General features: G+C 36.7%; 3 protein-coding genes across 5 annotated transcripts in view; 2 read left to right on the top strand and 1 right to left on the bottom strand.

Moving 5' to 3' along the window:
- The first annotated feature begins 36,921 nt into the window (after window positions 1-36,921).
- Window positions 36,922-75,649, top strand: EEPD1 (endonuclease/exonuclease/phosphatase family domain containing 1). 3 transcript variants are annotated; one of them, XM_015811764.1, is made up of 8 exons: window positions 36,922-36,943; window positions 37,941-38,919; window positions 63,678-63,729; window positions 67,762-67,872; window positions 68,580-68,714; window positions 69,065-69,197; window positions 74,023-74,217; window positions 75,168-75,649. In XM_015811764.1, exons 2-8 carry the CDS (start codon window positions 38,069-38,071, stop codon window positions 75,365-75,367), a joined length of 1,677 nt encoding a protein of 558 aa, XP_015667250.1. In that variant the 5' UTR covers window positions 36,922-36,943; window positions 37,941-38,068; the 3' UTR covers window positions 75,368-75,649. The 3 variants fall into 3 exon arrangements, with proteins under 3 accessions (XP_015667250.1, XP_015667249.1, XP_015667251.1); XM_015811763.1 differs by lacking the exon at window positions 36,922-36,943 and having other exon boundaries at window positions 37,760-38,919; XM_015811765.1 differs by lacking the exons at window positions 36,922-36,943; window positions 67,762-67,872 and having other exon boundaries at window positions 37,760-38,919.
- A 2,654-nt stretch (window positions 75,650-78,303) lies between these two features.
- On the bottom strand, window positions 78,304-101,092 carry KIAA0895 (KIAA0895 ortholog). The gene is made up of 7 exons (XM_015811766.1): window positions 100,850-101,092; window positions 91,794-92,467; window positions 89,625-89,768; window positions 88,817-88,949; window positions 85,795-86,100; window positions 84,883-84,980; window positions 78,304-80,000 (listed from the first exon to the last, which is right to left on the bottom strand). Exons 1-7 carry the CDS (start codon window positions 100,872-100,874, stop codon window positions 79,839-79,841), a joined length of 1,542 nt encoding a protein of 513 aa, XP_015667252.1. The 5' UTR covers window positions 100,875-101,092; the 3' UTR covers window positions 78,304-79,838.
- Window positions 101,093-105,558: 4,466 nt separating this feature from the next.
- ANLN (anillin actin binding protein) overlaps window positions 105,559-117,082 on the top strand; it is a 49,310-nt gene continuing 37,786 nt past the window's right edge. The window contains exons 1-8 of the mRNA XM_015811767.1: window positions 105,559-105,683; window positions 110,866-111,019; window positions 111,837-112,097; window positions 113,081-113,409; window positions 113,787-113,979; window positions 115,281-115,471; window positions 115,587-115,694; window positions 115,952-116,063. Of these exons, the coding sequence (XP_015667253.1) occupies window positions 105,666-105,683; window positions 110,866-111,019; window positions 111,837-112,097; window positions 113,081-113,409; window positions 113,787-113,979; window positions 115,281-115,471; window positions 115,587-115,694; window positions 115,952-116,063 (1,366 nt within the window). The 5' untranslated portion in view covers window positions 105,559-105,665. The remainder of the gene's footprint in view (window positions 105,684-110,865; window positions 111,020-111,836; window positions 112,098-113,080; window positions 113,410-113,786; window positions 113,980-115,280; window positions 115,472-115,586; window positions 115,695-115,951; window positions 116,064-117,082) is intronic.

The raw sequence follows: 117,082 nt of genomic DNA on the forward strand, positions 1-117,082 counted from the left end.
CCATTGCAGTGGCCCAAGGACAACCACGCAGAGGGAAGAGTACCGAGGCAAGAGCTGAACCGAGTCACACAGTTCCCCGCCGATCAACGCGAGGGCATCGGCCTCCCACATATCTGAAGGACTATGTAACCACTATTCATCAAGGATGATAGCAAGAACTTTGAGGGGAGGGGTGTTGTGTTCTTTTGTATTCCCCCCCCTTAATCCCTATGCGCATCCTGATCACCCATTAAGGGTGATTGCCCTTCTCCATCTGCATACAGTTTCATGCCCGTTGTTGGTTGGCTAACTAGCAACGGGGTCTTACCAGCCAATGGAATTGTGTGATTACAAGCCAGGGGAATCCCATAAAAGAGGGCTCCCCTGGCCCAGATGCCAGTCCGGATTTACTTTATGCCTTGCCAATAAACTGAGAGCTGGCTGTCACTCGACTCGTGTCTTACTGCCTGCGCGATCTAACAGGCAACCAGGTTTGTGAACATTAGCCTTGAACTTCCTCCTTGTGGCTTCAGAGCCACTCTTTGATCACTGGCAGCTAAAAGCAAACCATACAACCTTTTGAAGAATGCAATCTACAGCAGTGGTGGGGAACCTATGGCACGGGTGCCAGAGGCGGCACTCAGAGCCCTCTCTGTGGGCACGCGCGCAGTCGCCCCAGTCCTAGGCCTTCAGCTGGGTTTTATAAAACCTTTTCGCTTTAGGCCTCCACCGCTGTGTTCAAAAAAAAAAAAGGTTCAATCAATCACCCAATCAATCAGTCAATTTCAACTTCTCGCGGGAAAATAAATCTTGCAAAGTTGGAATTGATTTAACTTTTTAATCCCACCCAGTCTGCCATTACCACTGCAGCCACACCCAGCCAATGGGCCACGCCCAGCCAATAGGCCACACCCACCCAGGACCTAATGGTACATAAGTGGGTTTTGGGTTGCAATTTGGGCACTTGGTCTCTAAAAGGTTCGCCATCACTGATCTACAGCAACAAATGTAAGCCCTTAAAAAGGACATTAAAAACCAAAGATTTTCAAATTCTTCTGCAAATCTGTTACATGTGGATGTAAACCATCCAGTCTTGATCTCCACCCTTCAAATATGTTGTGTTATAAAGTGTCTCTTCTGGGAACTTAGTAATAAGTTCAACAAGAATCTTGGGAAGAGCACATAGGCCATTTCTCAACAAAATTAGTAAACGCAGAACAAATAGCCTTCCTGAGCCTTCCTCTTTGCATTTTTGTTGTACCTTCTGACTCTGTGAGAAATAATTACAGATTTTCAATCAGAACATCAAAGTTTAGAAAACTCAATTACAGATAAACACTACATTTTGTGGGAGTCTAGAAATGATGAAACTCTAGATTTATTTATCAATTTCCTCAATTAACATTGCATATCCATTCTGAAGGTCATTGACAAAGATTCTGAATGTATAACAACCATTTTGTTCAGAACCACACCTTCATAACAACCAAGATCCATTCTTATTAGGTTAATTTAGTATTCTGGAAAAAAAGATATTATGAAAGCATTGAATGCTTAGGAATTGCTGGAATTTAAAGCATTCAAGCACACTTTCCCAAAACCTCTTCCCAGATGTCTCAGTAAAAGAAAAGAATTTGCCCTGAGTTAAGAAAGGCATGGATCACTTACATATGGGATTATTCATTCCAATGGCTTATGTTTCATGAAGGGAAAATGTTGCAGAAGTGTAATAAGAAGCATTAGACCTTTTTTCTGATACTTGATATTAAGCTTTTTCACATTTTTGAACAAACTCTGTGTAGCACAAAAAAAACCCACATTATAAAGGCCACCCTAGTCCAAGATCAGGAAAATAGGCAAATTTTTAAAGACTTCTGAAGCACCATTAGTGGGGAAAGCACATGGATCTCTGGGGGTGACCATAACTGAGACAGAGCTCAGTTTGCTGTTGTTTGCAATAGTTGTTTTTCCATCTCAATCCAGTATAATTGATATTTCCCTAACACCAGCAGTTACGTCACTTGCCTTAAAATCACTAGTGCGTACTTTCTTCTGTGTAGGTTTGTGTGCATTATTTATTAATTTTTCAATTCTTCCATTTCTGATACCTGGCTTAAAGGCTCTTTGTCAAATTGCTTTTTACTAATAATAGAATCCCTGTTCAGACAACATGGTCTATGATGAATTCAACATGGGAAGATCTGGGGACAGCTGACCACCCACATTCTGTCTTTTCAGCAGAGGCATTCATATATATCAAGGAACTGCTTGAAAAACACTCCTATCTTAGCTGGATGGTAGAACAATGAAAAAATGTATTGCTGGAAGTGTAGCCAATCGAATTTATCTGAAAAGCTTATCTGACTCTCTCAAAGGCCTTTTTTGACCAGACTAACAACCAAACAAGAAAACCGTAATTATCTAAAAGTCTTAAGGATACAAAATTAATAGACCCAGATATATTTACCAATAAATACTATAAACATTTTAAAGATTTCCTTATTTGAGAAGGGTATTTAACAGTAATTTCTTAGGGAGTGATGTCTTGGGAATTTGGTTATTAGGTTTGATGGATTTAGTAAACCTAAACTTGAGAATGATAAATCAACTGTCTTTAGAATATTACAAAATAATAGCATTATTAAATCTGAATTTTAAAGTATTCATAGCAATTCTTGTTCAAAAGAATAATAATAAATAAATAATAATTAAGCAATTGCCCATTTGGACTGGATTAGTAGAAATAGATTCAATCAGACAAGCATTTGATATTGTTAATTATTATAAAAGCAATATTACCGTCCTAAAGCATTTCTCTTTCTGACATGTACAAAATAAAAACAGCCTGAAATGATGTTATCATTTGAAAATATTTCAAGACAAGGACTGAGGCGTTTATGGTACTTTGTAAGATGTAGTGGTGGGATTCAGCCAGTTCACACCACTTTGGCAGAACCGGTAGCTAATTTTGTGTTGTCCAGGCCCAGAATGGACTTCCGGAAGTGGCATCCACACAGAGAACCGGTAGTTCACATATTTGAATCCCATCACTGGTAAGATGGATATTTCAGTTTTGGAAGACTTCTATGAAAAGTGTCAAACATTCTAGAGGATAGTCAGTAATCTAAACTTTTATAAAGAGGCACCAAGGCAGGGTTGGTCTAACATGTCTCTCCCCTTTGCAAAATGGCAACTGTAAGACTCTTGCCAAAAACATCCAAAATCACAAAGTGTTTATTATATTAACTGTGCTGAACTTAAGATTAATTTCAAACAAAACACTAAAATAAGACCTAGCCCTAATCATTTCCAGATTGTATAAACAAAATTAAAAATTATGGTCTTTCCTCACATTATTTATTATAGTCTATTATCTCCTGAAATGATAAACTCAAATTCTCACACTTTCCAAGTTTTCAAATAACAGCATATTACTAAATATTCAGGAAAAATCCCACTTGCTTTAACAAAAAAACTGTCACCCTTACAACATTATTCTTAAATTCTGGAAAATTTGGACAAACATTTTATGAGTTGTCCCATAAAATGCAGCAACTGCCCTCTGGAATGAGGTTCCCCCTGAAATCTAAACAGTTTCCACCCAACTGGTGTCTTTTTCTTTGTTCCAATCTGATTTTGTTATTTTGGGAGGATGTGTGTGTGTGTGTGTGTGTGTGTGTGTGTGTGTGTGTTGTTTCCTTGTTTTTAAATAGTTTAACAATTTTTAATTTGTCCAGAGTTACAGGGACTCAGGCAGCATATGCATTTAATATATAATAATTACAGTTATTATTATTATTATTTTATATAAATATTTTGACCATGTAAATTTATATTAGGGAAAAATAAACTGATTTACTTATAATTCAGATATATGAAAATATATCTGTATTTTTAAGTGCTTCAATGATCCATCAGGTAGTAGGAACTCTAGCCTCATTAGGACTATAGTCTTACCATACCAGTTGTATGAATGCTAATTGTAATCTAATATATCTAGAGAGGGTTGAAGGTGATGGAATACTATGATTCAAATCAAATATGTAAAAAAGGAGACATATTCCCAAGTCTTGATACTTACAATATTTCATTATAAGAAAAAAAGAAAAAAGAAATGCAAGATAATAGAGACCAAGCTTGGAGACTTATAAAAGTACAACTTGTCTTCTGTGAGGGAGCTAACTTTCGATTTCTTTTATTTTACTATATGAGGAACTGGACACCCCTATCCTTGTCTTTATTGAGAAGTTATGTCACACTGAAACTTGAAAGTGAGATATATAGATTTTGGAACAGAAGAAGGCATATAAAAGTATCTTGACCAGACATAGTAAATGGAAAACAACGTAAATTACTTCCTCTCCCTAGGCCCGATTCCTGGCACACCCACACTTCTATTCTCTGTATTTCCTGATACGTGATGAGAAAACATAAAACAAAAGTCCTTACATGACTGATGAGAATGAATTTAGAGGAGGTTGATTAGATTCATGGTGAGTCCAACTTTGTGCTAATGCCCTGCACCATTACAAATAATTATGATGGATACATTATGATGCATCCTGTTTACACAGAGAGATAAAATGCTTTTGAACTCATGTGCACATTTTATCTTTCTCTCTGGAGAAAACAGAGGTTTTGTGGCATGAACAGGCAAAGGTTTATTTATTTTTGAATCTTTAGGATTCCTTTTGGGGGAAATTGTGCTGAAATGCTGAATAAATCAACCATTTTATGTTCCAGGCACGATAGAATTATCCAGTGTTACCTTCTCTTCCCAATCTTGGAAAGCCTAAAAAGGCCATTTAGGGCCATAGATTGTCAATACCTATGGTCCATAGCAGTGCTTTTTTTGGAAAAAAAAAATGGTGCCTGAACTCACACACGTCATATAATCCACCTTGCCTACCCTACAAGATTTACCTTTGTAGTTGAAAAAAAACCCCTTCAATTTTTAGTGTATCTAAAAGACTAGGATTTTGTTCAAGGTAAGTTAATACTACTAATGTTACCATGCACCGTGTGGCTTTAAATTACGAGAAAGCATTTTATTAATCTTTTGGGACATTTTCCACTGGCATACCCATTTAGTTTAATGAGTGGAAATGTCATTTAATTAGTGGAATAAAATTGGCCCAATAAAACAAAATTTGGTTGCTTGTAAAAAACTGAAATATTTTTAAGAAGTTATCAAATAAGGTGGAAAAATTTACATTTTGAGTTTAATATGGATATTGACTTGAAAAAAATTAAAGTTGAAACTTTGTCAGTGAACAGATTGCTTTAAATTTACCTTTAAGTTAAACTCAATTTAATAAATAGATCTGATTAAACCTTATACTGTAGGTCTACCTTTACATCTGACCAATACATAATTAATATATATTATTATTAATAATAATAATACCTCCAAATCATAAGACATTAGCTTTATTCTTATTCTTCCACTCTGCAGTTTGAATATAAAGTATTAAAGACTAAAAAGAGATTTTTGTAGACATCCCAGCCTTTGAACTAACCAAGGAACCGAAACAGCAACGTTTTGCTGTCGGGCAAGCTTCCATGCCAGCCGCCTTTCTTTCCTCTAGCTTCACCTCTTTTTAACCTCTCACACACCCCACCTTTTGTAAGGGAAGGCAAAAGTCTCGCTCACCCTCACGTGAAAGATGGCCTCCATGTTTATGTATCTCCCACTGCCACCATCGGCTTCCACACCGCATGGTCCAACCCAGCCAATCAAGCCACGCTCCAGCACCTCACGGTTCCTCCTAGAGGAGGCAGACAGTGCCGGAGGTGACCCCGCTCACACTGTACCATTGGTGGGGCATTTTCAAAAACAAATGAGGATAGGAAAAGAATGCAACTCTAGAAAATCCGTCGAAAAAAGATGCCGGAACTCCATTACAGTGCATTCTATGACAAAAAAAAAGCCCTGGTTCACAGCCATAAACTTATGCAGTAGATACTACAGTGAAGAAAAGTTATGCTGTAAGAAGCCCATTTAATATATTTTCAGGCTAAGTTGTATTACTCAGGCTGTTTTGATTCTTCAGTTCCAGGGGGATATCTATTATCCTTTTAAAACCACGATCTTAAACATACTTGGCATTTCTTAACATCACTGATGTTTGTGTGAAAATTATGCTTGGGACAATGCTGCAAAGGTTTAGGATCTGGATACTCTAGTTTCTTGAAAAACAAAAAATAATCTTCATTTGAATTACAATAAAAATACTTTGATTAGTTTTTAAACTTTTAGATCGATAATGTTGAGGTGCAATAGTAGCATTCTCTGTATATGTATTGTTGTGACTTTGTATCTTTGTATATCTTTATCTCTTTTTCAACTATAAATATTCCAGAAGCAGAAAAACCATGTGCAAACTGCTAAATATAATTTCCTCCATCGTTCTGAACTAAGGAAGGAGTAATAGATAGAGATCAAAATCTATAGATCCCTAGGATGAGTATAAGGGCTGGATAAGTTCAAATCCTTAGGTACAATGTTCCACTTTCCAAACATCTGAATTTTTCATACTGAACAACAACAACAACGTGTCAAGGTTGTTGTGAGGGGTAGGGAAAGGGTATAAACAAACATTAATAAATCATACTATTGTAACAACAAAACTTGATTTCAGTGTTAAATCAATCCAATACTGAAAATCCAAGCTAGTGCAAAAGGATAAGTTTATTTATTTCTACTTGTGTTGACCCAAAGAGGCAATGTTATTCACTCCTAACACCAAACCACTGGGATCAGTTTCTTGGTTCTATATCAGAAATGGAGCTCTAGAATTACTAAGTTTGAATCCCAGTTCCACAAGACTACATTTAACCATTTTTCTTTCATTATAGGATAAGAACTGCTTGCATGAGGTGTAGAAAGATGATTTTTGGACTATTCAATTAAATTATGTAGTCCATAAACCGTAAACAGATAAGGAAATAACCACATTTGTAGATCACCAATGAGATCTGACTATTACAGAAGATATGAAGTGTGACTGAGTGTTGCTTTAGAGAAATCTGTTTCTTGAGCAGAATTGCAAGGATGTACTGTGAATTGCATTTTTGAACAATTCTATTCAGACAATTGGAATCTAACATGTGAATACTGCAAACAGTCTATTTTTCTATCACTTGTGCTCAAAATAGTCTTCCAAGGTGACACTTCTCTATCTTTGCTGATAAAAAATTTCATGGAACTAAAAATTAAGGTGATGTGGAGTTCCAAAATAGTGTTCCATGTGATGACTTCTAAGCTGCTCTGGTGTCCCTGTCCTCATTACTATCACAAAAGCAAAATTGCTGCTCTGCTCTGAAGAAGCTTCTGTGCATATCCAATCCCTGTATAGATGTCCCTTCTGGCTATTGGAATTCACACTGGCCTTTGAAAATCTTCTATTCTCTCTAAGCCATGTTCATCTTCTTCCCAAATTTATAACTTAGATAATCCTCTATAAAATCAGTGCTTTTTTTGTCATAGAACTCACCAGAACAGAGTTCCGACACCTTTTTTTGACAGATTTTCCAAGTTTTAAAAGTAACTTTTGAAAATTTGATGTTTGGTCCACATGGACTGTTGAGTGTAGCAGGTTGGCGGCAAAATCATTAAAATGGTGCATGCGGGCTGCTTGTGTATCAAGGCCAATGCATGCGTACTTCATCCAGCTGCTCGGCTTGGGGCACTGCTCGGCTTGTGATTGGTCATGTGGTCACGCGCTGAGTGCTTACTGCGGGTGACGACCATTATGTTTTGTTACACAACTGACATGTGTGGGTGTGTGTACAATGATTGACTACGTGCAAAAGGTAAATAAAAGATTAACAAGATGTGAGTTCCGGCACCTTTTTTCTTACAAAAAAAGCACTGTATAAAATTATAGCACCATAGGTAAATTAGATTAACAACACAATCTGGGAGATTTACACAGGCTCCTTTTTCCTCTATATCCTTATTATGATAGGGCCAGGAGGATTCCTCTTTATTAAAAAAAAGTTTTCATAGCAAAGGTGATTGCTGTTTGGGTTTGCACTAATGCACTTAACTGAGTTGGAAAGTCTTAGAAATCTAAATTCCAAACAACTTAATATGCTTCATGGAATTCTGATGTACTAGTTAAAATTTTCCCAGTCTGTTATTCTTCAAATGAGATGAAAGTTTTTCTTTAAATATGCATTTATTTATTTACTATTTATTCATTTATTTATGACTTTAATATTTTTTTAAATAACACAAGGTGGCAAACATACCTAATACTTCTTCCTCCTCCTATTTTCCTCACAACAACTCTCTGAGATGAGCTGGGCTGAGAGAGTGTAACAAACCCAAACTCCCCCAGCCAGCTTTTGGCTCTAAGGTGAGACGACAATTCACAGTCTTCTGATTTCTTGGCCAGCATCTTACCCACTAGACAAATCTAGTCTCTAAGTATAATATATAAACCAGTATTGCTGGAATTTACATACTGTGCTACACTTTAAAGCCATAGTTAACAAGTCATAAGAGTAAAGAAAAGAGAAGGGAAGGGAAGAAAAGAGAAGGGAAGGATAGGGAAGGGAAGAGAAGAGAAGAGAAGAGAAGAGAAGATGAACAAAGGCCTGGAGACTAAAACATACAAAGAACGGCTGCAGGAGTTGGGTTTGACTAGTCCAGTGGTTCTCAACCTTTTTAATGCCGCGACCCCAACCGGTCGTAAGTCGAGGACTAAACCGGTCATAAGTCGAGGACTAAACCGGTCGTAAGTCGAGGACTACCCAACCGGTCATAAGTCGAGGACTTTCCCTGCCCGGGAGCGCCGCACATGCGTGGTTCCGCCCCCTGCGCTGGCCGAGGCGTAGCTGGCAAGCGGCAGAGACGGAGCAGGCCAACCACCAGCTGGCCCAGCCCAAGGGAGGTAAGGCACCCGCCGGAAAAGGGGAAAAAAATGGCGGACAAAAAAAATGGTGGACAGCCTTGCTTGGCGACCCCCATGAAATGGTCGATCGACCCCAAATGGGGTCCCGACCCACAGGTTGAGAACCACTGGACTAGTCTAAAGAAAAGAAGAAATAGGGGAGACCAGGTTGTTCACCAAAGCACCAGAGGGAAGGACGAGAAATAATGGTTGGAAACTGATCAAAGAGAGAAGCAACCTGGAATTTAAGGAGAAACTTCCTGACAGTGAGGGCAATCAACCAGTGGAACAGCTTACCCCCAGAAATGGTGGGCGCTCCATCACTGGAGATTTTAAAGAAGAGACTAGATATTCGCCTTTCTGAGATGGTATAGGTTCTCCTGCTTAAGCAGGGGGCTGGACTAGAAGGCCTCCAAGGTCCCTTCTAGCTCTGTTCTGTTCTATTCTAAATCAAACAAACACGTGATATAAAAAGGCAGCTTATAATTTAGAATTCTCATCTAGCAGCCATTCTTATGATTATTTTGTGTTCTTGTACATCTGATAGAAGAAAAATATTTAAAGGATGGAAGAATATTACTTACCTTCTCATTTAGGAAACTAATGCCCAAGGAAAATGAAGAAGTGGCAAAAAAATAGTGTTTAACTCTCTTCAGGCAGTGGGTAAAGTAATATGAACTCTATTGATATCTGTACTGAGGAATAATGTTAATATAATATAATAAATCATTTTTCTATACATATACTTTCCACTGTCTACCATACCTAGAAATAGGATTAATTAAAATCATCTTTTGTTTTTATACATTATAGGCAGGGCTTTTTTGTCATAGAATGCCCAGAACAGAGTTCCGATACCTTTTTTGGATGGAACCTTGTAGGGTAGGCAAGACGAGTTGTATGACATGTGTGAGTTCCGGCACTTTTTTTTTTTTTTTTTTTACAAAAAAAGTACTGATTATAGAGATTTTTAGTTCCAAACCTATACATATATTTTGTGGAACCTCCTACACATGCCATTTAGTCTTTTTCAAAGATGCTCAAAGACATATTATATCTATAATTTATATCAGTCATCTTCAACAAGACTAGAGCTATGTGAACTTCCAGAGTTCATAGTCAAGTTCACATTTGAAAAATCCACACTGGGGGAAGTATGTTGAAATTAGAAAAAAGCAGATATAAGCCCAAGACTCATTATTACACCTTACTCTATGTATCTATGTATATCTCTTTTCTGTCTGTCTGTCTGTCTATCCGCCTGTCCATCTATCCGTCCATGTCTGTCTGTCTGTCTGTCTGTCTGTCTGTCTGTCTGTCTGTCTATCTATCTATCTATCTATTTAATCTATCTAATCTATTTATCTTTAGGAAAATTCTCCTTGGTGGAATCTTAGTAGGCTGAATTAGTTGCATTATATTACCAGGATTTTCACCTGCAGAATGGAACCTTATCAGTAGGAACCTTATCTATGCATAGACAGGCAGCACAAAGGTTGACCCTTGTCCAAGTGGAGGTCCTTTGAAAACTAATTTTAATTTTAGCAGCAGCTCAGTTGCAGATATAGTTCTGAAATTCAAGAATTTTCAGCAGTGCTAGATTCACAGCCTGTGGAATGTGCTGCCCTTAGAGAATGATATATTGCCAGGCTCAAATGCAACAACATGTTTGTAAAAGCAGGATTAAACAGTCTATTTTTAGGGTGAATTGCCAAGTTAAAAGAGGAAAGTTACTCATTGAGGATCTAATTTTACCAGTCTCTCTGTGTCAGCCTTATGAAACATTATTCCTGCTAGCCTGCTCTTTCTGTATTTTATTGCAGGTATCTATGCAAAAGTAATTTATAAACAGAGAATGTTCTTAGTTATTGTGACCCAATAAACATTTCTTGCTCATATTGTTTCCCATTTTGTTTTATTAATAGCTGATGTCATCAGCTGTTTCCTCCATGCAATTCCTTTCACCCGTTCCTTAAATTCTAATCTATTTATATTCAATACAAAAGCAGGGGTTAAAAGATATTTAGACACGCAATTGTACCTTCATGCCACTGTGACTCCCACTTTGATTTGCAGGAATTATGTAGATGGCATGTAGACTATCTCTTTTTTGGATTATCAAAAAAGAAAGAAAACAAAAGGAGGCATAAATTTAATCAAGATACATATAAATATTAATTTAAAACAATATGAACGAAAATATAGATATCTCACTTTATTGGAAAAACCTGACTGTGAACAATGTGCCTGTGCCAGTATTATTATAATACTAATCATTGACTATAATAATAAAAATCTGGTATCAATTTATTCACTCATTAATATAATATTTCAAGGTGGCCTAATTGGAAAGAATTGGAAAGATGCCATTTAAAACATAATGTTACATCAAAATTATTCTAAAAACAGCAGCATTGAAAATAGCAAACTAGTAAACATATGAATACTTTTCACAGTCACTTGAAGGAAATCTCTACAGGTAAGAAATCCCAACAGCTTTTAAGATTTTGGCAGAATGCACCTTACTGCATACTATTATACAAAAACAATATGACTGCTTAGGTAGTTGGTACATGCTAATTATAGATGATGGTATTATTTAATTATCCAATATCATTCTTGACCTCTTAGTAGATCTGATTCCAACCTATATGTCTACATACTTCTAATGATGTCTTTTTCATAGAATTGTTTGGCCACATTATTTATGTCCTGTCATTCAAAGACCAAAGTATGGTCTTACATCCTAATGTTCTATTATACTCAAAGAGGTCCCTTGGATTGGCCTATCTGTGTAAGTTAAATAGATTACTGTAAAAGCATATCCTATAGCAGTGGTGGTGAACCTATGGCACGGGTGCCAGAGGCGGCACTCAGAATCCTCTCTGTTGGCACGCGCACCATTGCCCCAGTCCTAGGCCTTCAGCTTTAGGCCTCCGCCACCGTGTACAAAAAAAAAAAGGTTCAATCAATCAGCCAATTTCAACTTCTTGCGGGAAAAAAAAGATCTTGCAAAGTTGGAACTGATTGATTGAACTTTTTAGTCCCACCCAGTCTGCTGTTACCACTGCAGCCACGTCCACTCAATGGGCCACACCCACCTAATGGGCCACACCCACCCAGCACCTGACGATGCATAAGTGGGTTTTGGGTTGCAGTTTGGGCACTCGGTCTCTAAAAGGTTCGCCATCACTGTCCTATAGAGACACACATATGTGCAAAATAAGAAGAAAAATCCAAAGATCAAGAGGTGATACAAAATATATATGCCTTTTTAACATATTCATATCTAATAATTTAATATCTTACTCTTTAACAAGACTTTTAGAGCGGCTTAAAAATCATAACTAACAAAATAAGAAAAAGGAGGATGAGGAGTATTAAGAATGTTAGATTCCTTGAATTAGTTATAAAAATAATAAAGGCAGGATATAAATAACTAAATGACCAGTGCAAACTGACAATAATTTAGTTAAAAATTCCATAAGCAATTAACAAAGTTGAGGCATTGAAATTAAAAACAGCAGCAAAAACTTGCCTTTTAAACAGGAAGCAATAATAATATTGTGGTACCCCAAAATTATCTTGCTTGCTGAAAAAAACCAAGCAATTAAAAAAGCAAAAACTAATCAAGAACTGTTCCACCCACCTAATTGATAATTTCCACAAAGTTGTACCAAGAACAGAATAGAGATTCTGCCAGTATTACCATTATGAAAACAAATTGTGGCAATGTTTGTTTGGTACTTAAACCAAAGACATCATACATACTTCCAATTGATATAGGTTTATTAGGATTTAGCCAGTTAGCCAGCAGTTGCCTATGGATCATTGTTCCTTCCCTAATGTATTAACAACATTCATGATTACACATATGCTGAGGAAAGGGAAAAATGCATCATTTTCTTAGTTGGATACCTTCTAGTTAATTATTGTTAAAGTCAACTCATGAATATGCTTCTAGAGATGAAAGAAGAGGGAAGCACAATTTTCCAGGCAGATGGGCAATTTTTGATGGCCATTGGTTTTAGTTAATACATAGTTACAAAATACCAAGATAGATTTAGGAAAGACAATCCACATTGACCAATATTTAGTGTTTTAACATTTCATAGAAAAATACTTCTCCAGCAACATTACCTCTCTTTATGCTGTCTTTACTGACTTAAAATCACTTTTAATTCCATATCGTGAATCAAACTGTGGAGAAAACTGGAAGTTTCCTTGATAGACTGTTGTTTACTTTATCTAAAATATATACTCCATGAAGGGACATCACTCAGATTAATATGTAACCCCCAGGTCCATCTCACTAGCACCATTGGAACTGAGAAATACTAAAACTATGCTGCCTATTGGCTCCACTCCTATCCACCTTTTATATTAATTACATAGTGGGCCATCTTTTGAATACAAAATTTCACACCACACCCCAAACTAACTGCAGCACTTAAATTATTTGAAAGTAAGCCAATAGGACAACTTTTTATGGTGTTCAGCTGGGCCCTTTCTCCAATTTTGCATCATTAGAACTTGTTTAGTCCAAATGTCTAAGATTGGCCCTTCAATCCCTATCTGATCAGCCTCAAATGGCACCTTTACACTAGAGATAGGCTTCATGAAAGTAGAGGTTAAAATGTAGGTAACTATATTCAACTATAGGTCTAAAACATTATTTTATCCTCTTGGCCTCACTCTACTAGTATGAGGGATGATTTTCAGTCCACATAGAAAAAGACAGTGACAACTACCATCTCATCCTTAGAATTCTCTCCAGGTCTTCTTCTCAGCATTGGATAAAAGGCCAAAGCTCGCATTAAACAGGGCATAGTGGACACAGAGTGCCAATTGGACCTAGTTCCCAATTTTTATCACCAGTGAACCCAACAGTACAGTCCTTTCTAAGGCATACCTAACAATCTTGAAGTACTTAATCATCAAAGGGCATTTATTTGGCATATTGTCACACTTCCCCTCAGCTGTTGTTGAAGACTGCTACAAGAGAGACAATGTCGTTGTGACTCTGGACATGTGGGAACAACATAACACATACTTCTCCAGGGCCTATACAATAGAGGCATTTGTACTACTCTCATTTAACCATTACTGTATAAGTACCTGAGGTCCACAGGACAATTTTACACCACCCTGCTAACATTACATAATACCATCATGCCTGTAGCCATGAACACTCCCCTAATCTAATTTTAGATTATTCATCTATTGTGAGATTTGAAAATTTACAACAGCCATTATGAAGTTTCATATTTCCTGTTATGGGCATTCTTCTCAATTGTTCTTTTAAAGAAGGCTGGAAGTTAAGAATTTATTAAATTCCTTTTTTATTTAAAAAAAAAACCTGCAAGATTCTTCTGATTTAATAGGAACAACGGTGCTTAACCATTTCCTAAATTTAAATTACTAAATCTGCTCTTTAAATCATCCCTTACTATTTGGCCAACACTGGCTGGAAATGCTGGAAGTTATATGGCAATAACTTCGGAAGGCCGCACTTTTGTCTATTGCTGCTTTAGACCCATAGCACAAAAGAAACAAGATTGACTCAGAACATTTTACAACCAGTGCTGAAGGAGAAAATATGCCTGCTTTCCTTTTCTGCATAAGAGGCAGTCAACTGAATTTTACTTAATTATAATAACAGAATAGTAGGACAATTAGAAAATCAATATAGCATACATGACTCTCTTCTTGAGCAGCAAGCAACTGCTTGGAAACATAATTATTTCTTCCATTAGTTACTGAGGCTTTTAGGAAGTTCTTGATTTTTATTGTGAGATTATTTAATATGAAGAAATGGTTCATGGAAGTTTGTGTGCAAAAACTATCCCTTGGTACCACTGCTTTGCCATCCCTTGATACTGTTTTGATTAAAATTATTTGTATCCTAGAGCATGTTTGCATGGGTGTATGATCTCTCTCTCTCTCTCTCCCTCCCTCCCTCCCTCTCTTTCTCTCTATCTCATTTAATTATGGATATTTCATCTGTTGCAATATAATTGAATCCAGTAGAATCTACTTCCCATTAAATGTTCATTTTAATTCTTACATATGTGTATATGCCTTCAAGTCATTATTGACTCCTGAATTAGTGTCTGAAATTTTCCTTGCAATATTTTGGAAGTGGCTTGCCACTGCCTTTTTCCCAGGGCTAAGAGAGAATAACTGGCCCAGGGTCATCCCGCAGGCTTTGTGCCTAGAGCAGTACTAGAATTCATTACCTTCCAGTTTCTAGTTCAGTGCCTTAACCACTACACCAAACTGTCTCCTAGTCATATTATTAGGATGCAAGAAAAGAAATATTTAATGAAGAAGTGAGTTTAATCTGAAGATTGCAACTTGTCTCACTTTCTTTGGTTACTCCAGTTGGCCCTTTCTCAAGCACATTGGGGTGTAGGTATATACCACTAAAATTATATATAACTTGCTTCTATTCTTTGGGAAAATATCACAATCCCAAATAATCTTAGCATTATTTATGCAACAGTTTGGAGCTGGTTTAGCATAGCATTTAATTTTACATATAGTAAGCAATATCTATGTCAGATATAATCTATGTCAGACATAAATGTGCTGATAGTACTTTTCACTTATTATTGTTTGCTTTGGATTTCATTCATATATTAATACCTAAGAAGGCAAAGACTTTACGTTGCATTCTAAAGTACTTGTGAATCAGCATCAATGCATTTATTTTATCTATTTCTATGCCCCAGTCCTTTCAAAAAGGCATGCAGGAAACAGCATTTAAATAAAGGAGAAAAATAAAATACTGCACAAGTATATGTAATTACAATTTATACAAAACCTCAGTAAATACACGTGTAGGTATTTAACATTAAAATACTAATTTATATTTAGTACATTTAAAGCTAGATGTAATCAATATATAGCATAATATACTGTATATATATTGATCTCTCTCAACATTTAGCATGTAAAATCAGCAAAACTGATGCACAAGGTTTGCTTTAGTATGCAACCAAACAACACTTCTGCCAATTTAATGACATGTTATGATTAGTTTTGCAGCTGTTTAATAAACATGAAGGGAAAGGATGTAAGTTGAGTTCACTCATCACAAGTGCTCCTTGTGAAAGCTTATGATGAATATTACACTGCAGATAACTGGGCCATGTATCCTGATATCAATGTAATGGAGGCTATAGTTGGATTTCTTTTCATTTGAAGGAGCCCTACAGATCTACACCTTTATGAATAGAGGCCTGTAGCAGGATTATACTAAAAATTGAGATCAGTAAAGGAGGAATAATTATAGATATGACAGGACTTCTGGTTTTGCGCCATAGCGCACAGTCGCAGGATTGCGGACCTCCTCACCCCACGGCTAGTTTCGCCCTGCCAGGGGACCCTAAATGGGTCTAAGTCGCCCCAGAGAGGCGGCAAAGAAAGAAGGGTGCCCCAATGATTTTCAAATGATGGTCGTCATTTCATTCAGTTTGGGGAAAGCCTTCTAACCCGACAGGAGAAAGGCTGGTCATATCCTATTGATCAGCCCAAGCTAGTTGCAGCCAAAGTCCAAAGGCACTAACCAGCACAACAGTGAACAGCGTGCTTGAAACTGGGTGAGGAATTTGATCTTCTCTCTCCTTTTTATATTTGATTTTCTGAAAAACTTCCCCAAGAAGGAAAAAGCCTCCCAAAGTGAGAAGGGCGGGGGATTACCTCACCCTTCTATAGACGGAAGTGACAAATTAAACCCTTATGGGGAATAAAAACATAAAATACCACAGTTTGGATAAATTTGAAAGCTAAGAAAATTGTTAAATCTCTATACCTGAAAAAGCAATGATAAAATTATATATATATAAAAAAAGAACAAAAATAATTCTTTGTTTTAAAAAATTGAAAAATGAACAGTGACATTTAGCGGAGGATTAGAGAAAACTATAGCAGCACTGACACAGAATTTGGCAAGATGCCTAGAAACGGCAAAAAACAGCTGGGAACAAAGTATTGAGTTATCTACTACTGAGTGAAATTACATATATTTAGAAACTGCTGACCTTCTGGGATTATAAACACACTGAACTGCATTCTTAAATCTTAACCTAAGAACTGTTTGCAAAGAAAGAAAATTTTTGGCCTTTGGCTAATCTTCTAAAGGAGAAATTACTGGAAAACTTTTAGATAGTCAAATACTTTGAACTGAATCCTGACTGGCTGATAACTATAAGACCCCTGAAAAGAAAACTGCCACAAAATATTGTTTTCAATGGTGCCTCGACAATTGGAAATGTAGCGGATTGTAAAACCATTATATAAAGATAAGAACTACGTAAGATTTGGCTGTTTGGATTTTAAGATGGACTGGCTTGATAAAACTAATTAAAAAGATTATGACACCGATGGAAAACTACTTAGAGGGGAGAGATAAAATGGATATTATATACCTATCTAAAAGTAATAGAAAACCATACCTAACACCTTTTCCTGAAGAACCCAGTTTGGAGACTCAATGACTCAAGACAATACAAATACATTGCAGGAAAAAATATACATAATGCTGCAACAGATTCAAATGATAATTGTTTCAAACCATGATGAGATTAGAAATAAGTTTGACAATATAAACGAACATATCTCTAACAAACCTACAACTAAATGACACTCAAAAATGACAACAAAGAATGAACAAACAAATCAGACAACAGAGTATAAATGAAATGAAAGTGACTTAAATAAAAAAGCTATAAGTGAAAAAAACTACAATTTAATGACAAAAACAAAATCTGCAAAACCTTACTATAATAAAGAAGACAAAAAAGATGCTTTATCCTCTAGGACTTCAAAACAAATTTGAGGATAAAAAAGAAGAACAAATAAAATGGATTAAAGAACTGTCAGAAGAATCATCAAAATGTGGGAGACAAAAACTTGATAGCTTACTTGATTGGTCTTTTTTGTCCCAAATAACACTTACAAAAATACAACCTGGCAAGCCAAACTTACTGATCTGGAAAGCAACCTGGCAAAAGAAGAAGATCAAAGTTGGAGTCAAGAGATGTGATTCAACTTATCAGATGGAATATTATATGACTAAGCATTTTTTGAATATGGTTAATATATATATATGGATATAAAGAGGCCCTAGAAAAATATTATTAGACGGTTTATTATAGCAGAGGTCCCCAACCTTTTGGGCACCGGGGACCGGTGTCATGGAGAAAGGTTTTTCCATGGACCAGAGGGGGTGTGGTTCTGAATATTGCCTGCATCCCAAGGATGGAGCTTTGCTTGTTTGTGTGGCCCGCTTGCTGGCATGCTGCTGACCGGTGCCAGTCCACGGACTGGGGGTTGGGGACCCCTGTATTATAGGATTAAATATTGTTGGAATATAGCCAAAAGAATAGATAAAGCTTGCAAAAGGGCCCTATAGCAAGAGGAATAAGATATATAAGTAGTATAATATTTCTAGAATATATGAAATGTTAAAACATTGAAAGGGTCTATTTAAATGAAAAAATTGGATATTTAAAGGTAATGAATTTTGAGAAAATTATGACTGATATGAGTGGCCTGAATACTGAGGGGAAACTAAGCTTCAATAAGAATCTTGAAAACAGGACATATAATGATTTAATAAGATGACTTTTATAAATATAATGGAAATAAGCTGATTAAAACATGTTATGTTGATGTTATTATTATATGCATAAATACTAAAAATGTTTATATTCAACTTGGTTTGTACTGAAAATATTAAGAATTATATTTGTTTAATGTAGACAAAAGGAGAATATTATAGGAAGAAGAGAGGATCAAGAAATATATTACTAATATATTGATTAGAGTGGAAGGGGTAAGGTTAATCTCTCCATATATCTGGTAAAAACTATTGTTCTGATGTCCAGCTTTCTAATGACCCATGGCTAACTGTAGTGGAAAATAGTGTCACATTGGAATATAGCTCCAAGGGGCCAGTCCTTGTTTCTTCATATCATTGGGTGAAGAGTTTGCACCTCGTCAATATAGAGAAATAGCTGTGAGTATCCAGAGAGGTAGTCTAATCTTCTACAGAAAACATTGCAAGTCAACTACAATATATTAGTTTCCTTTATTATTGTTGAGCCATTCTTTAATATCCAATCAAACTCATTCACATGTAGCGGGGACTGCCTGAGAGTGCTTGCAGGAGCTTGACTGGGAAGGGAAAGATTGGGACAGCTGCAGTTGGCTTGGGTGTGGCTGGCGTGAGTGGAAGGAGGAAGGCTAGAAAAGGGAAGAAGAAGAGAAGGCCGGGGTGGTTGGAGTTGAGAAGGGAAGGTCTGGAAGCTTATTTTATTTTTCTATCAAGGGTATTTTAAATAGAGGCTAGATAGAGTGAAGTTTTATTGCTTCCTCTGTGGGAGGATATCTGAGACGGAGGCAAGCGAGAGTGTGAAGTAAGGGAGTTGGCTGGGGTTTCTAGCCTCGGATTTTAATAATAAAGAGTAAGGGAGGGGGGTGGTTTTGAACCCTGAAACCTGAAGAAGAATCCTAGAGAAGAAGCACCAGGAGGAGAGAGACTGGTGGTGCCAACTGTTGCTGTGGACTTTGGAGGCNTTACCCCCCCCCCCCCATTTCATCGGATTCTGAACGATTGCTCAGGGGCCTGTTACTCCTGCTGCTAAAGCAGCCCTGAGCTGTTATATACATCTTCAGAGCATCAACCACTGAGACTGGTTAAGTTCGTGCCTGAAAGTCCTGCTTCAACAAGAAGAGCCTGCCACCCATTAATGCTGTGTGAGCTCCGGTTGTAAGACATCTCATCGATCTCTAAAGAACATTGCTGCAAGGCTGGACAAGGGGGAACATGGCTGGGAGGGCCTGGGCATTGGCGGCCTCTGAGGAGGTAGCGCTACACACACAACATACATACTTTTTACTTGATCAGATTGATCAAGGTTGGCTTTGATTGGAATATTGATAAAAAAAATCAGTAGAGCACAATGAAACCAGAGGACATGCTTCGGGTAAGTAGTTTTCTACTTCAAGTCTCTTTGCTCATTCTTTTAATCTTGGGGTATTCTCTATACATTCTGGATAACATTTGGAGGTGTAGTTTTCAGAGCCTTTGTACAGCAGCTTCTTTTCCTCCAATCACATTTCCAATATGGTGCCCTGCCAATGCAATCCTCTAGGCTACTTAAAATCTTTGAGTCCACCTCTCTGATTCTCATAGATGGCCATAGGATTCAAGCCAGATAACCAGCTACCCTACAAGGAAAATTATTTTCCTGAATGATGAATATCCCATTATTCTTTGCTATTTAGTTTTGCCCTCCCTTTTTTGCCAAATCAGAAACAACTTGAGAAACAATGGCATAATTTAGGACCAATGTAAACCTGCCAGGCACTGAACATTTGAAATCAGTATGTTTGCTGCCTCCATTGTAATCTTAAATAAACACACAAAGTTTTCTGTGCTTTATTTGAAAATGTGAGATTTTGTTCACAGAATTCGTAGGCAAGGTGTTTAATGACTATCACAGAAAACTGGTGCAATTTTTAGTATCCAATTAACACTTTTCAAGCAAATTGGGCAGCAAGAAATTTAAACAGATGAGAAATACAAACTGAGTTGAAATAAATCCAAGTGAACAATCTTCCTTTCCTTTCCTTTCCTTTCCTTTCCTTTCCTTTCCTTTCCTTTCCTTTCCTTTCCTTTCTGCTTGACTTCCCCTTTCGTGCTTCAACAAAAGCAAGATTTTACATGTGTGTGTGTTTGTATGTGTGCATTTAGTTTTGTCATAATAGTTTTGCTTTTATTAATGTGGAGAAACTGTGTAAATATGTGATGCTTCCCACAATAGCTATAAAAATCAAGAACAATTAAAAAAAGTCTAGAGTTATACTGAATGGGAACAGAAGGCATCCATTCTTTTTATGTTTTGTGCATTCAGTTCTTTTGCCAAAAGGACTAAATGCATGTCATTTAGGAAGGCATCCATTAAGACAGCTTACAAGGAAGAGGCAAGCCACTTCCAACCAGGCAATTACGAACAGCTAGGGAAGAAAGTTAAAGAACTAGGAGCACAAGTGGTGTTTTCAGCTATACTTAAAACAAAAAGCCAACATCCAATGAGGGTACAAAGGATTTTAGAAATGAACCACTGGGTTAAAAACTGGTGTTGTCAACAGAACTTTGGCTTCCTAGACCATGGTCTGCATTACCTAGATGAAGGACTACTGGCAAGGGATGTACTACACCTCACAAGAACTGCAACAATATATTTGGAAAGTGACTGGCTCATCTTATCAAAAGAGTTTTACACTAAAAATGAGGTGGGAGAGGGGCCAAACTTCACAACCTATAGAATATAATTCCAAGCAAAAACCACTAGATAACCAATCACATAAGTAGGAAGGGAGTAAAGAAAAAAAAGAAATAAAAAAAGAAAATCATAATGAAATAGAGAGTGATGGAAAGGATGTAAATCCCAGTTACATAGTAGGAAATATAAGAAACATACCCAAGAACAATAAAAAACTCAAATGCCTATACACTAATGCTCAAAGTTTAGGGAATAAACAGAGTTAACGTGAAGTATTAGTATATGAAGGCAGATATGATATAGATGCCATTACTGAAACTTGGTGGGATGTAACTTATTACTGGAATGTACTGATAATAGGATACAAACTATTCAAAAGAAACAGACCCAACACTAGAGGAGGTGGAGTTGCAAAAGATTACTATATCTCTACAAAAGTATACAAAACCAAGGATGAAAACCTCCTAGAATCCATATAGGTCAATATAAAAGGGGGGAAATGACATTGCTATAGGTGTATAATACAGATCACCCAACCAAGCAGAAGAAATAGATGAACTCTTTGTTACTCAAATAACAAATGTATGTAGGAAACATACCACAGTATTAATGGGAGACTTTAACTACCCTGATATCAACTGGGAGACAAACTCTGCAGCAAATGGGAGATCAAACAGATTCCTAACCAACTTAGCTGACAACTTTGTCATCCAAAAGGTAGAGGAGGGAACTAGAGGAAAAACTATACTGGAGCTAATTCTTATTACTAAAGAAGAAGTGATAGAGAGAGTTGAAATTGCCAGAACCTTGGGCAAGAGTGACTACGCCATACTGGAATTCAATATAATGTAAACACAAGAAATAGAATATAATCCAACCACCGTATTAAACTTTAAAAGAGCTGATTTTAACAAACTCAGAGAGACCCTAAGCAAAATTTCATGGATAAAAATCCTAAAGGGGAAACTATTCAAGAAGCATGGGGAACACTGAAAAATATTATCATAAAAGTCCATCCAACACAATAAACAAGAAATCCAAGAAGAAACCAGCATGGTTGCACAAAGATCTCTCTGATAAACTGAAAGACAGAAAGATAAGTACAAAAAAATGGAAAGAGGGACACATAACTAAAGCAGAATATCAGCATATAGCCCAAATCTGCAAAAATGAAGTCAGGAAATCAAAGGGTCAGAATGAACAAAGACTTGCAACAAAAGTCAAAGATAATAAAAATGTTTCTTTCAATATATACATAACAAGAAAAAAGTCAAGGAAATAGTCGGTCCACTAAAGAGACAAGATGGCAAGGAAGTAATAGACAGTAGAGAGAAAGCAGTGCTGCTTAACCCAAAGGTGCTTTTTCACGAGGCAACTGGACTTTCTTTTTTCTTTTTGATGACATTTCGCTTCTCATCTGCCACTCGTGGTGCGTTGTGCCTCGGGTGCACGAGCAGCAGCCCCATGTGCCACACGGGCTCATGCCGTAACAGCTGCACCGGTGTGACGTGCCACATGGCCTCCTGCCACAAGTGGCGGCACTGGCACAACGTGCCACATGGCATCCAGTCAAGAGCAGCAGCACTGGCATGATGCGCCACATGCATCTGGCTGTGAGCGGCCGCAAGCGGCTGCAGAAGTCAAGCAACAGCATAACAGGTGTCAGGGCCTGGAAGGTCTGGCTGCAGCAATCCTAAGGTAAGCGGGTAAGACATCCCCCCAAAATAATGTCTCTTTTCGAGGCAAAAAAATATAAGACCAGGTCTTATATTCGGGGAAACACGGTATGTACATTTGTATGTATGTATTTCTTAATAGTAATAATAATAATAATAATAATAATAATAATAATAATAATAATAATAATAATAATAAAAAGTTGGAAGGGACCTTATAATAATAATAATGATAAAGTTGGAAGGGACCTTGGAGGTCATCTAGTCCAACCCCCTGCTCAGGCAGGAAACCCTATACCATTTCAGACAAATGGCTGTCCAGTTTCTTCTTTAAAACGTCCAGTGTTGGAGCATTCACTGCTTCTGGAGGCAGGTTGTTCCACTGGTTAATTGTTCTAACTGTCAGGAAGTTTCTCCTTAGTTCTAGGTTGCTTCTCTCCTTGATTAGTTTCCATCCTATTCCTCTTTTGGAGAGAATTGACTTAAATTCAAGGTTGTCTTCATATCAGGAAAAAAAGATATAAAAAAAGAGATATTATAGACTAGCGGTTCTCAACCTATGGGTCACGACCCCATTTGGGGTCGATCGACCATTTCACGGGGGTCGCCAAGCAAGGCTGTCTACCATTTTTTTCCCCTTTTCCGGCGGGTGCCTTACCTCCCTTGGGCTGGGCCAGCTGGCGGTCGGCCTGCTCCGTCTCTGCTGCTTGCCAGCTACGCCTCGGCCGGTGCAGTGGGAGGAACCACGCATGCGTGGCGCTCCCGGGCAGGGAAAGTCCTCGACTTATGACCGGTTGGATAGTCCTCGACTTACGACCGGTTTAGTCCTCGACTTACGACCGGTTGGGGGTCGCAGCATTAAAAAGGTTGAGAACCACTATTGTATACCAATCAACTGTTGTTTTGAAGAAAACAGCACTGATTCAGGCCGAACAAGAATATTTTCAGAACAGTGACTAACAAATCAAATCAATTTTTATTATGGTCATAGACCTGCATATACAATTCTTATACACAGGTTGTATGGGTATGTGTTGGGATAATGTGATCAAAGTAGCACTTATCTACCATATCCAACAGGAGTGCACAATATTATTTGGAATGAGGGTTACCTATAAGCATTATGGAAATTCTTTTTTTTACATTTTTTATTTTCACTTATAATATAAAATATGAAAATACAAAAGCAAATAATGGGGAACAAAGGTAAGAGAAAAGAACAGGGAAAAAGGGAAGTGTGGGAAAAGGTGGAAAAAGAAAAAAAGGCTTTGACTTCTGACTCCCTCTCTTGCAGTAAAATGGGGCATTAACATCGAACCTCAACTTTTTACATTTCTATAGTAATATGAACTAGCCATTTCTATATCACCAAATCAATCTAATCAAAACAGTCAATTTAGCCATCTCTGCTAATTCCATCAACTTTTGTAGCCATTCATCCACGGTGGGAATCAAAACATCCTTCCATTTTTGTGTGGAGAGAAGACTTGCCGCCATCAACATATATAAAATCAGAATTCCAAATTTTTTCCCCAAGTCTTTTTCCATTAGACCCAGAAGAAAAGTTTCTGGTTTAATCTTTACATTCACTTTAAGAGTTTTCTGCATTAAAATATGAATCCTCCTCCAATATTTCTTTGCTCTATCACATGTCCACCATAAATGATAAAAAGTCCCTTCTATACATTTACATTTCCAACATTCATTTGAGATACCTTTATATATTCTAGATGACTTATTTGGTGTACCAGATAAGTACACCAGCAATACATCATCTTATAAAAGTTTTAAGTTATACTTTAGTGAGAATTTTAAGCCTTTCGTCCACATATTCTCCCATTGTTCAAACATCACATTATACCCAAAATCCCTTGCCCACTGAATCATACAGTGTTTTACATGTTCACTTTCCAAATTCAATTTCAATAATGTTTTGTAAACCTTAGCAGTACTATGATAATCACTACCACATAGTAAAATTTCCAATTCATTTTTAACAAAGTCAAACCCATAACACTTTTTATCTAGTTTGAATCTTTCTTTCATTTGTAAGTATATAAACCAATGGCAGACATGACCTTCTGGTTCTAACTCTTCCTTAGACTTGTGGGTAGGGTCACCAAAATTAAAAGATATTATTTTACCAGACATCCACCAGTCCGGCTTCACCACCATTTCTTTTCTAAAAATAGCTTCTTGGGGGGACACCCAAAGAGATAACTTTGGGGAAAAACTTGTTTTATATTTATTCCAAACTCTTAATATGGAATGTCTAATAAAGTGATGGTTGAAATCAACATTTACTTTAACTTTATCATACCATAAATAACATGCCATCCAAACCTTAATTCATGACCTTCCAAATCAAGTAACCTCTTGTTCTGGAGATTCACCCACTCTTTTAGCCAGACTAAACAACATGTATCAAAATACAATTTCAAATCTGGTAAACTGAAACCCCCTCTTTCCTTAGCATTTTGCAGTAACTTATATCTAATTCTTGGTTTCTTTCCTTGCCATATAAACTTGGAAATATCCCTCTACTATTGTTTAAATGGAGTATCAGTTGCAAGTGTTGGTATTGTCTAAAACAGAAAAAGCATCTTTAGTAAAACATTCATCTTAATTACAGAAATTCTGCCCAGTAGTGATAAATGTAATTTGTCCCTTCTTTGTAAATACTTTTTAATATCATTCCAAAGAGGTACACAATTATTTTGAAACAATTTTGTATTTGTGTTTGTCAACATAACCCCCAAATATTTCACCTTTTTCTCAACCTTAAAACCAGAATTTTTAGTCAATATATCACAATCCTGAAAGGATATTCTTAATCAACATTGTTGTTTTTTGTTTGTTTATTTTAAAACTCGCTAAAGCATTATGGAAATTTTAGTCATCAAAAAAATACTTAATTTAAATGCCTTTCAAATAGGTTTTGTTCTTCCTAGCTTTATTTTATTTTATTTTTGCATTTTCAGCATTCTCTTTTTTCTCTCCCTTACAACAACCTTGTTGATCCTTTGGTTATGACAGAAATTGAAAAGGCTTGGCTGAGTCTGATGTCATGCACTGAGTGAAAATGACTAACCTAAAGTCACCCAGCTAGCTTTCATGCCTACAGCAGGACTAAAACTCAGTCTCTTGGTTTCTTGCCTGATGCCTTAACTACTACACCAAAATGGTTCTCCAATCCCTTTCAAACAATGTTCTTTAGAGAATATTTTGCAACACATCTAAGACTTCTTTTTTTTTAAAAAAAAAAACACCCATCAAATTCACACCCTTTTTTTCCTACAAAACACTTAGTAGCTGAAGTTATTTCAGAGACATTGTCCAAAGCCTATCACATCTGTAAAGTTACACTTCCAAATCAGGATCTCACCCAACAAAACACTTGCAGTTTAATCTTTTTTTTTTTTAACATTCTGTAGCTTCCTATGTCATAATATTAATTATTAAATACTTTCCTAACTTAAAGTTGATATGAATTTATGTTGCTGTTTTCCATTCATCTACAATAAGTTACTGACCAGTATAACAAGACTTACTCATCTCATCCACTTCACGCATCTGATGAGAATGACAGCAGCTGGTAGACAGCTTTGTCACAATGCATTCATCTGTAATATAGACACATGACACTTATTTGTTTTCCATGGCATGCTTGCATAATTATTCTTGCAACTAATCATTTATGTGTTTATCTAGTAAGTAGCAAGCAGTCATACTTATAATTAAATAGATACAGTACAGCCATTCTCTTTTTCAATTCCAGTTATAAGACATGTGAAGATCTAGAATCTGTTCAGGGGTCTTGCTAGTCAACAAAACTCATTTATAGGAAATTCCTTTCTATTATCTTTCTCTATAATTTTCTGAATTTCTTTTCTTCTCTTCCTTCAAATACAGAGGGAGAATCATTGGCACTAAGTTCATCCAATCATCTTGGACTGTTTTGGTTCTGGCCATTGCAATTTGTTTTCAATAATTGATGAGGAGGAGAAAGAACTTCGTAGGAAAACTGTAGGTGTAGGTATGTGGTCTATTTGTGTTTGTTTTAACTCTTCCCACTCCTTTTTAAAAGTAAACCACATGAGTGGGTTAGAGGAAACTCCACATGTTCCTGCTACATGGATGAGCATAGAAAAGGGAAGCTGGCTGAAACAGTGGCTTATCCCTACTAAATTAATGGCAGAAATCTAGGCAAGGCAGATCTCAATGTTTGATTTAACTCAAAACTTATGTATGTCTGCCCAAAACTCGGTAGCTTTTCAGCTCTGAGCTACCTGTGCTCAGGGCTGCAACAAGAGTCATTCCCTGAGTTGTTTCATCAGTTATTTCTTAAGGGAATACAAGGATTACTCTGAAGAGAGAATGGGATTGGAGAAAGCCATGTAAACTGTCTTGGGTTCTTGGGAGACAGGATACATATGGAAAGGTAAGATATAAATGTAGGACATAAGCTCCTGAGTTATGTCCAATCAAAAGATATTAGGCTTGTTGTTTAAATCAGTGACAATGTTGAAATGGACTCAGGCTTGCAATTTGAAATTGGGTGAGTTAAAAAACCATCAGGGAGTTGGACTAGAAGACTTCCTCCAGCCCTATGGTTTTGTGACTTCTATCTCAAAATACCTCTCTGCCCAAATATGGCAAAGGTGGCATTTTTCTTTCTTACCCCCCTTTTTTTCTTATGAGTGGCAGTTCCCTTTTAAATCTATTGTCCAAATCTTTAGAATTGAAGAAAACAAATTGTTTACTAATATGTCTTTTTGGCTGAACAGGACTCTGCAAAAATGGCCGAAAAAACTAATGTTATTGCCAGATTTGTCTGCTCTGCAGTTGTTTCTAGGCAGAAAGATGTTTGAGATACTGCTTGCAAACATAATATCAGAATTCATATTTTTACCCTATCTTGTCCTATTGATTTTCATTACTTTATCTTGCTTTTGTAACCAGATATGTCATAAGCGGTATACAAATTAAAAATGCCTTTTGAGAAGCTTGACTGACACCCCCATTAGCATAACTTCAGTGCCAGGTGAAGCCTATTTTTCCAGGTTTTTTAATGTATTGTTTTTTAAGATTTTGAATGACTGCCTTATTGCTACTTAATTTATAAGAGTTTTCATTTTGCACTTACTTGCACGGAAAGTATATGTTTTTATTCAAATTTATTTTGTAGCAGATTTCATTATAAATTGGGCAGCGCATTGGCTGAACGGTTAAAATGCTGGGCTTGTTGCTGGAAAGCTGGCAGCCCAGGTTTGAGACCTGAGTGTCATGCGATGAGGTGAGCCCCCGTCCTTGTCCCAGTTCCTGCCAAATTAGCATCTTGAAAGCATGCAAATTCAAGTAGATAAATAAGTAACACTTCGGTGGGAAGGTAACAGCTCTCTGTGATGTCATGCTGGTCACATGATCATGAAAATGTCTTTGGACAACACTGGCTCAATGGCCTTGAAATGGAGATTTACAGTTGCACCAAGTATGGGAGATGGCTGAAAGAATAATTTGTTTTCATAGAGAAAGGGCCGATCCTGGATGTTATATCATTTGAGAATTATTGATGAAAATGCTCTTATTGTTGAATATATGTTTAAAATAATAAATAACAAATTTCAATGTGGCTTAAATGAGCTTTTCCTTTGCAAACTCTAGATTACATCACTTAAAATCACAGGCATTTTGGTATATATATACTAAATTTAAAAGCAAATATCTTACATTAAGCATGACAGATTAACTTGAAAATCTAAAAAACTCTGGAATACTTTTTTCTGATTGGAACTTCATAAGTCATAATGGAACTTTTTGTGGCATAAAACATCTGCTCTATCCCATTCAGCAAATCATCAAGAAATGACTACTATAAACATTATTAATATATTCAACTTCATTCAACATTAAAATTATATCTATTATATTTTAATCTTTCTAAGCAAGAACATTGTAAACACATTGATATTATTATTGTTGTTGTATTTTTATTGCATCTTTTTATATTAATTCAACCCAAGGAACATATCTAATACTCCTGCCACTTATTTACCCCATAACAACAAGGATTGCTGAGAGAAAGTGACCAGCCAGCTTTCTAGGCCAGTACCTTAATCAGTATACACTTTGCAATTTTTTTTGTCAATGTTTTTAGAAATGCAAAAGAAATTGCAAAAAAAACACCCAACCACATCTCACTATTAATCCTCTAATTAGTAAATTATCCATAGTTCATAAATCAGATAAATCGATGTAACAGATGAATGTTCAGTTCATGCTGTTAACTGCCAGGTTTGTTATTGCAAAGCATGAAAAACTAAAATACATCTTTCATTGAATCAGTTATGCATGTATGCTCACATATCCCCAGATATACATATATCAGATTTTATTCTCTTTGGGAGAGGGATCCCCAGTTTAGTTTTCTTTTTCATGCTGAATTTTAAATGTGTGTCTCATTGTATTTGTTCAATAAAAAAATTCATATCCAAATGAAATTCTTCCTTGCCTGTAGCTTAGACTGTGTAGTAAGGAAACAACAATAAACAAGTAAATAAAATACAGGTTTCAGCTCTCATAACTGTGGTACATCATACTGTGTACAATTAATTAAAGTATGCCCAGTATTTATGTAACGTAAATTGTAACAAAGGTTTCTGAAATCCTGTTCACCACCTTGCAAATTACCCTTATATTTTGTGATTACTGAAATGTCACAACCTACTTGAAATGTTACAACCTTCTTAAAGCCATCTAAGCAGGACCTGGTTTCCAGGAACGGTCCCAGAGATTTCATCAAAGTATCCAGCGAATATCCAGTTATACTGTTAATGAAACTGACTCTTCAGCACATAAACTAATGCTATCTATGTTTTCAAGATCTAGAAGCTTCCTCTTGATCCCAACAAAAGCAGATCCCTGTGGAATTTTTCATAAACAATGAGCTACTTAACGAAAATATATAACTTTCTGCTATAGAAAATTAAATATTTTCTTTAAGTGGCTCGTTATTTAATCTTTAATTCATAGAATATAGCTCAGCCTTAGATAGACGGGACTGCAAGAGAAGGAAATAAAAATACGATAGAAAACAGATGAAAATGGGACAAATTTGAGATGCATGATAAACAGTACAAATTGATTTCCAGTTGCACATTGAGGTTAAATATGGATCTGAACTTTTACAAAAACTGATGCCATTTTCTTTGAATGCTTTCATACAAGACATTTAAGGTATCTTTGGGCCCTTCTTTTACAATGGACAGAAACTTCATAAGAAAAGGGGAGGATCACCCAGAAGATTTAATTGGTTTTAGATGATGTGGCTATGACTGTATTTAGAATATGTGGCCTCTTAATATTTATCAATTTGGAACTGGGACATCTGTCCCTAACAGTCACCACTCCTTTAACATCTATGATGAAATGTTTCTTTACCTTTACGTAAGAGAAAAGTTGGTATCAACAGTATGAAAGCCAGATTGATATCTCATAAAAGAATAACCGGACTTTCTACCAGTTTTGCAGTCCAGGCTTGCTGGTTGTGATCTGTCATGTGTCATTATGAATATTCCATTGATTTAAAAGGAATTAGGCCTAGATTATAAAAAAAGGTATTTGCCAGTAATAATTAGTCTGTTACAATTTGTTCCTTTTGTCACTAGTTTATTATGGAACTCTGTTCAGGTTTAGATATTTGCAGAACTTTTTTTAGGTTAAAACCTCGTGTGAGGCTTAGTTTTTCTAAGCAAATGGAAAAATGCCCATCTTCTTCCTCATTAAACACAATTACACTTTTGGCAATGTCCAATGTTCAAATGATGTATTTGCTACTTGTCTGATGTAATGGGTTCTGCTAATTCTGATTTGTTTTCCTCATTTATACTTTTTCCATATAGTAGAGATAAGAATCAGGGTTGAGCATATCACAAGCTTATCAAGCAGATCAATGACTTGAACATGATTATGAAACAGAGTCTCCTCAAAGAAAATAACAATGAACTAAATAGCTTTTCCTTATTTGGTGCTCTACAGATATATTGGAGATCAACCTTCAAAATCCCCTGGTCCCATTCATGGCAATAGGCTGGGGGATTCCAGGAGTCCAATATATCCAGAAGTCACTAGTATTGGTCAGATGAAGTTATAGAAATGGCACTTAGGGATATCATGTGTGAATAAATGATTATCGCAATTTAGGTCCTGTCTGAATAATAAGATATCCATCAGTGCTTAGTGAGGGTGAGTGTTATACAGTATAATTTACACATTTTTTCCAGGATGATTGCTACAAGATCAGCTGGTCAAATTAAACTAAACAAGTAAAGGTTTAAGGAGATGCAGCGTAGTGCCTAATTATGTCAAAACAATGTAGTCTCATGTAAGTACTGTCTATACCAACCTTTTCACCCATTGTACCACTTTTAGGATATGGCAATATCCGAGTACTACCAGTTGCCTAGCAAGATGTCAAAAATGTGAGGACCAAAAAAAAGAGGAAAAAAATGATAAAGTACAGGTAGTCTTCGACTTACAACAATTCACTTAGTGACTGTTCGAAGTTACAACGGTACTGAAAAATGTGACTTATGACCATTTTTAACACCTATGACTGTTGCAGCATCCCCAGGGTCATGTAATTTACATTCAGATGCTTGGCAACTGATTCATACTTATGACGATCACAGTGTCCCAGGGTCATGTGATCACCTTTTGCAACTTTTTGACAAAGTCAATGGCTGGGGGTATGTGGCCAGCTCATCACTCAGGTTACGGGGCGCCTGTGGGGGGCGTGGGCGGGACTGTGGGGGGCATCCGTGGGTCTCTGGTGAAGGGCGGTGGGACTGGGGTGGGCACCTTCCTTCCCTCCCTCCACCTGTCCCTTCCTTTTCTCTTTGTCCCTTCCTTCCTTCCCTTTGTCCCTTCCTTCCTTCACTCCCTTCCTTCCATTGTCCCTCCCTCCCTTCCTTCCCTCCCTCCTTTCCACTGTCCCTCCCTTCCTTCCTTTTCTTCCTTCTCTCAGTTTCTTCCTTCCTTCCCTCCCTCTCATTGTCCCTTCCTTCCTTCCTTCCTTCCTTCCTTCCTTCCTTCCTTCCTTCCTTCCTTCCCTCCCTTCCTCTGTGCCCAGGAAGGGACAAGGGGAGGAGGGCAGGCTGCCAGCATGGCTGGCGGCTGTGCTGCCGGTGGCCATGGCTTCAAAGGCCACTGTAAATTGCTGGACAAGAGCCGCACTGTGTTAAGAGCAGAGTGGCGGGAAGATATTTATAATGAGGGAGGGAGGGAGAAAAACAGGCATCTCCTGAAGGAGATTTGTGCGCGCAGAGGCAGAGGCAAGTGCATGCACCTGGTGCCTGTCGTCCTGGGTGACTGTTTTGCCACATAGGCTGACTGCATTCTCAACGCTTCCCTTTCACCCGGGACAGGTGCTAGGCGCATACGCTCGCCTCTGCCTCTATGCGCACAGGCAGGTTCGCCTTGCCTGGCCGCTCCATGCGGTCAAAAGACCATGCCACTGCCTGCCAAAACCAGGCTGGGGTCTGGGCGGTGTATCACAAGTAACATGGACTCTCATGCCACTCACGGGGTCCCCTCCCCGGAGTCCATGGCTGTGTGAAGAGGGCAAGGGCCATTTACTAATCTCCTTCAGGGGATGCCTGTTTTTCTCCCTCCCTCATTACAAATATCTTCCTGCCATTCTGCTCTTAACGTTGTGCAGCTCTTGTCCAGCAATTTACAGTGGCCTTTCAAGCCATGGCCACTGACAGCACAGCCACTGGCTCACGCCGCCTCTGCGCACACCCAGGCAGACTCAGATTGTCACTGGTTCACCTAACCTGGCCGGCCCAGCCTCTCCGCATGGTGAGAAGAGCGCTCCGCTGTCTGCCGAAATTGGGCAGGCTGGGGGATGGGGCTGGGCGGCATGGCGCAGGCAACGTGGACTCTCATGCTGCGGCCCTTTCCTAGCCGTGTTTCTTACCTGTTTGTCGCTGCCACCCATGTACACATCCAGCCTGTTTTTTATCCTCTCCTCTCTCGCCCCCCCTCCTTCTTTTACCTTCAGTGCAGCTCCAGCTGACTCTTCCTCCTCTTCCCAAGGCTGCATCTTTTTTTCTCTCCCTCTCCCACCCAAATTGCCACCTTTTATATCCTTTCCTGTCTCTGCCCCCTCTGTGCTGGAAGTGCCGATCCTGGGGTCTTTGTCCCTGCAGCTTCTGAAGACTCGCTCATGGCAAGTCCTGTGCTGCGCCACTTTGGCTCGTTCCCTGGGCGTACCACCTGCCATGTGCCAATGTACCACAGGTGGTACATGTACCACTAGTTGAAAAGCCATGGGTTATACGGCAATGTTTTCCCAAGCTAAGGATTAATTGTATAGCATGCATTCAGTGGCATGGGATAGATCAAGCTGTTTCCCTATCTCAATCCATCCCAATACCCCTAAAAAACCCAGATGATCAATGTTCACAGTCCAGATGTAGGCAGTTTATATCTATTTATTTATATTCCACCTTTATTATTTTTACAAATAACTCAAGATAATGAACATATTCAACACATTTTTCTATTCCTATTTTCCCCATAACAACAATCCTGTGAGGTGAGTTGGGCTGAGAAGGAATTATTGGCTCAAAGTCACCCAATTGGTCTTCATGGCTAAGGTGGGTCTCCAGTTTTTTACCCTGGTACCTTCACCACTAGACTGAACTGGCTCATTTATTTGATTCCAGATGTTGTATGACAGTCAGTTATTCCTTCTTCCCCCAACTACTGTAGACAACCAGGGCTTTTTTTGTCATAGAACGCCCAGAACTGAGTTCCGGCACCTTTTTTGGATGGAACCTTGTAGGGTAGGCAAGGCGGGTTGTATGACATGTGTGAGTTCCAGCACCATTTTTTTTTTTTTTACAAAAAAAGCACTGTAGCCAACTAAAACATTACATAATTTACTGGTGGTTTCACAACCCTATCTGTTGAGCAGCTTTGGGCTTTAGGGTTTGGTGACCTTGAACACAGATTTCTTGACATTCTGCCAGTAATGGTATGTTCAGAGGTAAAGCAGTCTGCTATATAGAGCTGAGGTAGTTGAGGAGGGACTGACTGGATTCCTGTTTTTATAGTCAGGTATCCTTACTTCTAATTTGTCTTTAGCTGAACTAAAAAACCAGCCCTCCTCAACCTACACCAATTGCAATCCAGCTCTTAGGATCACTGTTTAAAGAAATCAGTCCAAACTCTCTTTAATTCTCAGCCTCAGCAGAAATGTATAACTGCTTTCAAATTTCACCTTTTTGTTTAAGTTGCTATAAATCAGGGGCCAGATATGTCATGCCGAAACCGCGCCCACCCCATTGCCGGCAATGGAAAAAAAGTCATGATACGTCACAACATGTCATGTGACATTGAAAGTTTGACACCCCTGGTATAAATTGAGGTCCTTGCCCAAATATGGCCACTGAATGTGACTTTTCAGAAACAAATGTAGAAAGTGAGCAACTTTATAACACTCTACAGAACATTTTGGAGATATAAAGTGGGAATCTTCCCCTTGTCCTTTATACAACCTTCCCCTTTTTCCAAAATAAGGCAACTATTATCACAACTGATCAACTATTTCTCCCTAAGGCTAACAGAGCACATCCTGATAGAGTTATTTATCTAACATGATTTAACATATTTAACAACAGTTGGGATTCTGGTCATTCAGCTGTCTTAGGTAAATACGGTAGTCACCCTCCTAATAGCACTACAAAATTTTCAGACTTGATTTTTCTGTCATCTAGAGACTTTTTTAGATTGTGTTCCTGTTTGATGTCAGAGAAGAGCATCCAGCATAATATAATGTATATGCTGTATAAAAGAATAAAGTGTGTATGTAAGGAATAGAGGCATAGTTAATGAGATTTGGACTAATGTTTTGTCTACTAAATTGAGAAAATGTCAAATTTAAAATACTGGTATAATACTGGTATAAACTATCTAATCAAGTATAGATGGATGCAAATTTACTGGTTAAATGTCAGAATCGTTTAAAAATGAACTGCCTTCCAATTTCTTCATACAAAGATTCAGCTAACATGGTCTTGAAAATGCAAGATGGTGTGAAATAAATTTGGTCTTTTAATCCATTTTCCTGCTTAAGTTTTCTTTACTTACTTCTTCTATCACAAAATTAAGTTACAGTTTATTTGTTTAATGCATTTTTATTTTGTTTTAGCATAGATCTGAACAGGAACTTTTATAATGAACTTATGTTCTTCAACTTTAAATATTCTGAGAAGAAACAGAAAGCACCTCAAAATAACTAATATTTGGAACAATCTGAACATCTCACTGCCTGGCATTTCCTTCTAAGTACAAAGTCACAGGTTGCAATTTTATCAAAGTGTTGCATTCCAGGATTTAATTCAATTCACAGTTAATCCAGTATTCAAATAAATGATTAAAGAAAAAAATTCCTGTCCCCAATTGGATGTTTACCTGAATATGCTAGTCGTCATCCTAATCATGTCTCCTGCTAATCCACTACAGGGCTCCTGCCCTATGACAGCATTCCTGAGAATCTCCCACCTCCTTCTCACAACTAATCTATGCTATGTTTTAGGTTGAAATTTAAGCTTGGTTCCACACAACATGTTAATTTAAATAGCATCTTTTGACTTAGCATCTTGTGAGCTCACAACTCACAACTTTTATTCAGTAAACTATAATTAAATTATGGCTTAGCATGAAGTCAATCCTTGAGTTATATTAAGTGGGCTTCAGAACTGAGCAAAAATTTGAATTCAGGAATAATGAATAGCCTCACACTATGAAATTGCCTTATTTTGTTCACTGAAATGGATTTTTTCTTTTCAGGCATTTTTAGCTCTGAAAAAGGGTGATTAAATCTACAGTATACCTGAGGAAAAACACAGCATTGATTGGCTGTTTTCTACAATATTATAAAGAAAGATCTGCAATTTTTAAAAACTTTTCCTTTAATTTCCCCCCCATCTAACAGCTCTCTTTCAATCTTCTCCATCATCTAATGAAGTAGGAGGTGGAGGCAGAGGCATCTAATAGTATCCTGTCTCACCACATCACACCACACTGCCATTTACATTTTGTGCCATCCAAGGAAGGTTTCACCATGAACCAAACCACAATTGGTTTTAATATTAGTGATCAGTTCCTAGTTAACCTTTTCTTGGGTAGCTTTATTACCACTGCAGTTGTTTTTATGTAGTTGGGATGGGAAGAGAGAGAGAGAAAAAAAATGCATTGCTGCTTCTGGGACAAAGAGATGAAGGAATGCAACAATTCACCCAGACTTTTGTGAGTGAAAATGAGTGAGAATGAGACCTCTGTTTCATGGAGTCCACCATCTTTTATCTTTGTTACTGATTTTATTATAATATCTTTGTGGATTGTTATGAATTGTCCCTTAGAACTGTTGGGAGTCAACCAGCATACAAATTTAATATAATTATTATTCCATGCTTTATGCATATTTGATACCTCTGCAGTTTCCCAAGTGCCATACAATCACTAAAGAAGAGGCACTTTCTTTCAGAAGTCCCTCCTCCCCAGTTTTCCCCAAGGCCTGACAACTGAAAGGTGAAAACATCTGAACGCTTCCCTCCCACACACACACTTTTGACTAATCTCCCCGTAAAACCTCCTCCGGAAAAAAACAGGATCTTTCTCCAGTATGAGCAGTGACGAGCCGTTTGTAGACTCTTTTTTACCAGTTGCACCTTTCGGAATTACCAGCATTAGCTGATTAACCACCGAAGAACTCTTTCAAGTCCAAGAAGCTTCAGTAACCTGCCAAATGCCAAAAGCTCTTGGACGCATCAGCTGGAAAAGCACGTGACAACCTCCTGTTTCTATCTGTGCCTGACCTGTCGAAGTCCCTATCTCCTGTCGTCCCTGTAAATCGAGGCTCCGCCAGTCAAATCCTCCTCCATCCACGAGCGCACGGAAGCGCTCGCATATCTAGCATAGAGGGCCACTTAATCTGCAAGTCACGCCGTGTGCAGAGGCCAGAGGGATGAGGCACTCTTGAGGGACAGTCAGTCAGATGCAGCCTGGACTCACAAGGCCAAAGGTTTGTATGTCTATGCAATGACGGGAAGGGGCAACTGAGCTTCCAAAGTTCGGCCTAAGGCTACTCTTAGCCTCTGCAGCCGGCTTTAGCAGCCAGTTAGTCCAGCGCCAACAGCGCAGACAATCTCAGCCCGAGCGCAGAGGCCCCGCCTCCGCTGTGCTTTGAGGCGGTCCCGGCCATTGCTCCCCCGCGCCGCCCCTAAGCTCAACAACTCGCGCGTGTAACAAGTCGGGCTGTGGCATAGCTGCTGGCTCCGGAGGCTGGTTGTCTGGGGCATTCTCCTTGCCCGCAAGAGGAGGACGGCTTCGATCCCTCCAAGGGCGATCGCAGACAAGCCTATTGCCGGAGTGAGAGTGGAGGAAAGCAGAAACACCAGCCGACCTTGCGGAGGAAGAGCACTGCGAAAACCCAAGGCGGGCGGCGGGCGAGGTGTTGAGCCTCTTCCTCTTCTCTCGCCTACTTGGCTTTGCAAAAAGCGGCGAGGTTGAGAAATCCACTGGCGGAGATCGGAAAGGAAAAGCCCTACAGGAGGGGCGGGGGCGACGAGCTGCTAGAAAAGGAACTGCGTTGCTTCCCGGAGCTCGGATGCTTCCCGGCGAGATGCCCCTGTAGGACCGCACCGCTGCAGAGGCTCTGGAGAGACTCGGTCGAGTGGAAGGTGCGGTTCCTTCAAATGTGGGACGCTTCGCCTGCCCGGCGGAAACAAGGGGGGCGAGAAAGGTTCTCTTCCATTCAAGGGGGAAGGGGGAAAAAAGGAGGCAGGCTTATTGACCCGCAGCTTTTGTTGCTGGCCTTTCATCGTGCGACGGTGGCTGTGTGTGCGTGTGTTTAGAGTATTTTTAACTTTCCCCACGGCTTGGCTGCTGAAGTACCTTCGGAAGCCAGCGATTACTCCAGCCTCGCAATTCTGATTTTAAGTAGTGTTTACTATCTCACCCTCCCGTGATGTTGCCAGGGTTTTCTGAAAGGCGCTTTGCCGTTTGTCCTTTTTCTTCAGAACTTATCTGCAGAACTGTCATTTCAACCTGAAGGCCTTGCAAGCCGTCTCTGCCTGGAAGTTGCTTGTCCTGTTTAAGCTGGAAAACAAGTCACTTTGATTTGGGATCATTGCAAAATAAAAGAACGATGGGGGGTAACCTTGGCTGCCACCGTTCCATTCCCCGAGACCCTTCGGATCTTTGCCATAGCCGTAAATTCAGCGCAGCATGCAATTTCAGCAACATCCTTGTGAACCAGGAGAGGCTGAATATTAACACAGCCACAGAGGAGGAGCTCATGACTCTTCCTGGGGTCACCAGGATGGTAGCCCAAAATATTGTGGAATATCGTGAGTATATTGGTGGCTTCAAGAAAGTTGAAGACTTGGCCTTGGTGAGTGGAGTCGGGGCTGCCAAGCTGGAGCAGGTGAAGTTTGAGATCTGTGTGAGCAGCAAAGGAAATTCTGCACAGCACTCTCCCAGCTCTTTAAGAAAAGACCAGAATCTGGATCACCTTTCAGCTACTAAAATCAACATTAACACAGCCACCTCTGCTCAGCTCATGAGCATCCGTGGTATCACAGAAAAGATTGCCAACAGTATTGTAGAATACCGCAAAGAACATGGGCCCTTTAAAAGTATTGAGGACTTGGTCAAGATGGACTGTATCAACTCTTCATTTCTGGACAAAATCCGACATCAAATCTTTGCAGAACGGTCAAGACCCCCTTCCACAAATACTAATGGTGGCCTTAATTTCATTGTCAAGCCTCACCCAAGCCCCACATCCCTGAGCCTCCAGAGTGAGGATTTGGATTTTCCTCCTGGAGGGCCAACACAGATGATCTCCACAAGACCCTCAGTGGAAATGTTTGGTGGGGTGCGGGATGGGCGACCTGTGCTGAGGGTGGCTACTTGGAATCTGCAAAACTGTTCTATTGAAAAAGCCAACAATCCTGGTGTGCGAGAAGTTGTTTGCATGACTCTGTTGGAGAACAGGTATGACACAAGGTCCAGAAATATTGATTTTGTTTGTTTGTTTGTTTGTTTGTTTCTCTTCTGCTGCTTCTTTAGATCCTACATGTCCATCCTAATAGCAAAAGAGTGCCCAGAATTTTATTGTATATTATTCATTGGGCCTAAAAGCCAGTTTGGCATCAAGTTAGAAATTGGGAGACTGTGAGTTCTAATCCCTCTTTAGGCACAAAGCCAGCTGAATAACCTTGAGCCGGTCACTTTCTCTCAGCCCTAGGAAGGGGGCAATGGCAAACCACTTCTAAAAAAAACTTCATCAAGAAACTTCAGTGACCTGTTAGGTATACGTCATGAATCGGACATGAATAAATGGCAAAAAAGTAAAGTAAAATTCAGTGTGATGATTCATGGCTTACTTATGAATTTACCAAGTCATTATATTTCTTGGGTGATGATTTTATGGCTGGCACTATAGTTTTATTGTTTTGGTAACAAAGTGATAGGAAATCATACCGTTAATTTTCAACAACTGTGATCTGACATGGTTCTGGAGTTCAGGGCACATATGTAGCCCTGGAGCTCAGATGGCCTATTCTTGGATTAAGCAAACAAAATATAAATGAGGAGATGAATTCAATCCCTTTTAATCTGTAAACCACATATAAAAGTTTCAAGTTTAAAACAGCCACTGTGTAATGTACAACTCACTAAACAGTTGCTTCAGGACATTTTGTCTACATTAATAATTTGTTCTAAACAACAAATATATTTGTTTTGGCTTACTGTGTAAAGCCAGACATTAACTCTGTCAATTTATCATGTAGCCAAGGCCTTCAACCTGTTGGTATAATGTAAACAATTGTGAAAATATGCAAGATTTTATTTAGTGAATTGCTTAATGGACCTATATCCCACTAATGCAATAGATATGTAGATAAAGAGGACCATTTCTTTGTGCATTTTACAGGAGTAGCTTTTGATAGTTTTAATTGCTCCTGGCATAAATTCCAGAGTATTGTAGGTAGTTCTAGATGATATTCAGACTATTGTAGTTCATATTTCTATATTTTCCTCCCTTCGCTTTGTATTTTAAATGGCTCTTTTCCAGATTATCTTTCTTAATTTTTTAGGTTGTATTTATTTTTGATCTGTAGATTGCAGTTTGAAACAGAGTGCCACAAACTTAAAGCCGGTTTATTTTTCTATATATTGATTTTAATTGCTAATCAAAAACTCTCATATTCTGACTACTTCATAGATATGTTAATGCAGTTGTTCTTGGCAACAATATCGAAGTGGGATTCTTTTCCTTTTCCTTTTCCTTTCCTTTTCCCCTTTCCTTTCCTTTCCTGTCCTTTCCTTTCCTTTCCTTTCCTTTCCTGTCCTGTCCTGTCCTGTCCTGTCCTGTCCTGTCCTGTCCTATTTATATGCCTGGAATTTCCTGATAGATTCCATCAAATATTTGCCAAATCTGACTTAGTTTAACTTTTTGAGATTAACCAAGTTGACTCAGCATGACTTTGTCCTACAGTAGTAGCATATAATAACAAAATGTGGTAAGGCCATCTTAAAGAGTACTGTAGTGTCCCTGGAAGTTCAGTTCCCTGTATTATTTTTATTTCATCTTTTATTATTGCAAAGAGGCATGGTTGGATCAATAGTATTTGAGGAGATGAGAGGAGGTTGAAATACTACCACACCTTAGCACTTAAAATGGATTATGACTTTTAGTGTGACTGGAGCACTGTTCTAAAGTCAGCTTGAATATGAGTTATTAGGGGTTATGACATAACAGATGTATTGTGGAGTGCAAAGTTTATAGGCTTCTTCATCTTGATAAATTTAAGGATGGACTTAATATGATAACTACCTTGAGAAACCTCTACAAAGAATACACTCATTTAGGTATTTTTGATCTAGATAAAAAACCTTATGCAATAGCATTTTTGTTTGCATTTTAGCACTCCATAGTACCATAGCCAGGTGATTTTGCTGATGTAAAAGAATATAGAATAAAGAATAACAGAGTTGGAACTGACTTTGGAGATCTTCTAGTCCAACCCACTGCTCAGACAGGAAATCCTATATCATTTCAGACAAATCGTTGTCCCATAGCTTCTTAAAAACTTCCAGTGTTATAGCATTCACAACTTCTGGAGACAAGTTATTCCACTGGTTAATTGTTCTAACTTCTAACTGTCAGGACATTTCTCCTTAATTCTAGGTTACTTCTCTTTTTGGTTAGTTTCCATCCATTGCTTCTTGTCCTGGCTTCAGGTGCTTTGGAGAATAGCTTGACTCCCTCTTTTTTGTGGCAACCCCTGAGATATTGGAACACTGCTATCATGTCACCCCAGTCGTTCTCTTCATTAAACTAGACATACCCAATTCCAGCAACCGTTCCTTATATGTTTTAGCCTCCAGTCCCCAGATCATCTTTGTTGCTCTTCTCTGCACTGTTTCTAGATTCTAGAAGCTCAACATCTTTTTATATTGTGGGTGACTAAAACTGGATGCAGTATTCCAAGTGTGGCTTTCCTAAGGTATTATAAAGTGGTATTAACACTTCACGTGATCTTGATTCTATCCCTCTGTTAAAACTACATACAATTACATTTGCTTGTAATGTCAGCATATTCCATTGTCTGTAGCACAAATAATGATGTGCATGATATATATACATATTCATGCTTAAGTCAGTCTTAAGGATGCATCTACACAAATAGAATTTAAATCCACTTAGCCACATTCTAGTTCACCTATTTTAGGACAAAAAAATCAGAGTTGGAATGATCAATATTGCTAAATAAAGTATGATTCTCAGGAAGGGAAACAAGTCTGACAGGCATTGCTTTGATTATTAACAATGCTAAAATAATTTGTCTTAGTCTTTAAAAATGTTTATCAGATTCAATGCTACAAAAATTCAGGGTGGTTGTAGCTTATTGCTGTTCCAGTTTCCATTTGGAAAAAATATGAAGAAAGAGTTTTATGGAATATATGAGTAGCAGTATTCTTTAATGGACCAATAGTTTGCATATATTTATATATAAAGTATGCTTGCTGTGGTTATACTTGCTCGGTAATATGAACTTGGCAAATACAGTAGTTCTTATTCATATGTCAGCAGTACAGAGATTGAACTGCCTTTAGTGTACCATATTGCAGGGTTTTTTTTATTTTTTTACAAATTCCAAGTATGATGGAACAGTGACAAATGCCTCTGGGTTGAGCAATTTGTGTTTTTGAAGCTGAACCCTTTGCTGCAATTCTCTTTCGCAACATCATTAACATGTAATCAAAACATGTGCATTTTGCAGGACGCATAAATAGCTTTGTAAATTTTCATAGAAGCAAAAGAAACTATTTATTTATTTATTTATTTGTTTATTTATTTATAAAATTTATTTGCCGTCCATCTCATATCCAGTGATGGCTGCCCTACTGTTGCTGATCTAGCTTAATAGCAAGTTCATTTGTTTTTCATTTATATGCTTCATATTCCATTCTATTCTAAAGATGCTGAACAACTAAAATCAAATTTTAAAACCTGTAACATTAATAACAATGGCAATAATAATAGCAACAAATTCAAGAATTTTGTAATAATGATGCTTGTGCATTACCTTTAATCAGTGCTTTTTTTGTAAGAAAAAAGGTGCCGGAACTCACATCTTGTTAATCATTTATTTATCTTTTGCATGTAGTCAATCACTGTACACACACCCACACATGTCAGTTGTGTAACGAAACATAATGGTCATCGCCCACAGTAAGCACTCAGTGCACGACCACATGACCAATCACAAGCTGAACAGTGCCCCAAGCCAAGCAGCCGGACGAAGTACACATGCATTGGACTTGACATACAAGCAGCCCACATGCACCGTTTTAATGATTTTGCTGCCGACCTGCTATGCTTGACAAGGTGATTCAAATCCATGTGGACCAAACATCAAATTTTCAAAGGTTACTTTTAAAACTTGGAAAATCTGTCAAAAAAAGGTGCCGGAACTCTGTTCCGGTGCATTCTATGACAAAAAAAACACTACCTTTAATCGTCAATTACTGTTAAACAACAGAAATAGAATAGAACAGAACAGAAACAGAACAGAAATTTATTTGGCCAAGTGTGATTAGACACAAGGAATTTGTCTCTGGTGCAGAAGCTCTCAGTGTACATGCAAAGCAACAGAATCATCATCATCTTCATCATCTCAATAAGGGCGGAAGGAGTAAAAAGGATAATAAGATTTAGTTGATCTATGAAGTGATAGAAGAGTTAGGTTTGCAGCAGTTAAAGTTTCTGAGTAGTTTTTGTGGTCAGCTCTAAGTGGAATGTATTGCAGTAGTGGTCCCATTTTGTAGTAATGAATGGGGGGGGTGATTGTTGCTAGACTTACCACTCCACAGATGGCTTACTTACCTATAATAGGTAGAGAACCTCCTGGCCATGGACTCCACTTCCTTTTTGGCAAGAGCCATAAGTCTAGGAGGACCCTCAAATAGCAGGTTTATTTCTTCTAAGTGGAATGCAGCCTGTTCCACAGCAGATGAAGCAGACGAAGATATACAAAGGAAATGACTGATTATGAAATATGGCAACATTCAGGATCCTTGATCATGTAAAAAGTCCTGCTTATATTCAGGCAAGCATAGTTGAATCTTCCTTTGGACATTGTTTCTCAGCATGTTTTTCAAAATGGTCTCATATGAATAAGTTCAGTAATTGAATGTAAAAGGCCCAGTGTCTGTTATATAACCCTGACTATGTGCTATCAAATCAATGTTGATCTTAGTGACCAAGTAGGTAGATTTTTCTCCATGATGATTTATCCCTAGCCTAGTATTTCATGTCTTCAGTGCTATATCCATAGCTACTTTAACCATGTCTGTCCATCTTGCTATTGGCCATCCTCATCTTTCCTTTCCTTTTACCTTTCTTAGCATTAGATCCTTCTCCAGAGAGCTACATCTTCACGTAATAAAGTGATTTAACATTGTTTTAAAAAGACTAAAATAAAAAATCCATTATTTGCATTATCATTCAGGGAAATGTTTTTAGAAAAGTCAGAGCCCACTGTATCTGAAAATAGGAGGAAACTTAATAGTTTACTCTTGCATTCCACACTTTCCTTTGCAAATATATCTGTAAATATGGATTTTTTTTCCTGTGGTAAATGTTAGAAAGCTAATATTCTAAGCTCATAGAAAAAAGCATAGAGAATTCCTTTTCTCACCATTTTTTCAGCATTGCTGGACAGCCATAGGTCTGTTGTAACTTTGCTGCTATGCCAGAATTATTTAGTCCTTCAGCTGATTTATTTTTACATGCTTAAACTCTTCTTGCTTTGGCAGAGCAACAAGGTGTGTCTGTTTTATCTTTATCTTTTCCTTTATCTCTGTGTATATTTTCTTGTACCTATTCTAATAATACATTGGCGTACATCCAAGACAAACTGTAATAAAAGAGCAGGAAAAACACAGGCTTAATAACACGGGTTATTAACACAATGATGGTGAGCACAAAAAGTATGCAATAAACAATTCTTATTTTCGCCCTCATCTAATATTAAAACCAGTATGTAGAACCCCTTCCATGTCTAAAAGATGTACTCCAAGTGCATTCTGCTGACAATAAGTCTAAAAGAGAGGGATTTTGGGCTTCATTTTAGCCTATATAAAAAAAAATCATGTTTTTACAAGATGCCTGTTAGTCAACTATTTGAAAACTGGGCTAGGACTGCTAAGGAATATTTTCTGGTCACATGCTAGTGCAATCAATACCTTTTATTTAAGATTCATGGAGGGGGGGGATTGGGGTTAGGTTTAAAATTTGGACTTAATCACAAGGACTAAATACCCAGTTAGCATGTAATGGTAGTCCTTATCAGATTGCATTCCATGCAAAATGCTATTTATTCATGCTTGAGTAGTGATTAAAATATTGATATACTTACAGGCATACAACAGATATGATGCAACTATATGCATAATTGACTTTAATTTAGTAGGACTTGTGTATTACATTGTGTTGTACATGATATAGAAGTCATGTGGTTGTGAATTAGCAAGAAAGGTTCCCTTTTTGTTTTTTACAATATATGCCCCTTTTTTTCTCTTCCTAAAACAATTTTCCTATAAGGGGAAAATTCTTAAGCAATGAATGTATTTTGTTATGGTCAAGACAGTCTTTCTTTTATAAGACACCAGACTGGCTTTTAAAAAACAAACACCAAAAAAAGGCAATGGAAAATGAGAATGAAAATGATAATGAAAATGAGAGAGTATATATGTATGTGAGATAGAAAAGGTGGGAATGAGAAAGAAGGAGAGAGGAAAAGACATTATTTGTTGGATATCCTTGATGTATTTATAACTGACATAGTCTAAATACTGCTGTCATAAGATTTTGAAATATCTTAATCTTTACTCCTGAATTTGGCAGGATTCAGATCAAAGATAGAAAAATTGAGTTGGTGGAGCAAACAGGATTCTCCTTTTCTCCTGAGTCCCAAGTGTTCTTAGTCCTGGTTTTCTTCCTTAATTTGAGTCAGATCTTCTTATGGCATATCTCCAGAACCTATTTCAAAGCTAGTGCTTAGTCTTTGGAAATTCATAATAGTGGCCAGGATAAATGGGCCAGTAAAGAGATGAAGATACTGATACCAAGGAAATGTCTGATTATGAAATATGGCAACATTCAGGATCCTTGATCATGTAGAAAGTCCTGCTTATATTCAGGTAAGCCTGGTTGAATCTTCCTTTGGACATTGTTTCTCAGCATGTTTTTCAAAATGGTCTCATCTGAATAAGTTCAGTAATTGAATGTAAAAGGCCCCAGTGTCTGTTATATAATCTTAGATAAGATATTCATGTTTAATGCCTGAATCAGTCTCAAAGTCATATTAAAGATATTGAACATTAATTGCAATGTATCAGTAATTATTGCTAGAACTGAGGTGGATGTAAGAGTCAGTGAGAAGTCAGTTTCAACTTAAAAAGTATTATTAGTAAATGTAATTATTGAAAATTGTTTTTTGTTCTCTGCTGCACAAACATGCCTGCATGTGAATCATACAGTAGGTAGCAAGGGATAGACTGGGACTATGATCTTTGCAATTTCAGATATAGCTTCCTCAAGAATAGGGCTAATCGAATACCAACAACACTTAACAGAGACTGCATTATCTCATGAATTTCATCTTTGAACTGATTTTAATCTTCATGAGTTAAAACATCTAACCTATTTTGGAGATTATCTTGCTTCTATCTTATCCCCTCTAACTACTTGCTTGTTGAAAAGTTCTGAAGAACTGGTAAGTTTCCACATCTTAGTCTGAATTTACATTAATAATGAGAAAACTCTGGAATTGATTATTAAACCATTGATTTGGAAGCATTTAAAAATAATGCAGTCCTTGACAACAGCCTGTAAATATTTATCTAGAATAAATTGTGCCAAACCAATCTGGTCTCTATTTTTGATGCTGTGATCAATTTAATTGACCATTAGAAAGCAGAGGACACTGAGTACAGTACCTTGACTTCAACAAAGAACACAACAAAGTCTTCTATAATATTTAAATATAGAAAATGTCAGTTGGATTGGCTACCATTACATGGATACAGAGTTGCTTGAACAATACTGCATAAGCATACATCAGTAATAAATGGTATCAAGCTGGAATAAAATCTTGAATAACATACCAGAACCTCAATTCCAGGCCTTATGCTCTTTAGCATATTTATAAATGACTTGAGTAATTTCCATTTTGACAGATGTCATAACATTGCTAGGACCACAATCATCTTAGAGGACAAGTTGGTCAGGATTCAGGATGAAGTCAAAGTAATCAACAAGATGAATTTCAAGATGGACAGGAGAAACTTCCTGACAGTGAGGACAATTAACCAGTGGAACAACCTCGTGTTTATTCCCAGTATTAATTGTGTTATAGAATAATTATTTTCAGGGTTATTCAAAAATATGTCTAAATCAGGGGTGTCAAACTCACAATGTCACATGACGTGTCACGACATATCACGACTTTTTTTTCATTCCCGGCAGTGGGGTGAGCACAGTTTCAGCATGATGCATCCGGCCCTTGGGCCGGCAGTTTGACACCCCTGGTCTAAATGAAATAATAGAGTCTAATTTCCATGTAAATCCCTAAGATTGCGATATACTATATCATTAAAATCTCATATATTCAAAAATTGATCCTATTTCATTTTATGAGATTCCAAGTAGGCAGTTTTCAAAGTTTTTCTAATGTCCTCCAAAGAGGCTCCAAAAAGGACTTACTTTCTGACTGTTATTACTCAAAAGATGGGGAATTGATGACTTAATGAGTAGCCCTTGGACTAAAAAAAATAATCTATCAGTCGTGCCCCAGAAGTTATTTAATACTGTAGATGTTTCTGTCAGTTGTACTATTTATGTAAATAAATTGAAAGTTTTTCTTGAAGGAAAAAACATAAGTCTATTAAACCTGCAACTGGTCATTTTAAAATATTGCTATTGTAAGGTCTTCAGATTCTCTTTCCTCACATATCCGTGGTTTCAGAATACATATATTGTTTTGCTCTCTCCATGCCTCTGTTTGGTCTTTTCAAGACAGTTCCCACAGTAATTCCTAATTAATTAATGTGTTAAAGTCAGGCTGGTATATGTGCAAGCTTAGTATGTTTGCTTAGTTGTTTATCATCATGCATATAGAAATTGCCTATTGTTATGGCTATTGAATGCTAGCTATTTTTTTTTTAAGAAAGTTAAATTGGGCCATGATTCTCAGATATATTGGGATGGCAACAATCAGATTTTCTAGTTTGTATGTTACCCATACACTGGCTAGGAATTCTAGCAGTTCTAGTGCTGAAGGGTTTGGAGAGAATCAAAGTGGGGAAGACTGCTCAAGATAAAGGATCATTTACTTTGAACTCTGAAAAAAAGGCCAGTTATCTTTGTTTGTAAAATATATTCTATACCTTTGTTTTATCATATATATTTTTACAGAGATGGACTGTAAACTACCTGAATTATAAACAGGAAAGCTGAAACTTTTGCATACTAGCCTGCCAATTGCAATATTATAAAGCATGAACATATATGTTGGAGACTTACAGAAGGGTATTGCACTAGGAGATGATATGTCAGTTGCTATGAGATCATCCAGACACCTTTTCCAGATTGCTGAAGGTAATTGAGAAAAGCTTTATTTAACAAACATGGTTTCTTGCTATTCAGATGAGTACAAGGCATCCAGCCTGTTTTGCTAGCTGGCTTCCCATGCCGCTGCTGTGATCAAACTACATCAGCAAGCTTTGTCAGCAACAATGTAGAAAATCTATGTCAGCTCCCTCCCCTTTTCAGGGGCTTTCCTTCTTTTTCTCTGTGTCCAGGGCTACTATTGTCATATGGCATATTCTCAGAACAGGCACTTGCTGTTTTAATAATCCACAATATAACCAGTCTCATATTGGTACCATATTAACAAAAAAATAGTGGCTTTATTAGATTAGTCAAAAGATCTCTGTCATTGTTGGCTAAGTATTAGAAGAATGGCTCAATGCTGCCTAATTCTCTGAAATTGCTTTTCCCTAGATTACTTAACCTTATTTAGCTATTTCCATAGAGGAGAGATTATTATCATTGTTAATTTGCCTTGATATCATTGTATATCATTGTAAACAAACAATGTTTTCAACTCTAGTTTAGTAGCCATGGAAATCCAGAGGAAAAGAATTGATGGCATAAATAATGCAAATTATAAAGGAGAATATTTGTAGCCCCGAGTTAGCCCAACCAAAGAATCTCCAAGACTACCTCCCCCAACACTGACAGGCAAGCCACTAGAATATAAACTGACAGTACACTGTACTCCTTATTAGCACTGATGATGTTACCTAGTTTGGGTATTGAAACGTCTGCAAGAAAACAAGCAAGCTCAGAGAGCACCAAGGATCCCTGACCAAATTATATTTTGCAAATTATGATGCTGATGTCATTGCTTTTTAGCAATGCTTCTATGACAGTTATGCTTCTCATACATAAGATTCAATCAGTTCCTAAGCAAATTTGGCAAAGATATGTATTTGAAAACTATGAGAACTAGGTGAATACATTTATAATAATTTCAGTAGACTAATGATTTCAGTTTAAGACAATTTCATTTGCTCAGAAAAATAGCAAACAATTGACTGTAATTTGTTAGATTCTAAATACAGATGCTTATCTCAACGCATATTTCAGAAGTACACATTGGTCCATTTTTAGCATTTACAAATCAATTTTATTTTTAAAAGCTATTTGCTACAAAAATGTATTCTTGACTTGCAGATAGCGTAGAATATTTTGGTATGGGTGCAAAGTGAAAATCTCATGTAGCATTTGAAGACTAGAGTAGTAAGAAACTAAAATAATGTCGTGCAAAGGTTATGGTTGAATGTTTGGATGTACTCAATCAGTTATAATTTTGTTTGCTTGGTTGTTTATTTATAACAACATAAATCTTAAGACAATATTTGTATCTGAATATTGCAACAATAAAATATTGTTTTTAAACCAAATATTAGGAAGAATCTGTTTCTTAAGATTTCCTCTGTTGGCAGATTGATCTTTTTTCCAAATTTCATAAAAAAAAAATTCTGCTGAAAATGAAACTAATTTTGTGATAAGTCTCAGGTATACTAAATATACAGATATCTGAATATAACTAAAGAAATTACTGGAAAATTGAAAATTCTGCAATAAAATAGTTCTAATATATATTTATGTGATGAGTTGGATGGTTTGACACTATTTCCACAACAAAGACACTTTTAGTAGAAATGGTTTTTGATTTTATCTCCATTCTGTGTTGTGCATGGTGTCCATCTACTGTCTTTTGAAAAGGGATTGTTTTTAGGAGTTGTCAGCAGTTTCTTGATAGTGTAGGGCTGACAGTTACGTTCTTCCATGTCATTGCTGTTAATTACAGACAATACCATCAAATAAAGAGTAAATAAGAATAGGAGTAAATAAGAATTGACTGGGTTCCCACATCACACTTGGCCAAGAACTTTTAATCATAGTTTGTTGAGTGAGCTATAGTAAGGTGGTTTATTTTATTAAGCCAAAACCAGACCAAACTGTATTCTGACTTTACCACTTTCTGGATTGTTGACTTTTAGCGATGACAAGAGATTTTTTCTCATATGAATCTGTTTCTAACTTGGTCTTTCTGGTCTTCCAGTGATGCAAATACAGGTTTGACTCTTGCCTAATTTCTTCAATTCCACAGAGACTTAATTCACACAGAATCTTGATTTGCCTCTGTTAAGAGAAAGGGTTTATCCTCTAATTTTGCACCAGCTCCTTTCAAATTCCCCTTCTCTCCTCTAGCTCTAATTGTGCAGCTACCATAATATTCTTCATGTTCTGACTCTCCCCCCCAAAAAAAATTAAAATAAAATCAAAGAAAAGGAGCAGGAAGTAGATACCCCAGTAAAGTAATATTATATTGTTTCCAGGGGCAACAATGCATCTGTAGGAGCTGCTTTATGGAAGGGTGATCTAAATCTAGGTGAACTGGGATTGTTCTCAACCCTTTTTTTCTGTCTTAGCCTTGTTTCTTTTTGGCCAACCTAAAATGGCTTGATACATATGATAAAGTGATCTCAGTGGAACTCCTATAGTAATTGTATGGTTTCTGACAATGTATAAATATTAGATGGACTTTTAATAGCTTCTGTGTCTCCAGGCATTTACTGGAGCCTTTACTCTTTTCATCCATCTTTATGTAGTGGTGCAATGCATGCTAATAAAATTTGGATGAATGTGCGCCTCGTAGATCATTTGGAAAACATTTTCTTGTAATGACAATGGCTGGTTATTAAATTAAACTCTTAGACTACAATATAACAGAAGTAATAAATATCAGAATTCAGGCCCACTAACCTTTCTACGGTACTTTCCATTACGTTGGGCACTGCAGGGACTATAATAATGAGAGACAGATAAAGCTGTTTATTTTGAATAGTTACCTCTAGTAAAAAAAATAAATGCCATAAGGAACCAGAGAAAGAAAGAGAACTGGCCTTTTGTTCTTAACTGTATTTGTCATATACCTCGCCCTTGATGGAGAAACTAGAAAGTTATATCAGCCTTGGCATAAATCCAAAGTTAATAACAAATAGAACCTGCCTGTTGAAATATATACATTTTGCTAACTTTATATATGAATATCTTCTAATTTCCAGCTTGCAAAATCTTCTTGATCTGATAACCCAGAAGGCTTATAGAGTGTGATGTAACTGCTATATTTACAGTATAATCCAAACAATACTAACATATAACTCAAATGTCATGCTGTTATGTTGTTATTTTCCTTTCTTAGTATGCTTTTCCAAATTTAGAAATCCTGATCTAACTGCTAAAGAAATTTCTAATTAACCAGGAGAACACTTTCCCTTTTGTTTGTCTTTTTTAAAAAAAATATCCCTGCCACTTTAAATCCAATACTAGTTCTTCCTGTTTGAGAGTTTGACATCAACAGAGTGCAACTTTATCCACTATTACCAAGCCCACATCACATGTCTCTTAAATTACAGCAAGGAAATTAGTACTAAGCATTACTTTCCCCAGTGATTTAACTTTATACAGAATAATAGAGTTGGAAGGGACCTTGTAGGTAATCTAGTCCAATCCCTTGCTCAAGCAGGAGACCCTATACCATTTCTGACAAATGACTGTCCAGTCTCTTCTTGAAAGCTCCAGTGATGAAGAACCCACAGCTTCTGAAGGCAAGGTGTTCCATTGGTTGATTGTTCTCACTGTTAGAAACTTTTTCCTTATTTCTAGGTTGAATCTCTCCTTGATCAGTTTCCATCCCTTATTCCTTATCTGGCCTTCAGATGCTTTGAAAAATAGATTGTCCCCCTCTTCTCTGAGACAGCCCTTCAAATATGGGAACATTACTATCATGTCTCCCCTAGTCCTTCTCTTCACTAGATTAGCCATGCCCAGTTCCTGTAACCATATTTTTAGCCTCCTGTCCCCTAATCATCTTTGTTGTTCCTCTCTGCACTCTTTCTAGAATTCAACATGTTTTAATTGCATTAACAGAGAGATTGAATTAAGATCACATGAGGTAGTTAATACCACTCGATAAAGCCTTAGTAAGACCACGCCTAGAATACTGGTCTCCACACTATAAAAAAGATATTGAGACTCTAGAACAGGGGTCTTCAAACTTGGCCCTTTTATGACTTGTGGACTTCAACTCCCAGAATTTCTCAGCCAGGCATGCTGGCTGAGAAATTCTGGGAGTTGACGTTCACAAGTCATAAAAGGGCCAAGTTTGAAGACCCCTGCTCTAGAATAATGGTTACAGGAACTGCAATGCAATCCTAAATTGCATTGGCTCTTTTGGCTGCTGCCACAAACTGCTGGCTCATATTTAATTGATTGTCCACTAGGACTCCAAGATTCCTTTCACAGTTGGTGCTTTTAAGCCAGGTTTCACATAATCTGTACATGTACTTTTGGCTTTTCTTGCCTAAGTGTAAGATTTTACACTCTACGTTGAATTTCATTTTGTTAGATCGGGCCCAGTGTTCAAGTCTGTTGAGATCCATCTGGATCTTGAGCCTATTATCTAGGGTGTTGGCTAGATTGGCCAGCTTAGTATCATCTGCAAATTTGATAAGTTCCCCTTTTATTCCCTCATCTAAGTCATTTATGAAGATATTGAAGAATACTGGGCCTAAGATGGTTACTTACCCTCCATGTAGATGTAGTATCATTAAAGACTACTCATTGAGTACGGTTTATCAGCCAGTTTCAAATCCATCTGGTGGTAATGTTATCTATCCCACTTTTTTCTAGCTTACCAAGCAGTAGGTTGTGGTCTACTTTGCTGAATGCCTTACTGAAGTCTAAGTACTGTATATTACGTCCACAACATTCGCTGGTCTACTAATTTAGGCACATTGTCAAAGAATAAAATAGTTTTAACAAACCTGTGTTGACTTTTAATTATAACTTAGTTTCTAGATGTTCGCAGATCTGTTTTTTGATTATCTTTTCCAATATCTTCCCATGTATTGATGTTAGGCTGATTGGTCTGTATTTTCCTGGCTCTGTTCCCCCCCCCCCTTTTTTTTTTGAAGGTGGGAACAGATTTTTTCCAATCCTCAGGTAATTCCCTGGTGTTCCAGGATTTTTTAAAGATATGATACAATGATTCTGAGATAACATCTGCCAGTTCCTTCAGAACTCTGGGATGTAAACCATCAGGTCTCAGTGATTTATATACATCAAGATCAGATAGTTGTTTTCTAACCATTTTCTTATTTATTTTAATTTTTATATCTAGTCTGTTTTTTACAGCTAGGTTTTTGGTAGGTTGTTCTATAGTTTCTTTTTGCATGAAGTCTGATGCAAACTATGATTTAAGCAGCTCTACTGCCTGTTACTTCCTTGTCATCTTCTCTCTTTAGTGGACCAACTGTTTCCTTGACGTTTTTCTTGTTATTTGTATGTTGAAAGAAACTTTTTTATTATTATCTTTGACTTTTGTTGTAAGTCTTTGTTCATTCTGAGCCTTTGCTTTCCTGATTTCATCTTTGCAGATTCAGGCTATATGCTGGTATTCTGCCTGAGTTATGTGTCCCTCTTTCCATTTTTTGTACTATCCTTTTTGTCTTTCAGTTTATCAGAGAGATTTTTGTGCAACCATGCTGGTTTCTTCTTGGATTTCTTGTTTTTCTTTTTCAGTGATATTGTGCTGGGCTGGCCTTTTATGATAATCTTTTTCATATTTTTCAGTATAAAAATATTTTACATTTTATGGGACCTTTGAATCAGTCCTGATATTTGCTGCAATTTTCTTAGCAATATTTGCAGAAGTGGTTTGCTGTAGCCTTCTTCTCCTAGAGCCATCTTAGTTGGTTGAAAATGAGTTTTATTCTGAATTAAATAGGTTGCAAGGCATAGCTTGCTGTCAAAGGTATTTTAATGTTAAATGTTACTAAGAACCAATTCAGTTAGTAACTGAAGATACTTTTCTATTGAAGAATTTTAATCTCAGCAATTTGTATTTTTTCAAATTTTGAACAAAACAAACGTTGCTATTCTTATACACTGAATGCTAGTAACCTCTGAAATGTCTGCTTGGCTTTTTGCCTATGGCTGAGTTACTTGAGTTCAAAAGGCTCACTCTCATTAAAGTTCATTCTATTACAAAATATGAGCAGGGCAACATAAAAAGGAATAAAGAGACTCATATGTTGCATTGAGCACTATTATTTGTTTGTTTTCAAGTCTGTAGTGTTTCTCCAGCTTGTTAATCAAAATTTAGATTAGTGGGGAATTTCAATTTAGTATCTTTATAATAAATGATTTCTGCTAAGAAGGTAGATTTATCTACAAATAAGATTTTACCCTTGAAATTGAGAGGTTCTATAGCATCAAATGATGGAAAACAAGGTTTTCATAGAAGAACCCATCATTTTGTTTCACAAAGATTTAAGATCTCACATAAATGAGGTAAAGAAAATGAGATTAAAGTCCATAAATAACTCTTTATAGCAGTTATATCAGTGGTGGGATTCAGCCGGTTCACCCCACTTCAGCAAAACCGGTAGCTAATTTTTTGTTGCCCAGGCCCAGAATGGACTTCCAGAAGCGGCATCCACACAGAGAACCGGTTGTTCACATATTTGAATCCCACCACTGAGTTATATAATGTATGAAAACAGTCTGAATGTACATATGATTAGTGTGTAAGCATGCACTTAGTCAATGTTATCACATGTTAGCCCATAATTTTAATGGGAAGCTGATAAATTGTGCATGTGAAGAAGGAACTCAGTCATATTAGCATATGACAAGCTGGTATTAAGAATATTTTGCTGTCTTACTGGGTGCTCCATGAATGCATCATTTTCCGAACCTGCCATCTAATTACATATCATGTGTTCAATAACATATTATTACATTAACAGCTTTAGAAATAAAGGTTTCATGGATTTTAATATTTCCCGAAAGAAGAGTTATATATTTGAATGTTGCTCTCCTTGCCTTTTACAGAATACTCCCTGTCCACTAAGCATGTTGACATTCCATTTTTTTTACATGCTGACTGGTCTCGGAACAAAATGTCCATTTAATCCTCTGTCTGGATCCCATGTTAATTTCCCCACTGTTTTGTCCATTATAGACAGTGGTGCAACAAGTGTGGCTATTGTTTTATTTTTACTGGTAAGTTGCATTGCCCAGAATTTTTTTTTTTTTTAAAAAGTTTGATTTTGATCATTTGAAATTTTGGGTCATAATTTGGATAGGGCTCCTACATGCTATGTTCAGGGAACAATTGCATTCCCACAAAGTTTTGGATAATATGTGTATTATTTTTCTACATTTGGAATGGTTTTTATTTTACATTATATTTGGTTGGCAAAGAATATAAAAACTTCAATCTCCCACCTTTTGGCAATGAAACAAGAAAATCATAATGAAATAGGAAAATAGGAAAAGTTGATTGCCAAGATATTTGTATTCACCCAGTAAAGTAGCACCTCGTTAAGTGAAACTGAGATGGACTTTAGAAGTAGATGGGATGCTGTCTTGTCTCAAGACTGTTATGAGAAACTCCCTTTATATCTCAGATTAGATACTTGTTGTTTTTAGTTGCTATGATGTTCTTTTCTGTTGCTTGGTTCTGATTCCTTTAAGGAAATAGAAACTTGCTGAATTGCCAGTGTTATTATGTGTTAAACAATTCAGTTTTATTTTAGTCTCCTGTTTTACTTCAGCCCTCACACAATAGATTTTATTGGTCCAGAAAACACCTAACAGTCAAAGGTCATGTATCATTTATCCTATAATTCTCATTCTGATTGTTTATCTAATCAGGATAGTTGGAAACAGTCACAAGAATGCTTTTCTTTTTTACAGAGATAAATACTATAGTTAAAGGGAGAATTGAATGAATCATAAATAGTATCATTGAGAGTAGTAATATTATATCAGACTTTTATACATATTATAATGTGTTGTCTAACTTGAGATAGATTTGATATAGTGGCAAAACTAACTAATCTCTGCCAGAGACGACTTTGCTACAGAGAAATGTATGAAAAAGGAAATGACTTGTTTTTAGTCTGTAATTTTTTTTAAATAAGTTATTAGATTTTTGTTACACTAACAAGATAAAAAAACTATTATAAATTAATAACTAATATAAAAAGGGAAAAGTTAAAAAAAGAGAACAAAGCCAAAATACAGAAAGAAAGCAAAAGCAATATAAAGAAATGATTAATGCATTCTAAGTGTGTGACTGAAATTTAAAATCTCAATACAATAGCCAGCTGAGATTTGGCCTGCTATCAATCTAGTTTTGATCTGTTATCATTAATATAGAAGTGGCTCCTTAAAGTTGAATGTTCCAATCTAATCTTGAAAGAAAGGAGAACACAACTTATAGAAAACATTCTCCCCTGCCTTATAGACTTTGAGAGAGAGTCATTGTGGTGTAGTGTCATTGTGGTGTACTGATGGATTAGGAGGAGGAAGACCTAAATTCTAGTCCTGGTTAGACATGAAAGCCAGATGGATGACTTTGGGTCGTTCATTCTCAACTCAGATTTGGAAGTTTTAAAAAAATCCTAGAGAAAGAAAATATTATTTGACCATGCAGTCCACCAGGAGAAGAACTGACTTAAAGGCACAAAAAAAAAAGACTTTGGGGAAAGTTTAATTATTTTTATGAATTAGAATTAAAGCTGTTTCTTACTTTTTCAGCTCAAAAGCACTTGAATTTTAGTCTTTAGTTTGGTAGCAAGACTGGCATACTGTATAGTAGAAAGAGCAAAATCCGGTCAAATTATCACTACTGTCACATCTAAGGATTAATATGTATTATAGTATTATCCACTTCTTCATAAAAAGAAAAGAACAACAGTTGATGGCTAAAACAAACTACTCCATACTGCCACACCAAAAAATCATCTGATTGAACCGCTGGCATTTTCTTTTGAACTTTGCCTTTCTTCATTATGTGACTAATGTGATTCAAATGATTTAAAAAATTCTCTTACTTGGGGAACTGACTTAGAGGAAATGCCTTTCAGCCTCTTCAACCACAAAGTAAGTTGCATAGTATATAGTAGTTAGTTACTGCCAGTCTAGTTTGCTGTAAACTTTGGGAGAATGATAATCTCCTGTTCCTACCATGACAACATGAAACAAGCAGACCCACTCTCCACAGTTTTCTCTGTTTGTTGGATGAGCTTGTGCAGGGTTCAAGACTTTGGAGAAGTAAAGAGAATTTAATATATGGAGGAATAATTTTACTTTTCATCATATTCTCTGTTTATATACACCTCTATTTATTCCCTATAGAACCATTTGTAAACAGCAGTCAGCTGAAACTATAAGATGTGTTGTACCCTAATGCCGTGACAGCAAATCTATTATTGTACCATTATATTATTGTGCCCTGCAGCGGAACAATTTCACTGAAGAAATGTGAAGCAATTCTGATATGTGCTGCCTTTAGCTTTCATACAAAGGAGGATCCAGCTGGTAGTGACCTAGAAAAATGATGGCTGAATGTCTCATTTACAAGTGGATCAGAGTTGGTCAGGGAGCATGTAACTATAAAGAATTAACAAGCAATGTAAATTTTCTAACTGAAAAAGCTAAGTAGATTTAGCTGAGATGTTTTGCAGAAGCAGAGATTCAGGCAACTTTAAATAATACTTGATTATTTCTAGGATTTAAAACTGTTTGATAAGCAGATAAAGCTAAACTGTACAGATGATAATAGCTCATAACCAATCCTTGCTTATCCCTACATTTTTATCACAATCCCTTGATTTTATCTTTAGCTATATATTATGTGATGGGAAATTGCCAGCCATTGCTTTAAAGAAATGCATGTCTCTACCCATACCCCCTAAACCATGCCTTTTAATTCAGGACTGCCTTAGTCTTCCATTGGAGCCATACATTATTATCACAGAAAGGTATTTCAGAAACATCTTTCATGACCCATGAAAGAAAAAGTAAAACAAAGAAAAAAAGCTAAGCAACATATTTTACTCATTTGCAAAGCAATAATGTTCTATTTTTGGAAATTATAAGCCAAGAATTATTTTTATGATTTTTAGATCAGTAGTTTAAATGTCTACCCCCCAGTAGATAAAGATTTAAAATAAATTAAATACAAATATTTCACCCAAAGCAAAATTTTCTTACTAGGAAAAAAAATCAGTTTAGAGAAGCTACAAGTGATTGTACATATTAACTGGATTGATGCGTTCTACAATGCCATACTATTTTTTTTGTTTAAGGCTTGATAATTTGTGTGAATTTAGCCACTAAGGTTTATAAATAATGGCTTATTGTTTAGAATATTGTATAAACCCAACCAATATTGATTGTCATAACAAACTCCAAGTAAAACACACCAAGCTGGACATGAGGGGTAAACCCAACCATCTACTACCTTGGTAGCAGAATTAAGACTAGGCACATTAGCTCATTCTAGGGGGAGGAAATTCTTAGTTCCATTATTTTTTCCAGTTACTGTTAACCGCTTGAGTCAATAATGAGTGCTCCTTTCTTCTAAATATTACGAAGAATTAACCAGTACAAAGTGGAAAAATAGTATTTTATTAGTTTGATAATTCAAACTACAGAAAAAAAAACCCTAAATATTTTTTTAAATGCATTTACCTGGAGGGTGGGAGACAATAAAAAATTGGACAGTCAGTCATGGTTTGAATCAATTATCTAGCACTATATGAAATAAAATTTGTAAAAAAACATGAGCAGTTTTTTTATTGCTAAACTAAAATATGACTGACACTTTCTGATAAGGATGTGATACAGAATTTCCTTCTCAGGGAAAGTAATGAAAAGGGCCAGATGTTGTATTTGTTATTATATATTTATTCAAACAAAGCCTTGACTTCTTTTGTTCTCTTATTAAACCTTACACCATTTTTATTTCTCCATCAACTGTTGGTGCAAAACTCAAAGGCATGCTGATTCTCTTTGCTATAAATCATTCATATTACTGGTAATTTTTCTTCATTATTTGATGGACCAATATGATAATCTAAACAATGCTTCTAATCCAGATGAAGATATATGGTATGCTGGAACCAGCTTGGATGAGTTTATGAGAGCTGATTGTTAAATTTTGTGGAATTTTGTGAGCTGGTTGGCAGCATAGGTTAGCCTCCATGCCTAATGCACCAATCAGTTGTTCTATGCAAGGCAGCAGAAGTAGTGAAGCCAGCAGAGCTGATTCATAAATGTTTAGCAGCACACCAATGGATATGTTGTGGGTGTCATCAAAACCAACATATGGAACATTGTCCTAAACCTTTCATTTTTATAAGAGATTCAAATTATCCATCAAACTGCCCCTCTTTATTCCTTAGATGTTATATTTAACATTTTCAATTTCTGAATGTCCTGAGTATGGATTCATATTATATTTATGTGATTGGTACAGATCCCCAAGGCATATTGGCTCCCTAGCTAGCATTTAACATTGGATCCCACCAATTCTTCTGAAATGAGAGTCCTAATGGGCTTTTGAGTATTATACTATAAGCCGCATTCCCTGTTACAATAAATGGGGTTATAGATAGAAAATAAATCTTGTTTGCTTCTATTCTCATATAATTTATACATAATAGTCAGCTATGTCAGTATCCAATTATATATTTAAACCTTCTTCCTTCCATTGTATTAAAAATTAGAATTTCACGCAACTTTTTTGCTTTTCTCTGAAAGTTGCATTCAAAGCTCCTTATATAAGATTCCCAAAATCTTATATCTTTCAGCTAAACCATGAGTTTGTTTAACTATGATTGATGGGATCCTGATAGAAAGGCCTGGAAAAAAACTGGAAAATTGGGGAGGAAACTGTTTGGAAAAAGAAAATGGGGGAAAAACTGTTTTTTTCACATTTTTTTTCTTTTTTTCACCAGGACTTCCCATCTCTAACCCTAACCCACAATGCCTAACCCCAACCCTAACCCCCACTCTCCCCCAGGACAACCACAATGCCTAACCCCAACCCTAACCCTCAATGAAATCAAGTTTGACCCTTCCCTGGTTTAATGGTGATTTAATGGCAGATTCAATGGGAATATTTTGACCCCCGACAAGATGAGTTCAAAAAGAAAGAGCTATTCTGTCGAGTACAAGAAAGGAATCATGGAGGACTCTCAGGGCAAGAATCTTACAGCTTTCTGTAAAGAGAACAAGTTGGATCTCTGTATGGTCCAAAAATGGAGAGCAGAGTATAATAACCTCAGCCAACAGATGGATGAGGAAAACACCAAGAAGCGAAAGTGTGGATCAGGTAGGCAGCCATTATTTTCTGAACTGGAACACAACATCTGTGACTGGATTGCTGACAGGAGAGCAAAGGCTTTGGTTGTTCTCAGGGCTGATATTCAAGCATTTGCCATTGCACTGGCACCACAATTAGAAATATCCCCCGAAGAATTCAAAGCATCACAACACTGGCTAGATGGCTTCCTTCAGCAATATGAACTGTCTCTAAGAAAATTGACAACACTGTTCAAGCTGCAGGATGCTGAACTTAGTAAACATGTATTTGCATTTAACTCCTTTGTTGATGGCATTGACTTTTCAAAATACCAACTGTCAAACTTGATTGCTATGGATGAAGCTACAGTGTTTATGGGCCAAGTATCTCAAACAACAATTGATCAGAGGGTGCCTCGTCAATCTACATTCCCTCCACTGGTTACAAAAGTGCACGTGTTATCTGTATTTTGGCAATTCGTCTGAATGGAACGAAAGTCCCACCTCTAATCATCATTAAGGGCAGGAAAGATAAAATTGAACGTGTTTCAGGCATTTATGTTCTTGAAACTGAAAAAGCCTGTTGCATACAAGCCATTATAAGGAAGTAGATTGATTTAATGCTGCCACTTGTTTTGAGAGGTGGCCAAAGAGGTCTGCTAATCTGTGATTCAGCCAGCACTCACCACGCAAAAGACATGAAGAAGTTCCTTGGAGAGAGAGGAATAGATCAAATAATGATTCCTGCAGGAATGACTGCCTATCTCCAGAATCTTGATATTGCAGTAAACAAACCATTCAAGGACCATTTGCACAGGGAAATCAATGACTACACTGAACACAGAATGGAGAGAAATCAGCATGTAAACTTGTGAAGCCTAGCCTGCCAGAGATCGTGACTTGGGTGAAGAATTCATGGGATAAATCACTGACAGCTGTGTTGCCAGTGCACTATGAACAGTGCACTATGAGCAGCCTACGTGGACAAGAAGTGCTCATTTAAGGAAACAAAATTGTTGGACAATGAGAGATTGGGGCCAATGGTTCTACAGGAACTGGATCACAAGAGATTAAGGCTGGAATTTGGCCTTTGGGAGAGTTGCCATATGAAGATGTTACAGAAGAAGATGACATGACTGTTTTTGAATAAATGTTGATTGTTGTACATCACCATTGTGGTTAGGGTTGCCCTGAGGGGCAGTGGGGGTTAGGCATCGTGGTTGCCCTGGAGAGAGTGGGGGTTAAGGTTGAAGGTTAGGCATTGTGGGCTAGGGACTTAGAGATGGGAAGGCCTGGAAAAAAACTGAAAAAATGTGAAAAAAACAGTTCCCCCCCCATTTTTTCCAAATGGCTTTAGAACAATTATGAAAAAACCCTGTTTGGGGGTTTTTTAGGGGTGCGATGCGGCTCTGGCAAAAGCAGCTAGGGATGCCAGGCTCTGAAACTGGCCCATTTCTTTCCAGCAGCTGCCCAGGTCCGCTGGAGGGAAGGCCAGCATGTACCATACCGGTACTGAAATGTGGCGGCATTCTGGCGGGGAAGGGGCAGTTGGCATGGGTGCTGCAGGCAGGACGCCCACTCATTTCAGCACCCTTCTTCCCCGATCCTCCGGGGCTCTGCCATTGCTTTGGCCCTGGGCTGCTGCCTCCCGGCTCACCTCTCAAACGGGCCAGGCCAGGAAGGCAGCCCCCCAACATTTCCGGGGCAAAGGCCCCCCTGCTTGCTTGGAGGAGCATTGGCCTGGCTGCTCCTGCCCCAGTGCCCTTCCTGCCACCGTCCAGCACAGCTGCCCTGGGGCTGTAGGGGCTAGCCTGGCATGGGAAGGGCACGTGCACCCCTCACCCACTCGAACTCTGTCATACAGTATCTTTACCATAGTTGGTCTGCCAGCATGCTCTGAGGTTGGCCCCTCGCCGCTGTGCTGCATCTACAGCCCATGTGCAGGCTATGCCATGCCCCGCCGTCTGCTGGTAAGTAAGACATCTCCCGAAAATAAGCCCTAGTGCTTATTTCAGAGCCCAAAAGAAAATAAAACCAGGTCTTATTTTCGGGGAAACATGATATAACATGTATGGTTTAGTAAGAGGTATACTATGAAATGTGCAAATTACTGGGATACACTTTACTTTCCTGGATTTGATTGATTTTTTCCCCCCTAGAAGTGCTCCCACTTCCAAATCAAGGCCTATATATCTGCTTTTAACTGAGAAATTTTGGGGAGGAGTTGGAAGGAAAGGTCTTTGTTAAATAATCTGACTAAATGGATGATGTAGGAGGTTTTTATTGAATACAAAGTTCTGCAGGATGGAACAAACAAGGAAAATGTGCTGGGAATATTCAGCATCTTACCTACATATTGTCTCATTGATAAAATGTAGCATAAGTAATTGTACTTATCTTTTTGTGACTTATTTTCAAACTTAGTTCATATTGAGTGAAGTGGCAGTAATCTGCACCAGCAATTTAGTCCCAGGGGCCATGTAGTTACTTGGGTCTGCTTTGATTCATTGGAATAAAGATTTCCTGCTATCTCTGCTTGATCAGTTTTTTGGATAATACGGTGACATATTTTTTTTGCTTTCTGTGACCTTCCTTAGGAAGATGCTTTGCCTTATTAATGGATAATCATGACCTGTGCATATCTGTATCACTGCACAAAACATTTTTTGAAAGACAACCTTTAAAGTCCTTGAAGAGGTCTAATATATTGAATAGCCAGCAATAACTACTGCCTATTTTTAGAGCAGTGCAACATAAGTTCTGTAAAAAGCATTGAGGATATCCAGTCAATTCTTCTGTCTGCACCAGATATTGGTGCTAGGTTGCCATTCTCTATTTAGCGAAAATAATCTATTTTTCATTTTGCAGTCCTATAAATATTTGCTTAGTGATCATACTACTTTATGATTCTCATGTTTCTGTTGATCAGCACAAGAATCTTGCTAAAGATAAAGCAGTTAGCAATCAAAATCAACATCAGATAGATATTATTTCTTTTCCTTTCATCTCTTTCTGCTACATTTTTCAGTAGTTCTCAGTATATGTTACGATTAAATTCTGATAAAATTAACACTTTTTTATTGGACACCACACTAAGCTACATTAATTTTTCAGAACAGTTAGATGAAATTTTACTTTCTCTTGGTTTTTTTGGATTTAGAATATCCATAATGATGTTTTTGTGAGTTATTATTTGTGAATTATTAAAATATGTGGAAATAAACAATAGCTTATATTTCAGTTTAATGATGTACCCAATAAATAATGGGTTATAATTTGTAACTATCATTTCCTGCTTCTAAACCTGCCAAAAACATATGGTTGATCATTATCAACAACTGAATGGCTACTTGGCGAGTTCGGCGTGGAATTCTTCTAATTTTATGCTTTCATAACCATGTTGGTTTGACTTGATTTTTTTTTCTTTTTTTCTCCTATCTAGCATCAAACTTTTGGCTGTGCAGGAGTTGATTGATAGAGATGCACTTGAAAAGGTACCTTTACTCTTTCTGTAGAGCAGCACAAATCTGTAAACCCTCTTTCTTCTGTTAGTAGTATTTCTGTTTACTGCTACTCATGTCTTATAAGCATATACTTATACTTCAGATTACAAAATGTGAATGTGTGTAGTCATGTACCCAAAGACTATTCTCTTTATTGCATTCACAATCTAATCAGATGAAGATTTGAAGCAACGATTATACTTTGCCATTCAGTGCCAGAAAATTGAGTTGAACCATAATAAAAACAAAATTGGAATTTCATTTTAATTGCATATTCATTTTAATAACATTAAACATAATGTAATTTCTTTCCATTCTTCATTTTATAATTTCTTTTTAATAGCACATTAAAAATAATAATTTGCTAATAACTTTTGGAGATTCCTGAAGGGCATCCGTTGCATTAAATATTGTCCATCATACATAGGTAGCCCTCAATTTATGATGATTTCTTTAGTGATTGTTCAAAGTTACGATACTGTTGAAAAAAGTGACTTACCACTAGTCCTTCACAGCATACTGAGATCATGTAATGGGAAACAGCATGTATTTATGATGGTTGCAGCATTCTGCAGCCACATGATCACCATTTAAGATTTTCCTAGGGAGCTTCTGCTAAGCAGAGTCAATGAGGAAAGCTAGCGTTGCTTAATGACCATGGCAGAAAAGGTTTTAAAATCAGGCCAAGATCACTTCATAACCACATTACTTTAGTGATGGAGGTTCTGATCCCAATTGTGGTCATAGATTGAGAGGACTACTTGCATATAATAAACCCACATCCAAAGAATCCTGAGATGAACTTCAAAGCAATTTGAAATATGACCCAGGCAATGGTGCAGAGAGAACACTTCAGATGGAGATTAAGAATGCATGGAAATTTGTTTTTTGTTTTTTAACTCTTTGGATCCCCTCTAATTTCCACCCTTTAGCTGGCACTGTACAAAAATAGATTTTCTCATAGCTCCTTGGTTTTTGCTCCCTTGTGAAAAACCAGCACATTAAATCAAACCAGTGGGTTCTGCAAGCAAATCTTGCCAGGCCTTCTTATGGGAGAGTAAAAGAGTTTACAAAGTGTAATGCTTTCATTTTGTTGCTTTGCTTTTCCAGTATAGTTTTTCTTCCATATCTGGCAGTGAATGGATAGACTGAGTTGAATGTTTAAAGTCTTGAGAGCAAATGCATTGGCAGTGATTCCTTCTCAGTCCAGTCAGCTTCACAATACACATCAGTCAGATCAGCATTACCTCATGATTAAACTTATTTTTATTTTTGTTAATTCAACATTAGTCTCACTCCCCAGCAGCCTGCTCATGAGATGACTGTTAAGCAGAAGAGAGTGCTCCTGAATTACAAATAGAATTCCTGCTTTGGTTTGGCTTGAACTGCTAAGGTGGCAGTAATTCTGTGAATAATTTTTTAAAATCAGATATGTTCTATGCAGTGTGCATGACAGCTATTATTAACATCCATAATATGGGCATGCACAAATAAAGAGGAAATAAGAAAAGGGAACCGATACATAATCCCTGAGGGAACTGATTCATAATCCCTGGCTTTATTGTATAGTAGCTAGGTCTCTTTGGACTTTTCAGTTAAGCATTTTTCCATAAAGAAAGGAAGTTTCATGAAAGCCTTGGAAATTTAACTCCACCTCAGGTTTCAGTGTATTTATTTTAAAAGAGTAATAATTTGCTTTATCAGAATTAAATCTGTATGATATTCAAGTGAGACTGAGGGTGTTTTCCTATGCAATATATGGACTTAGGTAATAGGTCTTTACCACTCATGAGATTTAGTGGTTGTTTTTTTTCTATTCAGTCCTCAAAATCCCTTCCATTCACAGCTGCTGACAACTAAATAGCATTGTTTCCTGCTCTTTTAAGGTGGAAAAAATGCATCACTAATGGTATAAACCTACTTAAATAATGCACTCATTATTGTTTTTAAAATAGATGCATACACACAAACACAAAACACCTTCCTCTGAAATCTCAGGAAAAGAAGTATTTTGGCTTTGCATGCTTACACAACCACTATACTTTCAGCCTCCCAAGAACATGGCTTCCAGACACCAAAAAATAGATACCCCTTCTACTTTAAATAACTACTGTCATCAACCTCAGAGTTGTTCTCATCATCAGTTGTAAGGCAGATTTTTTTACAGTATTGTTCCCTTCTGATTTTTTTCTTAAATTTCATGCTTTTGATTGCTTGGTCAGATGTTAGTTGGAGTTTAATCAGTTTTGGCTAGGGTTCACAAATCCTAACCAAAACTGACTAAACTGGAATGTGCTGTACTTTTGAAATAGTGGCAATGGCAGAGTATGATTGCACAGCTATATTTGATGTGCTTGCTAGACTGTTCCCAAACTAAGTACTTCTGGCAACAACTGTAAATGTTGTAGTTATGTAGAGATTTCTGCAGTTGCTCTAAATAGTACCCAGAGTGTTCAGGAGCATCTGTTACTGCAAAATATAACATTAAATATTAATTTACTAAACCTGTCATGACCATCTTCTTGAAGGAACGTAGTGCGTAGTATTTTTATAATCCTTAATTGTTTTTTATTATGATTTAAGATCTTAATTCTAACTTCTAAAGCCAGAAGATAAATATGTATAGAACTGCAAATTTAGTTTGGTGGTCTTTGCCATTCTCTTGAATACTGAAGTCATTATTTAATCCTCATATCAGGAATGTTGTAACTCGTGTTAATCAACCCTTCCATTTTACAAGGAAGAGACAATTGATGCTAAATTTACATTGCCTTACTGAATCATAAATTAACAATTCTGTTGTTTAACATTCAAATGAAATCCCAATTTGGATATATTGGAACAACTCCAGAATCATTCCTAATTTGTATTTGAGAGAAAAAATCTAAGTATTTGTTCTGTTTCTTTCCTTGTTTCATAAGAAATCCTAAAACCCATAGGACATAATGAAACTTCAGGGTTTGCAAACATTGGAGCCGCTTACATCAGGTTCAGTCTTGTGTAATTCATTTGGCTTGGTTATTTTGTCTAGCTAAGATTAATTGTTAAACAATCCAGCCAAAACGTACTGTATTAGTACACATTGTCTTCAGTTTGTGCAGTTTGCTAGTTTAATTGAATCAAATTGAATTAATTAAACCAAGCTGACCTGATAAAACTATCCTTACACAACCTTTCAGTTGCCCATTTTTAATTTAGTGTTTAAATTTAAATTGTGACAAGTGCCTATCAACTGTTCCTGCAATATAAATTACAAACTTGTGACTGTTGTTTGGGGGTATGCTTAACAATTTGCTGGAGTTTTTAGTTAATGTTTTTCTGTTTAAGCTTTTAATAACATTGTAGGCAAAATAGCACTGCCTGTGGCACAAGAAGATGTAAAGGTGTAAAGAAGCATGGCAAACTAGCCCTGTAAAACAGGCCTACAGGTCGTTCTTGGGTTACAACCATTAGTTCAGTGACCATTCAAAAGTTACAGAAATTATTGATCCCTGGCTTACAATTACAACATTGCAGCAAGCCAAAGTCATGTAAGATCCTTGCTTAACACTGCAAGGTCCTTGCTTAATGATGGCAACCGGGACTACAGGGACTTTATAATTATAGATAGCAGCAAACTCCAGCAGCAATCTCTCAAATCTCTGTATTTGTTATGGTTCTCCTGAATAGAAGGGAAATTACCCAAAGCCTTTCGGCCAGCTTAATTAACTAATTAATTGCTCCTTTTGGCCCATGGATGCTGATTAACTATTTATGTGTATGGATTTGAAAATGATGAGCCTGCTTAGTCATCAAAGTATGTGGCCCTAAATCGGCTATAAATTTAACTATTTCATAATTTGCTTTCTTTGGGTATGCAAATAATAACATTTGAGCAATAACATTGACAGAATGCAATTCTTTAAAAATATTTCACTGAAAGAAAAAATGATTGTTCCTTTACTTTTCCCTACGGGATTTAAGATTGACCTAGAAATGCTCCAGTTTAATGAACTTCCTCTCTTCCCACCCAACTTTTTACAGTTTTGCATGGAGTTAAATCAGCCAACTCTGCCAAACATCCGCAAATGGAAGGGCCCTCGAGGATGTTGGAAGGGAAGCATTTCACAGAAGCTCTCAGGGCACCCCGAGAAGGTAGTCTGGTGCAAGTCAAAAATTGTGGAGTTTTTATTTTGCTTTTATCTAGCCAAGGAAATTATTATTACAGAGTTTTGAACTATTGGGGAAAAAAATTTTATTTGAGCTTCTGAAATTTTATTTGAACTAAGGATAGCATTTCTCCTGATCTTTTGAAGTGACTTTTCATAACTTTATTTCCAATGCACCATAATTGATTTCAGAAGGTTCTATGGTCAGGCTATAGAGATTTTTAAAATTCCATTTTAGTTATGTCTATTTACTTGTCTATATGCAAGTATTTCATTATAAATCTTACCTTGTGGTAATCTATACCGAATTCACAAAAAACTTATAAAAAATAAGAATCACAAAAATTCCATTTTGTAATTAAAAAATAATCATTTTTATAATTAACAAATACAAACTCAATCCAAACAAAATTCACATCTTCAGCTCTTTGTTCAGTAACCCTCATCAAGTGCGTGCTTGTATTTATATTATTATTTGCTTTATAGTATATATATTCCACGCCAATCAACAGAGTTTAAGTAGAATACAAACAAAATAAGATTCTAACTACCCAGGCAGTCTATATAAAGCATCAACTTTGATTGGACTCAAATTTAATGCTTAGACTGGCTGATTGGAATTAATAGTACCTTAATTTAGCCATTTCTGATGATGAATTATTTTGCTTAGCTATTTTCTTTTTTGGCTTTCAGCATGAAGAATATTCTGGGTTCCTATGGGACACAACCGCAGGGATAGAACTGAAAGAAGCTACATTCTCTGAAGGCCCACACACAAATGGCAATGGGAAACAGGTCTATCTTCACCCTTATATTGCACATTTCAAGGTAAGACTTGACTTTCCCAACTGAGAGAATTCAAGAAAGGGTTGGAAATTAATTGGCACTGGCATGATTTTTAAAGTTTCATTGAGCAATTAAAGGTGGTAGCATTGTCTTCTGGGTTTATAGTCTTGCCCTAGATAGATTGTAATAAAAATTGATGGTAGTATATTTTCCAAAACAAACAAAACTAAAGCAGAGGTCTGTGATTGTTAATAAGAATGTGTTTCCTTGCAAATCAGAAATGATTGTATTGATGATCACAGTGGTGAACAAGCAGGAGACATCTTTCATTTGTGATGTATTTGTGAACAGACTCTTGGAAATCTCTTAATGCTGCCTATGTTTGTTCCTAGATTGGAATGAATGATTTAATACTGGTTAACTTGCATTTAGTGCCATTGCCGTCTACTGGAGAAAATTCTGTGAAGAATCAAAATAATCATAAATTAGCAGTCTTTGCACATACTGTACAGGAAACACTGAAAGGTAAGACCAGCTGATAAAAATGTTAAATAATGCTGAAGAGGATCCATCACTCATTTGGCATTTATCAGCCTTCCCTTGCCTGGCACCTTACAGATGTGTTGGATTTCAATTAGAAAGTATGGATAAAAATCCTCCTCCTTTTTAAAAGTCAACTTAATGCTAAATAATGTCAAAAAATAATTTGCTGAGTGATTTAACTGGCATATTTTATGTTTAGTAAAAAATTAATATATATTGTCAGTCATTGCACTGCTTAGATATTGGAAGAATAAGGGATTAGATTTATAGTACCCATAGAGAGCTTGTTTAAGGACCACTTTTAGATGTCCATATAACAAATTAGTGATTGTTCCAAAACCGGTATGTCAGGTTGTGGTTTTTAGTAGAAATTTCCTTCTACTAAAAGTGTTTACCAGAACACAATCTGGTACTGCATGGTTATAATCATAATGCAGACAATGATAATGCAAAATAAGAAAACCTAACATTTTGTTTACAACTAAACAAAGGCTAAAAATATAGCATGACTTTGTTCAATTAATATCAAGGTTGGTTCCTGAAAGCATTCTTTAGTTTCAGAAAAGGGCCAGGTGCTTTAAGCTTAGGTGCTTAAAAATGGATTACCAACATTGATCATGAATGTAAAAAATGTTATGCCAGATTAGTTGTGCATAAGTGACAAAAAACAGCATATGGGTAGATGTTGTTTTTAAAAGCCATCATCAGGAGTATTGTCAAGGTTGTGTATCACTTTTTAGTAAGCATTGGTTTGCTTCTGCAGCCATGTTAGGTGTTGCAGTGCTTCATAAATTAATACTGTGCCTCTCTGGCACAGTTCAGTGATTTGACTCCTTCATAAGGTTCATACACAGTCATTAAATTCTGTAAGTCATCCAGACAACATTTGCCTGTAATTCATTCATGTTAGTCAAAAATGGTACCAAAATGCAAAGCCATTGTGGAGCCTATTTCCCTTTGGTTTTTGCACCTTATCCTTCATCTATTAAAGTTTGTGGCTATATGTTTTATAACATTCCTCCTTACTGTCATTTTGTTGCATACATTCCTTCCCCAATTTGATGCTATGTTTGCATGGGATTATGGGAACTGAAACTGAAAAAAAATCTTGAGAGAAACTATGAGACAGATAGGTGCATGTGCATGTAGACGTGTGGAGTCAGCCGGGTACAGCTTCAGAATCAGCTATGCAAGCCAGTTGAAAGAAATGGATATTAGAGGCAGAGCAGATAAAAGTTTGCATCCTAAAATGGACGCAAAGCTTAAAATAAAGTCACAATACAACAATGGGAGGTGTTATGGAATAAATCTGTAAAATGTACTCCAGTTGTAACTAAAAAGAAAACTGTTAAGTTTCTTAAATAATTTACAGATGGTATAAAACTTGTCAATAATTGCCAAGACAGACAATTAGTCTAATTTAATACTCCATAGAATATTAAATACTGGAAATGCCATGAGATAGAAAGAAAATTTTACCACATGTGGTAAATGTAAAAATACTGAAAAGTAGTAGAAAGAAATATTCAGAATTACTCAGAAACAGTTAGAAATCAAATTTGAAATAAAATCACTTCTTTTTACCAGACAAAATTGCAAAAATAAATCAACAAAGAAAAATCACAATTTATATGATACATTTTATGGCAATAAGATAAATGTAGGTTTAGGTTTTTAAAACCTTTGTTTGTTTGTTTGTTTGTTTATGTAGTGAACATACCTAATAGTCCTTTCACTTTTACAACAAGAATCCTGTGAGGTGAATTGGGCTGAGAGTGACTGGCCCACCGTTACTCAGCTGGCTTTCATGTCTATGACAGGACTAGAACTTACAGTCTTCTGGTTTCTAGCATGGGCCTTCACCACTATACCAGATTGGCTCTATTGTGTACAAATTACGAAAAGAAATAAGTTACTAAAGTTATCTGACTGAGAACTTAAACTTGGGGAAATCTGCAGTAATAGGAAAATTAATAGCATATATTCACAACAAAAGTTGAAATTTAAATAAAAAGGTGTGTGTGTGTGTGTGTGTGTGTGTGTGCTTAATGACTGCCATGTTTAGCCACCATTCAAATTTGCTACAGTGTTGAAAAATAACTTTGTAACTGATCCTTGTGGTTAAACCACTGTTGCAGTGTCATCTGGTCAAGATCCAGCTGCTTCACCTCCAGGAGGATTATTGTAGCATTGATGTGGCAGCAGCATAGCCATTTGTATGTTTCACAGCTGAATTCTGCCAAGCAGAGTCAGTGAGGAAATCAGCAGTGAAATTGGAAGTTGTAGTTGTGTGAGGTCTCGCTTAAGGATTATAGATGGTTTGATTGACAACTTTAGCAAAAGTTAGGTCATAAATTCGTTATAACGAAACTGGATGTCTCGCTTAATATAAAGGGAGCCATTTATGCCTGTTATCTGCAGGGTTTGATATAATATTGTGGAATGCAGTATTCGTCCTGTAGCTGAGCTCAAGGCCTAAGAAAATTGATCTTTAGCCAAGATTCTATTCCCCCAGTTGTAGGAAAACTTGAAGAGCACTAAGACTCTGACGCTACCTTAGTTTTAAAATTATGGATACAGTTGTATGAGAAGTAGGATAAAGCATGACCTTGAAAAAGGTTTTGTGCTGCTTGCTTGAATTGGTGCACATCTGTCTTAGCTTTAGCTGTTGCAAAGAACCTTCCCCCCCAAATAATAATAAATACATCTGAATTGTAGAGGTACAATATGCATTTAATGTCTATATGTTACTTCTTTAAACCTCTGTCTGGCTCCATATTTATGTCCTCATCTTTATGGTGTTACAGGGTTTTAAAAACGGTTTGGCTTTCTCAGCTACTGCCACAAATTTTGCTAGCCAGTTAGCCCGATGTTAATTTCTACTTGTCTCGTTCCAGGTGGTCATGCACAGATCAGCTATTGGATCAGTTTTGAAGCTGGAAAAGAGATGGGCCTAAAACCCTATTTGTTCTTTAAAATCAAATTATTTCTGTAAAAGAAATCACAATTTGCATGTCATGATCACATATACACAAGTATAGTTAGGATGAGTTTCTACACAGAAGCAATGGGTTTGGTGGTGGAAATTTATAATGATTGAAGCTATCAGATGTTAGATATGAAGTCTTTTTCATGCAGTTAGCACTTGATCCACTAAATTACAAATTTACTGTTAAATGTGAGTTCCCTCATCTAGTTACTTTGTAGTTTGTAGCATGTAGTTGCAATAGAACGTGTACTTGCTGCCTCAATAGATACTTTTTAAAAATAATTAATAAATTCTTAATTTATAACAAATATTGTAATAAGTTAAAAGTTTACCTTCTTAATAAATTCTAAGTTAAAATAAAAATAATAACTTAAAACTATACATTAAAACAGTTAATAACTTGTCAAATATTGTTAGCTTGGTGACTACTTTTATGCTTTTCATAATCCCAAATAATTATAATTTTCACATTAATCATGGATACTCATTAACTTCAACTTTTTTTTACTCAGTAAACTATTTAGTCATTATATAAATCAATGAATCAGTCTATCAATAGATTATACTTATTTAAATAGAAAAATGAATTAGCCTGACAAAGACCAGATTATTTCTTATAGAACAGATGGCCACTACTGTCAGTTCTGAGACCAATTAAAAGTACTTGATTAAAATAAATCTGTAGGATAGAGACTATTTTTAAAATTCAAACAATTGAAGAGTTGTGGCAGAATAAATCCATGGGAGGAATGGAGCTGTATACAAAAGTTAGGAAAGAACAATAAGAACAATTATTGAGTATCTTAAAAGGAAATAGGAGAAATCAATTACTAGTATTTGCAAACTTTTACCTACTTACCTAGACATAAAGCCCTTTTGGGGAGGATTTTCAAGCTGCAAAATTTATATTTAATGTATAAATATTTATATTTTAATGCATAAATAAGAACAGGAGGATTTAGGATAAAACTGTCTGCAGTTTTATTCCTGCACAACATTTTCTCATAACCTTTGAACAGACAGATTAGCATATTAGCAGCTCAATTTATATTATACCACATTTATTATTGTATATTAATGTTATATTAATAATTTATATCAATATTAATAACATACAAGTTATCAATATAACTCAATTGGAAAAAAAGAGTTGTCAATATCTCTTTGCTATCATTTAGTGGTCCTCTGATTTTCACAGCCAGATACTGTATGGTAGTCCTTTTATATTCAATTTAATGTACTTTTTTTTTACACAATAAACATATCTATATTTTTTTAAATGTTGTCTCTTTAATTTTGCTAAACTTAGGATTTTCTTTCCTGCAATCCAAATGAAAAAGAAACAAATAATTAAGTAGATAATATTAAATTAAGAATAATGGAAAGAACAGAATAAATAAACCTATTCATTTGGGTAAGAGAGTTATCCCCAATAATTTCATTTTAGGTGAACAAAGAGATCTGTGTAATGCATTGTCAGTCACATCACTATGTTCGCCTAATTATTTGTTTAGCACTATTGTATACTAGTACCATATTCCATTTTATAAGCAAATAAAATGAGGATAGGTTGTAATACCAACAATTTTAAATGACAAAGGGGTTTGGATAGGATTAGAACCAACATTTGAGAATAGGCTTGATGGAAGAGACTGTGGTATTATAGCACAGACATTCTCATAGAAGCGATCTCCTTAGTGGGCAGGAGTTTTGAGAAGCTGGGACATTCAGGTTGAACTGAAGGAAGATATAGCATCTGGATATCAGTTCTGACATTCTTCCACTAACCTTTTATGACTGTACTGTTCCCAATCTTAGGTGAAAAAGATGTGATTATTTTGGGTGACTTTAGTCAGCCCCCTGATAGTAGTGACCATGATTTGTTACGAAAGGAAAAGTTCCACCATCTGGTTCCTGCAAGTACATTCACAAACATCAGCACAAAGAATCCTCAAGGTTCCAAATCTTTGGACAATATCTGGATCAGTCGTGGCTTGAAAAAAATTTTCACTGGTAAGATTCTATTTTGGGAGGAGGTGAATATTGAGAACATTGAGTTTCAATTATTGTATATCTCATTGTTGGTTCAGCGACTACTTCAAATGTAGCAAGTATTATTTTGAAGTGTGCCTTTCAGTGTCATGCCAGCTTTATGAAAGCTCTTATCTTGGCACTCTCTATTTATATTCATAGTATAGCCAGATATTTTGCTTCCTAAGGAGGTTGGGAGTTGTTTCTAACATATTTAAAACCTACCAATTTGTTAAAGGTTGCTGTATGTGGATATTTTACATTAGAATAGCCAATATTTTATTGACCAAGGCCTGTATGTAACATTTATGGGAGAATCAAGGGCTATAGTAGGTGAGACTATGCTGCAAGTGGATGGATCATCTATTCCCTTAATTTAGAAGCTGAACTTTGAATATATTTGCTTTATATTATTTACATTCAACTTCTTTAAAAGTTTTACACAACAGTTTGGTATAGATCCTATCTTAGAATACTAGGAAACATATGAAGATACATAGATGATAACCTTGAGTCTTCAGATTTCCCTTACTATGTTACATGTCTAGTTTCTTTAGTATTTTTTCTCTGTAAAGTTAATTTTAATAACTTAAAAATATAGTAATTATTCAGAAGAATAATTATTATTATTTTATATCATAACTTCCTATGTTTGTTTAATTTCATTTTCTGTGTTTTGTGCTATAATTTTCTTCCAAAGGAAAATTTAAATTGTCAGCCTTGGTACTTAATCTTCATGTTTCTAAACACTAAGTAGGTTTGTACTCACTTAGTTCCTTGATGCTATAATGTTTGATGTACTGTCTTTAATAAAAACCCACATATTAATATTTAAAAGTAAGCAGCTTTCTTTTGTGTCATTATCAATATTTCTTTTGTCTTCCCAAATACTGACATTCATCTTTTTCTCCTGCACCCTTTTGTTTCCACAGGTCATTGGGCAGTTGTAAGAGAAGGTCTTACAAACCCCTGGATCCCTGATAACTGGTCATGGGGTGGAGTAGCATCAAGTCACTGTCCAGTTTTAGCTGAATTTTACCTCGAGAGGGACTGGAATAGAAAGGATCTAACTCGAAATGGAGGTGGAGTGATAGTGGAATGCACTGATGTGGATTCTAAACATGAGCGGTGATGAAAAAGATGAAAGCTACTTTTTTCTTTCCCCAAAAGATGGTTAGAAGATAGCTTCGCTCAAGGCCTGACATTGAACAAGAACTGCTGTGTATTTTGTTTTCATTTAAAAATGAATAAGCTTCTGCTTTTAACATCTCTCTTTCCTATTCCCACTTCTGACCCTTTTGTGGGTGTTTTAGGATATCCCATTGCCACTGTGTGGATTGTGACTTACGGAGATATGGAGGCTTCTGTGGCTGGATATACCTGGATAACTGCAAATAAAATTCAGTTTTTAATAGTGTTTGTTCACAATCTTCTTTCTTCTACTTCTAATAAAATACTATAATTGAACCTAATAGCTCATGGAAGAGCAGACGTGGCCAACCAGTTTTTAATACATTCTGTTATCTACTTGAGATACTTCAGCAATAGAAAAGAAAACTTTAGTGCTATTGGCATATACTACCCAACTTGTACTTTACTGTAGCCAGTAGTCTTGACCTAGAGATAAGTCATGAGCTACATCATTTGAAGTAAAAAAAAAAACCACTAAAATTCATTGAAAAGCTGATCACTCTACAATTAAGATTATGTTAGCTTTATCTGGTGCCTTCTAGATTGCTTAATTAAAAATATAAATAAATAATTAATAATTAAAACTCCCTAAGTCCCAACTAGCATGACTATTAGAACCTATTTATTCCTAGAACCTATCAAATGAAATCTAAACAGCCTTTAGCCAGTTCTGTCCATAAGGGCATGCCTGATTTATATTTCATTCATTTAAATAGTATACGTTCATTAACTATTATAGTTTGAAAGTATATGCAGAAACAGTTCTTATAAGGTATCAAAAGGTGGTACATGAAGAGGAATCAATTATATATAATACAATGGTTTCTCCCAACTTTCAGATACAGTAGGAATATAGTTCTCAGAATTCCTGCTCTTGAACAAACGGGGAATTGAATCTCCTAAAACACGAATGCTGGAATACAGCATTACCTTCATTTGCCTGTAAACCACATTGCAAAGTTTATAGAATTACCTCATAAAGCAATAGTTTTTTCCAAATAAACATTCTAGAAACAAGCACAAACCTTTTCTAAGAATTCTGCACATTCTTCACAATGTCATTTGATGTTGAATTCTCAGGTAGTATGTATGGAAAAAATTATGTGAACATAACAAAGGATGCTGAAATCAGGTTGAAATGACCCAATGTAATTTCTGTTCTTAAATTATTATCCCCTATAAAGAAAAATAATCTGTTGCTCCATTCATTAGATTGTGAAGCTTTAGCCAGGGAAATCCCCCCCGTCTAATAACTAAATGGAAATTGGAGGGAAGTGATAAACAATCTTTTGTGTTTGTGTTTCATGTTTACTCCACTTTTATCAAATGCATTATCTAGCAAAGATAATGTTGGAGAATATTTCAATCCAATTTCTTGCTATTCCTTTTATTGAACTTGGGTTCAGGAGGGCATAATTGGATTTGTACTCTGAATTCTGTTGGTTCAACCTTTGCTTTTTTGGATGTATCTCCAGATTCTATACAAGTAAAATTACTATTCTGAATCTATTTTTTTTTAAATCTGGAATTTGTACAACTTGTACATGAGTATGTATGTATTGTAATCTAAAATAACTGAGGAAAACAGATTGGGAAAATTGCTTTGTATTGCAGCCAAATAGTTGGTTGACTTGGTATAACTTCTTAAAGCATGCTTAAAGCCAAACATATAGAATGTTTCATAATCACTCATCCGATAATATAAGGGTACTATTTAAATTGTGATAAATTGGTAAAAGAATTGCACTTGTTAGTTCAAATACATTTATCTAGCAATATCTTATTTCAGATGATATATATAACCATAATGAGACTGTCTGGGGAGAGACATACTTTATTTTATTACTTCTTTTACTGTTTCATTACAACTGCTTAACAGGTTTGTCACAATTTTAAAAATCCAGAAAAACTTTACAAAACCACCATTATAAATTAAAAATGTTTTATAAAAAGAGAAAAAAAAACCACTATTAAAATGAATTGATAGGGTGGTCCTTCTGATGGAAAAATGAGTTGACTATCAAATTACCGATATATTCTAAGGTAGAACAACATGTAAATTGCACCAGATTTTTTTAAAGCATTCTTTATGGATGATCATGTTCAAATATTATTCATATATCACAATTTTTCCATATTCCTATGAAAATGACATTTGGCAGGGCAGAATGACAAATGCCTTGCTAACAATAATTTGAACATGGTAACATAGCATGTAAAATTAGAACATTCAGTATGTGAAATCTATAATCTGCATGTTTGAATCCACTCTTCAAGAATATAAGAAAATACTGCTTTCAGTATGTAAAACCTAGTTACAGATTTTGAATGATCATGCTGGCCAATAAAAATATTATTGCTGCTAAATACTTTTGCTTGAGAAAAGGGAATAAAGATAAAAGTAAGTTATTTTTGTTAAAACACCAAATTCCGTGAAAGTTATTGTGAAATTCTACAGCTACATTCTAAGATTGGATTTAGGTTTTAGATAAGAGATAAATAGAACATCATGCCAGTATTGTCTTTCTCCTGTTTCATGACAAGACTTGTTGGTCAATTCAACCAAGAATGATTCCTTTCATTTGTGTGCTCAAGTCATCATTCTTTGTAAAGATTTGTTACTTTATTCTCCCTAATATCCTGGATTATGTCTTCCCCTAGCCTAGACCTATTTTTATGCACTACAGTTGCAATGGATTTAATGGGATAGATTTAGGACAGGTAAGAAATAAATGCAGGAACACAATGATCCTTAACTGTATTAACAGGCTGTATTACGACAATTTGAATGATAGCATGCAGTTACAATACTCTGTTCTGAAATAATATAAGGCACACAGTCTATGCTACCAAAACAATGAATACTGAAGCAATACATATAATGAACATTTAGACTTTATTCAAGATAAGCTGTTGTTTAACTGGGATAATAAAGTATTATGATGAACTATCAATTTAATTGAATTTTGTTCTAAACCAGAGATCCTTAAAATCAACAGTAGTCTCTTCATTGAATTCACACAGTTCAGAAATCAATGTTGATGGATCCAACATAAATAAGATTCTAATAACAGGATATATTAATTTGCATCAAATTCAATGCATATTCTTGATCTTTGTACCATCTGTCTTAGATTGTCATTATATTGAAGAATATTTTCACAATTCTATTATGATGAATTATTTTTCCAATCTTCTTGTATATAAGGTTTTTATTCAAAATATGTAATTTTGCATCAATAGGCTGTCATTGAATTAAATAATACCAAGATATGTGGAAGGATTTGTAAAACCTACTCTAAAATGGGTATAGAGCTCTACATCCCATACTTTGTGCTAAATGTATATGTGCCAAAAACAAAAGTATCAATGTCTTAAAAAGAGAAAAACAAAAACTGGTGTCCAGCCTAAACTTTTCAAATAGGCTTCTGTGCTTTTGCAGTCATACATAAACAAATTAAAGATTTTTGTTTAGTGTACAAACCCATTTGCACTGTATATTAATCCAACAAAACATCTCATAAGCATTACACTAACTATTTTTATAACTATATCTAACAAACAGAAAGAATTTTTTACATATCAATATATTTCAGTATGGGTCTGAATAGAGGATAAAAAAAATAGAATTCCAAGTTTTATTTCTTTCCAATTTCCTCTTGTAAATTTATTTATACATGATCAAAAATAAAGAGGAAAATAATGTCATTTCCTTAAATTAAATTTCATGAAATATGAAAACATAAAGACAAGTCAGTGAAATGTTCTTAGTAAACTAATAAATATGAAAGGAGATCTTCCTTCCCTACCCTTTCACGTAATTTCCATTAGTGAATTACAATGAGACAAACTGACATCAAATGGATTATACACTGTAAATGCAAAATCCGCAAGAGCATACATCCATAGTCATGAGAGATAGCTATGTTTCTAGTGTTTTTCAAGCATTCAGTGGTATCCTTGCAATTCTAATGGTTAAAGCACAGACTTGATCCTTTTGATATAGCAGAAGACAATTATCTAAATAAATTGAAAGAAGCTAAGCCCCAAAATATTAAATAGTATACTCTAGAAAGACAATTCAAAAGCCAGTAAAATCTGAAAAAGCTCTATTGACAAATCTATACAATAATTTCTTAAAAGATAATGCCTGTGTTACAGCTACAATTTAATCTGTTTGGTTTACATATAGCCTCATACTTAAAACGGCCAGACTGGATTTTTCTTTCTTTCTTTGAAAGACAATTGAGTTTCAGATTTGTAGCTAGAGTTTTTCAGTCTTAAAAAACAGAAGCAGGTCCAAAAAATATGAGTTTTGCCAGGGATCAAAAATAAGTTCAGTTAATCCACTCTATGAGTTATATCAGAGCTGAAACATAAGAGTGACTCATGTGAAACAGAGATAGGCTGGTTTAGGGTACAAGAGCTTGGAGTTCAGTGTCAGATAGCTCATTGACTTCCATGATCTTTTCTAGATGTTCCATGTACCGAGAATAGTCTTGCAAAAAATGTGGCACCCTCATATTTTCAGTCATTCCTAAATCCTTCAGACGATCCAAATCCTCATATGAAACCTAGGCATTAGGAGAAAAAATAATTTCAGGCTTACTTCATTTCAAACATCTTTAGCTGTACCCCACCTGGTACTTCAGCATGAAACCAAAAGTGGAAGCTAATCCCTTTAACAAAAATAAAATGCAATGACGGAAAAACCAGCAGATGGCAGCACCTGGTTGACCAGGTCTGGTCTTTGAAGCTAAGTGGTACTGAATCTTATTAGTACTTAAAACTGAGGCTACTTGTATAATTCTGTCAAAAAAGCGTGCATATGTATACATGTACGTCCAGAAAGTCAATGGGAAAGAAGCTCAACTCAAAGAATATTGTATTTTAATCCCATTTAACATAGACATGATAGAATGAAATACTGTCCTATTTTTTAGGGGGAAAACCATCTATCATTTTTTCAGTAGACATAAACCCATTTGTGGAGGTTACAAAACATTACTATACCAGTATTTTGAAAGCAAATTTATCTATGTCACAGCTATTTCTGGAGCAAGTAAAATTGGGACTCCAGAATCAGTCACTTGCAAAGACAACTTCCTCTTCCAACAATCAAAGTCCTTGGATCAGCAGACCTCTTCTGGACTTAGAGGTTGGAGGAAGAGGATATTTCTTCTGTTTTAGTAGCTTTTACAAGTTGTCTCTTCTAGCTCCTCAAACAGTTCTAAACCTAAGAAAGGAGAAATAGAAGGTATCCCATTCTGTATTCTCCTGAAATAAAGAGGGATGGTTTCATGTAAAGTAATTTTATATTTTCAACTATTTTAAGCACTACAACCATAAATTAACTCAGGGATATCACAAACAACTGGAAAAGATTCAGATCAACTGTCAGCATTAATATAAACACCACTAAAAAGTAACCATAAAGTCACTTTTCAGAAAAACAGTAAAAATAAAGGTAGTCCTCGACTTACGGCCACAACTGAGTCTAAAATTTCCATTGCTAAGCAACACAGTTGTTAATTGAGCTTTGCCCCATTTTATGACCTTTCTTGGCACAATTGTTCGGTGAATCACTGCAGTTGTTAAGTTAGTAACAGGGTGGCTTCCCCATCAATTTGCTTGTCACATGACACCTTGTCATAAGGTGATCACATGACCCTGGAACACTGCAACTATCATAAATACATGCCAGTTGCCCAGTAACTGAATTTTGATCAACTGACCACAGGGGATGCCATAATGGTCGTAACTGTGAAAAATGGTCATAAGTCATTTTTTCAGTGCCATTGTAACTTTGAAAGGTCACTAAATGAATGGTTGTAAGCTGAGGACTACCTGTAAGTATTATCTGTAAAAGCTTTACTAAAAAGCCTGGGAGTTGTGTAAAAGAACCTGGTTGCTGTAGTCTCTAGCTGTGAGACCATGTTTCTGAGATTGGGCTCATGGAATCAGCTGGGATTGTTGCTCTCATACTGATCTCCCGGGTGCATAGCAATGTCCCTGTCTAAACTGCTAGAAATTGTCTCAGTCTTGTCAGCGGAGTTCCACAAACTTATAATTCTGGGTGACCGCAATGTGCCTTTCTTGGTGTTTGGCTTGAGAAGTGGCTCAGGATTTCATTGGCTTTAGTTCATGGACTCAGAACAGTGAATATCTAATATTCTTATTGCAACAATGTCAACATGTGACATAACACTATTCTGTCATCATAGTCAGATCATGCCCTGATATCCCTGAGACTTCTTACCCCACTTCTCTCTGCAGGGAGACTGAGTGGTCCGCCCCCCGGAGACCAAAGGTGTGCTAGAAGGAACTGGGGGATATCCGTTAAAGATTTGCTTCATGGCCCTGCCAAACCTTTAGTAACAGTCTGGACCAAAAGGCCGCTGAGACTTTGGACAGGATAGCGCTTATGTGACCTCTCATGACCCTTTGCACCCATCACAGCCCATGGTTCATGGAGGGACTGGGGGTTCTGAAAAGCTTAAGAACCATCTAGAGCGACACTGGAGGAAAGCAAAGGATAACTCTGACTGGACATATCTTAGAGCTGCTATTATTAGGCCTATCTTGTAGCAATAAAAGAGAGAAACAAAACTATTTCTCCACTCTTATTAAATCTGCAGTGTTGCCCATCAACCTTGTTCCAGATTACTCAGTTCCTCCTAGGCAGGGGTGCTCGGGCAATCATCTTCAGGGCAATCATGTTCAGAACAATTTGTTGAACACCTGTTGGATAAAATTGCTCAGATACATTCCCAGTTAGAACCTTTTTGTGGTGCTATTCCTTATAAGAAACCTAGTGAGACATATTGCCCAGTAATTTGGGAACAGTTTGACCCTGTTGGAACTAAGAAAGTGGACAGGATCTTCTTGCCATTTGTCAATTAGATTCTTGCCCTTCCTGGAGGTTGAAAGTCTCCAGAACAGTGATCATCAGGTGGGTTCTTGCAGTGATAAAGGATCTTTTAAAGAGGCCCTGGTTTATCCACCCCTTAGAAACCATCACTTGACCCCACCTGCCTGGACAACTTTCATGCTGTCTCCCATCTTCCCTTTATGAAAGGTGGTGGAAAAGGTGGTGGAAAAGGAGCTTGGCAGCTCTAGGGGCTCCTGGATGAAACAGATTTCCTGGACTCTTTTTACTCAGAATTCAGATCCAGCTATGAGACAGAGATAGCCTTCGTCGCACTCATAGACAATCTCAGGCAGGAGTTGGATGGGGGTAGTACAACCATTCTTGCTCTCCTTAACCTCTCAGTGACCATGGTATCCTGTAGGCTGATTACACAAATTGAGGCTGGGTGGCACAGTTTTGTGCTGGTTCAGCTCTTTCCTCCAAGATAGGTCTCAATCAGTGTTAATAGGGAATGAAAGATCCAGCTCCTGACTGCTCACTTGTGTCCTGCAGAGTTCAATACTCTTCTCCATTCTTGTTTACATCTACATGAAGCCATTGGATGAGATCGTCCATCATCATGAGTTGAGATATCTCAATATGCTGATGATACTCAGCTCTACATTTCTACACATGGTGACCCAAGGGATACTGTCTCTGCTCTCTCATGATTCCTGGAGGCTGTAGGGACCTGGATGGGGAACCAACAGACTTGACTGAATCCTAGCAAGACTGAGTAGCTTTGGGTGCCTGGAGACTCAGGATCCAGGTTTTTGTCATTGTTAGTTCTGGATGAAATAAGGCGAGCTTTTGCATAGCTCTGGTTTATGCAACCAGCTATGACTTTTCCTGGATCATGAGTCCTTTCACTCAGTTACTCAAGTCACAGTCATCTCTCATCTGGATTACTGCTATGCGCTCTATGTGGAGCTACCCTTGAAACCCATTCAGAAGCTTCAAATGATACAAAGTGCAGCAGCAAAAGTAGTCTTTGCTGCCCTTAGAATAGCCTATATTACACCTGTGCTATGTGAAGTTCAATGGCTACCGGTCTGCTTTCAAGTGCAGTTCAGGGTATTGGTTATGACCTTCAAAGCTCTAAATCAGTGGTTCTTAACGTGGGCGATATTGCCCCCCAGGGGGCGATTTTGTTTTTCAGGGGGGTGATGGAACTAAAAGGGGCGATGCGGGGGCGAAGGAACTAAAAGGGGGCGATATGGGGGCGATGGAGCGAGAGGTTTTGGGGACACTTTTGAGACTTTTTCGTACAGTGAATGGCTGTATATCTGTAGTACAAAAACATCAGATCGCTCGCTATTAGTGGACTGAATTGTGTTTTCAAATATTCCTCCAACTAGCTTCAGTACAGAACGTCGTACATATGTGAATACGCATCGCTGATCTTCATGCGCATTGCGCAGCAGCCTCTACCCATACAGTGGCGCGCCATTAGCCAGAGTATGGGAGATATGGGAAAAAGACTGGAAATAAATTATTTGCATCGATATGTTCTGATGACAATTTTAAAGAAAACAAAAAAAAGTGTTTGCATAAATTGAAGAATTATTTCCTATGTTGTGATTGAGAGGTTATGTTGGGGGAGGGGGGTGATGACAACTTCCTCATTGGCTCAAGGGGGCGATTTGTTCAAAAAGGTTAAGAACCACTGCTCTAAATCATATAGGTCCAGGTTACCTGATGTGTTGTCCGACTGGGACAAACCCATACTATTCATGCCAGCAGAGAGGGCTTACTATGGATCCAGTCGATCAAAGAACTCCACTATCCGGATCCAGAAGAAGAGCCTTTTTTGTTGCAGTTGCCCATCCTTTGAAACATCTGAGCCTCTAGTAAAATTTGTCCCCACCTTTCTATTCTTCCACAGTAGCCTGATAACCTGGTTCTCCTGTTTGGCCTGGGGACCATATAAGGGAGTTCCTTGCTGGAGGTGGCTGCTGATTGATGGCAGACTCCCCCTCCCCCTCCTTGCTCTCTCCACACATATTTTTGTTATCGTATTGATGTATTTCTACTGTTTACTTTTTATTGTTTATTTTAATATTCTATTATTTTATTTCTGTTTTGTTTACATTTCATTTCTGTTTATTTTTTTACACTCTTTTTATTGTTGTCAACTGCCTAGAACACCCCTCAATGAGATGGGTGACAAATGAATTTAATAATGAATGACTAAATGAATGAATGAATGAACAAATAAATAAAAGCAAGAGGAGTGGGAGAATATGGTATTAGTAAATGGAATATTTGCCATTTATTTACAAGAATATTAAGACCCCAGACTTTTTCACTTGCATGACAAAACAAGTCATTAAAATTCTTCAGATGAGCCTTGAACAAATTCAGCATCTCCCAATTCATGAAATCAAAATATCTATCATATTTTCAACATGTTCACTAATCTTCTGACTATTTGATACTTGTTGCTGTTGTTTACATGTCAGCTTTTAGTCTTAAATAGTATATTTGTGCTAGAAACAGACAAACCATATTTAGATTGATATTTTCTTATCCAGGCATTTACTCACCTTTCCTAGAGCTGTCAATAAGTAGAAATCAATAGAATGTCGGTATCTCAGAAGTCGTAGGATGCCATCCAAGTAGACCTGATCTTTACTAAAGCACCCTAAAAGAATCAGAAATGGTGGAGACTTTAACTTTTAAAACTTTTAAAAATATAAAATATTTACTACAGCAGCATTAAATGATAATTTGAATGGCTAATTTTTAAAATAAAAATAAAATGAAAATGTCATACGTACTTACTTGGAAATAAATTTCTTTGAAGTAGTTGGATTTATAACTTTAATACAAAGAATTGTGCTAGAAGACTGCAATCTCAAACATTCTCAACATTCAGTCCCATTGAACTTAGTGACTAAACAACATATAGAATCCAGATGCATATTAAAAGATTAATACTTCAATCCATACCCTACCTAAGAGATTTAGTTATAACCGAAGTACATCATACAAAAGGAACTAAGATTAAAGTTTAATTCCTAAAATCTGCTTCTGTAAGACAAAAAACTATTACACCAAGTAGTAACAGTTTGCAATAGGATATCTTGTGATTATTCACTTCCATAAAGATTTACAATCAGGATACTAATACTTTTAAATCCATGCATTTAATCATAAACAAGATTTAACAATGAGAGGAGAATTCCCTGGGATAACACTACAATCATGAAGTTGAAGAAAGTCATTTATGATTGTGAAGATCAAAAATCTACATAGAATTTTCTTCGCATAGTCACTACTAAACTTTATTCTTAATAACTGCAACTACTTATTGTACTGCCTTGTTCCCCAGAAAGATGCCTTTTACTGGTAAAGGATGTTTTCAGGACTAAGAGGTACACTTCTCTCTTGCTGTTATCCCCCATAAGTCCCAATTTCAAACAAAATCTGTAGGTGGTAGATAAAAGAAAGCTTACCTGGTTGTGAAGTATCAGTCCAACCCCTCTTGGCTCGAACGCAATAATCCCACCTAGTATTGGGATCAGTGACAAACCTCCCAATGTCCTGAAAGAGGTCTCTGAAAGACATTTGGCTGGCTTGGTAGACAGTATAATACAGGAGGGCGGCCCGCCACAGGAAAGGATCTTTTCGAAAGAGAACACTGTGAATACTGGCCAGGCCTTCCTCAGTGGGGTTGATGGGTTTTAACCCATGCTTCCGGCGCCCGCTCCAGTTGTTCCATAATTGGCTATTGTTGTTAATGCCCCTAAGATAATGAGTTCCTGTAAGAATGCACCAACATATATATATATGCAATATCAAAATGATTACTGAAAATCAAGGCAGAAATTGAATCAGTCCAAACTTAAAACTGTAATGGGTAAAATCTGGTTCATACTCTGTGCCTTTCTTTTGGCCGTCTATCACTCTTACTCTATTTTTTTGATCACAACTTACTACTTTCTAGCACAGTCCTTCTTTGAAAGGAGGCTATCATTGTCCTTTTTGAGAGGGGAGCTTGTCTCTTCCCTAAGCAAAACAGGAAATCCTTTAAGGTTTTTACTTCAGATTTTGATTACAATAAACAACTGGATGGTCAAAGGTACCCTAATATTGACTTAATGACAATGATCCTTCTACCAAACCAGCAGGATCTGGCCTGCCTTGCTTTGTCTAGTCGAAATTGAACAGAATTAGGTGTGATACTGGAAGAAGTGCCTTTGCCCTGTATCAGTGGAGATGGAAAGAGTGTTGCAATTGTGGTGCTCATATGCAAACTATTGTGCATAATTGCCTATGCAAGGTTGCCTATGGAGTGCATTCTGCGGTTCCCTAGATCTGCATGAAGCAATGCCAGAGGCAATTGCCTGCACAGCTAAATTGGACATCCAGTTATGAGGCCACTGCCATACCCCCATAGAAGTTTTATATATACAGGTAGTCCTCGACTTACGTTTAGTGACCATTACAATGGCATTGAAAAAAGTAACTTATAATTTATAATGTACAACTATTGCAGCATCCCCATGGTCACATGATCAAAATTTGGATGTTTGGCAACTGACTTATATTTATGACAGTTGCAGTGTCCTGGGGTCATGTAATCACCCTTTATGACCTTCTGTCCAGCAAGGTCAATGGGGAAGCCAGATTCATTTAACAGCCATGTTCCTAACTTAAAAGCTGCAGTGATTCGCTTAACAACTGTGGCAAGAAAAATCATAAAATGGAGCAAATTCAATTAGCAACAGAATGTTTGGGCTCAATTGTGGTCATAAGTCAAAGACCATCCGTAATTATGTGGACTGTTAACTTCTGTCATACGCTAAATAATAATTGACTTAATAGATTAAAAAGATAACAAAAACATGATTTTATGGAACAAAGCAAACAGACTTAACAATTTTTTAAAAATATCTTTATTTTTATATGTACTCACTAAAAATATTACAGGTTAATAACCAATCGTTCAGAGACTATTCAACCTTGCAATAGTGCTGAACAGATGGTACATACAATTGATCCTCACAATATCCCCAGGGTCACATGATCAAAATCTGGATGTTCAGAGCCCACCTCACAATTACAATGTCATAGCATCTTGTGATAATGTGGTGTTCATTTGCCATCTTCTTTGCCAACTTCTGACAAGCAAAGTCAATGGGAAAGCTGGCAGGTGACCACATGACATCCCCACATAATGACCTTTAATGATTCATTTAACAAAGCAACCAGGACTGCCAGAACTGTCATCACTAAGCAGAATGATCAATTGCCATTGTAAATTGAGCACTACCCATGCTATGCTTCATTGGTGGATTAAAAAGCTCTCTATGCACATGTCAAGAAGCTGAAAACTGCTATATACATGCTGTGCACATGTCCATGTGACCCTGGAATTTTTTTTCTACTGCTGTTACTTAAGGAATCCTCCCATTAAAGTTTAGGCAACTCTTACGGCAGTGCTTGTAGGAGATGACCAGGCTGAGCCTGAAGGTGGGATCAAATGCATCATCCATCTGAAGGCCCTACACTCCTGAAAGAGACCTAAGCCGTCCCCTTGAAATCCATTGACTCTTATCTGTTGCCAATTTGCTTTGACAGTTAATAGAGCACATTCTTGTGTATAGGTTGCATTGAATAAACTTGCAGTGCTTTTAAACTCTATCCTAGCTGACAGTGCTACTTTTTTAAGGGGGAGGCAGAAACCTGAAAAAAAACTCAAGCTATTTCAGTGATGAACAGAAAGGTGCTGCACTCACATGAGGTCCAAAATAATTTTTCTGAATCCTTTTTACGTGAATTTTAATTTTCTTCCTGCTCCATCAACAATGGACTATTGCAATCACAAAGCTGCTTTTTTTTTCTGCCAGAGAGACAGAATTCTTCAATGGCCACCAGCCACTAAAGGGACTGCTCAGAATAATAACAAACTATTTGACTCTGAATCAAATGCATCAAGCAGCTTGCCCCTGAAATTCCAATTTATTTTAGCACAAATAGTGTTTTGTTACATTTAATGGGTTACAAACATTTTAAAAAAGTATTCCAATATTTTTGCAAAAGCCTGTTGCCAGCCCATATTTGCAGAAGCAATCCAAATATTGTATATATGAAGTAGCATACAGGATTTGTGTTTGCATATGAACAGATAGAGGACATGTCCCTAATTTTCCCTTTGACTGCTAATTTTATTTATTGTTATTCTGTTGTTATTATTTGTATGAATAATTCAAGGTGATAAGCATACATAATATTACTTCCTCTTCCTATTTTCCCCACAATAGCCCCTGTGAAGTATGCTGGGTTGAGAGAGAGTGATGGGCCAAACTCAGCAGCCAACCTGCTTTTATGCCTAAGGTGGGACTAGAACTCAGTCTCTCAGTTTCTAACCTGTTATCTTAACCACTAGACTAAGCTGCTATTCCCCTTAGCCATTTTCTCAAAGTTGGAGTACTTTGGGTTGGGGAAAACTCAACCAGAATAATTATTACATACCTATTTCATGCCTGAGCATCCCTTCTAACCAATGTTCCCTTGCAGTGGAAATATTGATGGTAAGAGTTGGACGGCCATTCACCACAGTCATTGAGGCCCGAGAAAGCAAGTCTTCAGAAAGGTGAACCACAATCTGAGGAAGAAAAACAAGCCATAGAAGATAAAACTATATTGGTATTCATATTTTTCATTCAACAACGTACTCCTTTTCTATAAAACGTTATTTTATTGCTTTCACTTTCAGTTGTGGATAACAGTTCAATTTTCTTTTTATTTTGTAGAGTTATATGCTTGCCCAGTGGTTAAAATGCAGTATTGCAGGCAAAATCTGCCCAAAGCCTAGAGTTTGATCCTGATAGGGCTCAGGGTTGACTCATCCTCCCTTCCTTCTGAGACCAGTAAAATGAATACCCAGAAATAATGCTTCTATATTAGAAACTGCCCAGAGAGTGCTGTAAAGCACTATGGGTCAATATATCAGTCTAAGTGCTACTGTTATACGTCTTTCAAAAACTCAAGGCAGCATTCATAGCATTTTGTCCTCCATTTCTTTTATCTATTTCTGCCTCTAAACTAAAATATGACTTAAACAACAATGGATGCATTCATACAAGAATTAATAGCTTATTCTACAAAATAACTGGTAGTTCTTGCATCATATGGCTATCATTCTTTAGACAATTGGTTACCATTAATTAATTATGTATGTATGTCACCTGTAGGAATGATGGGTACCATAAAACTACAATTAGGAATGCTGGATAAACTATAACTCTCTATTTCAAAGAAATGCTGCAAACAAATCAACCTCGCCCAGGCAGCCTTCTTTTGCCATGTATTTTCGGACATGATTCCAGATGCGACTCCTAGGCAACAGGCTTCCTCCAGTGGACTGTTCAAAATTTTCATAACTTCCATATTTTTGCAAAGTGAGTTCCATAATTCTGATAGCCTGTGACAAAAATATAGCAGACATAAATGTTAAATATGCTAAATGTTCTAATGGATTACTGTGTCTGCTCTTGGGAATTACGTGTATCACAAAAGCAGGCTGTCTATGTAGAGATTTCTTCTCTGATGAACATGAACAGGACCGATGCTTTTAAGTTCCACATCAAGATTAAATATATGAATTTTTTTCTTGTATTTCCAATTTAGGGCTAGTGTTGGAGAAACATTGATACTCAGTCTAGTTTAAGGAGCCAAAAAGCAGTTTCATGATTCTTATTGACCCTTAATATTATCCTGTCTTTGCAATGTCTCTCTAGCCATTTGTGGTGGTAACCAGAAGCACTATTCCTTGGGTAGTTACAATAGTGACATGGAAAGCAAGGCACCGGAGTTATCTTTTCAAAATCTCTTTTCAAAAATTTCTATGCTGATCTGACAGCAACATGTCTGAATATACAATTAATATTGTTCAAAAACTGTTCCAATAATTTTAACAACGATTCTCCGTTCTCCTTGCACAACCTATAAATAGTAAGGCAAATCTATTTATATGTATCCCTGCATATATGATTGTCCCATTTATTTCAAAAAAAGTGGGCAACTCTATTGTAAAAAGACATGGAGAATAGCCCTCTCTTACTAAAGGGAATGCAGCTGCTGTTGTGGCATGACAGATGACATACTGTATATCAAAAGTTCCATATCCACATTATATCCATGTCTATGAGGAGTTCCTCTCACATCTACAAATGTTGGCATGTAAGCCCATTAAATGTTTGATGCTAAAAGGAAAATATATTTCCTGCTATGAAGGAAGTTCCATTGTATTTTGTAACAAGTGGCATAAATAATTCAGAATAATATGCTCCAGTTTCCAAAGCAAACTTCTAGAATACTGATAGCTATTTATAATGCTCATTACTTATTCCACATATATATATGATTTCTGTTGAACAATCATTTCATTTAAGCAAACTGTTCCCTTTAATATTTTATCTTCTGATCTAATTGTTCACTGTGCTTTGATATTTTTCAGAGGGAACAAAGGACAAGAAGATACCATGAGATTAAAAAAACAAAAGATCAGTATCAGCAATCTAATATCTTTTGGTTTCTAATGATATTAAATTGTAACAAGCACTGATGATGTTACCTAGTTTGGGTAATGAAACATCCTCAAAAGCAAGAAAAAATATTTAAACCTGTCCTATCCCAATGTATCCCATGAACTCATATATCTAGGGTTAGAAGGCTTGATTATAAAAATGGTACATGTGCAGGAGGAGCTGAACTTTTTCCCTGTTTAACATACTACTAAGCTCCTTAGTTTGCCTTTCCTAGAACTATTATTTTTTCAAAATCCAAGGGGTGGAAAAAGGCTGTGTAATCTATTCAGTGCATTAAATCTAGACCTGTATCATCCTCAAGAGATGGTGGATTAGCCCTGCTTGTAAAAACACAAAAAGTAGGAAGAAGTAGGGTTTTTTTTCATTTTACAATGGATTAAAAATGAATAAACTCTGTCCTAATATGCAAAAGGTCAAGATGGTGGTCTTGATGATGTGACTGTATAACGCACATGTGCATTGCACTGCTGACTGCAACTCACTCCTGTCCTTGAGTGTGAGAAATCTTCCCTTCTCCCATGGAAGCCTAAGCAAAAGCTATGGGTATCTGCAAGGTTACATTAAACATCCTGTCATAAATTATGTAACCATCCATTTGCATGATGATCCATGTGTTATTGCTTTGATGATGACCCATGTGTTATTGCTTTGAGGTCACCACTGCTTGTTACAGAGGCCATTGTCAACAGAGGTTCTGCTTCAACTTTCACTTCTTAAAATGGAAAATCGTACGAGTGCTCTACGTTCTGGCATCCTGCTTTTCAAAAACTCTTTTTTAATCAGACTAACCCCTTTCTAATCTATAGATCTAAAGAAAAAATAAGAGGTATGGGGAAAGTAGAAAAACTGAATCAAAAAGAATGATGCATGAGAAATAGGTATAGCAAAAGTATCTTTACCTGTTTAAGAAATAAGCTGGATGCTTGGCTGTACTTTTCAAGTACACTGGGCAGGGCAGAACTTGCATATTCAAACTGTGGGTTAGAGGTAAAATCTGATTTGAAAAACTTGATCTTCTCCCTTTCTACATTGGAAGGCTTGATTGCAGTGAGGATACAAAACTTTCGACCAGTGGCATCTCCATCTTTTAAGCAGCTTTTAGATGTCTGCAACTGTTTGGGCTTTCCTAGGCTAAAGGTAAAATGTCTTTTACATTTGTTCTTGGGTGGAGTTGACAATCCTATGCTGTTCCCTGTTACTGAAATACTTTGTGCTAATTTAATCCCATTGCGGAGTGAGCTGGGAATAAAATAGGAGTGTCTTTTGAAACAGCACCACCCATTTGGGGGTATGAACAGTGGTGTCTTAACTTTGTGGCGTTCATTACTACGTGAGCCATGAGTGGATTTGGTGGGCTTCCGGAGTCTTTTGTGGTGGGCTGATGAATGTTTCTGACGCTTTTTTTCCTCTTTGCTCTGCAGCAAAACATTGTAGCTGCTTGTCCCTGTGGTAAAGTTGTCCTTCAGGATGCAGGACTTAACACTTCTGGTTTCATTCATGCAAAGGAATTTCTGTTCTTCAGGCTTCAAGATGGACTTCTTGGAAAGTTCTTGCTCTGGCCAGTGAAGCTTTTCTGAATAAAAAATAAAAAATCTAGTTCAATCAAAAAGGTTTTTCTAGATTTTAACATGTAATGTGAATGCAGGCATAGAAATATATAAAAGAGGTTTTAATACTAGCATGTAGACATCTCTGAGAAATTTGGATTATAGCAATTCCACATACAATTATTAATGTTAGTGCAGCAAAAATAAGTACATAGGCTGAATTTGCCCTTTCTAAAATTTCCCTATCTTTTAAAAATATAGATCTGGAAACTAAAGTTTCCTATTTAAGTGCATGAACTGTAAAACAGGAAAACCAACCTGCCTACTGCACTAAACAATTATTTAAAAACATTCATTTGCTCCGTCATTTAAAAAACTAATATGGAAAATAAAGACAGCAAAGTCAAATGTGTGCTATGTCTTGATGTCACATGAACATATGAAAGTGACATATTGTAATGGCATGATGCACATTTTATCATTTTGACAAAAATGTCAGATTCTGCAGATTTCTCTAGCAACAGGGTTTCTCAGTCTCAACCATTTTAAGATTCTAGGAATTTCAGTCCATGTATCTTAAAGTTGTTGATCTTGAGAAACACTGCTCTAGCAGTGCTTTCTCAAAAATTCTATTGACAAGATAAAGCTTTCCCATTCTTCCAAAATTCAACTAGAATGGCCATTAAATCTCCTTTAAATAGATACCAATTTCTTTCCCCATGTTTGAATGGAAAAGAAAACATGCTAACAAAAAGTTACTTTTAGGGCAGATTTTCAATTCTAAAAGTTCTAAAAACAATGCCCATTTTTCTGCACTGCACTGCAAGTTCAAACTCTGCCTGTAATAGGGAGATGAAGAGGGTTTTCCACACTTAAGATCATTTCAGCATGTGTCACCTGATCAAAATTCAGATGCTTGGCAACTGGCATGTATTTATGATGGTTGAAGTGCTGGGGGTCCTGTGATCACTTGTTGTGACCTTCTGATGGACAAAGTCAATGAATGGGAAAGCCAGATTCACTTAACAACCGTGTTACTAACTTAACAACTGCATCGATTCACCTAACAACTATGGCAAGAAAGGTCATAAATGGTGTAAAACTCACTTAACTGTCTTGCTTAGAAAGAAAAATTTTGGTTGTAAGTCAAGGACTACTTGTATGGGTCTACTTAGTGGTACTCCAGCTCTATTGTTCTTCCTCTGAATCATCCTTGTTTTGTTCATTGTTAAAATTCAACATAATTCAAATTCATAATATCTCAGCACAAGAATCAATGCTGTTTAGTAAAATATATTCATAATTATAACATATGGTATCACAAGACATTTTTCATTCTATAACAAAAGAATGGCTGAAATCACACATAAGCCAAGTAGTAACATGGTGATCTACTCGTATAAATGCCATACTTTACTCAATATTAAAAACAAGCAATAATTTATCATATTATGCAAATCTAATCAATTATTTAATTTCTTGGTTTTAGCTATTGAATTGATTTATTACTATAACCAGAAATTATAACACATTAAAGCAAAATGTAAAAAACACCAATAGATTAAAATTATTACAACTCTGAACATCTATCAAGCACTAATATGACTACAAAATTGTATAAAAGAAACATAAAACTAACATCTAATCAAAGGTATTGGATTTTAACTCTAATTAAAAAAAACACGTTGAAAAAGGCCTTGATAATTAATATAAGGGAACATATACCCTTTAAAGAGAACAGAAGGGAAAATCATCTGACCTGTATCTTAAGAGTGTCATAGCTGGAGTTCAGAAACAGGAGCATGAGAAAAGGCTGATACAGATGCAATGCCAAATCAGAATTTATGGTATAAAAATAATCACAATCAGCCAACATAGAGCTCAGAACAGTAAACAAAACATGTTTACTGTGAAAATAAATCCCAATAAAGCCATTGCTACTTATTACTGAATAATGAGCTTAAAATTACAAATATATATTATCAGAAACTTTCATAAAACATAATAGAACTTCACAAAATTATAAGATTAGATGAAGTATTAATCCAATTGATCATTAATTTACCCAATCTCTTGAACCTCTCTTGTTGGTGTCTACACTAATATTTTTCAATCTCTATGCTACACAATTTTGTTCTTCCATATTTGTTAATATAAAAATGTAGCACTTCTGCTAACTCTTCTCCTTTAAATGTTTATTTTATCTGTACCTTATTCTTTCCTATTTGATAGCTGATCAATTGCCCATCATGCCTCTTTTTCTGTAGAGTGGATTCATGAACAAATTCTCTTTGCAAATATTTGTTTTCTTCTATAATCATATTTATAAAAGGTTTCCAAGAGTCTTTCTATCTTCTTTTAACCTTACATTACTCTGATCACTTCCATGACTACTCTCAAATATTCCTGCCTTAGCAATAATTTCCCTCTGATTTCTCTGATAGTCTTAAAAATAATTCATTTTCCTCTTACAGTTCCCTATTAGGTGATATTCTTGATTTAAATTAAATCTTATCCTTACTTACCAATTGTTGGAAATTAGCACTTTGTCTCTATATATCCTGGTTACCCAAAGCTTTCATCCTCCTTCTTTGATTATCAAGAAAGCTTTTTCTGAAAGCCACTAATAGCTTTCTCATCTTTAACATTCTGTGAATATTTTTGTTTTGATTTTCTTAATGTCTTCTTGCTCTTTCCACAACACTTGGATTATGCACCTAGCATTTAATGTAGTTTCTTACTATACCATTCCTCAGTGTTGTAGGATTACATTTAAAGTAAGTAAATATCAGTTGCTTATACAAACATCGATACTCCCTTACACATTAATTCTAATAGTTACAGCCAATCAACACTAAATAATAATAATAATAATGATGATGATGATGATGATGATGATGATGTTGGAAGGGACCTTGGAGGTCTTCTATTCCAACCCCGTTCAGGCAAGAAACCCTATACCATTTCAGACAAATGGTTATCCAGTCTCTTCTTTAAAACTTACACTGTTGGAGCATTCACAACTTCTGGAGACAAGTTGTTCCACTGGTTAATTGTTCTAACTGTCAGGAAATTTCTCCTTAGTTCTAAGTTGCTTCTCTCTTTGATTAGTTTCCATCCATTGCTTCTTGTCCTGCCTTCAGATGCTTTGGAGAATAGCTTGACTCCCTCTTCTTTATGGCAACTCCTGAGATATTGGAACACTGCTATCATGTCATCCCTTGTCCTTCTCTTCTTTAAACTAGACATACCCAATTCCAGCAACCGTTCCTTATATGTTTTAGCCTCCAGTCCCCTAATCATCTTTGTTGCTCTTCTCTGTACTCTTTCTAGAGTCTCAACATCTTTTTTACATCGTGGTGACCAAAACTGAATGCAGTATTCCAAGTGTGGCCTTACCAAGGCATTGTAAAGTGGTATTAACACTTCACATAATCTTGATTCTATCCCTCTGTTAATGCAGCCTAGCACTATGTTGGCTTTTTTTGGCAGCTGCAGCCACTGCTGGCTCAAATTTAAGTGATTGTCCCCTAGGACTCTGAGACCCCTGTCAGTTACTACTATTGAGCAATGTACCACCTATACTGTACCTGTGCATTTGAGTTTTCTTGCTAAATGTAGAACCTTACTTTTTTCCCCATTGAATTTCATTTTGTTAGATAGTGCCCAATGTTCAAGTATACCAAGATCCTTCTGTATCTTAAGCCTATCTTCTGGAGTGTTGGCTATTCCTGCCAGCTTGGTGTCTTCTGCAAATTTGATGACTTCCCCTTTTATCCCCGCATCCAAATCATTGATGAAGATGATGGGCCCAGAACAGAGCCCTGGGACACCCCACTACACACTTCCCTCCGTGTAGATGCAATTCCATTGAGGACCACACACTGAGTACAGCCAGTCAGCCAGCTATTATTATTATTATTATTATTATTATTATTATTATTATTATTATTATTATTATTATTATTATTATTATTATTATTATTTATTGAATTTATATCCCGCCCTTCTCCTTGCGGACTCAGGGCGGCTGACAATCAGTTAAAAAATACACCAATAACAATTACAAAATTAAAATTAGTTAAAAAGAAATATTTAAATGTTGTCTAATTAAAATATAATTTAAAACCCCTCTAAAAATTGCCCTAGGCCAGTCCCGCTTGTTGGAATAGCCATGTCTTGAGGGCGCGGCGGAAGAAAGGGAGATCAGGGATCACCCTGATCTCTGGGGGCAGCTCATTCCAGAGGGTGGGAGCTCCCACAGAGAAGGCCCTCCCCCTTGGGGTCGCCAGCCGGCACTGTCTGGCCGACGGCACCCTGAGGAGACCCACCCTGTGGGAGCGTACTGGCCGATGGGAGGTAATCTGTGGCAGAAGGCGGTCTCGAAGCTATGAATCCTTTTGGTGGTGAGGCTGTCTAACCCACATTTTTCTATCTTATCAAGTAGTAGGTTGTGGACTACTTTATCAAATGCCTTACTGAGGTCCAAGTAAATTATATTCACAGCATTCCTCTGGTCCACTAATTTTGTCACCAAAGAATGCAATAACATTTGCCTGGCGTGATCTGTTTTTGACAGACCCATGTTGGCTTTTGGTAATGACTTTGTTTGCCTCTATTTGCCCCGCTGATTCGTTGCTTGATTATACTTTCCAGAATCTTCCCAGGTATTGTGGTCAAGCCAATAGGTCTGTAGTTTCCTGGATCCATCCCCCCCCCTTTTTTGTTGAAGATGGGAACTACATCAGCTCTTTTCTAGTCCTCTGGTAGTTCCCCAGTGCTCCAGGATCTTTGAAAGATATAGTTCAGTGGTTCCGAGATCGCATCTGCCAATTCCTTCAGAACTTTAGGGTGTCATCTATCTGGTCCTGGTGATCGGAACTCGTCTAGAGTAGACAGGTGCTCATTTACCATTTTCTTGCCTATCTTAACTTATGTTTCTAATCTATTTTTATGATACTGTTTTTAATAGGTTGGACTGTTTTTTCCCTTTGCGTAAAGATGGATGCAAAAAAACAAGTTAAGTAGTTCTGCTTTCTCCCTGTTGTTTGTCACCTTCTTGCCACTTTCTCCCACTAATGGACCGATCATTTCCTTAACTTTTTTCTTGTTTTTTACATGTTGAAAGAAGTTTTTTGTTGTTGTTATTTTTGACTTTTGTCACAAGCCTTGGTTCATTTTGAGCCTTAGCTTTCCTCACTTCATCTTTGCAGGCTCAGGCTATTTGCTGATATTTTGCCTTAGTTATGGTGCCCCTCTTTCCACTTTTTATATTTGTCCTTTTTGTCTTTCAATTTATCAGAGAGTTTTTTATGCAGCCATGCTGGTTTCTTTTGAGAGCTGTTATTTTTTTCTTCGTTGGTATTGTGCTAGACTGGGCTTTTATAATTTCACTTTTCAAATTTTCCCAAGTTTCTTGAGTTGTTTTCCCCTTGAGGATTCTTATCCATGGAATCCTTCCCAAGCTCCCCAAGTTTATTGAAATTATCTCTTAAAGTCTAGGACTCTTGTTTGGCTATGTTCTATTGCTTGTGCTTCCATAATGTTGAATTCCAATATTGCATGATCATTCTCCCCCAAGGCTCCTGTGACTTCAACACCTTCTATCATTTTACCTATGTTAATGAGAATTAAATCCAATATCGCTGATCCCCTAGTTCAGTGGTTCTCAACCTTTTTAATGCCGCGACCCCAACCGGTCGTAAGTCGAGGACTACACTGGTTGTAAGTCGAGGACTAAACCAGTCGTAAGTTGAGGACTACCCAACCGGTCGTAAGTCGAGGACTTTCCCTGCCCGGGAGCGCCGCACATGCGTGGTTCCGCCCCCTGCGCCGGCCGAGGCATAGCTGGCAAGCGGCAGAGACGGAACAGGCCAACCACCAGCTGGCCCAGCCCAAGGGAGGTAAGGCACCTGCCGGAAAAGGGGGAAAAATGGCGGACAGGGTTGCTTGGCGACCCCCATGAAATGGTCGATCGACCCCAAATGGGGTCCCGACCCACAGGTTGAGAACCACTGCCCTAGTTCCCTTCTCTACTTTTTGTCTGCTAGGTTGTCAGGAATCTGTTTGATCTTCTACTTGGTACAGAGTTTGTCTCCCAGTTGATGTCAGGGTAATTAAAGTCACCCATTGCTATTGTGATGTGCTTCCTACATACTTTAGTTAATTAACTGACTAGCAAAAAGTTCATTTATTTGCTCTGATTGGTTGGGTGGCCAATAGTATGGCAATGTCATTTTTCCCCCTTTTATATTGATCCAAATGCATTCAAGACAGTTTTCATCATTGTTGTTCTATTTCTGTAGAGATGTAGTTATTTCTTATATAGAGAGCAACTTCACCTCTTTTATTTGGTCTGTTTCTTTTAAATGATTTAAATTTCTCTGGCTGTGTGTTCCATTTGTGGGTTTCATCCCATCAAGTTTCTGTAATGGCAACAATAACATATCTGCCCTCATTTACCTGAACTTCTAATTCACCCTTTTTATTGCTCATACTCTGTGCATTGGTGAATAGACATTTGAGTCCTTTATGACTGATCCTGTGTTTACTTTCTATATAACCTGTGTGGTGCCTGAGTTCCCCTATTTCCTTAGCACCTGTTTGATTAGTGCACTTGTTGTGGCACTCACTATTAAAAGCTATAAAAATTTTATTATGTCCTTTTTTGTATCATTACAATTCCATTCCCTTTTATAGTCTCATGCCCTGTTTAATATAATATAATATAAATAATATAATTTAACCACTTCAGTTCAGGTACATCTAGTAATTTTCTTAAAAAATCCAATTTATACTCATTTCAACTCTGAAATTTTATGTTTTCCTTGGTTTGTGATTGCCACACTCTGCTGAGGTAGAAAAACTGAATAGATTCAGTGATTCTGAAAGCAACATTGATGGGTATAATAACTTTTGGTGGGATGCTGATGAAACCAAAATGGGAAGAAATTTAAGAGTAATTCATAACAAGAGCAAAGGGAATCTGCAGGCCAGTCCATCTAAAACAGCAAAAAAAAAAAAAATCAAATCTGAAAGAAGGCATTGTACAGGTTTGTGCTTTATAGCCAATAAATATTTGGACAGTTAGATGCCAGCTGATGGAATCTCTCTCCTCAAGATGGCTTCTTTGAAGTATCTGAGGGACAATGTGACCAGACCAAAAGCACAAGGAAGTCTGTTCACTGATAGTGCTAGCATTCCTTGTTTTACAAGAACAGCTGCAACTGGAACATTTGCAATATTACTGAATTTAAATATATACTGTAGATTCCATAATAGGAGAGGGAGAGGAAGAGGGAGAGTTCTTGCAACTCATGTGACCTGCTCAAAGAGGCTTCCTCAAGTGAGTAATTTAATACAGGAATGAGTTGAGAACTCCCCAAAATTTCATCTCTTGAAATCCTATCCTACTCAGAGCAAGTTATTCTCCTTCTATACACAAGAGAAAATAAAACAATCTGGCAGCAAAGGAAATGTCTTTCTCAGGACAAAAAGGAAGGGAATTGATCTGACTTAGAGTTACCACAGCAGCATTGTAAACATCCAGGCAGGCATTAGATGACAGCAAACAGATATATAATACTCCAATTCTTTGATGGCATCTTGTAGCCTGGATGTGTGCAGGCCAGAACTGGTAGCCCTAACATGGTTGCAAAAAACTTAAACCATATAGAGCATGGCTATTAATTTACCTGTTTGTATATAAGGAGGAAAGGAAATCATCTTTCCATGAATCTTTCATCATAGTAGATCTCAGAGTTTTTCTGTCTATGCAAAGAGAAAAGGATCCCCTTTTTTCTGTATAGACAGATCAATGTTTGTTTATATAGATTTACGTGTTTCTCTCTCTCTCTGTGTGTGTGTGTGTGTGTGTGTGTGAGAGAGAGAGAGAGAGAGACCAAACTGTGTCTGATTATGGTAATGCTCTCTCTGTAATTATGTTCTATATGCAAAAAAATCCCATACTAATCTTGAAAATAATAAAGTAATTTACTTAAAACACATTACTCCATTAGGTAATTATGTGAAAAAACAATTCCCAGTTGAGAATAAATTATGTGCTTTTGTTAATCATTACTGTGCAGACTTGATATATTTTCAATTAAATCAAGCCCATATTACTCTACTCAACGGAGTTCATGGGACTGATCTAATTGCTCTCTGTTGGATTTAAATTCTTCTCAGAAATGACACATTGCTAAAACTGAACTTAAAACGATCTATTTGAAGCGGATCTATTTGAAATCAATGGGACAAGTGGTAAGGATTAATTTGCGCCCTATTTCAATAGGTTTTCTTGGATTGCAGTAACTGATGCTGGATCCAACCCTCTTTCTTCCCGTCGTTTTATTACTATAAGGATCTGACGGATGAGGAAACAAAGACTGTGCGGCATTATTACTCACCAGTGACTCGAATAGACTCAAGCATCCTTTAGCACGTGAGGTGTAGATTACAAAGGGATCTCGCCTCCTCACTTTTTACCAGGGTACTATTCTAAAATTTCGGGGGCAGTTCCAAGGGGACAGTTGGATAGAACGAACACGGGGAACTAGGGACACAAGTTCCTGGGCTTCTGTCAAAATTGTAGCCCTGGAACAAGGCGCTGAACAGCGGCGACAGCAATTCGAAAGGCCGCTTCCCTTCCTTTCCCAAGCTCCAAACAGCGGCTGGACCGACTCTTTCGCTCCTCGCCGGCCGTTTCTTTATACGGGGTCATTGGAATCGTCAGTAGCTGCTGGCTGGCCTAGTTGCTAGGACACCCCCATTTCCCGCAAATCACAGAACAGCTCCAGTAAGGAAACGGTACCACGATAGCTTGCAGATGCGCAGTGCGACTGGTAGTTCAGGATCTCATCGGAAACCACATTTCCCAGTATACAATGCGCCGAGAGACACACGTGAGTATGCTGGGAATTACGGTCACCGTAAATGGAGCGTGATTGGATCAGCAGAGCACGTAACCGCTGTATTATAGTTATGGTCGCCTGTTTATTGACGGTTAAATTTCCAGATAGTTTGATTTAATTTCCCATACATTAGAGATTATTTGATTAGAGTTGGTCTATTGCAAAGGAAATGTAACTCGCTGGGAAGACCTGTCAGTGGACGGGAAGGCTACTGTCCTGCTGAGAAAGCCAAAACACAGGGACATAGACTCTTTAGGAGCGGATTGGTTATCCCAAGGATGCTTTTTCACGAGACAATTGGACTTTCTTGTGTTGTTGCTTTTTGTGAAGATTTTCGCTTCTCATCCAAGAAGCTTCTTCAGCTCTGACTGGATGGTGGGGAATGGAAGGATTTATACTCCTTGCAGACAGCTGTTCATTTGCATTCTTTTAGCGAGTCTTTAAATCTACCTGGAGGCTTCTCTATGTCTTCAGGGTCACCTGAGTTGCACAAATGGGTGTGGAGCCTTATTGGAACTGTTGAAAGGACTGTGTTGTAGATTGGAGATAGATGATATTGGATCCCTCTATCTCTTGAGAGAGGGCTGTTCAGTTTTGACATAGATGGCCTCTTTAACCCCTCTTTCAAACCAGCTGCCCTCTCTATCCAAAATGTGGCCTTTGTCTTTTAAATGCAGATGGGCTGCTGACTCTTGTCCTGATGGGTTTGTTCTCCTTTGTTGTGCCATACATTTACTGTATGAAGTTGTTTCATTTCCCCAACAAAATGAAACAATAACTTCATAAACGTATGGCATAACATAGGAGAACAAACCCATCAGGACAAGAGTCAGCAGGACAAGAGTCAGCAGTCCATCTGCATTTAAATTAAAGATAGAGTTGGTTGAATCTTGTTGGTACTATAAAATAGCAGGGCTATAGGCTAGACTGGAAAGTAAAGTAAAATAAAATCCTGCAAAACATGGCAAACCATTTTCATATTACTATCAAGAAAATTACACAGATATGTTCATGCACTCACCAGGAATAAAAATTTGTCGGACACTTTTACTTGAAATTAATTGAGTGAGATCAGTCCACTGAACCATTTTTTTATATATAGTTTTTAGTACACATGGCATAGGTGGCATACTTGTGTGGGAAATCACCCCCCCCAGAAGGAAATATTAAAAGGGCAGAATATTATAGTTTGTCAAAGGATCTTAAAGAGGCAGAAAAGCATGCCCAGTTTTTCTTAATAGCCCCAAGTCTCCCTCCCCCAAGCAGAAACCAGCTCTGTAGAAATGCAGATGTGATAATCCATTCAGGAAGGTTGGAGCCCTCCAGCTAGAAGCTTAGGAAGACAAAGACACCTAAAATCTACATACTCCACCCAAACTCTAAGACAGGGCATAATAGGATTAACCCACAGATGCCAAAGGGGCACACTCAGACTCAGGTCAAAGTACATGATACAGGAAATACAAAGCCTCAAACAGGAACAAGAAACCTCAAGAGCCCCAGAGGGTATAAAAACCCACTGCCTACATGTGCTCTCTCTTTTCTTCCAGAGCCATCTTTCTGTCTTCAATAAACTTTCTAAAACAGTTGCCATGTTGTTTATTCCCAGCTTGGACTGAACCCTGATGAAGACTTTTCCTTCAACACTTGCTCATACATAATGATGACTTCAGACTATATTCTTTTGCAGACTTTTCCTTGAATGATTCAAGAGTGTTGTATCATCAGTCAATCATACTTGTTTTTGGAAGCAGCTTTGTACTTTGGGAACCTCCAAAGCCTGAATAAAACTTCTGAAGAGATTGAAAGGACTAGATATTATTGCCTTATGTCTTAATATATTAAATACACATTTATTTAAATAAATAAACATTATTTATTTAGGGAAATCTACATGCTAGATACAATGCAGTCCTTACAACCTAAATTGCTATTTCATTCTGTTTGGCACTTGTGTGCCTATCCTTGGTGCACTGGAGGGGACGAACTAGCTGTAAGGTAATCAGAATAGAGCTGGAAGATACCTTGGGAGGTCTTCTAGTCCAACCCCCTGCTCGAGCAGGAGATGCTATTCCATTTCAGACAAATATGTAATCAGAATAGAGCTGGAAGGGACTTTGGAGATCTTCTAGTTCAACCCTCTGCTCGAGCAGGAGACCCTATACCATTTCAGACAAATGGTTGTCCAATCTCTTCTTGAAAACCTCCAGTGATAAAGCATCTACAACTTCTGAAGCCTATCTGTCCCACTAATTAATTGTTCTCCATTAGGAAATTTCTCCTTCAGTCCAGGTTGCTTTTCTCCTTGACTGATTACTTTCCATCCATTGCTTCTTGTCCTGCCTTCAGATGCTTTGCAGAACAGGTTGTTTCCCTTTTTTGTGGCAGCCCTCAAATATTTGAAGACTGCTGTCACGTTACCTCTTCTCTTTATTAGACTAACAGAATCACAGTATTGGAAGGACCTTGGAGATCTTTTACTCCAACCCCCTGCTCAAGCAGGATCCATTTCACACAAATGGTTGTCAGTCTCTTCTTCAAAGCCTCCAATGATGAAGCACCCACAACATCTGGAGGGAAGTCATTCCGCTCATTTAATTGTTCTCGCTGTCAGGACATTTCAAAATGTTTTGGCTTTGTTGCATGGAGGCTAAAAAAAAAAAATCCAGCTTATACCAGCTGATTGGTGGCACTTGGCCCTTGGGTTCTTTTGGCCTCCTCTGCCGGTTTCAGCTCATTAGGTGTTATCTTGAACAAAGTAGATCTGCTACAGCAGAGGCCCCAACCTTTCTAGCTTGGCGGCCCGGAGGGAAAGGAAGGGGCAAGCATGGGGCTGCGTGTGCGCATGAGACGCAAATGGGGCAGTGCTAGCCCCCATGTGATGCTCAGGACAAGGCTAGTGCCTGCACAACACTCAGGACAGCACTAGCACAAGTGGGAGGGAGTTTGCATACTGGCCAGCCATTCACGCGGCCTGGTGGCCAAGGCCCTGTAGTGGACTGCAGCCCAGAGGTTGAGAACCCGTGCTACAGTATCTTTTTTTGCAACGTAATTTAGCACATGAATTATTTTGCATATATCCTATTGTTATTGCTAAAGGAGATATAGCTCCATTTAATGTGCTCCAGAATGTTTATTATCAGTTAATTTTAAAAATATTTTGTTCTAGAACATCTTCATCTTAATGGACTACATGCAAATATGACTTTGAATGTATACTTATACATTATGTATTTAAACATTAAATATGCTAGCTTCAGATCTCTAAATGATTCTAGTACCTTGAAGATGTAAGATCAAATGGACTTACTTAAATCTTGAATAAACTTGAAGCATTTGCTACAGAAGTGGGTGATAAATGACTGGATAAAGGATACATAACCAGAAAATAATGTCTGGGGATACTTTGGCTATGTTCTGTGCATGTACATATTGATATAAATAATTCATTCTTTGAATAAAATAAAAATTAGATTAATAATGCTAATTATGTAATGAAAAGACACTGATTTAATGTATTGCTGAAAAGCAAAGGATGGAAAAGAGCTTTTGAAACATCAAGGAAATGAAAATGTTTTGTCAATCTTGCTTTCCATCCAAAGAATCTTTTTTCAAAAATTCAAAAAACTGAGAAATGTATAAATGTATAAAACTGACGACGATCTGCAATATTAGAATGTCACCGCTTTCATTTGTTTTGGAAAGTTAACGGAATTATACGTTCCTCCCTGATTTTCAAAAGGTAGAGGAAAGCTAAAATCTCCCTGGTCTTCCTCACTAGCAGGGTTATCCCATCGAAGTCCAATATAAATCACAAAGAATTAAGGACCCTAACTTTATATAGATCTGCAACTAGGATTTTCTATTTCTGAAGTTCTAAGACTATACAAACGTCTTTTTAAAGATTCCGCCAATTTCATAAACTGATTATGAACCACTACCATATAAGGACGCCACAAGCCTAAAACAGGGCGGCTGTAAATTGCTAAGACGCAACCTGGGGAATGTGGCTTATGAATCATTGGCTAAAAAATCTTGTCAATCATTCTCTTCACTGTTCTACGATCGCTTTGCCGCACAATCAGTTTAGCAGGATTGCTAAAAGGCGGAATTCGGTTGAACTTCACATTAAGTGCGAAAACCCGCGTGAGACAAGGCGGATGGGCGGAGCAGCCGCCGCTTGCGAGTGAGGCTCATGCGTAGTACGCAGCTTGCCTGTGGCAGGCGCTGAAATTCAAATCTGACTAGCAGTTATCATTTGGTAAGAGTAGTGAAGTAGCTTGGTTGCAGACGGAGCGAGCGGCTTGTAAAGATGGATCCTTTCACCGAGGTACGTGATTACCCCCTACTTGGTGGCTCAATGAGGTGATTTGTTAAGTGTGGCCGAGGATAAGGGAGGTGGGTAATGAGAAAGGTGGGCAAATTGTGCGGTGTAGAGAAGAACAGTTTTAATGGAAGAGGAAATGTTGGGGAAAGAAAATATCTGCAAGCAGACAGCTGAGTTTAGAGAGCACCAAGGACTCCATATTCAATCCAGAGCAGCATATATTCGCTTCTTGAGATAGGAAAGGAAATATTATCAAGAAAGGATAGTGAAAAGAGAACCAGATACTTCCCCCCCCCCAAACCTGACATGCCCGATTACTTACAAGTAAAATCTAATAAATGGAGATTCGGTTTCAACTAAAAGGCCGAAATGCAATGCATTCATGAAATGTAATTCAGTTAATTTGTATTTAACTCACAGTACTCCTGAGTATTTAGTCCAGTGTAGAATTACTGCATGAGTCTTTCAATTCCTCATTTCTAAAAAAGGTTATTTTTTTCTATGGGATTGAGTGCCTGGTTTGTTTTAATACTAACGTGGTACTTTCCATAAGTCTTCAATACATAACGCATAGTTGTCATCAAGAAGGTTTTAGCAGTTTTTTTTTAAAAGAAACATTCTCACAAACTGCGCGTTTTTCATGTCTTGACTCACCGGGAAAAAATGAACGAATGGGTGTGGCATTCCTGAATTGTTTTTCCGTTGGCTTGTCAAGATGAAAAGCAATACAAAAGCAAAGAAGTTGAGTTGCTACAAAAATTCAGCTTAGAACTATTTTTATGTAACTTGAAGTTCGGAAAGTTTTCTACAGTATATTTAAGTTTCAGAGCTAAGGTTGTAAATAGAACAAGTTGATCAATCACAAACTGGGTTTCCTTTAAAATCGCTTACATTTTTAAAAGAACTTATAATTTGGTTCTACAAAGGTTGGGTATTACTTTTAGAGCAGGGCTCAAATTAATTAAAGTAACTAAAATTTCAGAAATTCTTATTTGTACCTGGTGTTCAAAGAGCTTATCAGATAAATAATCTAACTGAACTATTATCATATTAGACTTAAAACTGCCTTTCTTTCTAAATACTGCATAAAGATTAAAATTTAACAACTACTAATTATAACCTGGTTATCCTATAATCTCATACAAAGGGAATAACAAACAGCTATGAAAGAATTTCTATAGATTAGAAATGAGCAAACACTAAATAGGCATTCCTGACAAGGGCATAAAATACCCCTTTCCTGTTTTGTGTTTTCTGGGAGCAAGAGAGTCAGCCTCTCAATAACAGTCAACTTCCTAATACAGTATTGTAGGTGGGTCAAACCAGAGTTCTCCTTTTTGGTCTATAGTCCCAGGACAAGGTTTTTTGTAATTTATTCGTAATTACTTTAATTTGGGATCATAGATATTGAGTCTTGTTCTCTATTATGCTAAATTTGAATATAAATACTTTTAGAAACAAAACTATTCCCCTTTTTAATTAAATGATAGATTAAATATGTATTATGTTTATATGGAGAAAATAAAGTTTTACAATGTACTAAAATCCTGATAAATGACTGAGTAGAACTTAGATTACTGCACCTGGAATAATGAAAAAAATGGAATGCAACTGGCACATTTCCTGGAATAAAATACTTAGTTTACCTGTTGCATTGTAATATCATTTCAAATTGTTATTGGACACATGAGTCAACCAAATTTAAAGAATAATGTCTTAATAAAATTGTCCTAAAATTTTATTAAAGGTTGAAGGTAATGTGTAGCATCTTTTAAATGGAAAAATAGAATTGCATTAAAAGCATTTTAAATTGGAATTAACTGTGTTAGTCTGGCAGTTTTGTAGATTAGAAAATATACTATATGTTACCTGATTTGATTAGTTGTAAACAAAGACCTTATTGCTTTCTGAATGTGGTGCTTTGCTTGAACTGTCCTATTTAAAATAAAAACTTCTACCTGGATTGTCATGTTCTTCTATTGGCTTACAATGGCTTGGTCCCTTTAATTATGACCAAGACCTTTTGGTCTTTCTGGTGCCAAGCACTACATGCCAAATTGTAATTCTATGGCTTTTCATGACCAGCCATCACTTTTGATGAGCTATGTTTGTGCACTGATCTCAAAACAACGGACCATTGATTTAAACCTGAAGCAGATTTATCAATTTTACTTGGAAACACCTTTAACTATTCTACATGCCTTCTTAAATCAGTCTTTTAGCTGTTGCTCCTGACTCTTGCCTTGGGGGTGGCAACCCACCTAACAATTCTGAAATTTAGAAGGGCTTTATTTTGGTTAGATAAAGCCAACTGCTATTGAAGGGAGATATAGAAGATCTCTTTTGATCAAATACTGTGGACTGATAGTGGAGAAATAACTGAACTGATGGAGCATGATACTTTGTACTATCCCCTGTACACAGAGGCTTGCCAGGATTATTACTTCCATTCTTTTACTAAACATTGATTGTTCTAAATTGTTCTATCTTAAATTGTTGTTATTAGATTAATCTGATTTTATTTCTTTAACCACAGCTAAGTACTAGATATCATTTGTATACTATGTCATAGTATAGTTTTTAATCTTTTCTGGGTATTTTAGAACATATCTTTTTTATCCTAATTAATTATCATTTTCTTGTTTTATTTGCTGGTCTGTGACCAAATAAGAATTGATTGGTTGATTATTAGTTATGAATGATAATAAATAAGATCTCATCTCAGAGGTTTTTTAGGTGTTGCTCCTGACTCTTGCCTTGGGGTGGCAACTTGGCAGTTCCTGCAGCCACCTATCTTCTGAGGGCAATCTGTGTGTGCTTTCTGGCAATTAAAAAATCAGAAAAGAAAAATACTTTCAGGCTATTTAATAGAGAAGCATACTTAATTGAGAAGCATAAAAAGATAAGGCAAAATATAGAAACGTTACAAAAGAAAATCCAAATAAACTTGAAGTGATGCTGAACTGCTGGCAATGAATGTTTTCACCTTGTGAAGTAAGAGATATTACAATTTAAGGCGTCTAGGTAACACACAATTTGGTTTCAGAAACAATCTTGGTATACAAGATGCGCTGTTCAGCATTCAGGTTCTTGTACAGCGTTGTAGAGATGTCAATCACAGTGTTTACATGTGCTTCATTGATTTTGAAAAAGCTTTTGATAAAATAAGACATAGCAAACTATTAGAAATCCTGAAACAAGGGGGACTAGATGACAAAGACACCCAAATAATAAAGAATCTGTATTGGCATTAGATAGCAAATGTGAGACTAGGCCCAAAATACTCAGCTGATGCAGAAATAAGAAGAGGGGTCAGACAGGGATGTATTCTATCTCCACTGTTGTTCAATATCTACTCTGAGTCAATCTTCAACGAGGCACTGGAGAACATCGATGCTGGCATCAAAGTAAACGGTGTTTGGATCAACAACTTAAGATATGCTGACGATACAGTTCTGCTGGCCAGTAAGCATGAAGACCTTCAGCTCCTCATCAACAGAGTCACAGAAATATCTGAAAAATACGGCTTGAAGCTTAACACCTCAAAAACCAAGATCACGATCGTCCGCAAACAACCCGTTAATTTACCACCAATAAATTCAGAAGGAATATCACTAGAAAAAGTTGAAAGGATCACGCACTTCGGTTCTAATTTACATGAAAGCTGGGACAAGGATAGAGAAAGCTCGAACAGCATTCTTCAAAATGAAAAAGATCTGCAGTCATGACATAAGCCTAAGACTGAAAATCAGGCTTGTCAGATGCTATATTTTTTCTATCCTGCTCTGTGGAGTAGAGAGTTGGTCTCTGACAGAAGGCCACCTGAAGAGACTAGAAGCATTTGAAATGTGGATTTACAGGCGGCTGTTACGTATAAGTTGGGTTGACAAGATCAGAAATGAGGTGATAAGCCACCTGGAAAAGCCAAGGGAAATCATCAAAACAATTAAAAAACGAAAATTAGAATATTTCGGACATGTGATGCGACACCCAGAAAAATACAGCATACTCCATTTAATCCTCCAGGGAAACATTAAAGGCAAACGAGGTCCAGGCAAAAGAAGAACATCGTGGTTTCAAAATCTAGGGACTGGTTTGGACAAAACTCAGCAACACTTTTTCGTGCGACTGCTGATAAAAACAGGATCGCCAAGATGATCGCCAATGTCCGATAACGGCTATGGCGCAAGAAGAAGAAGAAACTACATCAGAGGGTATATCTCTGCTATGTCTCTTGAGAATGTAATGGAGGACCTCTGTCCCTCTAGATTTGTACAGGGCTGTCTCAGTATTAATGGCTAAAACTTGTTGCCTGGCAAGGATACAACCTTCAACTATATGGTTCTTTCTTAATTAAGGTTAAGCTAATCTGATATAAGAGTTAGTTCAGTGGTTAAGACATCAAGCTAGAAAACAGAAAACCAAGTTCCAGTCTCACTTTAGGAATGAAGTTACCTGGGCAACCTTAGGTTGCCCAGGTTGCCACTCTCTCTCAGCCCTAGGAAGGAGGCAATGACAAACCACTTCCAAAAAATCTTGCTAGGAGTTGAAAACTGACTTGAGATCACTAAAAATAAAAATCTTATAATAGTGTGGCATGTTTATATAATATTGCATTGGTATTATTTAAACAATAAGGTTCATAGGGTTTACAGATATATTTACATATATTTTTAATTTAAATTTAAACATTGCCTTGATCACTCAAAACTTGTGAAATATTTGCTAGTATTGATTTATTATTTACTGTATTCTGCATTTCAGTTAACTGAATAATAAAACATAGAATAAATTTAGCACCTAAGTAATCTCCCTTTTTGCATCAAAATCTGAAAAAATATAGTTAATCTTCATTTAGCGACCACAATTGAGACTGGAAATTTGGTTGTTAAAGCAAAATCGCATATATGATATTATTTCAGCTTTCCTTTGCTTTACAGATATACAAAGGTACAAATAGGATTGTTGCAAAATTACTTTTTCATTACTGTAATAACTCAACAGTTACCAAATAAGGTAGTTGCTAAATGAGAACCATCTGTATTCCAATTGATAGATATCATTGTATTTCTCATTGGACAAAAATCATAGCTTTGCTACTAATAAATAAAACTATTTTATACAAAATCACTATAGTTGCTAAGAAATATTTACTTGTGGTCATCCTTATGAATGAATATTTTAGAAACTGTTAGAACGAACTCGTGCCAGGAGGGAGAATTTACAGAAGCTGATGGCTGGGCGTCCCACAGCAGGAGTCCGGAGTACGGCTCAAACAAAAAGAAATAGAGAACCTTTATCAGAAGCTGGTAATGAGTCACTTCAGTCTAATAAAGAAGGTATTTTTCACCAGTGTTTTAAAATTTTGCCAACTCTTAAACCACACTTGCCTTATATTAAAATGTCATAAATTAAATATGGAGGAGTATGCATTACAGGTTGTTGTGAGTATCCTTTCAGGTTTCTATTATACTAAACGTGAATGCAATTACAATTTTAAATTTATTTTTAAATTTGATTTAATCCCAAATTATGTATTTGAGGAGTTATATGAGTCAGATCACTTATAAGCCCAATAATTAATTGATTATGAAACTCAAGCTTTAAAACATTCAGGTTTTCCCACAGCTCTTCTGTTTTTGATGTGTACAAATTTGGATCTGGATTTAGAAAGTCAAATCTTTTATCAATGATCAGTGGACATCAATGAATAATGAAAAGCCATTTTTTTTTCTACCCGGTATAACTGGGTGAAAATAGCAGGACCTGCTTAACAGGATAAGCTTATTAAATTAATTATGATTTTTTAAAAAAATGAACTCACAAAGTTGTAAGATGAAATTTCAATAGAAAAATGATCTGCCCTGTCATTTCTAATGATTGGATTAGATTTTTTTCTTTTTTTACAAAAGTAATATGTTTGTTGTGGATTCCAAACCAAAAACATGTATATCTCCCTAATAATTTTTTTGGGGGGGGGGGGGGAGAGAGGTGTTATTGGCAAAATGATAGAAATCATAAACCACTTATAGCCAAGAAGTCTGTGAACAAATCCTATATTCTGGTCTGAGAAATCTGAATTTATTTTTAACTTAATGCTTCAGTGCTATTCTAGTTACAAACATATTCTATTGTTTGTCTTTTTCCCCCCAAAAGCAAAGCCAAGTGCAAAGCCATCACCATCCAAAAGACATTGTTCAGACAGTGCAGAAATTCCAGTTTCTAATTCAAAGAATATGCATCCAGTTAATTTACCCTCAGTAAACTCAGTTCTTCCTGAAATGAGTCCTATCTCTCAGCTTGCTGCTTCATCCTCAGAAACTGAAGAACACAATGCTACATCTGAACTGACTTCTGTTAGTTCAATTAAAACACGTATGCAGAAGTTGGCAGAACAGCGACGCTGCTGGGATAATGGTATGTATTTCATGCTAAGACACTGAAAACTAAACCTATGCAATGATATGTGCAAGCGAATACTATGTGCAAAAGCTGTGCATGAAACTTTTTAAAAATTATATTTAGTTTGGCTACAAAGTACTGTCCTACAGAGGGGGAAAAAGTAATCTGACTAATAGTAGGCATGATTGCAAATGTTTAGCTAGTCTGCCAATGTCAGTTAGAAAACCAGAGTTATGTGTGTGAGCCAGTGCTTTGTTTTGATACAATTGTTACTTGACTTAGAGAAATAATTCTGCTTTGCACCATTGGGAATCATCCTGTATACAGATAGTCCTCACTGCTCCACCATTCTCCCAGAAAGCTTGGACATTCTTCCTGCCCAACTGTGCAGGTCCACTTATCTTCCCTTTTTATTCTGCTGACAATCACATCAACTGATTGATGTGCAGCTACTGTAGAAAACTAGAGCTGAGGGAGATGAGCCTCAGCCCTAGCAATGTTTCAAAAGTCTAGAAAGACCTCAGAAACATCATGAGATGAGCACCAGTATTATTTCTTTTCTGAGTGAAATGAGAATGAAGGAAAGAAGACTCCAATTAGTTTTAATTACCTTTGTGAGGGATTGGGAGGTAGAAACTGGTGGCATGGAAGTACTCTCAGAAAGATTGTTCCACGAATTATTATAGATTTGTGTAATAGCTAAGGATAAATCTCTGTCTAAAATTTATTTCTACTATATTCAGTTTTGAATACCCCAAGTCTTTTTATATTAAGTATGTTTTGAAGTGTCAGAAGTCTGTAATAGATGGACTTTCTTTTGTCTGTTTTATGGGGAGGGCAAGAAGGACAAGGTAATCTCTGCTCTCCTTTGGATGGGGTGTTTTTTCTTTGCAATTAACTGAAAAGAAGGATGCATCTCAATGTATATACTCTGATTTCAGAAAGTTTGACATCTCTTCACTATATTTTAAAATGTGCTTTATTGTTTCAATTTTCAGATTTGCCTGAAAGCATTTCTATAACACCTATCTTATCAAAAGAATGTGTCATTTCTCCACCCAAACAACTTAATGCAATAATTGATACACCAATAGGAAGAAGGGGCCGTCTAGCTAACCTTGCTGCTACAATTGGCTCCTGGGAAAATGATCTAAGACATCCATCTGCAAAGCAAAACAATACACAAGAACAGCCTGGTACTACTTGTTTTTCCAAATTGTCCACTACAAGTGGAGCATCTGCTAGAATCAATAGTGGTAGTGTGAAGCGGGATGCTACATCCTGTTCACAAAGGGCTGTGGATAAGTCAGCAATCTCTGGGATATTGGTAAGTTATATTTTAATGTTGTATATTTCCTATATAGACTGCTAAAATGAAGGTAAACAATACTGGATTATAATTCAAACCACGCTTAAAAAGGAATAAAATTTGTTTAAAAAGTGAGATTTATGAGAACCTTTTAATAAATGGTAAGTACTTTACACTAAATTTAATAGAAAGTACTTTCACAGACACCTGTTCACATAATTCTGTGGAAAAGAAAAGTTAGTGAAATAGTAAACTACTAATAGAATTGATTTTGGATTGGTGCTTTCATAGAAGAATTAATTACATCTGGAAACTATTTTATAAACAATAAAAGTGTTTAGAATAATTTTAGTAGTCATTTTAAACTAATATATTTCCCCATTCAAACTATCTAGGATGGAACGAATAGTTCTGTAACAAAAGCTTCAGGAATTACTAGCAGCCATTTTAAAGAAACTGAGGTACCAAATCTAAAAGAAAAGGGCAATCTTAACCTAACACCAAAATCTCAAAAAATTCCTGCCAAAGAAGAGCAAATACATGAAAAATCCGAACAAGTTGATTACAAAGATAAACCCAACACACTAGGTAAAAAAAATGCTTCAGTATTTTAAGTAGTGGTTTTTTATAGCATTAACTAAGTACTTGTATGCAAAGTATGTTTCTGAGTGTTACTTTTGTTGTTTCTAGCATTCCATGTGATTTAGTATTTATCCTGTTATTTATAGAATTCTTAGTGCAATTTTTTAAAATGGCTATTGAGCAATTCCACTAATTACATAAAACCAATCACATGTTAAGCAGGGGCAAAAATCTTTTCAGGAAGTGATTTGAAGTTAAGTTTGATTGTGCTGATTAAAACATACAGGGGAAAACCTGCAATCTGATGTAAAGAATGGCTTTAGCATATTCCCCTAAAATGCAGTGCAAAATAATATCTCTGGACAATGATTATTTGTAATTTCAACATTACATATACTTAATTCTACAAATCATACACACTTCATTTTGAAACATACACATTCTATATGTTTAATATATATTTAAAATATTTGTATTGGCCATAAGCCAATTTGGTATAGTGGTTAAGATGCTGGCTTAGAAACCAGAAGACTGAATTCTAGTCTCAGTTTAAGAATGAAAGGCAGTTGATCAATTTTGGGTCAATCAGTCTCAGCCCAGCCCACCTCATGGAGATGTTTGGTGGGGAAAATAGGAAGATGAAGGAGTATTATGTATGTTTGCCACCTTGAGTTACTTACAAAGTTATAAAAGCAAGATAAAAATCTAATAATGTTATAATATCCACAGAATGTGTACTAGAGTGGCACAGCAGGAAGCTATGAAGTGAAGTTACAAGCAAGATAGTTGAGATAAAAACTTCTCTCTTCTAGACATATTAATATAACTCTTATTGCCTTGACTCAACCCAAGTAAGCTAGTAATTTTTTAAAATTAGTTTTTGTGTATTTTGGGGCCATATGTTACATGATTGCAGTATGATGCTGCTAATAGTCATTAACAGTACTGGTGTTTTATAAATATGATTTATAAATATGAAGCCATAAAGTGTGTGTGTGAGTGTGTGTGTATGTATGTATGTATGTATGTATGTATGTTTATTATCATGATCTATTCAAAAGACCATGGAGTTTAATGAAGGATTTGCACAGCTTGGTCCCAGAGTTTTTATGTATAAAAACATACTCTTTGGCATAGAATTAGGTTGCAAAATATGTATTACTGTATATGCATATAATATTTATGGGTTTAGTGAAGTCTTGGTTAAGTCATTATAGTTTCTATTTTCATTTATGGCCTTTAGTTATTCTTTCTTGGTGATAAAGAATCTTAACTTTTTAACAAAGAAAAATCAATTATTATTATAGGAGGTTCAAGCATTAAGCCTTTTCTGGAACGTTTTGGGGAGCATTGCCAAGAGTATACTACACAAAGTTCTGCTATTGCAGGAGGGTACAGAACTCCAATTATCACTCCAAACACAAAGACAATCCAAGAAAGACTCTTTAGGCAGAATGAAGCATCTTCAGCGTCCAGTCTAGCCCAGCAGCTCAAACAAGTATGTACTTTAAATAACTTTGTATTTGAGATCATGTGTATTAATCAGTCTTTGACACTGGATATCTACTGGACAAATGTTCACATTACATTTATTTTTTCCTTGGTTTATTCAGGAACGTGAAAGAGAACTTGAATGTATACGAGGTCGCTTTGACTGGACCACTTTGTGGAGTGCTGAAAAAGGAGAACAATCCAAGAAAAAGCCTCCAGAGATAAAATTGGTATGATGTTAAAATCTATTTTAAGAAAAGCACAGTACCATTTTCTCTTTAAAAAGATATAAATAAAGCATTGTGATTAGTCTACAGTGCTAAAGTTTTCGTACATTCTTTATATGGCACCTTGTATGAGTGTGTATGTATATTGAGAGATTACACAAATATGACATAGAGGATGATTTTTATTTTATTATGCATATATCTCCACATGCATTTCAGCTCGATAAAGTGGCTAAATATATTTCCCCCCCCCCTCCCAGGAGAAACCTATGAATGCTGGTCTAAAGCACTTCTCAAGTACAGATGCCAGTTCCCAGTTAGTAGGAAAAAAGTTCAGAACACTTGAAAGAGTTGTAAAAAGCACATATCCAGGTGAGAATAATTTACCTTAAAATTGCATCTCAGTGAAAGTTAGCACATGCAAAAATTGTTTATTTAAGAGATGCTTAAGTAAAATTGTTTTTATATTTCTAGTCATCTATTTAGATTTTTTTGTTTATGCGTGAGAAGGAAGAATATTTAGTAAGGCGACTGATAATATGTTGTTGAGATATTTTCTATAGATCAATAAATACTAGGTAGTTCATGAAAAATTACTGAAGAACTTAAATGTGATGACTGTAAATCAGATCTGATTAGTTTATTGCAGTCCTAAGGCCAAATACAGTAAAATATCTATAATAATAGCATAACTGTTACATATTTTCATATATATAAAACAGAAAAACAAATATAATAGGATCTAAAATAATTAAAAACAGATAAAATAAAACAGAAATGTAATGTAGAAAGTTCCAAACATAATTACAGATAATCCTCCACTTACAACCACAACTGAGCCCAAAATTTATGTTGCTAAGCAAGAGATTGTTAAGTATGTTTTGCGCCATTTTATGGCCTTTCTTGCCGCAGATGTTAAGTGAATCACTGCAGTTAGGTTAGTAACACAGTTATTAAATGAATCAGGCTTCCCAATTGACTTTGCTTGTCAGAAGGTCACAAAAACTGACCACATGACCCCGTGACACTGCAGCCAAATACATGCCAGTTGCCAAGAGTCTGAATTTTGATCATGTGACCATGGGGATTCTGCAATGGTCATAAGTGAAAAATGGTCATAAGTCACTTTTTTCAATGCTGTTGTAACTTCAAATGGTCAGTAAATGAATCAAGACTACCTGTAATGGTGCAGCAGGGGTCGGTCCTCTCTCCCCTACTGTTCAATATTTATGTGAAGCCGCTGGGAGAGATCATTCGTGGCTTTGGGGTGGAGTTCCATCAGTACGCTGATGATAGTTGTACATCTCCACCCCAGGTCACCCCAACGATGCCCTTGACGTGATGGCCCGTTGCCTGGAGGCCGTACGGGTCTGGATGGGGAGGAACAGACT

This window comes from Protobothrops mucrosquamatus, unplaced genomic scaffold (assembly GCF_001527695.2).
Source record: "Protobothrops mucrosquamatus isolate PMUCROS unplaced genomic scaffold, P.Mucros_1.0 scaffold48, whole genome shotgun sequence".
Taxonomy (NCBI): domain Eukaryota; kingdom Metazoa; phylum Chordata; class Lepidosauria; order Squamata; family Viperidae; genus Protobothrops; species Protobothrops mucrosquamatus.

Bases quoted from the DNA above. Each gene is read 5' to 3' on its own strand.
- EEPD1 (XM_015811764.1), top strand. From the start codon at position 38,069: ATGGGGGGTAACCTTGGCTGCCACCGTTCCATTCCCCGAGACCCTTCG. The intron at 68,715-69,064 runs GTAAGACTTGAC...GTTTGTTCCTAG, and splicing joins CTTATATTGCACATTTCAAG to ATTGGAATGAATGATTTAAT. The intron at 74,218-75,167 runs GTAAGATTCTAT...TTGTTTCCACAG, and splicing joins CTTGAAAAAAATTTTCACTG to GTCATTGGGCAGTTGTAAGA.
- KIAA0895 (XM_015811766.1), bottom strand. From the start codon at position 100,874: ATGCTTGAGTCTATTCGAGTCACTG. The intron at 88,950-89,624 runs GTTGATTTGTTT...TTTCTTCCTCAG, and splicing joins AAGAAGGCTGCCTGGGCGAG to ATTGTGGTTCACCTTTCTGA. The intron at 86,101-88,816 runs GTATGTAATAAT...GCATTCTTACAG, and splicing joins GATGCTCAGGCATGAAATAG to GAACTCATTATCTTAGGGGC.